The sequence below is a fragment of the Elaeis guineensis genome, chromosome 1 (genome assembly GCF_000442705.2).
Source record: "Elaeis guineensis isolate ETL-2024a chromosome 1, EG11, whole genome shotgun sequence".
NCBI classification, from domain to species: domain Eukaryota; kingdom Viridiplantae; phylum Streptophyta; class Magnoliopsida; order Arecales; family Arecaceae; genus Elaeis; species Elaeis guineensis.
Window position 1 is genome coordinate 13,166,903 of NC_025993.2, and position 144,179 is coordinate 13,311,081.

Genomic DNA, 144,179 nt, shown 5'->3' on the forward strand with positions numbered 1-144,179 from the left:
TACATGCATGAAATCGCCTATGCATCCCAACAATGGTATCAGAGCCAGATTCGTTATGATATGATTTATGTGCATATTAAATCCAAATTTTAATTCTATTTAGATATGATATATGATATTTTGATCTAAATTTAATTAATAGTTGATCGCACAAACTGACATAAGATTATCCTGTTGTAGGGTTTATCCCTTACAGTGAAAAAGTTATCCTAATTTGTGCTGATCGTTGATAAAATCTAATTTTATATCATGCATGTGATGTTTATGATCTGATTTAGATATGATCTAAAATTATAATCAGATCTGATATAATTTAGATTAGATCTAAATTCATGCATATGTGATATGTGATTAGATTAGATAATCTGATTAACAAGTACTTGGATTGGATTGATCACCAGGCCATTCAGTTATAGGAGCAAAAAGGATATAAAGATCCTCTCTTCCCATTCGATGGGATGCTTTTATGGCGTGTAGGGGTGCCACATGATTAAATCTTATGAACAAGATGCAAAAGGAAGAACTTATTTTTCTATAAAATTTTAGATTTTGAAATCCTAGATTTGTTGCATGTGATATAAAGTTGTATGAAAAATAAGACATCTAATTTATGTGATTAAAATTATTTTAATTATAAAAAAAATTAAATCATAAAAATTTTAGATATAATCTAAAAGTATTATGATTGATTTTATTTTAGTATTATGCAAGAATTTTTAGATCTGAAACTTCTTGAATCGTGCTCACACAATTACTGAGCTGACTCAATTTTGAACTAAGTTGACTCAGTCTCATTAAGTAGCTGACTCAATGTTGATTGAGTCGACTTAATTTTAGAATAAAAAATTTTACATAAAATTTATTATAAATTATTTACAAAAATAAAATATTAAAATTATTTCAAACTTGAACCTAAATTCATGTTGATGTTGAAACTTAATTGAGAATTAAGTATAGAATCGATTAGATCTAGAATTGTGATTAAAGATCTAATGTCATTTGCATAAAATATAGAGGCATGGGTTAGCTTAAATCAGGTCCTTTTAATTAGATTAGACCTAAGGTTAGAATCAAAAAATTAATTGACCATGTAGAGAAATTGATTAAGTCTAATCAAATGTTGAATTAGATTAATCAGAATTTCTCTAATACAATAGTTGTAGATGGTCCAGTCCAAATCTTTGATTAGAATAAATAGATCTTGATTGTAGCTCAGTAGTTGAACCCAAATCATTAGGTTGGTCAAATTGAAACTAATTAATCAATTGGTGTCTAAGGTAAGTTTGGCATTTCGACTGGTGGTTTTTAATTGAGAGTGGCTTACCTGACCATTTTATGGTGTCTAAGGCAAGCTTAGCAGACCCTCCCATCGATCTCGTTTACCTGGACAATTTAGTGAATTATATCTTGATTAGACCACTAAGTAATTCAAGTTGATGCATACAATTAAAGTTGATCAATGTGACTGATCTAGGTGGCATTTCAACTAGTATGACCCTGATTCAATTCAATGACTTGATGAAATCAGTAGAAGAATTATGGTTTACTGGTTGATCTTTTCTCATCTCTTCTCTAAATTGATTAAATATTCTAAATTATTAGGTCCATAAAATGAGCTAGTAATGGGATAACTAGATCATAGCCTCTTATTAAGTTAGGTGATAATGAGTCTATTAGTATAATGATCATTGGAGGCTCAAAGGTTTGGTGTTCATCTGCAATTAAAATTATCATTCAATAAGATGATAACTTAATCAAGTCTCTCTGTTAAGTGGTCAGGTTAGCCGGTCAAAGTCAAGCCTGATTATTTGGTAGTTAGATTCGTAAGTATGACCATGTTAATGGTTGGACATAACCAAAACTTGCAGAAAAGATCAAAGTCAACTGAAAAGTTATCTGGGGTTAAATCAATTACTAAAAATTATTTAAAAAAATAATTGGTTAAGAATCTACCCATAGATGTACATGGGTGATCCGATCAAAGTCGGACTCATGTGCAGTCTGTGTGGATTCTAGTATCTGCTAAAGAATTAGAGTAATTCCTCGGATTGGAGGTAGAGGCTATCAATTTGAATAAAATAGTGGGAGAACATTCAGATTAAAATCTAAGTCTTTAGGCTTAATCAATTCATAAACACAGAGATCTTGTATTTTTCTTTTAGTTATAGCTAGATGTCCGTTGCTCCATTCACTGTTTGACAGTGATTTATTTATAGGGTCCAACTTCGATAGATGGTATTGGAAGTTGCAAATAGTTCTAGAGCATGCATGGATCTTAAATATGATTATAGATCCAGCACCTGATGTTTTCATATCCAATACACAAGATGTGATCAAAGGCACTTATCAGAAGTGGCCAAATGATCGTATCACTATGTGGGTTTTTTTAGAGCAACAAAGAACATAAATTTAGTTGTAAATTCTTTGATGCTTAGTGGGAGAAAATTTTCAAGTATTGAAGAAGTTCTATTGCATCGCTGAAGATGTGTCTTCAGTGGGACAACAATCTTTTGAGAAAAAAAAAGGTGTAAGAGAGTCGTGCTTGGGTTGATGAGTCCAAACTGACAAAAGAGTCTAAAGTTAATCTGGTCTGGTAAAGTTTCTTGATCCAAATAGGCAAATGAAGAGAAATTAGCAAAGAATTGCTGACAAGATACTTATATGATAATATCTTATAATTTCTCTATCTGTGATACTACTACCTAGATATTAGATATCGAAAGTTCATGCAAATTATTGCAATGACTTTAGATTAGTAGAAAGTTTGAAAACAGTAAGAGATTTCTGAACGTTGGAGTTGGAAGTCATATTCTAATTCAGATTTTAGAAATCGTCAAGCTTATTTTCAATTCCAACAATATTATTTTAGTGATTGTCACTATTGTCTAATGATTTTATGATTTTATTATGAATGATGTCAAAATCATGTAGACAACTAAGAAATGACATTTATGAATTGTCACAGCCTGTTACTGCAATGTACGCAACAAACAAATCCTATAATAGATAATATCATGGAAGCCTACCTTTGGCAGTTTAGGTTCGGTCATTAGATAAGAATAGGATCAATAGGAGATAATTTTTGAAGTTAATGAGTGTGAATCATTATCAACCTGTCGATCTTATCTCCTTAGTAAGATGACCAAGTCATCTTTTGTTAGAAAAGATGAACGAACCAATGATGTTCTAAGTCTAATACATATTGATGTATTGGATCTACGAATATGTTTATCATAAATTTAGATTATTTAAAATATTCAAATAATTCTATAATAAGATAGAGAAAAAATTGGAAAGAGCATTGAAACTCTTCGATCGGATCAAAGAGGAGAATGCCTTTTGATGAGTTTTTTTTTTTGACATATCTGGAAGAGAATAGGATTCTTTTTTATTAAAATCGACTTTGTTAGACATAATTCGATCCATAATGAAATTTACAAGTCTGTCAATCTCCATTTAAGGTTATGCACTTAAGACTATTTGTAATATTCTGAACTAGATTCTGAATTAATCAGTCACAAAAATTCTATATGAGATATAGACTAGGCATAAGCTGATACTTTCTCACCTTGTGATTTGGAGTATTTATTTTATGTCAAGCATTTGCAGATCGATTAGCTTAGATTTCGATCCTATATATATTATTTTGTAGGGTACCTCAAAAAATTTAGGAGATATAACTTTTACCATGCTAAAGAACAAGAGTTGTTCGGCATTCTTTTTAGAAAAAAGTACCTTGTGAAGGTACTTATGTCTTTAATATGAAACTTATGAAGTTCGACAGGTAGAAGAACTGACACAATCTAGTAAACTCATAGAATCAGATTTGATTAGATCAAACCTAGAACTCATTATAAAAGCACCATTAAGAAGATCCGATAGAGTATTGCATCTGTCGGATAGACACTTCGATATCTAGATCTGAGACGTAATCCTATTGAACTCGATGAGAATAATAAGGATCTGATTGCCTACATAGATGCCATGTAGAGGTCCGACTCCAATTAGCGACTTAGAGCTATAAAGTTCAAAATTGAGTCTATGAAGATCAATGATGTATGGACACTCATTGATCCACTAGAAAGAATAAAATCCATAGAGTTTAAGTGGATCCCTAAAGGATCAGAGTAGCGCAGACGAGAAGATGGAGACCTACAAAGCTTGTCTAGTTACCTAAGAATATTGTCAACATTATGATATTGACCATAACGAGATATTTTATCTTGTGGCAATGCTAAATATTTTAAGTTGGAACATGTATTTTGAAAAGTGATCAAAATGCATGGCTTCGTTGAGAACAAAGAAGAACCCTACAAATACAAATGAGTTAATAGTTATATTAGTGTATTTCTTATTTTATATGTGAATGAAATTTTCTTAATCGAAAATGATATTTCTTACATTATAGAAAATAAAAATTTTGCTATTATTATTATTCTCCATAAAGGACTTTGAGAAAAGTATCTCTCATCCTAATGATAAAGATCTATAGAGATAGATCTAAGAGACTGCTTGGATTTTCTCAGTCCAACATACATAGGGTGTTAATGAGTAGAATTTATTCTATCATTACATCATGTATGAGACTGAATATGGTATCTCACTAGGGTAATAAGTGGATACTTGCAAGATTCGGATGAGAATCACTGGAAGGTTATCCTTAAGTATTTAAGAAATACTAAGGACCGATGACTCGGTTATGGAGAATCTGACTTAAAAACTTATAGAGTGTGACTCCAATTTTTGATTGGACATAATAATAGTAAGAATGTATCAGAATACATCCTTACCCTAAATAATAGAGCAATCTGTTAGAAAGGTTCCAAGCAGAGCAATATAGCCAAATTCAAATTGCGAGGTAGAATGCATTGCAGCATTCGATGCTTGTAATGAAGCTATGTGATTGTACAGGTTTACTGACAAGCTAGGAGTGGCACCCTCTGATGATGGTCTTACTGTATTGTACAGCATCGGAGCCATAGCTTATGCCAAGGAGCCGAAGTCCCATTAGCTTACTAGGTATTTTGCGTCACTACCACCTTATTCGAAAAATCTGTTAAGCTGACGTCAATCTTTAAAAGATCGACGGAAAGAAGAATTTGACCAACCTATTTACTAAAGCCTCGATATCTAGGAGTTCTGAGATGATAAATCAAAAATGTGTAAATGACACTATACTGATTGGCTTTAGTCTAAGTGGGAGTTGTTAGAAAATATATCCTAAAGCCAATCATGTGACGATTATACTAACTATAAATGTATATAAATTGATAAATAATAAAAATTATTTGATATTTTTCATCATGAGATTGCATCTTCTAACGAACTTCTATGTTGTGATGAAGTTCTTAGGACTACTTTGATCGATAAAAAAGATTTATCGCGTAGTCTTTAAATTGGTTCGTGATCAAATGGTATGCTATTACTAGGATGATAGCAATATCAAGTGCAGGTTGTTGTATGCCATATGCGTTGATTGTTCTCGTAACTAAATAGTGTGGAGATACTGGTATGGCATACAGATGAGATGTAGGAGTACATCATCACTGAGCATGACCAACTGCGGAGCACTTTGCTGTCAAGGGTAGCTCGTGAAGGATTTGGGTATAAATGTCTCTTCGACTTGAGATCACCATAGTAACTTACAAGCAACTCACTGTACTTTGATGTCGGACTAAGTGAGTTTCTAATTTAGTGATGGAAGATTTTTGGATACAGTCAAGTACTTGTCAAGTCGATGCATGAGTCAAAATGAGGTTGACCCCTTTGAATTTGTAGGAGATATGCATTAGTGTATTTCAATTTAGCAAAATCTAGGTTCGGATAATCCATGTGATGGATTTAAAAAAGATTAAAATATAATGTGAATGACTTATCTAGGATTGACAGTTAAATCCTAGATCATCTTTGAGCATTAGGATCAAAGGGATGAATTATATGATAACCATATGCCAATAGGTTCTTGAATATTGCTTCGCCATCATTCGACCTATTCGGACATCGGGTCACCATTACTAACATCGATTGATTCAAAAAGTTACTCCTGTGCTACTGACTTAGGTTCGAACCTATGGGGTCACACTCAAAAGAAATTTCTAACTGATCATGTGGCTAATCAACGATTGAGAATCGTTCAAGGGCTTAATCATCAATTCAATTGATGATTAACCTTATACAAAAGTTGCAATAAACTAATTCATCAAGTATTAATAAATTAATAAAGGATTAATTAATAATTAGATTACTGATTAGCTCAATTTGATTAAGTAAAGAGGATTAAATAAAATCTAATTGAATTAGATTCAATTAAGTTTGACCTGATTAGGTTATGAGATGACCTAACGCTAAGGGAGAATTGTTCCTAATTTGATCAGAACTTTGATTCAATCAATTTCTAATTTGATTGAGATTTGATTAAAAATTTATAAACTTAATTAGATTAGATTTTATATATTTTATTTGGACTAAACTATATGTGATTTGATTTGGATCCAAATAAGGAAACTTAGAGTCCTTATTGGAATAGGACTCTTCTCCCTTGCGCCAACCCAGTTTGCATGCCACATATCTCCACACACAAAATTATTTTGTGTGAGATTTTTTTACACAAAAGTATCCTTTTCCTTCTCTATCTACATCCAAATCTGATTTGGTTTTGATAAAAGGAAGGTTATGAAATTGGATTTTGAAATATTTTTTATCAGGAGAATCTGTTCTTATCCAGATCACCTCTCCACTCCAATAAATTTTTTTCTCCTTATATGTGCTACATTTTGAGAATTTTTTTTTTGAAAGATCAACTAGAGAACTGATTTATCATGAAAAAATATGAGAAGGGCATCCCATATTCTTTTGGTATGTTTTGGGATATGAAATTATGAAGGAAGGCGAAATCCTGTAAGAGTCCATGATCACTAGGACTCTTCACCCCACCTCTTTACATGCCTATAAAAGAGACTTTTGTGATTTCTTTTGCATGTGTAAGATACTAGAAGAAGAGTTCTTCATGTGGAGGGACTTGGGGCATGGTTCATGGCATGAAAAATAGAGAAGAGAGTCTTCTCTCTTGGTGTGTGCGCAAAAATCTGAATTTTATATTTTTGATCCTTAGGATTTGGAAAAAGAGAAAAATATAAGAAAAAATTATTTTCTTCTCTATCTTTTTTTTACCTCTTCATCTCTTCTAGAAGTTTCTTCAATCTGGAGAAAGATTTTAGAGATTTGAAGAAAAGATCCAGATCAGCCAAGAAGAAGTTTTTCATGCTAGCTAGCACTTTCGAGAAGATCGATCAGATCGGGACTTCGAGTGAATTTTTCGTAGAGACCAAATGCATGTGTGGCTGCAAGCAACTAGTAAGAATTTTCTCTACCATGTCTCTCAATAGTGGTAATCGTCGATCCGTGCTCAGATACTGAGTTCTGAACTCAGATTAGAAGTAGATATAATCTACTGCTCATATGCACGTATGCTGATTTTATGTTTTGTATTTTTTAGATTTTATATGCAACATAACATGTCATAGATCCTAGAATATATTGAATTGATGATTAGATCATATGCATGTTAGATTAATTTGATTAATCTAATAGTCTTCTGCTGTAATTTTTTTGAAAAAGTTTCAAAATACATGCATGAAATCACCTGCGCATCCCAACAAATTTTACCCTTGATATGGTTAATCATCTTTTCTGTATATATTCCCGTATATACCTTACATGTGGATGTCATGTATACCATAAAATAGTTAAAGCTATATGGACAACTATATGAAGATATATCTAGAGAAGTTATTGGTTTCCTTTCATGTCACCCAAGTGTATAAGAATAAGCCTTCAATGGTAAGCTAGCGATGTTGATGCACCTGTGCATCTAGTAAATCAAGTCGTACATGATGCATGTAAATACCAGTTTATGCCCTATATATAGCCCAACAAGCTCATGCTAGTGTTGTTGCCACCATGGCCTGAGCACTAAAATATTACAAGCATTCCATCACCATGTCTATAGACCTATCAATGTAATTCCCATTTATTCCTTCTAAGATTGTTCAAAATTGATGTCATTACTTCTTTTATTATCTTAAAATTTTTGCCCAAATATAAAAGTATATGTCACTTGAAGGTGGAATTACACTACTTATTTTGACACCTTTTCTTGTAGGTGAGTGACCTTTTGTTCCACAATTTTGATTTTATCGATAATCTTTAGTAATTTTTAAATTCAGGACAGTGATTTAGAAATAATGTGTGGAGAAATGATACTAAAAATGATTTTGTGCTTGGCCATATAGAGCTAAAAATATACTTTAACCAAGCCTACCTTGTGGTTGGCTATATATAGCTCCTAATTTGGAACCTCTTTCCTTTATATGACCTTATTTAAGTAAAAGGATATGGTATTATATCTTTTTTGGGTGGGGGTAAAGTAGAGCTGTTAATTTGGATGGGCCTGTCGGATTGGCTCGGCCCACCATATAAATGGGGTGGGTTGGGTTTATATTTTAGCAACCCATTTAAAAGCAAGTTAAATTACCTGCCCCATTTAGATTGATGCGTTGGGGCGAGCTGGCCCACCTTTTCTCTGGAGTATGTTGCCATGTCCTCCTATCTCTTCCTTGCTCATTCTTTCTGCTCAATTCTCTCCATCGGAACACTCCTTCGCTTCTCAAAAAATAAAATTAAAAATAAAATAAATAGCCAACGATGAGCCCTCCTCCCCTCCATCTTTTTTCACTATCATCATCGACGTCGAATCGCCGCTACCACAGTCAGTCTGCTGTGCCTGCGGTGGACCCTTTGCCTCCATGGCCTCCCTGCCCTCGTGGACTGATGCCTCCCCAACATCGGCCTATCGCTTGATCCATGCCCTGGCGATCAATGCCCCCTCTTAGACCAATGCCATCATCCTCGCCCCCATCCCCCAGCCCCTCCCCGTCCCCCTCACCACCCCCATTAAGGAAAAATTCAGTGCAGGGGTAAAATGATAATTTTAACACTTTTTCAAAATTACGATTTTATAGTGAAAAATATTAATTAATCTAATTAATTAATATGAATTTACCTTACACTAGGATCTAAATATGATATATAGCATGCATGCATTTAAATTTGAAATTCGAATTTGAACAATAAACACTTTATTGTAAAGTATTCAGAACATAATACCTTTGTGCAGGTAGTAAATCACCATAATTTGATCACCGTTGGGAGAGTTTGATCGTCGCGACACAGTCACACAGTATATCTGGCCTCTGCGGATCATCCACACGAAGTTCTCGATCTGATCAACTCCTCACGAGTGCTAGCTCGTTGTAGAGCCCTTTTGACGGCCGATGCTGATTGAACTCCTTCGATCGATGTCTGTCGATTTTTTGGATACTCCGAATCATCAACAGACATGCTTGAGAGGATGTTGAAGATCTTTCTGAGATTTTGTGGGCACACGACACTCGTAGCTCACTTTCTCACTTCCCGAACCCCAGGCTAAAACTCTAGAGAACTCACCGAAAACCTTGCACCCACTTTTTTCTTTTCTTTCTTTTTCTCTTGGAAGGATATGGACTTCCTTCTCACGCACAAGACTTCTCACGCCCCAGAGTTTTTCTCCAAAAATCTTTTTCTTACACGCCCCACTTTTCTCCTCCTTTTATAACAACATCAAATGTCTTATCCAAAAGAAAGGATAAAGATGAGTAATTGCACATTAGAATTCAAATCAAATTTTGAATTCAAATGGACACCAACTCATCCCTTATCCACTAAAGGCATGAGGCGTGGCTTAAATTGTGCATGGAGAGATTTCATGAGAAACCTTTTCTCATGTAATAAATGGAGCGTAAAAAAAGGGATAAGGTGCAAAGATTGATTGCCCATTCAAATTCAAACTTTATTTTGAATTTGAATGGCCAACCAATCATCCTTATCCATTCATTTGACATATTAAAATGGGACGTGGAGAGGGCTTGGCGTGAGAAAATAATTCATGAGAAGTTTCTTCTCATGAATTCAAATGGGTGCAATGGAAGTGAGGTGGTGCATAGAGATTGGGTCAAGGTGGTTTAATTATTTAAACCAACCTAATTGAATCAAATAATTTAGGTCCAATTAGACTAATTTAAATCTAACTAAATTAGGCTTAATTAGGCTCAATAAAATCCTAATCAAATTAGAAATTGACTAAGCCCAATTCCTGATCAAATCAGGGACCAAACCATCTCGACGATTATGTCAACTCTTAACCTAATCGGGTCAAACCCAACTGAATCCAATTCAATTGGACTTGATCCAAAAATAATTATTCAATCAAATTGAGTAAATTAGTGATCAAATTATTAATTAAACCTCTCATAAATACTGAGTCCAAATCCGATAGGCAATCAGACATCAGAATTAATCGATATGTAATCCTGATCGAAAAGTCCCAACCAGTGGGACTCTTGACCCCAGTACCCATAATGTGTGGAACTCATGATCAGAGAATCCTGATTCTCGATCACTGAGTCCCAAACATGTAAGATTCTACACCAGCCATCAGATCAGATAGGAACCTCTAATGTGTGTGACCCCGCAGGTTCGAACCTAAGCTGGTAGCACAGGAACCAATTCCTGTACTAATCGAAGTGACCATCTAGCAATGGTACCCGACGTCCGGATAGGTCGAAGAGTCGCAATCGCAATACTCAGAACTTACATGAATATGGTTACTGTATAATTCATCCTTTTGACCCCTGTGTTTAAGACGACTCAGGGTTAAACTGTCAACCCTGATCAGATCATCCAAATCATGCTCAACTCAAACAGTCCTGTGACTCCTCATAAGGACTACCCTGGCCAAGGTTTTACTAAATTAAAATATGATTGTACACAGCTCCTAAACTGGAGTGGTCAATCCCATTTTGACACACGCACCGACAAGTCAAGTACTTGACTACATCCAGCAGCCTTCCGTCACTGAATTAGAAATTCAGGTAGTCCAGTGCCTAAGTGCAGAGAGTTACTTGCAAGTCACCGTGGCGGTCTCAGGTCGGAGGGATATTTATACCCATATTCCATCGGAGCAAATCTTGACAGCAGAAATAGCTCCGGAGTCGGCCACGTTCAGTGTAGATGTACCCTTACATCTCACCTGTATGCCATACCAGTGTCTCCACACTCATTGGTTAAGAGGACAAAACCTTATATGGTACACAACGACCTATGCTTGATAAATATTGTCGTCCTTGGTAACAACGTATCATTCGGTCGCGAACAGATTTAAGGACTAAACGATAAATCCTCCTTTGTCGAGTCTAAATAGTCCTAAGGATTTCACCACAACATAGGAGTTCATTAGAAGATGAAATATTTTGTGATGAAAAATACCAAAATAATTTTTATTAATTCATAATTCATGTACATATACAAAAATGAGCACAACCATCAACAGACTGATGATTGGCTTTGGGACACTATTCCCAATAATCTCCTACTGGGCCTAAAGTCAATCGGTGCAGTATCTAATACCTATCTTCGACTTGTAGTTATCGAACTCCTTCACCGCAATGGCTTTAGTGAATGGGTCGGTCAGGTTCTCTTTTTTATCGATCTTCTGAAGATCAACATCACCTCGATCCATAATTTCTCAGATGAGATGGTAGCGGTGCAGAATATGCTTCGTCCGTTGGTGTGCCTTTGGTTCCTTCGCCTGAGCAATGGCTCCAGAGCTGTCACAGTAGAGCAGAACTGGACCAACAAGGGAGGGTGCTACTTCGAGCTCGGTGATGAATTTTCTCAGCCACACCGCTTCTTTGACAGCATCTGATGCAGCGACATACTCCGCCTCGCAAACTTAATCAGCCACTGTGTGCTGCTTGAAACTTTTCCAGCATATAGCCCCACCATTAAGGGTAAAAATAAATTCCGACACACTTTTGCTGTCATCGTGATCAGATTGGAAACTAGAGTCTGTAAACCCTATAAGTCTCAAGTCCGATTCACCATAAATAAGCCACTGATCCTTAGTATTTCTTAAATACTTCAGGATGGTTTTAACAACCTTCCAGTGATTCTCTCCTGGATCAGATTGGTATCTACTCACTACCCCTAGTGAGTATGCCATATCTGATCGTGTACATGTCATGGCGTACATGATAGATCCCACTGATGAAGCATATAAATTCTATCCATACGCTCTCTCTCTTGAGGTGTTGTCGGACAATCCCTCTTCGAGAGAGAAATTCCATGGCCTATCGAAAGATAGCCTTTCTTGGAATTCTCCATGCTGAACCTCTTCAGCATAGTATCAATGTACGTGGACTGAGATAAACCAAGCAATATTTTAGATCTATCCCTATAGATCCTCATCCCTAGGATGTAGGAAGCTACTCCCAGATTCTTCATGGAGAACTGTGACGAAAGCCAAATCTTTATTCCCTGTAATGCAGGGACATCATTTTCGATTAAGAGAATGTCATCCACATACAATACAAGAAATACTACTACTGGACCATTAGCCCACTTATAAATGCAGGGCTCTTCTCCGTTCTTAGCGAAGCCATACATCTTGATCGTCTTATCAAAATGTATGTTCCAACTCCGTGATGCCTGCTTAAGTCCATAAATGGACCTCTATAGTCTGCACACCTTATACTCATCTGTGGACGTGAATCCTTCAGGTTGTATCATATACACTTCTTCGTCCAGCTCTCCATTTAGGAAAGCTGTCTTCACATCCATCTGTCATATTTCATAGTCCAGATGGATAGCTATCGCAAGCATAATCCGAATGGAATTTGAGCATTGTCACAGGAGAAAACGTCTCGTCATAGTCTATACCATAATGTTGACGATATCCCTTGGCAACCAGACGGGCTTTATAGGTTTCCACCTTTCCATCTGCACCCCTCTTCCTCTTGAAGATCCACTTACACCCTATGGATTTTACTCCTTCGGGTGGGTCAACCAATGTCCACACATCGTTGATCTTCATGGACTCCATTTCGGATTTTATGGCTTCTAGCCATTTCTCAGAGTCGGATCTCTGTATTGCATCCATGTAGGTGATCGGATCCTCATCATTTTCATCAAGTTCGATAGGAACACCGCCCTGGACCAAGAAACCATAATATCTGTCCGGTTAACGTGGTACTCTACCAGATCGCCTTAAGGGTGCTTGAACAATGGGCTCCGGATCTGATCTAATCAAATCCAATTCAGGTTCAGCAACTTGTGTCGATTTTTTCACCTGCCGAACTTCGTCAAGTTCGACCTTAGAGCCAACAGTCCTTTCACCAAGAAACTTTTTTTCCAAAAAGATTGCCTTAAGGCTGACAAATACTTTTTGCTCATCAGCTAGGTAGAAGTAATACCCTTTGGTCTCTTTTGGGTACCCTATAAAATTACACTTGTCAGACCTAGGTCCTAGCTTGTCCGTAATTAGACGTTTAACATAAACCGGACATCTCCAAATCCTAAGGTGCGAGAGTACTAGCTTACGTCCTATCCATATCTCATATGGCATTTTGGTTACAGACTTACTCAGAACTCTATTTAGAAAGTAACAAGCCGATTCGAGTGTATATCCCCAAAGAGAGATCGGCAGACCAGCAAACCCCATCATGGATCGAACCATATCCAACAAGGTCCGATTCCTCCTTTCAGATACACCATTATGTTGTGGTGTTTCAGGAGGAGTCCACTGAGAGAGAATCCCATTCTCTCCAAGATATGTCAGAAAATCATTGGAAAGGTATTCACCTCCTCGATCAGATCGAAGAATTTTAATACACTTTCTAGTTTGTTTTTCTATCTCATTTCAGAATAGTTTGAACATTTCAAATGACTCCGACTTATGCTTCATTAAATAGACATATCCATACCTCGATAGGTCGTCTGTGAAGGTTATGAAGTAGAAATATCCACCTCTTGCACTTGCGCTCATGGGTCTACATACATCAGAATATACCAGACCCAAGAGTTCGCTGGCTCGCTCACCTTTTCCAGTAAAAGGTGATTTGGTCATTTTACTAAGAAGACAGGACTCACAGGTTGGAAGTGATTCACAATCACTTACTTCAAGAATTCCTTCTTGAGCCAACCTATTTTTCCTATTCTTATTGATATGACCTAGCCTACAGTACCAAAGGTAGACTTCTGACACATTATCTATTCTAGGGCATTTGCCGGAGGTTTGAACCATATTAACAAGTTGTGATAGAAAGTAAATTCCATTATTAAGTTGTCCAACAAATATTGTAACACCATTCAAAATGATATTATAAATATTTCTTTTTATTAAAAATTGATAGCCGTTCATGGCCAAAAGGCCTACAGAAATAATATTTAATAAAAAGCTTGGACAATAGTGACATTCACTCAGAATTATATTTCGAGAATTGATTACAAGGTTCATGATTCCTAATGCTAGAACTGAAATTTTGCTTCCATCTCCAACGTTCAGGAATCTCTCGCCTTCATCAAATCTCCTACTGACCTGCAGACCCGGCATCGAATTGCAAATATGATAAGGGCTTCCGGTATCCAATACCCAGGCAATAGTATCACAAATGGAAAAGTTGTAAGGTGTTATCATATAAATACCTTACTTCTTCTTTGGCCTGTTCGGATCCAGGGAAGCAATGTATAGAGGACAGTTCCTCTTCCAGTGCCCCTGCTTCTTACAAAAGAAGCACTCCGTCTGGCTCTGGTCGGGCTTGCGCTTCTTGGTCTGACCTTGTGCAGATGTCCCAGTATGCAGCTGCACCTTCTTATTCTTCTTCTTCTTCCCTTTTTTAAAGGGTCGACGACCAGAAGAAGACCCTCCAACAACATTCACCGACTCTTTATGGAGCTGGTGATCCATCTCAAAGTTCTGCAGCAACCCTAACAAGCCGTGGTAGTTCACTGCAGGCTTTATCATCCGAAAATGAGTAAGGAAGGGGAGGAAGGACTTGGGCAATGAATTAAGGATCGCATCCTTATCGAGCTGCTCGTGCAAGGGAAAGCCTAGTTTATTTAGGCGCTCAATCATTTCGATCATGTACAGTATATGATCAGTGACTAAGGCTCCATCCCTCATCCAAGCATTGAAAATGGCACAACTAGTTTTGTGCCTTTCAACATCGTCAGGCGTGCCAAAGGAGTCGTTCAACATTTGAAGCATCTCCTATGGCTGGGCATTCTCGAACCTGCGGCTGAACTCATCATTCATTGCCGCCAGCATAATGCACCGAACAGTGATGCAGTCGTTGAGCCACTTCTGATAAGTATCTCGGACCGTCCCTCTAACATTCGGGGCTGGCTTCTCAGATGCCAGATCCGTTACTACATAAAGGATCCGCTCATGCTTAAGGACGATTTTTAATTTTCGATACCAGCTATCGAAATTAGGTCCCATGAGCTTGTCATTATCTAATAATGACTGGAGGGACAGGGTAGTGGCCATAGCTGCATAAAAGAAAATCAGACCTCTATTAGTACATAAATTATAAATACTAAAGACTTGGACTTTAGTCTAAAGTTTCTTCCAGTATTTTTACAAACTGGTAGCCTCAACCTCCAACTCGAGAAATTACTTTAATTCCTTAGTGGGTACTCGAATCCACACAGACTACACACGAGCCCAACTTTGGTTGGTCAACCCATGTGCATCTATGGGTAGGTTCATAACTAGTTATTTCTCTAAACAACTTCTAGTAATTGATTTTGCCTCAGAACCTAATTAGTAGGCTTTGGCCTCTACTGAAAAGATCTGGTTAGGTCCAACCATTAACATGATTTGATTTGATGAATCGGACTAATAAATGATCAGGCCCGACTTTGGCTGGACAACCTGACCACCATCAGAAAGACTCAAACCAAATTATCATATTATGAATGATAATTTCATTAGTCAATAAGCACTAGGCCTTTGGGCCTCCAATGATTATTAAACTAATTGACTCATTATCACTCACTTAATGGGAGGCTATGACTTAGTTATCAATATAACTTAATCATTTTTAGGGACCTAATAATTTTTGAGGATTTTATTAAAAGATAGATGAGAAAAAAATATCTAGCCAATTTCAATCCTCCCACTGACTTCACCAAGTCAAATAAAAAAAAAGATTTAATTAAAGCTGGCATTAGGAGCACCTAAATCAGTCAAACTGATTTACCTAATGACATGGGTGAGCCCTAATCACCAAGTGATCTAATCAAAATCTAATTCACCAGGTTGGCCAGGTAAGTGAGATCAGTGGTGGAGATATGCCATTAACCCGTCAGAGATCGAATCACTGCGAGTAGCTCTCGCTTAAAAACTACTGGTCAAACTGCCAAACTTATCTTAGACACCAACCGGTTCATTAGTTTCAATTTGATCAACTTAGTAAATTGGGTTCCACCGCGTAGCCATGAATTAAGTCCATCTAGGTCTAGTTAAAGACATGGACCCTTTCAACTACAACTATTGGAGTTGAGTCTAGAGTATCCTTGACCTAATCTAATTCAATTTTTGATTAGATTTGACCAATTACTCTAATTTAGTCCATTTCTTTAAATTAACCTTAGGTCTAACCCAATTATGGACCTAATCCATCAAACCCATTGACCCATAAGTTTATGCAATTGTCTTAGATCTTAATTCACAATTCTAGACCTACTAGACAACACTTAATTCTTTTAATTAAGTATTTGGGCTGATGGGTCAGGGTTTGGCATTTCGAAAATAATTTTCAAATTTGAAAGGTTTTATTTTCTGTTCACCAAATATGTTGACTCATTTCGCAAATAGATCAGCACATTTCATAAATAGCAATCCTATTGCTAATTACATAATAGAAAATAATTCAATCAAAATAAATCATGAATATTTCTTTAGATCTAATCTAACACATTCATGATAAATTTCATAATTGAACCTTTACAATTAATTCCTTTCGCTGCTTCATCTGCATGGGATATAATTGCAGCGGCACCCCTACCGCCATAGGAGACCCCATCGAATGGGAGGAGAGGGCCTTTAAACCCTGCTTTTTTCCTATGACCAGATGGCCATGGCAACCAACACAATTCGATTACTTGCTACTTAGATCCAGTATATCTAAATATACCAATTTCAAAATTTAAATTTCAAATTTTAAATTTTAAATTTTGAATTTCAAATTTCAAATAAATTTCAAATTTTAAATTTTTGAATTTCAAATTTTAAATTTCAAATTTTGAATTTTAAATTTTGAATTTCAAATATGAAATTTCAACCAAATTTCAAATTTTAAATTTTGAATTTCAAATTTTGAATTTCAAATTTTTGAATTTTAAATTTTGAATTTCAAATTTCAAAATTTAAATTTCAAATTTTGAATTTCAAATTTTTGAATTTTGAATTTCGAACAACTTTCAAAATTCAAATTTTAAATTTTAAATTTCAATTTTCAAATTTAAACTTTTAGATTACAACTTAATCTATGCAAGCAAACATATATATCATATCTAAGAACCCACTCTGATTCCATTAAGGGAAAATTCAGTGTAGCGGTAAAATGATAATTTTAAAACTTTTTCAAAATTATGAATTTACAGTGAAAAAATATTAATTAATTTAATTAATTAATATAAATTTATCCTACACTAGGATCTAAATATGATATATAGCATGCATGCATTTAAATTTGAAATTCGAATTAGAACAATAAACACTTTATTGTAATGTGTTCAGAACACAATACCTTTGTGCGGATAGTAGATCGCCGCAATCTGATCACTGTTGGGAGAGTCTGATCATCGCGATACAACCACACCGCGTGTCTGACCTCTGCAGATCGTCCACATGAAGTTCTCAATCAGATCGACTCCTCACGAGTACTAGCTCGTTGTAGAGCCCTTTTGACGGTCGATGCTGATCGAACTCCTTCGATCGATGTCTGTCAATTTTTTGGATGCTCCAGATCGTCAACAGACATGCTTGAGAGGATGTTGAAGATCTTTCTGAGATTTTATGGGCTCATGACATTCGTAGCTCATTTTCTCACTTCCCGAACCCCAGGCTAAAACTCTAGAAAACTCACCGAAAATCTTGCACCCACTTTTCTTTCTTTTCTTTCTTTTTCTCTTGGAAGGATATGGACTTTCTTCTCACGCACAAGACTTCTCACGCCCCAAAATTTTTTTTTAAAAATCTTCTTCTTGCACGCCCCACTCTTCTCCTCCTTTTATAACAACATCAAATGTCTTATCTAAAAAAAAGGATAAAGATGAGTAATTGCACATTTGAATTCAAATCAAATTTTGAATTCAAATGGATACCAACTCATCCCTTATCCACTAAAGGCGTGAGGTGTGGCTTAAATTGTGTATGGAGAGATTTTATGAGAAACTTTTCTCATGTAATAAATGGAGCGTAAAAAAAGGGATAAAGTGCAAAGATTGATTGCCCATTCAAATTCAAATTTTATTTTAAATTTGAATGGCCAACCAATCATACTTATCCATTCATTTGACACATTAAAGTGGGGCATGGAGAGGGCTTGACGTGAGAAAATAATTCATGAGAAGTTCCTTCTCATGAATTTAAATGGGTGCAATAGAAGTGAGGTGGCGCATGGAGATTGGGTCAAGGTGGTTTAATTATTTAAACCAACCTAATTGAACCAAATAATTTAGGTCCAATTAGACTAATTTAAACTCAACTAAATTAAGCTTAATTAGGCTTAATAAAATTTTTATCAAATCAAAAATTGACTAAGCTCAACCCCTGATCAAATTAGGAACCAAACCATCTCGACGATTAGGTCAACTCTTAACCTAATCGGGTCAAACCCAACTGAATTCAATTCAATTGGACTTGATCCAAAAATAATTACTCCATCAAATTGAGTTAATTAGCATTCAAATCACTAATTAAATATCTCATAAATATTGAGTCCAAATCCGATGGGCAATCGGACATCAGAATTCATCGATATGTAATCCTGATCGAAAAATTCCAACCAGTGGGACTCTTGACCCCAGTACCCATAATGTGTGGAACTCGTGATCAGAGAATCCTGATTCTTGATCACTGAGTCCCAAACATGTAAGATTCTACACCAGTCATCAGATCAGATAGGAACCTCTAATGTGTGTGACTCCGCAGGTTCGAACCTAAGCTGGTAGCACAGGAACCTATTCTTGTACTAATCGAAGTGACCATCTAGCAATGATATCCGACGTCCGGATAGGTCGAAGAGTCACAATCGCAACACTCAGAACCTACATGAATATGGTTACTGTATAATTTATCCTTTTGACCCCTGTGTTTAGGACGACTCAGGGTTAAACTGTCAACCCTGATCAGATCATCCGAATCGTACTCAACTCAAACAATCCTATGACTCCTCACAAGGACTACCCTGGTCAAGATTTTGCTAAATTGAAACACGACTGTACACAGCTCCTAAACTGGAGTGGTCAATCCCATCTTGACACATGCACCAACAAGTCAAGTACTTGACTCACCCAGCAGCCTTCCGTCACTGAATTAGAAATTCAGGTAGTCTAGTGCCTAAGTGCACTGAGTTGCTTGTAAGTCACCATGGCGATCTCAGGTCGGAGGGATATTTATACCCATATTCTATCAGAGCAAATCTTGATAGCAGAAATAGCTCCGGAGTCGATCACGTTCAGTGCAGATGTACCCTTATATCTCACCTGTATGCCATACCAGTGTCTCCACACTCATTGGTTAAGAGGACAATCAACCTATATGGCACACAACGACCTATGCTAGATAAATATTGTCGTCCTTGGTAACAACGTATCATTTGATCACGAACAGATTTAAGGACTAAATGACAAATGCTCCTTTGTCGAGTCTAAATAGTCCTAAGGACTTCACCACAACGTAGGAGTTCATTAGAAGATGAAATATTTTGTGATGAAAAATGCTAAAATAATTTTTATTAATTTATAATTCATGTACATATACAAAAATGAGCCCAACCATCAACAGACTGACGATTGACTTTGGGACACTATTCCCAACACTAACCACTTTGAAACCCCCTCCAAGCACATCTCTCCCGATGACATTCATTGCTTTCACTCCTCCAATTTCAGCCACCATTTCCTTGGCTTCGTCGCTGCCCTCTCCCACTTCGTTCATGGTCGCAAGCTCTTTGACCCCATCCCCCCACTCTCCCAAACCTTCACCTCCCTCCTCTCCTTTTTCCAAACCCTAACCTCCTAGATCGATGAGATCCCCCCCTCTCCCCCACCCCGCCCGCTACAGTAACCCCATCTATCGATCCTGGGCCTTGGCATGCCCGCCTCTCCGTCGAGGTCCTCGCCCTTTTCCTCCCCATCCTCCCCTCCGATGAGCTCCGCCCCGCCATAGATGAGCTCCTTTCCTACCTCCTTGACTCCTTTGGCAATGCCTCTCGCATCGATTATGGCACAGATCGGCTACAAGACCAACTTCGCCACCTTCCTTTACTGCCTCGTCTACCTCAGCCTCATTCGGGAGAAAGACCACCCTACCGACTGCCATCGTCACCAGGGTCTTTTTTTTTGAAAATTTGACAAGTTGGTCCATTTAACCCACAACCCATGATGGGTTGGGTTGGAATTTTTTCAACCCGTCAGTTAAACGAGCCAACCCACCCTGCCTTATTTAGAGATGGGCTGTGACGGGTTAGGATGGGCCGACCCGTCTTGATAGCTCTAGGATAAAGAATGGTTATTGATGCCGATAGTAAAGATAGCACCGCATGTTGCAAAGATATCACTCATTATATTGCTATAAAGTAATTTTTGTAGCAAGCAAGGATCTCAACCAAAATGACAAATTAAGAGGATGTAATTGGAGTGCTAGACGTATTTATGCATTAGGCATTTTTAGCCTATATAGGAATTATTTGCATTTTTTATAAAGCATCTAGGTTATCAATCAAGAAGAGATCCAATCCAATTAAAAAATAAACAAATATATATTTTTTTGCTTTCTCACGATATCTTTCTACCTAAAAAAGTGGGGAAAAAAAATCTAATATCTATAATTTAGCTCTTCTTCTATCTTTCTTATTACTCTTTCCACCTAGAAAATGGGGAAAAAAAATCTAATACCTATCATTTAGCCCTTTTATCTTTTTTATTAAATCATCAAGTTATAAAAGAGCAATAATTGTTGTTACCTCTTCATTGTTCTCCATATTAAAATAATTTTTTTTCAATAAACATTCAAAAAGTATCACAACAATTCAGTAAATTATCTCTAGCAAATATCTAGGAACATATATTACAATGTAATAATAGGACTTTTTTTTAAAATTATTGGTGATTTTGTCTAAAATTTTTTTAAACAAGTGAGTTATTTTGGGGGACATTTGAAATCTATTAACAGTCTTGTATCTAGAAGAATTCATGAGAGATTTTTGTTGCCAATGACAAATTTAATTGAGGATCTATTTAAGTGTTCACTACTCTCCATATTGAAATGCTAGTTTTTTAATGATATTTGGAAAAATAATTTTCAAGTCTAACTTTATAACAAATTATCTTCACTCTATTAGGCTTGACTTGATAAAGCTCCAACATAAACACATATATATTATATGATGTTAAATTATATATTATAGATAATGAACTACTTGATCATGGCTTTAATTTTTTTTCTTTGAGAAAAAGATTAAGGTTGTAACCAACATATTTTTTTTGTTTTTAGAATCAATTAGCTGTGACTTGCTTGAACCAAGTCTTGGATAAAGCTTGAATCAAATTATAATTTAAGTTCAAATAAAGCTTGAATCAAATTATAATTTAAGTTCAAACCAAGCTTGATTTGAGCTTTTATTTCTTTTAGCTCGATTTTTGACAATCAAACCTAACACTTAGGCTTGTATTCAATATGTTTTGAATTAAGTTCGATTCAAGCTCGAAACAATGATTAAAAAATTAGGCTTGATCTTCTAGTTCTAACTTAAAATTAGTTTCAAGCTGGTCGGATCCAAATTTGTCAATCTCGACGTGATTAGACCCCTTGTAGGCTTTATAGAATCCTTTCAAAACTAATTTCGACACGTCAACCATCGGTAGAATGAAACAATTGTTTAGCAAAATCTCTAGAAAGCCCTATGATCTCTGAGGCTCTCACATGTACAAAAATCATATGGGGCGGGCACTATAAAATATTATATAGGGCAAGCTTCATAGTTTGTCACATTTCTCTCAATACTAATCCTAAAAAATAAGCCTAAAAATCAAAAGATTTTTTCTACTAATGGAGTTATTAGTCTCGTGAATAAGACATCCTTTTTGTTCCTCATTTTTAGCATATACTCTTTAGCGATATATACTATATAATCATATAATACATACTAAATGTATAGCCAAGTGATACATACTATAAGCTTTTTTGATATCAGTGTTGTTAAAAGCCCTAGGCGCATCTAGGCACTAAGGTCCCTGGAGTCAAGGTGCAAGGCATAGGCGTGTGCCTAAGAGAAGTCAGACGTCAAAAATAAAAAAATAGAGAACTAGCTATAGACAAAAATTCTAACAAGTAAAAACTAGCACCCTGTTATTAAAAAGTAAAAACTGAAAAAGGTCTAGATATAAGCAAAAAATCCAGCATATTAAATCTATCTTTAACCCAAAAATAATCAAATAAATGCTTTCTAAATTTTGAAGCTCTCCCTTTGACAGATATTTTCACACTAATTAACTCTAGCGTGATAAGTAGGCTCATAAGCTCTAGAAGCTTCAGCAACAAGATCCCATGTGAAACCATCATCACCATTACTAAATACCTATTCTTGTTCATCATTCCCATCTATATGAACTCGCTTTATTCTTCCAGCCAACCACTCATTACAATCATCAATATCTCTTAATGATATAAGGTCAATATGATTTCATCTACTATATCAATGCATCAATGCTTGATTATACTTGACAAACACCAGATCAAATCATTCAAATATTGTTGAGCAAGCCTATTCCTTCTTTTGGTGTGGAGCTACAAAGATTGAAACAAAACATAATAATTAGAATAGTTTGCACTTTGCAAATTGCAATTCCTGAAATCATCTATTAATTTAGGACAAACTTGTGAGAATACACTTTAATTTCTTTCACAATCGAAAGAATTACAAGTGAGACTAAGAATGTTTATAGTAAATTTTTGCAAGTTTGGAGTTGAAGACCCATAAGAAAGCCACCAGTCAACTGTTGGTTGAAAGAAGTGCTAAATTAAGTTTTGAAATACAAAAATAAGAGTAAATTAGTAAAATATGAAAAAAAAAATAGTACTGTAGTATGTAATAATCCATGTAGATTGAGTCTTTCTATGTCTGGTAACCAAATTTGATCCAAAAATATCTTTCGCTTCTTAATATTTGTCTAACTGTGTACTAATCTTATCTTGAACATTATGGCTTGGAACTATCTTTTCTGCATATTTAATTATGCCTCCTACCACCTCTTCATCTTGCAGAATGTTTGGTTTTGAACAAAAAAAAATTCTGGATTCAAGTAATGTCCAATGGCATGCAGGGGATGATAAAGTTAACAATCCTATCGTTCATCAATGATTTCGAAGACATCTTTATACTGTTGTTTATTATCATTAAAAGACTTAACAATTGCATCTTTAGTCTTATCCATAGCCTCGTAAATGTATCTCATGGCTGGTCTAATTTTTCCATCCGTCAATCGAAGCACTTTAACCAAAAGAACAGAAAACTTAAGGCTCATACGGATAGTATTCCAAAACGAAGACATCGAAACAATAGTAACAGCTTTCTTGATTGCTTGTTCCTTTGCCCACTTAGTTCTTATCCATTGTTCAAAAAAAGCATCTTTCTCAAGATTTTATTTTGTGCATATTGCTGCTGCTCCTCTTTGGCCGGATCAAAGTGGCAGAAGCGGCTGACGTAACTGGCCTGCATGGTTATGATCAAGGGCCGCACATCGTCGAGGTAGGCAGAAGTCAGTCAGACCCGAGCACATACAAAGAAAGCCTAACCATCGGAGAATAAGATAGAGGTTCTCCAATGGTAGACCCTCCAACAGTTAAGTCAGTGGCAATCAAAGAGGGAGAACATCAGAAGAGGAAGAAAATGATGAGAACGAGAGTCCCCCATTGAGAAGAAGAAAGAATCTCCTTGTTTTTCCCTTTCTCTCTCTCTTTTATAAGAGAAAGCCTGTCAAGTGGTTGGCACCTATCAGTGTCAGGATCGTGGCTGTTAGAGCCATCATGATGGATGGCGTCGGAGTCAAAGTAGTGATTATCAGAGCCAGAAAAATAGGTGTCAGCAGGCTGCCACGGGATTTGCTACCCATGTCTAGAGGGATCGTGGTTCTGCACGTCAGAATGCCGATCTAGTGAGATTCGCACGCCTAATGTTCTCGAGAGCATCCAATCTAAGGGACGGTTTGTAGGGAGCCACGGTGGAAGTAATATGTGTTTGTTGAAAATCCAACGATGTGGACATCACCGCATTACCAAGCTCATGTGGTGATCGACTAAGTATCGATGTCTGTGACACTGTTCGGGCACATGATGTTGTTCAAATCATGTACTTTGAACCGTCAGGTTATGATACTACGCATCTGTCACACCTTCAAAAATTGAACACATCGATAGAGGACCAAATATGGTATAACACATAATGATGGAAGAGTGAGGAAGGCAGTTGCAAACCTTGTGATAGCTTGCCTCAACAACTCTCTTCATCCTGTGAATTCCCTCATCATCTTAACAATGTCTACTCTGCTGTACAAAATTCTAGTCAAGAAGATTGCATTCTTTATATTCTATGAATTACTAGTATCTTACCAATATCCTCCAGTATCAAGTCAAACAGTCAATATAATGCCCAGCACATGGTGTCCAATATAAATATTGGTGCTTTGCTTCCAACAATCTTTCTAATTGAATTAAAAATATAATATATAGTCATTACATCTAAAAAGCAGTAAAGTTCAAAAATAAAATTCAAATTCTAAACAACTAAGATTGTTACTTATAGCAACATAACTAGTAGCATTGTTAATCATCACTTGGAACATATTTGCTTCCCCAACTTCCTCTATGACATCATCAATTAATTTAAATAGAATATCTATATTCTTCAAAAAATCAGGATCATCAATGGATTTTAGGAAAACCAACCTTCTTGAAGAATTAATTGAAAAGTTTATTATATCCTTTTTAGAAACCTCATCCTTCCAACCGTCCAATATGACAGGGCTGCCATATTTTTTCCATTCTTCCTTATGAGCTTTCAATACATTCTTAATAGATTTTAAGTTTTTTTTCAGTAGAGGTACTCTCACCTTATGAGCACTAGGAGGCTTTAAACTAGGACTATTTTATCCAATTGTTTCAATTGCCACAGCAAAACTTAAAATGTTGACTGTATTAAAAGGTATCCCAGTATCATACATCTTTCTAGTAATTTCCGTACAAGCTTTTTCCCTCGCTCCCTTTTGGCAAAGCTAATTAATAATTACATGCATTAGTTTGCCTTCCTATTTTTAACAACTGTCTATGCATTAGGAGTGAAGTATAGATCCATAGGTCCATTTTGTCTTGGTTTCTTTGGCTTTAAAATCGTGTGGAATTGAGAACTTCCACCTTCAATAGGCTTTTTGCCTTTTTCACATGAACCAACCATTTAAATTTTGACTTCTTCAACTTCATCATCTCCACAATCCTCTATTGCATCAAAATCTAGTAATACATCATACTGCTTCTTTCCCTCTTTCTTCTTTGACATGTACTCTTTAATTTCATAGCGAACATAACTTGGACATTTTTGGCATTGCTTGGTATTTCTATACCCCCTTATAATATGTTGTTTGGCTCCGCAAATACCTCCTTTAGTAGTTTTCTCATGAAAGTTAAAAATCAAATCATTTTTACATTTTCCCATAGGGTCTGCTAAGTGAACTTCTTCCATGCATGATCCTTCTTCGATTGACCATCATAAGAATGTATTATACTCTGGAAAAATAAAAGAACATTCATACTATCAATATATTACAACATACACTGTATAACGTACAGTTAATGTATAGTTGTACAAGACTAAATATGCTTTATTTTCTATATAGAAGAACAAAGAATAGTTTTAGGAGGATGAGAAGAAGAAGAGTTTAGAAGGGATGGACTTATATGCTCTATTTTCTAGATGTAAAACAAGAAAATGTTTAATGCTATTTTCACAGTTTAATGTTGTTTTCACTATAGCAGAATGGAGAATAGCATAATAAGAAGAAAAAGAAAAAGGAGAAGAAGAAGAATAACAAGAAGAATAAAAGGTTAGATAGTAGACTAATGTGCTCTGTTATGCACTATTTTCTGACCATAAAATAAAGCATAACAGAGCATGTCAGAAGAAGAAGAAAAATAAGAAGAAAAGAAGAAGAGAATGAGTAGGAGGACCAGACGAGAGGTGACTTACATGGTATTAGGTAATGAGGTCAGATGGAGATGCTTCTTAGGCGATGAGATGAGATGGAGTCTCAAGGAGATGGTTCAGCTTCTGCCTTCTAATTGTTTTAGGCGATTCCAAAAGCCTCACGTAGGTTTTTAAAGTCTGTTTGACTTTCAAAGATATCTTTCTAATCTCTATTTACTGTAATTGATATTTTTTATGCACTATAACTGATCTTTCTTATCTTTTAAAAACTAAAAATTAATACTTACTAGAATTTTATGGCTCTTGGGCACCTCTGAACAATGTAGAGGCATGCGCTTAAGGTGCCTAGGCTGCACTTGAGGGCTATCACCTCACCTAGAGGGTATAGAGGCGACAGCCCTTGCACCTAGCACCTTTTGTGCTTAAGGCAGATCTTTAATAACACTATTTGATAAATATCCAGTAATGACCCAATATATACCTATAGCTAAATTGATAAATAGTTCATTGAACTCAGTATTTATCAAAACACAATATATGACTAGTTGATACACACCTAGCAAAATATTCATCTAATGTTCTATACACACCTCTAGATAAAACTTTACATAGCTTTCAGAATATAGTACTCTTTAATATACATCACATGAATAAATGATATATACTAGATGGCTTACTGATATATACCGTAAGCTTTTTTGATACACCCAATAAGAATCCAATTTATATCTATAGATAAATTGATATATAATTTATTGAACTTAGTATCTACCAGTACATAGTATATGATCAATTGATACATGCCTAGCAAAATATTCATACGACATCCTAATATATGGGGATGCTTGGTTGAGGTAATTAAAGTCTGAAATGAAAATTGAAATGGATGACTCTCATTCCCACTGCTTGGTTGGGAGAAATTCTATTCTGATTTTCATTTCAAAGAAGAATGAAAATGATCCATTCCTTCCGTAATCGAATCCAGACTCACCCCAATGGAGTCCAAATCTCATTCCAGTGGAATGAGATAAAAAAAAAATCATCCATCCAACTCTCGCTCCCCCACGATAATCCTTCAGCATACACCCTTCGTCCCCCAGCGTGCTGAACACCCTGAGCAATTCCTTCATCGAGATCTAGCCATTGCCATTGGCGTCAAAGATAGCGAAGGCCTCCTGGAGCTTCGCCCCTGCTGGTGGCCCGAAGGCTGTTCCAATCACACCGAACTCCTCTGAGCTGATGCACCCATCATCGTCGCGGTCGACCTCTGCCATCATCAATGCTACCTCCACCTCGATGGTGCATCGATGCTGCCAAGACGACGGAGGATGGCTTCCAGCTTGTGCGGCGTGATCTTGCCATCGCCGTCATGGTCAAAGATGGTGAAGAGGTCAGAGATGGACGAGGAGGTGGGGGAGGGGAGCCAGAGGTCATGGGATCCGAAGGAAGAAGGAGTCTTGCTGGCCAGAGAGGGGAGGATGGAGCGAGGGGTGGACCGCAGGTGGGAGGAGGTGGAGTCTTTGGACGAGGAGGTGGCGGGGGAGGCAAAAGAGGCATCACTACGAGAGATCGAATGGCTTTTCTTTTTTAAAGGAAGAAGTGGTGGGGGAGTGAGCTTCGAGAAAGCTTCATACGAGGATTTTCTAGGCAGACTTTTTTAAACAAAAATTTAAAGATATTATTATTATGTTTAATTTTTATTTAATATTAATTTTTAAAATAATTAATTTTTAAAAAAATTAATTAAAAAAAAATAAAAAATTAAGTTGACTTCGATTCCTATCTTTGTATGAACCAAGCAACAACAATGAAAATCATCCATTCCGATTTCGATTCCAATCACGAACTAAATGCTTCAGGGGATTAGGCTATTCTGATTTTAATTCCATTCCATTCCGATTCCCCTTTCAATTTTAATTTCGATCACGAATCAAGCACCCCCTATATCTTTAGATAAAATGATATACAGTCTGATATCCCAATATACATCTCTAGATAAAATGATATGTAGCTTCTATGAACTTTTAGATGTAAAGATTTTAAAAAAGAAGAGAGATTTAAAAGAGGAGAAAGAGACTAGAAAAAGATCTCATGGATAGGAGAGATGATGCGTAGAATTTGGAAAAGCAGAAAGAAACTCGAAAGAAAAACCTTATAGGTAGGAGAAATTGCTTGATAAGGAAGATAATGGATGGAGAGACTTGATGAGGAAGAAGGAAGATATAGATGATTGTGAAGGATCTCTTTTAGATATGCATTTTATTTTTTTTTATTATTTTAATTATGAAACTAACAGACTTCATCAGTAGAAAAAATCCAATCCCTATTTGACTTTTAGGTTTCCTCTTTAAGATATAAAAAAAGAAAATATGGCATAAAACTAAGCCCACTCCATATGACAGCTAGGGCTAGAAATGGGTCGGGGCCATACCCCAACCAGAGCCTGACCCAAAATTTTTTTCAGGCTTTAGGTCAGGCTTAAGCTTAAAAATTTTTGAAAAACTCAAGCCTAAGCTCTAGCTGAGCCCAGACCCAAGCCTTGCCTGAATCCAATTGGGCTAGTCCAAAAAAAAAAAATTACTGTGATACACTACGTATAGTGGATCCCCTCCACTGTTGTTGACACTCCTCTCCCCTACCACGACTCCGTCGTTTGCTCCAATCGCTCCCTCACCATCTACTTCATTGCTGTCGAACACTCACCCTCCATGTACTCTCTTTGAAAAGATCATGAAAAAAAACTCAAGAATCAATTAGATCCAAATTAAAGAAAAAAAAATCAAGAATCAATATTTTGAAAAAAATTCAAGAAAAAAATAAAGATTTAAGAAACTAACTAATCCAGAAGCCCTCCATGGCAGCTGCCTTGCTTCACACTTAGAAATGAGGAGGAAAAAAAGAACAAGTCTCCTTCATGGATGGAAATCTTATTATTCCCGTAACGGGTAGAAGAGGGTGAAGAAGTGGTGGTGATCTGAAAATAAAAATAAATAACAGAGGAGAGGAAGAAATCCCTTTGCTTTTTAATCCCCCACCCACTTTTCTCGCTTTCTCTCTACCTTGATTTTTATTCCCACTAGCTTCTTATCATATCCCATTTCCTCTCTCCCCAATTTATGGCTGAAAGCAATGTATGAAGGAATATATATATAATATTTAAGTGATAGACTGAATCGTGGCTGTCGTTTGGCATGGATCGCTCCCTCTTTGGCCTCGAAAATGGCAAGTGTCAGGTTCTATAGACAGAGATAGTGGGGCCCGTACTCAGGCTTAAGGTTGACTGTCTGCAACATCTAGTTTAAACATTAGAAATCGATCAGACGGTTGAGATTACTCAGGATCATCTGATTTCAATTGGGCTTAATATCGGGCTTTGAATGGGCTCATATTTGGGCTGGGCTCGGGCCGAGCCAAAGATATATTTGAGCCTAAAGCAAAAAATAAATGAACTCTAAATCTTAGCTCAAATTCAATCCAAATTTTTTCAGGCTGAACTCATAGCCCGATCAAAAATCGACCCGATTTTGATGTGCCTCGAGCTAGCCTGCACCTTAATCAACACATGAATTGATACATTAAACACATTCAAAACATCATCAATTAAGTTGTACTAGTTTGAATTTGATGTTTCCCAACTTATTTTGCAGGAAATTACAAGATGGGTTCAATTAGCATCAATTTGGTCTAATCCAGCTTGAACCCAAGTGCACTCAGGAGCCATAAAGGAGATTTAAGGGCTTCCATTAAAATGCCACAACTAATGGTGGAGATCTAGGTGCCTAAGATAAAGATCCAGGACAAAAAAAAGATCAGTGGTTGAGAAAAAAATCAATGAAGATTTAAAGGCCATCGATCCTTGGAACACTCTTACACGGATTCATAAAGAAATCAAAGGCTATGAACCAAGCTTACTTTCATCCAAGGGTCTACAATCATGGCGCCAAGAGGGAAGCTTTAACACAAGGTATTCATGAAAAAACCAAAGGGTGAACACACCTTAAAGACTAAGGGTCCAGATTAGAAGATCATCTTTCATACGGATCTAAGTGTGAATGCAATTAACGGAGGAGAACCAACCAAACAAGCATCCATGGGCTGACATTGATGGTGCCTAGCATGGAGCTTAAATAGAAGAATTTGAGGGAGAATTAAAGAAGAATTCAGATTCTAACAAACTTGAAAATTCTTTAATGAAGCAAATATGGTAATTCATCAAGGATCAATCCAATGGATAAGATCTTTTGCTTCCACATCCAAGGAACCTTAATCCTTTCGCCATAACCCTTATAACCCTAATACCCACATCTATTTAAAGCTCCTTGGCTGGCCATATAAGGGGAGATAAGCTTCTCCACGTCCAAGTCCCAAGTCTCGATGTCCATAGCTTCAAAGCCCCTCCATGCCGACCTTTTCCACTTCAAAACCCGAGCTGGCCCTAGGACCTTTTCCTCCTCCAAAAACCTAGCCGTCCAAACCCTTGCTCCTTCCCCCCAAAACCCTAGAAACCCTGCATCCAAAACCTTAGGAAAATCAAATGCCCAAGTCTCCCTTCTCACACTTCCTTCAACCTTTCTTTTTTCATAGAAATTCAGCAAGCCTACTTCCTCTTCCATCTTCCAAACCAATCAACCCTAAGCCCTCTTCTCTCCATAAAACCTCTCCTCCTACTCTTGATCCCTTTTCAAGCTATTAAAAGGAAGTCCTCAGAATTTCAGGATGAAAGATTCGGTGAGAAGCATCTCCATAGTTGGCTAGTCGTCACATCTTAGAAAATCGCTGTAACTTATCTAAACAGTGCTCTTTTTTAAATCTTTTGTATTACCTTTTTAGTATGCAATAAATATTTACCTTTCATGCTTTATATCTTTTTGTCTTAGTTCTACTTTGCATAAATAAGAATTTTATTCTAGAATAATTTCTGACCCTTAGGATGAGCCATGATTTACAAGTACGGTTCATGCTCTTGGGATAGATTATCTTTAGGTAAAATTTTTTCTATCATTATATCTAAATAATTTTGACTAGTCTATACTTTTGGGGACAGGCTGTGATCCAAGAATACGGATCGTGCTCTCTAAGATAGGTTGTATCTTTATTGATTAGATACCAATCCAAGATATGTTAAGAAGGGTATTAACTATCTAAAAAGAAAGCAGTTAAGATTCTGATAATTCATCTTCATATTCGAAACCAAACGTTATTTAGTTCTTTATTTACTTGCTCTTTGTCTAATAGTCTCTTAATTAATTAAGCTTTTATTCATCTTCAATTAAAATTGAAATCACTCAATTACAACTAAACACGATCTTTGCGAAAATAATCTCGACTCACGCTATCTACATGATAGTGAGTTAAATCTTTATTTTTTGAACGTCTACGACAGTGATCAAATTTTAGTGCCACTATTAGAGATTGTATTTTAATTACTTTAAATTTATTTAAAAAAAAAAAAAAGTCGTACACTGACAACTCATAAGCTATTTAAGGGATTTGAGACCTAACTACAAAACCTAACAAGTGAAGCCAACTAATTTAATTTTGATTGTGTGTCAACTAACTTGGACATCTTGATCTTCTATATAGCATCTTCATAAAACATGTTAAGGGCATAACCCACTAACCAAGAAAAGCTAGAGATTTCATCACCCTTCCTTGATCCAAAAATCACAACTTTCATAGTGCATTGACCTAAATCTTAACTTAAAATTAATTATTTGTTGACCCCTAAGGACTGTCGAGCTCAATAGGATAAAAAATCCTAAGAGTTAGATCGGATTAGGATTTATCATTTTGATTGGTGTCTAAAAAAGTAGTTCAAAAATATGATCTTGAAGAAAAATGATTATTTAATTAGTTTCATTCACTTATCTGTCAATTTTAATTGGTGTGTAAAAAAAGCAACAGAGAGAACCCCCACCAATCCTACACTTACCTAGTCAGTTGAGTGGCCAGTCCTTTACTTGGAATGCTCAAAAAATGATCTTGAAATAGTTAGGAGCTATCTAGATCTACGACAACCCTTAGCTAGGATTGATTATATAACTTGATTGCTAACTCACAAACATTAAATCTAATAAAACTTCTCTCATCTATTTCTTAGATTTAGGATTTTGTAGATTCTTATCTTTAGAATTTCTTTCATCCTTTTTTTTATCCAAAAAAAATCTATAAAAATTGAAATTTTCTATGTTTGCTTTAAGGTATAATTGTAGGGTTTATGCTTGGGCACCGTTCATTACGATGCGAGATTCAACCCTTAGATCCTGAAATTGAAAAAATCTTTAAAACCAACAAACCTAGAAATATGGATTGAAATCAAAAAAATGATCTACCTAGACAGTTGAAGGAGTACTTTACTCCTTCCACATATACCTACTCTCCTTGCATTCAAATGCCTCCAGTCGAGGCAATTCAATATGAAATCAAGTCTAGTGTCATCCAAATGCTCTAATCATTTTATGGACTTGCAAATAAGGATCCATACAAATACCTTAATGAATTTTTAGAAATCAGCTCTACAGTTAAAATCCAAAATTTCTCCGACGATGCTCTCAGGTTGAAATTATTCTCTTTTTCATTGAAAGACAAAGCCAAATATTAGCTGAACTCCTTAGATACAGTAATAATTTCAACTTGGGATCAACTTCAAATGGAATTCCTTCAAAAATACTTTTCAATAAGAAAAACTAATCAAATAAGAAAAGCAATAACTAATTTTTTTCAATTGGATGGAAAGATGTTTCATGAGACCTGAGAGAGGTTAAAAGAATTAATTAGGATGTGTCTTCACCATGCTGTACCCAAATGAAAATTGATCCAGTACTTCTATGATGGCCTGTCAAAGAAGCGCCAATAAATAATTGATGCATCCTGTGGTGGAACCTTTATGTTGAAAAACGAGCATGAAACCTAACAGCTTTTTAAAACATTGAGTAAAAATTTACTGCACCATATATCTACTGTCAGGAGAGACCCTCTCATGTCCGGACCTAAACAGGGTGAAATTTATGAAATTAATAGTTCAATAGACATCTATAGTAGAGTGAATGGATTATCTCAAAAATTGGATAGATTACTGCAAATGATATCCACCAGCACCCCAATCGCATCTATGATCAGGGTTTGCCATACCGGCCCAAATCGATCGTATGGGGCGAACTAAGCCGAACTGGCAGCTAGCCAATCTGGTTCGGACCTTTTTTCAGAAAACATGGGGTCCCGGACTGAACCGATCAGTGGGGTCCTGGATCAAACCGATCGGTTCGGTCTAGTATGCTGTAAGAACTGCCCAAATCGGGTGGGTCAGGTCAGTACGACTCGATTTCAAGATGTACCGATAGTGCCATGTGGGGGGGTGGGCCATCATATCGAGAGGGAAGCTTTAGCTTCCCCTTCCTGCCTTCTGAGACCTCTGACTTTTGAACCTGAGGCTCAATTCTTTGCGAAAACAAACGAGAGGAAAAAAAATTTTTAGAGCCCGTGGATGCGAGAAATTTATCACAAACATATTGAGAAGATGACAAAGATTGACGGATAGTAAGATAATCTATCATTCTCTCACTTAATTTTTTTTAATTGTTTGATCGAAAAATGACAACAAATACAAAATTAAGAAGAAATCATGCCAAAATTTATGATTTGGATATGATTTCATTATATATTGTAGATCTTTAAATGATCTACATATTGATATAAAAATCATTAATTTTTGTTAATTATTTTTAAAAAATTAATATATTTTTAAAAAAAATTTAAAAAATAAATTTTGAAAAATAACTGTAAAATCATATTATTAAATTATTGTGCTTTGTTAATCTTGTAGAGATGAATAAGAAAAAAGATATAGAGCATGATATTGGCCAAGAGCATGGTGAGATACTCTCGACTCACCATCATTGAAGATACAAATGGTGTAACACAGAGTTCAAGGGAGGAGGGGTGGTTAGATTGAAGCAGCATTTGGCTAGTGGTTACAGTAATGTATCCATATATCGAAAATATCAATAGAAGGTATGTCAGTTGATGAAGAAATGCTTTACTAATTTTAAAGCATAAAAAAAAAAAGCAAAATAGCAAAGGATAGAGGTGGACCATCGAGCCACAGAGCCATCTTCCTATCATTCTAGAGAGTCAGAGGAGGCTTTCACTCTGAATGATGAGGAGGCACAGATTGAGATTGTTATTCAGACGAGTCTGGATGATCAGTACCGACTGGAGAAGATAGCCAAATATAGGGAGTAATTAGACCATCATGCTATGAATCAGGGTCGACTCTATGACCCCTAAAAAAAGTCAGAGTTCAGAAGGACCACCTCAATCAGAGAGATCGACAGTAGAGGCAGGCATGGTATTTTGTCTATGTTGGGTCTTTTGAAAGTTGGAGGAGATCTTCTAGAGACATGCCGACAGGAGCCATCATTCATAATTTCGATATACATGCTTTTTCTAGTAAGGATTCAAAGTAGCAGAGGATTGACAGCATATTGAAAAAGGATAAGAAGAAGGATAAGAAAAAGGATATGTGGCAAGCTATTAGATCATAATTTTATTTCAGCTATATTCTAGCACATACAGTAGACAATACTTACTATCAATATCTATCATTTTAGCTATATAGGCTACTGGTCGAAGTGTGGATCCTCCAGCACCTAAGAACATCTATAGTCAGCTTCTTGATAGTAACAACAAGGAGCTACAAAGATGGATTGCTTCTTACAAGAATAAATAGTCTGCATACAGACTTACGATGATGTGTGATGGTTGGATCGATCCTCCCAGATGGAGCATCATTAATTTCTTGATATATTATGATAGAAACATAATTTTTCACAAGTCAATAGATGCTTTAGATAAAATGCACGACAGTGCATACATCCTTGAACTAATGGGGGAGGCGATTGACTCAATAGGAGAGCAGAATGTTGTGCAGATCATCACAAATAATGGATCGTAATATAAGGCCGCTGGAGAGTTACTGATGGAGCAACGATCGCATATTTATTAGACCCCATATGCTGCATATTGTATTGATTTTATATTGATGGATATTGGAAAGCTTCATAGAGTGCAGTAGACAGTAGACACAGCCTAGATTATTACTAGATTCATTTATAATTATACATGAATTCTATCATTGATGCGGACATATACTAAGGGAGAGATCTTGAGACCGGATGTCACCAGATTTGCTACGAACTACATAGCACTTGATAGCCTTTTAAAGAAAGAAAGCTACCTTACATCAAATGTTTGTTGGTGCCAAGTGGCAAGAGAGCAGATATGTGAGGATCGGCATTGAAAAAAATCATGTGAAAAACTTGGTGACTAATCAGTCATTTTGACAACGGACTGATAAGATAGTGAAGGTTATCAAGTCATTATATGAGATGCTTCACGCTATGGACAGCGAGAGTTACCTTTAGATGGGTATTTTAGATCATATGATAGAGAGGACAAAGAAATAGATCAGTGAGATAGATCCAAAATATATCCAAAAATATATCAACATCATCGAGCGCTGCTGGGATAACTAGATGGGGAGGGATTTGCATCTAATCGGTAAGCATGAATGAAAATTTTCACTAAAAATTTTTCAGCTTTTGTACTTGTATGTGTATTTAATTATTTATGGATTTATCAGTAGCTTACTATTTGAATCTGAGATTCTAGTATACCACACCTAGGATAGATATAGATAGTGAGCTTCTCACTGCTCTCCATAATGTGATATATAAGATAGTGCTCGATTTGAAAACTGCATCTATGTGCCCGCAAGAGGTATGTTAGGTTACCTAATGCGAGCATTTAACTAAATTCAATCTGTAATCAATAACATATTTATTAACTTAAGAAATATATTTTTCATAGACAAAATAATTTAGAGAGGGGATGGATAGTTTTGGAATCGCATCTGCTGTCGTAAGCAAAAAGAAGATGAATCTAGGTAAATTACATACCAATAATGAGAAGACTTTTTTGACATTACATGTCTAGAGATATCATAAAATCTGATATATAATTTTACATAATATTTTTATAGTTGAATGATGGATTCATTTTGGATAGTTCATAGATAATTTGAAAGCTGTAGCAATCTGCATTCCTTTCCACACGGTCTCCTTTAGTGGTTGTGAGTGTAATTGGTTGGCTTTTACCATTATCTACAGCAAAAAGAGAAACCATCTGACACAGAAGTACCTCAACGATCTTATATATATTCATTATAATTTGAGGTTGAGGCTAAAGTATATCCAAAAAGAGATGTACCTGAAGTATGCAGATCCGACATTAGATGATTATGATGATGAGGATGACGATCTGATGATCGGATGGCTTATAGGGCAGCAGCAGGAGCTGGAGCTTGATGAGCCAAGATCCCCTCCATGACTAGCTGGTGTGGTAGTTAGAGAGATCAGGATAACTCCAAGGCAATGGGCAGAAAGAAATATACCTCATAAGGTTCCAACTGATTGACCACAGTCTCAAAGATCACAGAGAGATTATTCATCATATGACTCGATGTTCAAGACATCCTCGTAGATATTTGAGTGAGAAATATTTAGATAAGGCCAGTCAACAACAACACATCCATCCTCCAAAACACAGAAAACTTAGTGATAAAGGGCACAAGGAGAGGAAAAAAAAGATAGTTGCATGTGCACCACTCTCGAGAGTGTAGAAGCTATTTGGCTTAGATTTGGAGATCAAGAAGAGTGATGATGGTACTAATAGTTATGGATCTAATGATCAGAGAGGGACTGAAGGACAGGAGATCACTATTTATGAGATACAGTCAAAGGATGGTATTCGATTCATTGATGAGTCCCAGTTTACATATGCCATACAAAATAGGGATCATGATAAAAGAGTCAATAGAGATCGCGATAGTTGATTTCATATAGATGATGGACTCCTAGAGGTCGTCTAGTACATGATACAGCTGCAGATGATCTTGCATATGGGATAGGATCTATGGATGTATGTGGATCATTCTCGCATTATGGATCCTATTACCTGTAGCCACCTAATGATCCACATAGATATGGTGCATCTGAGATATCGTCTTCTAGTGATTATTATCCTATACAATTCGAAGCATCTTACGGATCAGATTTTGCTACCAATATATTTGGATGAGCTCTTTCACAGCCATACCATCATCACGAGGATATCTTTCAGAGTCAGAGTTTGAGTAAGAGATCCGTGATATCTTATAATCCAGAGATGATACCTTATGAGATGAATATTTAGGATTACAGTGCTACTTGGTTAGAGGGATGGACTAATATTTCTTCAAAATAAGTCGGTGATCCAAATATCTATGAGTGTCACAGACACTCGACGAGATATTAGATGCAGAGCAGATCTTGAGGTTAGTATGTCATTCTTTGTGCTTTATATTTTAAAAATTTAGATATATTTTAATATATATTTATGTATTTTTTTTAAAATTTTAGGATGATAGAATTGTAATATAATGTAAATAAATATGTATTTGGATCAAAATTTTCTGTACCGGTATCGAACTCAAAAACTGAACTTAAATATGTAAATAAATATATAATATAATATAATTTTGAGATGATAATCATGATATTAACTTAAAATTAAAAAAATTATATCGATACTGAACTGAAATATCGGAGCGTACCATGTGTCGGTACGGTAAGGTATCGGTACCATACCATATCGATCTGACATCGATACGGATATCGATACAGCAATCTTTACCTATGATAGAAGTTAGTTCCATATATTCGAGTCCTACACATACTGTTTATGATTGTCCTGTTGCATCCCAATTCTCTGAGTTTATACATGAATAAGTGAACCAAACATAAACTTAGAATAATTATAGACTAGGACACAACCCTTACTCAAATACCTATAATCTAGGCTGAAGAGATTACCTAAGTTTTTCATTTAAACCCCAACCTGTGGTTAACCTGGCTATTTACAGATCCAATTTTCAAGAGTCATAATATTGGAGCCCATCCTATCCTCAGCACCAAAATGTTCCTCAACCTTCTCCTAGTAACCATAGTTCAATCTTTGAGGAGAAGGTGTTAAAAATCTTAGAGAGACTGAAAGTTAACACCCAAACCCTCCACTCCCACACTCAATCGATACCGAAGCTAGAGATCCAAATAGGTCAATTAGCTACTGCCTTCGGTAGGAGGGAAGAGAGAAAACTACTCAGTCAACCCAAGATTAATCTTAGAGGTCAATATAGGGCTGAAAATTTTAATGCTCCTGAAACTATCCCTAAATAAGCCAAATCTATCATGATTCTTAGGAATGGTAAGGTTATAGAGCAACCAAGTGAAATCAAAAAGACCAAAACCAATGAGAAGTTGACTGAATCTGAACCATCCAAGGATAAGAAGGACCTTAAGGCAAGAGATGAACCAACATCATTAGCACCACCTTAATTACCTAGAGCTCCATTTTCAATTGCATTAGAATCCCCTGCGCCATTCAATAAAAAGGGTAAACTAGATAAAATGTTAGAACTATTCAAACAAGTCCAAATCAATCTCTCCTTTTTAGATGCAATAAAATAGGTCCTCTATACTAAGTTTTTGAAAGATTTGTGCACACAAAAATAAAAATGTTGAACATAAAATCTAAACAAAGTTTGCCTTACTAAACAGGCTAGTTCAGTCTTCTAACATGCTACCTTGCCTAAACTTAAGGATCCAAGTGCCCCTATCATTTTTCGTGTCATAAGGAATCCACATATTGAGAAAGCTCTATTGGATCTGGGGGTTAGTGTGCACCTTTTGCCTAGTTTAGTATATAATTTTTTTGAATTTGGTGAGTTAAAATCTACTTCGATAACTTTGTAATTAGCTGATAGATCTATTAAAATATCACGTGAAATGATTGAGGATGTCTTAGTAAAGATAGAGGAGTTCTACTTTTTGATTGACTTTCTGATCTTAGATATGGAGCATTTTGGCAATTCACAATAAATTTCCATAATTTAGGATAATCCTTCCTAGCTACAACCAAAGCATGTATTAATTGTAGGACTGGAGTCATGGATGTCTCATTTAAGAATAAAAAGCTGAGATTAAATGTATTTCATGCTCCTCACGGATCTCAAAGCAATACTTGTTATGAAGTAGAAGAGATAATAGAGGAAGCTACCTCTAAAAGTATTTCTCAAGATCCAGTGCATACACATTGGGATCCTTTTAGAGTGGACGATTTTGACCTAGATGGGTATATTGAAAATATAAACACATTATTAGAGCCATCCAATTTTAGCATCACTCTCCCATAGGTCAATAAATATGAGACTTTACCTGTAATATTTGTTTCAATAGCTCCCTCTTTAGAATCATCACTGATCCTAGAACTGAAGCCACCTTTGATCACACCTGAGTACATAGGATCAAATGACATGTTCCTAGTAAACAGTGCATCAGATCTAACTCCTAATCCAAAAACCTAATTTAAGAGCATGTTAGAAGAATAAATAGAAAAAATTCTTAATAAATAAGGGACTGAGAGTAGGATCACGAACCATCTTCTAGAAATAGATAATAATGAAATAATAGAATTTATTAATAATGGGGTTGTAAGCTATCTTTCTAAATTTGGATGTGAAAGACCATTGAAATTTTTCAATCCAGTATTTATTCCTGGGTAGGTGAGAGAATCGGCATAGTCTTGTTGGGATTTTTAAGATGCTTGTGCATGAAGATTTCAAAACTTTTTCAAAATTAAAATATAGCAGAATGATAGATTAAACTCTTTTAATCAATAACATGCATTCATCATATGAAGGTACCTAACGATCTGGTTCATATGCAAAAATAATATGATCTAATTTTTAATTTAAAAAATAAATATGAGATCGAATCGCATACTTGTTTTACTTTTTTTTTCTTCAAATCTGGATCTTCACTGTGAGTCATTCTTTATCTGTGAAGTGATGATCTTAAATATCTTCAGAAGATGCATTGAAGCCGTATAAGCATTCGATCTCTATAGATATCGACACAAGACCTCAATCTGATCAGAAGCTTCTTGATCTTACCAGGATACTAGCTTGCTTGTAGAGATCGCATCTTGATGGTTAAAGAAAATTCTTCTTTCCTCTCAAGATACTCTTAAAGAGATAGAAGAATAGGAGGATGTAGAGGAAGATGAAGAAGAATAAGAAAACTCTCTCTTTTTCTTTCTGGAACTACGTACATGATCTCTACGCTAGAGATCTAGAGAAGAATCCTTTCTTCTCTTTTCTTCCATACATGAGAGAACCTTTCTCTCTTCCCTTCTCCCGCGTCCAAAGAGGAACCTTTGCTCTCTAAAAAGCAACACACAAGAAGGAAGACCTTCTTCCTCTTTTCAGCCCATGAGGAAGACCTTCTTCCTCACCTTTTTTTTGTCACACCAAGAAGGAGAAACAATTCCTCTCTTTTTCAGTCCAAAAGGAAGACATTCTTCCTTTATTTTTCTCATGCCAAGATGGGAACCTTTCTTCTGATTTTCTACATAAAGACCAGCAGCTTTCTCACATGAAAAGTTCTCTTAAATAGGCGTGGAGTAGGGCTATATGATGGAGTATGGGGTAGCCCCAACTCCTAAGTTTTAGGCATGTAATAGGACTCCTATTTGCTCGTGGACTAGGGATTTAGATAGGAGTCAAACTCCTAATCTTTTGGCGTGTGAGAGATAAGGGGAGCGGCCTCAAATCAGTGTGAACTCTTCACACAAATATTAGGGATGCATGATGGTGTGGAGCATGGGATTTTGGGCGCTAATCCAAGTGTGGTGTGGAGATGAGGCGGGTGGTAAGGAAGAGATGAGTCCTAGTCAAACTAGGACTTTCTTGAAACTTGGTTTAATCTCTAACCAATTCTAGGACCAATCCTAGCTAACTTAGGAATTGATTATTATCAAATAACTAATTAGTAAAAGAATAGTATCCTACAAGCCAATCGTATGGGTGATACGAAGGGACTTTTCTATGTTATCTTTCTACTCATTTACGTGACATTAGTTATGAGGTATTGTGTTTTATCATTTGTTGCATCATATTTTTATGATTATGATAAATCTCATAGATTAAGGTAATAATTTTAGGACTATGATAAGATCATATCAGTGAGACCTAAAATCTTGATAGCTCTGATCTAAAATATTTTCAATCATTGCATCATCGAGTCGGAGATTGATGATACCAGTAAGACTGGTACATCCTATGTATGCTCGATGGAGAGGATGGTTGATCTCACAATTACTTATGTGATGATACTAATATAAGGATGTAGGTACTCATTAGAGAATGAGTTCACTGAACTGACCTGCAGAAAGAATATCTGATGGAGCCTTATAGCATGTCAATAGAAGGTTCTCCATTGAGAGTGTGCATGTGATCCTTTGATCTGAGATCACCATGATACCTTGTGTACATGGATCCTTACTTTAGTTTATTCTTTAGCACACCACTTTAAGATGTATGTGGGATATTCTAGATATGGTGAAGTGTTCATGAAGATTATGAGTGGTCAATAAGGAATCGATCACTCTTTGTAGGAGGAGAGAACATCCTATGTGATCTTATAAGATGATGACTCTGAAAGTCTTTGGCCAGAGCAGAGATGAGCAGTAAAAAAGATTTTTACTGATTCATCAATCGAGTCATCATCATCAGATCAAGATACATATGGATAGATATTTAAATTTGACATATTTTCAAATCCATAACCTATCCGAAATATTGTGTGATCGAAGGATTGAATTGCATGATAACTCGCCACAGAAGGATAATTTTGATATTTTTATCAAATTTTAAATCTTTCAAATAGTCATAATACATTGTTAGACGTCAATCTTGACTTGTGGACTTATCAAAATTAAAAGAATTTAATTCGACAATCAATTAGGAAGAGTCCTAATTGATTGAAACTCTTGAGTTGACCTAATCCAATCGGATTATGATTACATCGAGAGTTTGGGTCCACTACTGATTAGATTTGAAACTCAATGGATCACACACAATAAAAATTTGATTTTAATCTAATCTATTTGGATTTATTATAAATCTAATGGGTTAATTAAATTGCTAGCACATGAATTAACTCAAGTTCTCAATATGGTTCAGTGCAAAGGTGTTTGTGTTAAACCCAAGCTTGATGCCTTGACCTAATAGAATTAAGTTTAAACCATCTAATTGTTAGATGCCTTATCTAGTTTTTAAACCTCCTGCATGCCAAAACCACGCACAAGAAAATAAATCCACACCCCATTTAATTTAGGCGTTAAGAGGAGTCCTTCTCTCATACTCCTCTTAAAATCCTTACCATATTCCATGTGTTTCTTTTATTTCCTCATGTCATATGACGATCCTTGAGAATTATGGGCACAGAAGAGAAGGAAGAGTCCTTCTTTGGCAAAGAGTTTGAACATCAAATTAAATGGGATGCCACATATATGCATTAGATGAATATGGAGGAGTCCTTAATATTTTGGACTCTTAGTTTCTCACCCTATCCATTATCCCACGTGCCATAAGATGATGTCATGATTTTTCTACATAGAGGAGGAGTCCTTCTACAGATAAAACTCCTCTTATTCCATGCCATTTTCATTTGGTTTACATGCTTAAATTAATTATTATCGTGTAAGAATTAAGGGACATCAAGAGTTGGCATCCCATGGTGTCGCCCCTTCTTTCCTATAAATAGGAGGTGCTACACCTGATTTCGTGTGCCATTTTAGGCTGAGGATAGGTGTGAGAATGAGAAGAAAATGAGAGAAAAAATTTGGGATAAAGACAAGGAAAAAGGGAGAGAAAAGTAGAAAAGAAGAGAGGAAGAAAAAAGAAAAGCATGAGATGTTTATCCTAAAAATCAGATTGTTCAAGTGTTGAACATCTGATTTGATTTTTATGTAGTGAGATCTTTTAAGAAAAGATTTCTAGAGAGATCATAGAGGAGGTCTCGAAGACATACAAGCTGTGGTGCAATCTGTTCTTGCGAAGAACGATTGACAACAAACTTGTGAAGAAGGCTGCAGTACCATGTCGAATTGGAAAGGGCCCTGATCAGTCTCATGTGGATCACCATTGGAGGACTTCTACTTTGAAGTCTTGTGAAGATTTCAAGATTACTAGTTCGTGATCTTCATGTTGGTATATGACTTTTGATCTCTTCTTGTTTTACATACTAATGTTGTTTGATTGTAATCATCAAGGAATTTCTAGGATTTTGTGTTTCGATAGTCTAATTTAAATATTAAATTTTATTTTTAATTATTGAATACATATAAAAATTTTTAAAATTTATATTCCACTGCATCACCAGAATCCAATAATTAGGTTCTAGCCCAATTAGAAATTCAATTAAGCCCTAACCAATTATTGAATTAGTTAGGCTAAATCTCATCGAACTAAGAATTGATTTCTTAGATATAAGGTCATCTTATAATCTAATTGGATTTGATCTAATTAAATCTAAATTAAATTGAATTGAATTAAATTTGATTAAATTTGATTTGAATCCCGTAGCTCAATCATATTGAGCCTTATTGCAATCTAATTACAAATTAAATTCTTCAAAAATTCACTAACCTTTAACAAATTGAACATTGTAACTTTTATATTGAATTAATCATCAATCAAACTGATAATAAAATTTTATTGTGATTCATAATTGTAATACAACCATCTGATCAGTCAAAAATTTCTTTTATGTGTAATCTCATAGGTTCTATTCTATCCAATAGTGAGGTATATTGTGATCCCTATCACAATATCATTGAAACTCTTTTCAATAGATTAGAATCATTCTAACGCTATCCATCAAGGATCATAGATCATCAAGATAATACTCATGGGCTCCACAATCCATTAGTAACATCTAGTAGTATGTAGTGACAATCTAATAGAATAAAAGTGATGAACCTCTAGGTACAGTTAACATGTGATACAGTCTCTCTATTATGAGTCCCGATCATATAGAGATCATGAAAAATTTGTCAAACCCCATCGTCAGTCATATGTTAAATTTATTTGACTCGAGTTCATCTTGTGAATATCCATGGAAACTCTTTTTCACTAATCACACTGCCTTGGCCAAAAACTTCTAAATTCAGTCTCATAAATCACATAGGACTACTCCTTTCTGTTAAGATCGATAGTTTTAGAAAATATATCCTAAAGTCAATCATTCAAGTTGTAGATGATTGAGCTCCTTGTATGTATATGAATTATAAATTGATAAAAATTATTTGACAAATTTATTATAAGGTGTGCATCTTCTTTAATTAAACTCTAATATTATGATGAAGTCCTTAGAACTACTTTTAATCAATAAAAAAAGATTTATCATATAGTTCTTAAATATTGTTCGCAACCAAATGATATATTATTAATAAGAATGATAATATTTATCAAGTGTAGGTCATTGTGTGCCATATGGGTTGGTTGTCTTCTTAATCAAGGAGTGTGGAGATACTGATATGGCATACATGTAAGATGTAGAACTATATCGTCACTGAGCAGTGACCAAATCGTAGAGTACTCTACTGTTAAGAGTAGTTCGTGAAGAATATGGATATAAGTGTCCCTCCAACCTGAGATCACTACGGTGACTTGCAGGTAATTCATTGTGTTTTGATGTCAGACTATCTGTATTTCTAATACAGTGATGGAAAGCTATTAGGTACAGTCAAGTACTTGTGAAGTTGGTGTGTGAGTCGAGATGGGATTGACCTCTCCATATTATAGGAGTTAATACATCACTGTGTTTCAATTGAGCAAAATCTTCGTCAGGATAATCCTCTGAGGAGTTACAGTATTTGAAAAAGATTAAAATATAATATGGATGACTATTCCAGAATTAAAACTTAAATTCTAGATCTTCTTGAGTATTAAGATCAAAGGGATGAATTATTCAGTAACCACATCCCAGGTTCTTGAATATTGCTTTGCAATTATTCGACATATCCGGACGTCGGATGTTATTGCTAAATAGTCACTTCAATTAGTACAAAAATTTATTCCAATACTACTGACTTAAGTTCAAATCTATGGGATCACACACAATAAAAATTTCAATCTGATCGGATGGTTGATCGATGATTGAGAATTATTGAAAGGTCTAATCATCAATGTGATTGATGATTAAACCAGTGCAAGAGTTTCACTAAATAATTTGCTAATGATTAGTAAATTATAAGAGAATTAATCAGTAATTATATTATTGATTAGCTTAATTTGATTGAGTGATGAGGTTTGGATTAGTCTAATTGAATTGGATTCAATTAGGTTTAACCCGATTAGGTTATTAGATAACGTAATCGCTAAGGAAGATCAATTCTTGATTTGATCATGACTTGGGTTTAATTATTTTTTAATTAGATTAAGATCTAATTAGATTTTTAATTAGATTAAAATTTTATTTATTCTTGGGTGCATCAAAATTCTAAATTGGTTAGGATTTAATTAAGCATTCAAGAGAGTTCGCAGTTTGACTGGGACTCTTTCTCTCCCTAGCGCCAATTACCCCACCCCATAAGAAAGCCGCCCACTACTTCTTTGCATGAAATATTTTTCACGCCCTCACCCTTCACACACGCTCTATCCACGATAAGCTCCTCTCCATGCCCCTTAGGATAGGTTAGTTAAGGAAGTTTTGAATTTGATTCAAACAACATTTCTTATCTGATAAGATTTCATCCCATCCTACTTCCTTACACGCCTATCTTACTGGACTCTTCTTTTGTGCGATAATAAGCAGGAAATCACCATGAGAAATCTGATTTCTCACCGTAAAAACTAGGTGGGGCATGAGGTTATGTAGGGGTGTGCGGTTGAAGGGTGGGGCGGCAATTCATACTAGAGTCCAATCCTTCTTGGACTCTTCCAACCCTAACCAACTTACCTATTTAAAGGGTGGTTATGGGGCCCCTGGTTTTGTGATGTGATGAAAAAATTATAGGATGCCTCCTCTGGATTTTGGTGTGAGAAAAGAGAGGAGAAGAGTCTCTTTTTAGGGCATGGGTTGGTGCTATGACGCTAGGGTTTTGGGAGAGAGGAAAGTAAAGAGAGAAAGGAGTTTCTCCCCTCATCTTCCATCACCTATTCTTCTTGCTCCTTACATTAGTCTTCAAGGATCTTTGAAAGGAGCTAGCACTCTAGAGAGATCGATCCGATCATACTTTATGTGGATACCTATAGAGGTCAGATACGTGTGTGGCGATGAGCAACATACAAGCCTTCGGTATTCAGCTGCGGTGATCTTCGACCCGCACTCAGGTATAGAGATCCGATTTCTATCATATTAGATTAGATCTAATATTTTAGATATTATTTTCAGATTATGCATGCATGATTTATGTCATAAGATTCATGCTTAGGTAGTTGTAGATTAGATCTAGTGCATGGTAGATTAAATTATTTAATCTAGTTGCTTTCACTGCATGAAAATTTTTTAAAATCTATGCATAAACTACGCTAGTTTTTTTTCAACTAGTATCAGAGCCTCTGACATGATCATATATGCATAAAGATCTAAAAATAATTAATTTAGATCACACATACTGGTTATAAGGTTGTCCTGCTTTAAGGGGTTACAGTGAAAAGGATGTCCTAGTATGTGCTAATCTAGATACTTAAATCATAAATATGTTTAGATGAGATATAATAAAATTTATGATTTATTATCTAATTTTTAATTTGAAATTAAATGATTAATAATCTAATTTTAGTGAAGCATGAGATATTTTCGATCTGATTTAAATGCAATCTAAAGTAGTGATTAGATCTAAAGTGATTTAGATTAGATCTAAATTTTTGCATGTTACATATATGATATGTAAGATTAGATATCCTCGTAGCCTAGTACTCAGATTGTGCATCACCAGATCGTCTGGTCATAAGAGCAAGTAGGGTTTAAAGATTCTCTAATATGTCCATCTAGTGTCGCTTGACATGGACTGGACACTCCCAAATCTTGAGATGATCAGGACTCGATTTCTTACCATGCCATATCTCATACGGTGTGATAGAAACAGATTTAGAGGATATCCTAGCAACAGGTAAATTCAAAGCATGTCTCTAAAGAAATAAAAATTAAATCAGTGAAGTTCATCATAGACTGAACCATATCTCATACAACCCTATTCCTCCTCTTAAATCCCCCATTGAGCCAAAGTTTACTAGGAGGGATCCATAGTGAAACTATGTCATTTTTCTTGAGACAATCGAAAAATTTTTTACTTTGGCATTGCCTCCTCGATCTGATCGAAGCACTTTTAAGATTTTTCTGATTTACTTCTCTACTTCACATTTGAACTCTTTGAACTTTTTAAAGACATCAGATTTGTATCTCATATACATACCCATATCATGACTGATCATCGATAAAGATAATGAAGTAGAGATAACCTTCCTTATCTGGTACATCAAAAGGGCTACACATATCAAATGTGTATCAGGGTAAGTATCTTAATGGTCCTATCCCCTTGTCCCATTTATTCTTAAAGAGATGATACATAGACTAGATATGACTAAGGAGTCAATGAGCTCAAGGACCCATATTTGTTCAGTCTATAAATCATTTTTTTTCCTATATGACTGAGTCTAAGGTACCATATATACTTCAGGTTGATCTCAATTTTGAATTTTTAAGACCCAATGGCACTCACTATTTGCTCAAACATGTTCACAAATGTATCATCATGCAAATGATAGAAACTGTCTTTAAGAACTAAATCCAAATGGTATTCGCAAAGGTTAGGTGCCCTCAATTATAGTGCAACACTAGTCCTATTGTCAACATTCTCTTAGACCCTGTACTAAAGTGCATAAATAGGCACTAGAGTCTAACACTCAACTGGGAGAAGAAAAAATTATAAGATCAGTTTTGAACAATTCCGACTTACCTTTCCAAGGCATGCCCTTGTTTCTTTAGGCTCTATAGGTATATTTCTCTAATTTTTTTAAGATCCCTTAGTTACCATTATTTTGACCAAATCAGATAAGGTGCTACCATAATTATTCATATAGTAGTTTACCATAAACTATCCATACAAATCAAGAAGAGATTGCAATATCAAATCCACTGGCAATTTCTTGTGCATGGTCATGTCGAACTTCTCAAGTTCCTTAATATCTTTGATCATTGTCAAACAATGATCATGGATTGATAGTCCATCGCACATCTTATGCACTGTGCGACTTTAATCATCTCATAATTCTTGCAAATGAGTCAGTATGTCATTGGCAGTGAACATATCCTCATGCATATGTTGGAGTTTATTTGATATAGATGCCAACATGCAACACCTACTTTTATTGTTATTGTCCATCCACTTATCAAGTATAGCTTGTTGACTATTGATTGGACGGACCGATAATATAGAAAAAATTTGATCAAGAATATGACTTAATTTTCAAAAGCTAAGAATGATTCTTAGGTTTCTGAGCCAATGTATGCAATGAATTTTGATTAAACAGTCAATATTTAGGATTCGAGATAGAGGGTTAGAAGCTGACATAATAAACTGCATAGAGTAAAATTTTTAATTAGATATTTATATTTATTTTATAATTTACTGTAAGAACTTTAAGAAACAAATAAGCTCCCACTATTTTTTTGGATCTCTCATACTCCTTAGATGGAGAAACGAAAATCCTAACGCGATAACTAGATTTTTAGTGGGTGCTATAGTCCCACCGATGTCATATACCTCATTTGACAGATATTGATAATACGTATATCCATACGTGGACAGCTCTTTGCCCAGATATTTTTTGAAGTATGTTTCAGCGATTTGGTCTCTAGGTCATGTAGGCTCACCTGATAGATATTGACTACATTCCTTAGTTAAGCTCGATCCATCTTTCATAAGCAGGTATAAATCATCATTGAGTCCTTCACTTGATAGATATTGGATCCAACCCTATCTTTATCATGGAGCAACTCTTTGCTAATAGAGTGGTTGTGTGTTTCTAATGCAACTGAATCACTGTGACTAGCTAAGAATAATCAATGTTGGTAGCACATCCGCACATCTACAATGATGGAAGATCGAAGGCTTAATATTTATGGAGAGATTTGATTCAGATCACATCTAATCAGTCATCAAATAATTGATCTAATAGGCATGGGCTAAACCAAATCATCGAGCAATCATATTCAAGTCTTAATCTTCTAAATTTGTCAGATAAATGGAGATCGATAGGAGGCTCCTCCTTGATGGGATCAAAGATCCTAATCATGATTCTCAGAATTGTCTCAAATTGGATGGTTTGAGGCATGTCGAATCGGATCAATGAAAAATCGGAGCGGTTCCGATGGAGAAAATAGCGCACACTGGTGCTAGAAAAGAAAGAGAGAGAAACTGAGGGAGAGTGAGAGGAGGAGGAGAGGGAGAGGCCGATGGCCCTCTGTGGAAGTTGATGGTGGCCCTCTGCATTCGTCGGAGGGTGGCAAAAGTCGTCGCAGCTTGGTTCGCCCGATGAAGCCGCCGCAATGATTGAGAAAGAGAGAGGGGAAGACCATCGAAAATAGGAGGATAGGATAGTGGAGAGGCTATCGGAGAGCTCTGGGTGGCCGTCGTGGCCATCAGGCGGCGGAAGCGAAGTGGATGAAGGTGCAGAAGCGGTAGGCGTTGGTCATTTTTAAAAAGAAAAGACGATCAGTGAAGCCGGCAAACCCATTGCCAGCTTCACTGTTATCGGGCTTTTTTAAAAAAGCCCGTGAAATAGGGGCGATCACCCCTGTTTCATGTTGTGGAGTCGCAGGCGGCGTTATGCCATCCGACGGCCACGACGTCAAGTCGGAGGCCCTCCGACGGTCTCTCTGACAGACCCCTCTCTCTCTTTCTCTTCCTCTCTTTTTCTCTCTTTCTCTCTTTTTCTCCTCTGATCCTCCCTCCGTCGGTTCGCACTAATTTGATCCGATACGAAATCGTGCCGGACCGTACAGTTGGCTGATCGGAATGGCTGTCGATATCGATTTTCAAAACTTTGATCCTAATTAAGTAATCACCTCTTAATTACTTATCTTAAAAATCGATAGGTTGATTGGTTCAAATAGGTTAGCTTAGGTGGATCAGGCTCGACCCACAGATCCGAATTAAGTTCTTAGGTTAATTGATTCTACATATAGATGTCAATCGATTCGATCTACAATAATTATATGATCTTAAGCTCTATTGATTTAATCCTAATCAATACTTGACTCGATTTGATTAATTGCTAAATTAATTGCTAAATCAATTTAGATCCAATATAGTCAAATCAAAAATTCTAGGTATAATCCAATTACATGACCTAATTTGATCTATCCATGACCAATCCCTCATGTACAAGCACAAATTTTAGATCTTAAATTTAAATCTTTAGATCTAAATTTTTTGCATCAAAATTAAGTTTTGGATCTCGAAATAATTTTTAAATTATGCATACAATCATATATCACATATATGAATAAAATTCTGATCATAGAAATTAATTTCAGATCTAAACATGCAATCACATATCATATATATAAACAAAATTTAGATCATACAAACTAATTTCAGACCTAAGCATACTTTCATATATCATATATATGAATCAAAATTAGATCTCAAAATCCTTTTCAGATCTAAATCAAATAGGTATGGATCTCATGTATGGATTAAAAATCAGATTTTGAAAATTCTTTTCAAATCATGCATATTAATTTCATACATATAAACCCGTGGTTCTGATACCAGTGTGGAGATTTCTGAGGTGCTTGTGCATGTAGATTTCAAAATTTTTTCAAAATCAAAATGCAGCAGAATGATTGATTAAAATTCTTTTAATCAATAACATACATTCATCATATAAAAGCACATAAGAATCTAGTTCATGTGCAGAAATAAAATGATCTGATTTTTAATATGAAAATAAATATGAGATCGAATCACATATTTGTTTCGCTTTTCTTTTCTTCAAATTTGGATTTTCACCATGAGTTATTCTTCACCTACGAAGTGATGATTTTGGATATCTTCAGAAGATCCGTTGAAGCCATACAAGTATCCAACCTTTATGGATATCTATAAGAGATCTCGATCTGATTAGAAGCTTCTTGATCTCACAAAAATGCTAGCTTCCTTGCTGAGATCGCATCTTTATAATTAAAAAAAATTCTTCTTTTCTCTCAAGATACTCTTAAAGAAGAAGAAGAATAGGAGAATATAGAGAAAGATGAAGAAGAATAAGGAGATCCTCTTCTTTTCTTCCTGAAACTATGCACATGATCTCTATACTAGAAATCTAGAGAAGAACCCTTTCTTCTCTTTTTTTCCACGCCCACAAAGAAAAAATCTCTCATCTGACAATTAACGAGCACATCAAATCTAGGTGGTGTCTTTCTTTACAAATTTTTTCGCTATTTTATTCTACTTTGTTATTCTCTTCTTCTATTAGGGATAATAAAAATTAAGTTAGAGGGAGGGAGAATAACCAACTTAAATTTAAGTAAGTCCTTAAGTATGATTAGAAAAAAATAGCTTTACGTACTCAAATTTTATCTCGATTAGAAGTTAATTAGGCATCCTAATCAATGAGTGATCAATAATCTAGATAATGAGGGGCAAATTATTAAAAAAATCTAATGAATGATAAGATTTAGATCAGATCAAATTTTAGAGTGACTTCAGAGCTCTTTTCTTATCGATCTCAATGAAAAATCTACTTCATGAGGGTTAGATGGAAAGATCGAGGTATGCAAATTTTTTTTTTAAATCTATTTAAAAAAATATATAGCATTGTTTCACTGAGTAACCAGGTCCCTTCACCTAAGTAAGCATTATGGTTCGCATCAAACGGTGGGGATGCAAGAAACCAATTATAAGAATCATATTTTTTTGAACTTGAGTCAGTAAGCTCAATGGGTGTTTTATACCTAATATCCTAAAGTCAACTGATTTGGGAATCATTGGCTGAATGCTTGCAATAAGGGTCTACAAGAAAGGTATAGGAAAAAAAAGAGAGAAGAAAAAAATAGATAATAAGGGAAACTAAATTGCAAAAAGATAATAAACCCAGCTCACATTTAGTTAAAAGATTTAAAGAGTAAAATAAGAAGTTGGTAAAAGAAGATCTTCAAAAAATTTTTATGGCTAACACTCAACCATTAATTACGTCGAATTAATAATTTGATGAAGTACCTCTATGATAGTCTGGTCGGAGATCAGCTATTTTTATGAATATCTAACCTAACTTTTAATTCAAGATCGAGTTAGTACTCACTGCTACTTTTTCTATTTTACTTGAGGACGAGCAAAAGCTAAATTAGGGGTGTGATCAACATATGAATTGATACATTAAAAACACTCAAAACATCATCAAATAAGTTGTACTAATTTACTTGAGAACGAGCAAAAACTAAGTTACGGGTGTGATCAACATATGAATTTATACATTAAAAACACTCAAAACATCTTCAATTAAGTTGTACTAATTTGAATTTGATGCTTTCCAACTTATTTTGCAGGAAATTAGAAGATTAGGTTCAATTAGCATCAATTTAGTCTAATCTAGCTGGAACCCAAATGCACCCAAGAGCCATAAAAGAGATCCAAGGGCTTCCATTAAAATGCCATAACCAATGGTGGAGATCTAAGCGCTTAAGATGAAGATCCAAGGCAAAAAAAAAAATCAATGGTCGAGAAAAAAATAGTGAAGATCTAAAGACCATCAATCCTTAGAATACTTTCACACGAATTCATGAAGAAATCAAAGGCTAGGAACTAAGCTCACCATCATCCAAGGGTCCAGAATCATGGCGGTTAGAGGAGAGCTTTAATAGAAGGTATTCATGAAGAAACCAAAGTGTGAACATAGCTTAAAGATTAAGAGTTCAGATTATAAAATCATCTTTTACATAAATCTAAGTGTGAACGTAAATAATCAATTAACGAAGGAGAACCAACCAAACAAGCATCCAAGGGTTGACATTGATGGCGCCTAGCATGGAGCTTAAATGAAAGAATTTAAGGAAGAATTAAAGAAAAATTCAGATTCTAACAAACTTGAAAATTTTTCAATGAAGCAAATATGGATATTCATCAAGGATCAATCCACTGGATAAGATCTTTTGCTTCCACATCCAAAGGTCCTTAATCTTTATGCTATAACCCTTCTAACCCTAATCCCCATATCTATTTAAAGCCCCTTGGATGGCTATATGAGGGGAGATAAGCTTTTCCACGTCCCAAGTCCCGACGTCCATAACTTCAAAGCCCCTCCACACCAACCTTTTCCACTTCAAAACCCTAACCGGCCTTAGGACCTTTTCCTCCTCCAAAAACCCAGCCATCCAAACCCTTGCTCCTTCCCCTCAAAACCCTAGAAATCCCACATCCAAAGTCTTAGAAAAATCAGACGCCTAAGTCTCCCTTCTCATGCTTCCTTCAACCTTTCTTCTTCCACAAAAATCCAGCAAGGCTACTTCCTCTTCCATCTTTTAAATCAATCAACTCTAAACTCTCTTCTTCTCTATAAAACCTCTCCTCCTGCTTTGATCCCTTTTTCAAGCCGTTGGAAGGAAGTTCTCAGAGTTTCAGGATGAAGAATTCAGCGAGAAGCATCCCCGTGGTCGGTTAGTCATCACGTCTCAGAAAATCGCTGTAACTTATCTATATAGTATCATTCTTTTCTAAATCTTTTGTATTATCTTTTTGATATGCAATAAAGACTTGATTTTCATGTTTTATATCTTTTTTGTCTTTATTCTACTTTGCATAAATAAGAATTTTATTCTAGAATAATTTATGATCTTTGGGATGAGCCATGATTTAAAGATAGGGTTCGTGCTCTTGTGATAGACTATTTTAGGTAAAATTTTTTCTATCATTGTATCTAAACAATTTTGACTAGCCTATAACTTTAAAGGATGGATCATGATCCAAAGGTACAGGCCATGTTCTTTAAGATAGATTATATCTTTATTAATTAGATACCAATTCAAGATATGTTAAGAAGGATACAAGTTGTCTAACAAGAAAGTAGTTGAGATACTGAAAACCCATCTTCATACTTGAAACCAAACTTTATTTAGTTTTTTATTTACTTGCTCTTTCGTTTAATAGTCTCTTTATTAATCAAGCTTTTATTCATCTTCCACTTAAAATTAAAATCATTCAACCGCAACTAAATACGATCCATACAGATATGATGTCGACTCACGCTGTTTATATAGTAGTGAGTTAATCTTTATTTTTTGAATGCTTACGATAGTGATGAGGCCCAATTTCAGTCTTAATGATGGCATATAGTATCCTTCGCATATGATTTTTGGAGAAATTCTTTGTGCACTGCGGGTGGTGTAGAAAATCTGACTTGGAGTGCAATGTTTCATGTGATTGATCCACGTAGCCATCATTTTTCAACACATATTTAATATCTGTAATTTTATTTTTTTGTTAAAAAAATTTATATGACGAACATACCTCTATCCTTTAGAAAAAATTATGACATCCTGTGGCATATTATGACTTTCTATACGCAGAATGTCATAATATGGCTCAGAAAATTATGATATCCTATGCATATTATGACATCCTATATCAAATTATGATTTTCTATATGCAGGATATCATCATATGGTCCAAAATGTCATAATATGGTCCAGGATATCATAATATGGAAGGGGTATTTTTGTCCAACAACTTTCTAACACGTATTTAATGTTTGCAGCTTTATTTTTTATTTAAAAAATTTAAATGAAAAAAATACTTCTATTTTTTAAAAAAAAATTATGATATTTTGTATTATATTATGATATCTTGTGGATAAAAATTATGATTTTTTATATGTAGAATGTCATAATTTTTTTAAAAAATAAAAATATTTTTATCATTCAAAATTTTAAATAAAAAATAAAATTATAAATATTAAATATATATTAAAAATTTATGATTATATGGATCAATCGAATAAAATGTTGAGCTTCACGTTGGATTTTCTATGCTGCCGCATGGAGAATTTTCGATTTTTATTCCTCTCACGTTGCACCCAGCCTCCCCCCTCTCACGTGCTAGTTTGCTTGGTCACGTGGCTCGGGTCATGGTAAGGAGCGGGAGCTGCCAGCCGAAACTCCTACGAATCCATTGTCCCACCACGTACATTTAGAAAAGCCTAATCCATCCTCCGTGGCATCTTATTATCATCACAGGGAAATCTCTCTCCGCCCAAAGGATCCCACTTAACCGGTTCCCAATACGCAGCTTAAAACTCACCTACATAAAGCTTGGTTGGGGCTTCTCCTCGCCGGAGATCCGAGCGCGAGAGGCCCCAAAACCCTAATCGTGAGTGTCCGATCAATTTCACACGCCATCGCTCGCCCCTCTGGGGTTCTAGGGCTCCACTTAGAGACATCGTCATGGCCGTTCCTCTGGAGCGAGCCATCGTGGAGGTCGGCAAGCGCCTCTCGCAGCCTCGCCTCAACAAGGACGCTCTCGTAAAGCTCCTTAAGGTGCGCATCAACTTCCCGAACCCTCGACTCATTGAAAACCCTAGCCATTTCTACGTTCGATGCTCTTTTCTTGATTTGTTTTGATATTTGTGTGATATTAATGTTCATTTTCTTGATCGCTTTTATGATTTGTGGTGGAGTGAAATGGATTTATTCCAGTGCTTTATCCGTTTTTATGGAGACGCTCAATGGGATTTATTTTAGAATGAAAACATAGCGTTAATTGGACTGGGCGTGAGGAAACTGGGTGGTGATTTATCGATAGAATAAAGAAAATGTAGTGAGAGAATAACCATCAGGTGTATGAGCGATAAGCTGTAATGTAAGTGGATAAGAGTAACTGGATTCCGCTCCAATATCCGTTATTGGCTCATGTTACTGTAAAAGTGAATTGGCTAAGAAAGGCAAGTAGTTTTGAAACAATGTGGTCAATAACATAAATTATAGCAAGGTGTGTTATGCCTCATCATGAATGGTAGCTGGTGTTGCTGTGAGACAAGCTTACTGCTGCCTTAATAATGAGGAAGATAGCTTATCTTGTGGTAAGGAATCCAGAAACTGAAGCATAGTAAAGGCATTCTTGATGCCTTGTTTGTTTCCAAGAAGCAATGACAAAAATCATGTAGATTATTGAATTCCTGATATTTGCATGGGTGACAGTGCTTGAGTTTCGTGATGGTTAATGGGTCACAGAGACATGGCTGGTGGAGTTAAGTTCTCCAAACATGAGGAGCAAGAGTACATCAAGAAGCATGACAACGTAGGTTTCTAACAAGGAAGCTGGATAAAGAAAAATTTTAAGATCAGATATATGCATAACGTAGGAGACCTATCTACTACTACTGCTTTGTATCTGTCATTTTCCTTCAAATCTTACTCAAATCAAGCCATGTTAGTTAGTAGGACACCTTTGCCTTCTGCAATAATCTTTGCATTTTCTTCTAGTGATAAATTTGGACTTCTTTCAAAAAATAAGGCGGGGATGACAGCACCAACATTTGAACCCCGGAACCCTCCTAAGTGGCGAGGGATTCCATCCAGCTGAGCTAAGGCTGATTGGGTTGTGAATTATGATTACTTGTATAATTTCCCATATAATTTGTGATAATGGGTGCATGTGTAAGTTACTCCATGAAGTTTTTGAAGTAATGTTTCACCAGGAAAGGTCTAACATCCTCATTGTCCTAAATCTTTTTTATGCAGCAAGCTGAAAGTGCATTATCAGAGTTAAGCCAGTCTTCTTCTCTACAGACTGCTTTGGAGCCCATAATTAATTCTGTAGTTCAAAACAACTTGCTTCAACATAAAGATAAAGATGTCAGACTACTGGTTGCAGCTTGTCTCACCGAAATTATCCGGGTCCTTGCACCTGATCCACCTTTCAGTGATGAAATATTTAAGGTGAAAAATGCTTCTGCTAATGGTCCTGCTGCCAACAATTTCTATTGTTTTCTTCACTTGGCTGTTATGTATAACATCTTCCTCTAGAATGGCCTATGATTTGCTATCATGTAAAATTTGTGTCTCCATGATACAATGCTCTGAAAAATAGAATCAGCAGTTGTCTGGATGGACACTTTTATCTGATTTTCTCTTGCTGCACCTAATTTGCAGGATATTTTCAGACTTATTATTAATACATTTGTGGATCTAGCTGATACCTCCAGTCCATATTTTACAAGGAGGCTGAAGATATTGGAGACTGTTGCTGCCCTCAAATGCTGTGTTATAATGCTGGAGATTGGCTGCGATGATTTAGTCCTGGATTTGTTCAAAGTTTTTTTCTCTGTTGTGAAGTAAGGTTTCTAAATTACTGATCTTTTCTTGGTATAGCATGATATAGAATTAGATCATCTATTCAATTTTTCCTTTAAAATAAGTTTTTAGTTCTTGGTTTTGCATTTTATTCCCTGGAATTACAACTCAAAATGCAACATGTTCTGGTAACGAATTGTAAAAGTCAACCCAAGTCTGTTTAGTGTGCCTTTTGCGTGCCAAGGACTTGACAGCTATGTGCTATTGTGGAGCTGGCCTACAGATTTTAGCTCTTCAAACAAAAAGTTCCCCTACTGAATTCCTAGGGGGAAACATCTTTTTCTAGTGTGACTAGAATTTAAAAAATGTTTTTGCCTTCTAGGTTTCTTTTCTTAGGACATAAGAAGAATAGGTTAAGGGATTGGACATTGCAAACTAGATGTTCTTAAAAACTATCTCAGTAAACATGAAAAACTAAGAAAAAACTATGGTTCGTTGTTAGTCTTTATCTTGGTGCCAAATAGCTGCTGGCTGCTAGACTTGCCTTCTGAAGAAGGCTCATTCATGTCAACAACCTTGGCCTGCATTATTTTAGGAAGGATCGTAATTATCCCCATTAATCCTTCCATTTCTTTCTGCATATTTTAGCAGATAAAGTAACAATATCATAAGATTCATCGTCCCAATAACTTTTGTTTGGTTTCTAATTGAGGTCATTTTTGTTTAGATTGATTTTCCATGAAAATGGAGAAAGAATTCTTGATTTACTTTTCTCCTTGTGGACTTTAATTTCTAAAGCAAGGTCTTGAAAAACTCTAGAAAAATAAATCAAGTAGTCTTTCTCCACTTTCATGGAAAATCAATCTAAACAAAAAATGACCTCAATTTCTAAATCAAGGTCTTAAAAAAAACTCTAGGGCTCTATCATCTGCCTTCTTTCAAATTCTCACTTTTCTGGGTTGAATTTTTCTTCTTAATTAAAAGATCGGCACCAACTGTTTCTTTCTTCTTCAATACAAATCTGTGTTTCTCTTATCTCTGTTATCTGTTTTCTTGCTAATTGTCCAATTAAATGTTTCATTCTCAGTGGCTTACTGATTCGCAATCTTCTGTTGTTCAGAGAAGGTTACCATCAAAGCTTATTTCAGGCTATGCTGTCTACTATGACAGTTATTCTAGAGGAGAAAGTTTCTCAACCTCTTCTTGATGTGATCCTGCAAAACTTGTTAAAGGAAGAAAAGGTAAAGATCTCTAGTGGTGCAGAATTACCATGAGAAGGTTCTTTGGACATATTCTGTTTCTTCATAACAAACTAATTAATTAGAAATTGTTAAATTGGTTTTTGTGATGGAGATGCTGGATACTAAGCCCTACATCAACAGAAAGAGAAGTGTCGGGACTTGATGCTGGAATATACTTGAAGACACACACATATATTTGAAACTAGATCAACCATTTGTCTGTTTTCTTCTTTCTTATCTAATGTAATAAACACTTATCTCTCTTTATATGCTGTTTTATATAAATGAAGAGATATTTGTGTTAATTTGGATATGGTTGTGTGCGAAGAAAGCACACCATACATTGATTTTCCAGGGAAGAACTTCTGTTATTTTCTTTCATTTTATTTGTGATTCAAAGCTTAAGGAGTGCTCATATATGTTGTGAGTAACACATTGTAAGTGGCCGAGTTGAAGAGGGCAATCGTGAGAATTATGAAATACGAAACTAGTGCTAAGAACTTAAAAAATCTATATGATTTAAATTCCCTTTGCTTTTGTTTTGTGTATGTGGGTAAGCATCGTTCACATGAGGTTACGATGAAAAGGAACTATTACCTTTCAATCTCAATCCCTCAGGTAGTTCTAAGGTCTCTCATCTGTCAGATCAAATTAATATTCTTTTGGTTTTTCTCTAGTATCAAAAGCTTGGACAATTCTCTCATATGATAAAAACTACTGTGTTCTCTTGATGGGCAATTCGACAATCTTCTCCTTTAATGCAAGGATGTAAACTATGTTGGAAAAATATAATATCTTAGGAGGCTAACTATAGGAAATTAGGAACATTTGGAAAAGTGCTCTTTGAGTTAATATTGCCTTGTCTACCTCTGTTAATATGCTAAATAAACATCTCTTTAGCATTTCTGTCCTTTGAGCCAATCTGGCCTTATGTACCTCTGCTAGTACTAGGCCAATTGAACATCTCTTTAGCATTTCTAGGTACATGAATGAAAATGATGCCTCTATATCCAGTCATATCTCTGACAGGTTGCATATTTTCTTTTTCAATTTTAAATAAGACACTGCTAAGTCGAACAACCCAAATTGTTTATGCTTAATAATTACCCAGTTTATTTTGGGAATGTATATTAGGGACATACATCTCCATTAACTTCTACAAACCTTGTAGTTGTTCATGACTTTGCTTGCATGCTTTGAATGGCTTTGTCAGGGAGAAGGATGCACCAACAATGATCGTCAATTCCTCAATCTTCATATTGATTAGCAAATACCTTATTGTGTCTACTTGCAAGCAAGTTTGTGGGTCAATATATTATCTATCATAGTTAAAGTTGCTGCCCCAATGGGTTCTCAAACTTAGGTCTGCGGTCTGTAGCTAGGTGCCTAACTACCATCCAGAGTATCTTTGAGAAAGAGAGGGCCTAGCCGAGAAACCTCGGAGTCTAATCTTGTGTAATTAGTGAGTGACCCATCAAGATCTATAGCCTTTAAATGAATCTGAAAATTCTAAACGGTACATGAAGAAGGTATGCTTTGATATTGGATGTTTTATAATTTTATTCATCTCCAAATGATGCGAAAGAGCTGTATTTGAAGCTAATCCTGAAAATTAGCCTGATTATTGTATATATATCAATTAGTTTTTTTTTTTAGAATTTTTTATTTTGTGTCTATTATGTTTCTTGATTTTCCCTGGGATGGTTCAGTATCAAATGGTGGTAGCTGCCAGTTTATCACTTGGAATTGAAATTCTTTCACATGTATACATTCAGCAATATTATCAAGCTTACATCTCTAAGATTAATAAATTAAGAAGTCTTAACCCATCACCATGGGTCACTCTCAGTGGTAATTTGTTGCAAGAACCAGAGGGTCATTAGAAAGTTTTAAATGGGATGGATTCAGTTACATAACTTGAAACATCCAATATTTTCATGCTCAGAAATTTTAGCTGAAATGTTTGGTTGCTTTAATCATTTGATATCAAATGTGACACTGAAACCCTGTTTTAAGCTTATTTTGTTTGTCCTGGTCAAACTATTTATCTAAAATGCAATGATTATGGGAAACCAAAAGTAAGGGTGAATTTGGAGCTATTTAGAGGGAGTTGTTTGCTGACCTTTTAAAATAAGTGCTTTCTAAATCATAATGTTTGGTAAACAGCATCAAAGAAGTGCTTTTCAAATAAGGACAAGCCTGAACTGGCTTTTAAGAGAAGCTAAAAGCTTCTGTTCTTGCAAGCTTTTTCCTTATATGGTAAATTTAGTTGTAGAGTATATGACTGTCAAGCACTAAATATATAAAAACAAACATTTTATTTGATAACTTAAATAAAAGTATTTTTTTGAGAACGACTTTTTGAAAACATAAAAGCAACGCTAAACATGGCCTCAAACTAAAATCTCAAAGTTAACATGCTGAAATCAGAATCAATTATTTTTTTTTTGTAATTGAGTTGACCAATAATCAAGCATTGGTTATGTTAAGCAACTTGCATTAAAGCTGGAAGAAGAAACAAATACACATGTATATAAATTGTTAGTCTGGCCCAGCATGAGAACTCTAGGCTGAGGACTAAGCATAGCCAAAGTAATGATGAATCCGCATAACTGGAGCTTGGAGGTATGGCTTGAACCAAGTGAAAGCAAGAGCACGATTGTCATATTCTTTAATAGTTCATATGACCCTTTTTTTTTATTGAGGCCCAATTTGGTTCATGAATAAACAGGACCAAACCAGAGTAGTGTCCTTATACTCTTTTGAGGCCCCCCAATAAAGCAGGAATACAGTATGGATGAGCTGATTCCGAACAGTTTACTACTTGGCTTGGCATGTTTGCCCCCTTAATGGTAGCTTCTTAATGGTGTGATCAGACTTTTCATATCAAAGTCATGAAACTTCTTTAAGACACAATGAGGTAGTCAGATCTATGTTACATATTTTTCTTAGGGTTTATCTATCGTGGTTTCTTTTTCTATTTTTTTTTAGTTTTTTTACAATTTGTTGCTCTTCTGATTTTTTTAACATCGTATGATTAACTTCATATTGGTTAAAGCGCGACTTGGATTTTTTTTTCCTTAAGTGCATAAATTGTTATGATATTTAAAATTTAAAATCCTTATTTTTCACAAAGGAAAGGTAGTTTGTTGCATACCTGGGAAAAACTGCTTAAATGAGTGGTTTACTTACACTGACTGCTTACTTGCAGGGAACGTCCTTCAGGCTTGCTGTTTCTGTCATTCAGAATTGTGCAGGGAAGTTGGAGCCCTTGATTCGGTGTTTTTTAACATCATCTATTTTGAACAGGGATGCTTCGACATATGAGCTTAATAAATACTACCATGAAATTATATTGGAAATATTCCAGTGTTCTCCCCAGATTCTTATTGCTGTCATCCCGAACTTGTCTCAGGAACTAATAGTATGTAATCCACTTACTAAAATTGAACCAGAAATTGTTCTTATTCGTGGATTGTATCTTGGAATCAAGTCCTTCATTCTTGTCTCTTCCCTCAAATCCTAATATAATCTATGTTTCTGGCAGACTGATCAGGTGGATGTCCGCCTGGAGGCTGTTCATTTGATTGGGAAACTTCTTGTCCTCTCGAATCTTCATTTTGGTCGGGAATACCGGTCAGTTTTTGTAGAATTCTTGAAAAGATTTTCTGACAAATCTGCGGAAATTAGAATTGCAGCTATAGAGTGTGCTAAAGCATGCTATATGGCTGATACATCTGGAAGTGAAGCACATGATATTCTAAGTGAGTAGTTGGCTGTTGATTTTTTACTTTAAACGTTGTCTTACAATGTTTCTGAATCTGTTTTGCAAACTTTGGTAGCCGCACTTGAGGGAAGGCTATTAGATTTTGATGATAAAGTGAGAACACAAGCTGTTATTGCAGTCTGTGATCTGGCTAAATCTAACCTAACTTGTTTTCCATCCGAACTAGTATTGAAAGCTCTAGAACGACTTCGTGACAAGAAGGTGATTATACATTCACATAATTCAGTTATCATTTCTTTACAAGGAACTAACTTCTAAGGTGCCTGTTCAAATACTCCTCTGCAGGTTTCTGTTAGAAAGAATGTGATGCAAAAGCTATTGGAGTTGTATCGGGCTTACTGTACTAAGTGCACCAAGGGGCATCTCATGCTTAATGATAATTATGAACAAATTCCATGTAAAATATTACTTCTCTGCTTCGACAGAGATTGTAAGGAGTTCAGGTCCGGCGGCTATCTTGTTTCTAAGTTTGGCCTCTATCTGGGTTTGCATTGTGCTAATGTGGGATGTACAATGTTACAGGCCGCAAAACATCGAGGTCATATTTTCAGAGGATTTATTCCCATCATCACTTCCTATAAAGGAGAGGACAGAACATTGGATTGCATTTTCCTCACTCTTCAAGCTGCCTCATATCAAGGCTTTAAACTCCATTCTATATCAAAAACGAAGGTATTTATACCTGTGTGCTGTTCAACCTCAATGTACTATTATTTATCTTTTTATTTTTGACAAAGCATGACTGCCATCAGGTTGCAGATGGAATTGCAAGAATATTTGTCTCTTCGAGAGAAGGAGAAGGTACTGTGAACTCTCTTTATGGGAATAAGATTCAGATGATTGAATACATTGAGATAACACTAACCCACATTCTTACATATTATTCTTTCTTTTCTCTTTTGATTTGATGTTATGGCTTGTATAAACACTTAAATTAGTATCTTTGTTCTTTTGTACTGTTGTTATGTTTAATCATGTACACCTCACTATTGTATTTTTTCATGTCTGGCAGAATTTTAACATTTGTTCTTTGATTCTGAAGTATATGTTTCAGACTATCATTCTCATCTTACATACTAAAGCACATTGCCTTAGCTCCTTTGGCCCTGTATCTCAAAATGCACGTTATCGTTGAATGTAAAGTGGCATTTTTTTTTTTCCTGCTTCTGCTTTTGAGTTTGAAGCACATCTTAGTATTGAGTTATGCGTCCTTCTCTTTTATTGTTGTTGTATCCGACTAATTTTTAGCCTTGCTCTATTAGATTCACGTATGCTTATGCTAGCCCTCTTTTCACTGACCTAGTGATGTGTTCTTTGTTAGTGTTTAGCGCAAGGAGTCAACGACTACCAAAATATTTCTCTGTCTCAGGCATCTTAGGATCAGTCCTAATCTAACATGCTTTAAGCTGACTTGTAAATCATTTTAGTCCATGAGATGCAATATTTATGTCTATCCCTAGAAATCTAGAACAATGTAAATGATGTCTTTGCACAAGAACTGTTATGATTCACTTCTTGTTGACTTAATGATGTTTTCTGTTCAGTTCTGTTCTTTGGTCTCTTCGAACTGCCAATAACTAATGAAAGTGATTCTTGTTGCTTCTTTAATTCTTTATCACTCCTATTAGTTCTTTCTTGGAGCCATCCAATTTATATTATTTAAAGTGCCCCGTTGCACCATATTGCTATATATCCGCTGCTCTTATAGATGCTCCCAAAATAGAAGTTTTATCATTTATGTACTAAGTTCTGATGTATGAAATTTTTTACCTTGGCTCATCTAGTGGTGCATTGGTCTAGGTTGGTACAAATAGGAGTTCATGACACACAACTAAACCAGCTGAACCTTTTCTTCTTAAGTTTTTGAATCACAAAAGTTGCTTTCCACTTTTCTTCCCCCTAAAAACCTTAATAATTTATTTATTTATTTGAGCTTGCATATTGCAATCAGAGGCAGCAAATAGCTTGAATCAAGGATTGTTTTATTATTTGAAGAGTTGAGTATTTGAAGATTTGAGAAAAAGTTTGTTCTTTTTCTTACTTGATTCCGGCGTGTAAAAACCCATTTTGCTTGCAAAATTTTAATGATTTGTTTTTACAGTGAATGATAGGTAAGTAGATTCTATCAAAGAATCTTTTTTATCCATGAATCAATTAGAGCAACTGAGCAAGTGTAAATGCATTGTAATTGATGTACTGTCCAATGAGGGACAAAGTAGGCTTCTACTGAGTAAATTGTTATTTCTGGAAAGAATTTTATTTTATTTTGAATTTTTATTCTGATGACGATGCTAGTTTTCAAATGTGTACTACTCACCAAAACTTGCATGTTGTCTAGATGCAAAAAGTGGTTTTTGCTGGCAGATGGTTTCAGGTGCTAGCCAGCAAGCATTGTGCTGGGCTAGTATCAACACCTGATATGGGTTGGCAGCAATCTATCAAATCTTTTCCAAAAATTTTTGGTTAAAAAGGGATTTCTAACTTTTTTTCATTTTTGTCTTTTTTGTTCTCATGGAAAAGCATATCTCTTGGCATGGCACAACTTGGTAAGGCAATGTCCATAATGCCTTGTGGCACTAGCACTTCAATCCTTGGTCTGGTGATTCTTAGCATTGTTGTTATGCATGAAAATGGAATGCATGTATCTTGTTGTGTTGGTGCAAGTCGGGTGTAATTATATATGGTATGCGAAACATGATTTGATTTTGATCATCTCTAATGCTACAATGCAAATTACTTGAGTCATCATGCATAGTCTCCAAGCTTCTTCCATACTGAAATGCTGGCATTTTTTTTCTTCGAGGCACTTTATGTGTTTTTACTTTAACAATAGTGTACTCCCATTCAAGGTCTGCTGGATTGTACTGGGTTCGCATCGACTAGTGACTAGTTTGGTGTGATATGGACCTATATCCTACCATGCCATAGTGTTCTAAAATAAAGAAAGGGAGGGAGAGAGGGAAAAAAGAGGGAGGAAGAGAGAGAGAGGGAGGGAGATGGATGACTCACCTGGCTGGTATGTTGTCAGACACGTTCAGATCCAGAGGAAGGCTATAGGGGGGGGGGCGCAGAGAAGGAAGGCTTTGGAGCGGCTTTGAGGGCTTTCCGATGAGGGAGAGGCTAGAATTGGTGCGAGGGCTTCGAGCAAACCCAAAGACAGGGAGAGAGGGGACTCATCTAGAGAGAGAGACTGGAGGAGGAGGTGGGAGGGGAGGCAAGGGTTCGAACTTCGAAGCATCAAGAAAGCCAAGGGGAGGTTATTGTCTTGTTCAAGCCGCTATGCTGGTAACCGACCGGTCTGGTTTAGCATGCCTCGAATCATGTTCAGCATGGTTTGCTAGGCGTTGTACCCATTAGTTCAACTCTTGCTTTAGGAAGGATAAAAGAGGAATGCATGAGGTAAAAATGGGAGTGCATTATCAATGTTTCATCAAATGATATTATGACCATCTGTGTTTACCTTTGCGTGCATTGCATGTGCTCAATACTATGAGCCCATAAGCATAATTATGCTGTTGGTAGTTTTCATCGAAAGGAGCTAATCATTAAGAACTATATTGCCTCTAGTTCTATCACATATAGATATTGCACTTGTTCAACTTGCAAACTTCTCATTTGTTTTAATGGACAATTATTTTTCATTTATCATGTTCATTCTACTTACTTCGGAGTGGTTTGTGGTGGTTAGGTGACTTGGCCTGGTTTTGCTCACTTCGGAGCTTTTTGTGGCGGTTGAGCCATCCCGGTTCCAATACTAGAGGAGAAGGCCATCTTGGGCTCTTTTTTTTTTCCCTTGAAATACTGAGCGGTTTTATTTTGAGTCTAAATCCGAGGCAAATTTAATATAATCCCATCCCTTGTCTTCACTATTCTTTTCTCTCTCTCTCTCTCTCTCTCTCTCTCTCTCTTTTTCTGTTTCAATGCCCAAAATAGGCCGAGCATTGGTAATGAGGGAAAATCATGCCAAAATTTTGTAGTTCCCCTAAGTAGGGTTCTATATTAATCTGAATTAAAATTCATTTTTTTGTAACTTGGAGTGTATATTTAAGACATGATCCCTAATTTGGGTATTAAACCCAGTATAAAATCATACTAGAAATATAACCGAATAATAAGAAAACATGCTAGTATTAAACTATGAATATAGGACTAGGCTAAAATTTGATACTGTCTTCAATAGGAATTTTATAGAAAAAATTGGAAATAAACCTTGGAATCCACTAGTTGAAGTCTTCTCCTTGAATTTGCTGGTTTGTTAAGGCCAATGCCTCTCTAGTTGATATTGATTGTAAATCGGGCAGCAACAATTAGAGAGAGATATAGAGAGGTGCAACCATAGCGCTAGGAGCAGGACAATAACTAGACCTTTGTGTCATGTCTACCTATATATCAAGACAATGTTGCCTATGTAAATTATAAAATGAAGGCAAAAACAATTTAGTTAAAAGTATGGGGAGGATGACAAAAGTCAATAGTGAGAGTTCAAGAAAAGGTAATGGTTGAAAGAAGGATACATATAACAAAAATTATGACGTACAATGATATGCATTTGCACACTGAGTTGCACATCTATATTTAATAATTGCAATTGTATCCATTAAGCAATCTTGCAATATCTTGGGATCAATATGAAATAAAATATTATTAAACACACTTAAAAATCTTAACTTAGAGATATATAATCTTAAAATAAGCCTCAAAGTCAAAAAAATGAAAGGAGGTAAAAAATAATAAACTGGTACTGAACCTATACACAGCTCGAGTGTCTGTACAATTTATTTTGGTACTGTACTGGGACAATACTTGATATCAAGATTACAGACCTTGGAGGCCATATTACTTGAGAATAAGATCGTTGATTTTGATATATAAAAGAGCAAAAAAGTTTGAGAGTTTGGATATGTCTATCGCTGAACACTATATCATGTTGAACCATCCTAGGATTACTTGATAGAAGCTGTGAGGTATTCAAGAACATTTGTTTTCTAGGCATTTTAGATGTTGTAGACCAAGTTGAAAGTGTGAAATGCAATTTAGATATATTCCATCATGATTTTGAGCGTACTATCTCAACTAACTCCACCACCCTCTTCTCATGCATGCATGTGCGCATGCATTTTTGAACTTGAAGTTTGCACTAGTGGCTCATCTGTAGTACCTTGGTTTAGCTCTTCAGTAGATTTTATTCGTAAGATGAAATTTAAAGATCTCTTATTAGATTAAGACTCTCTATTTTAACTTTATCTTTTTTTTTAAAAAAATTATATGATCATGGATTTGCTAGCCTTTCTAGTATTTACTAACATTAATGTTTGATCATCAGAAAATGTTGATGTCCCAAATTCTTCATCATAAGATTGTTGACACAAGTATGTGCTGAGGTCCAAAGGAACAACTTTACAAATGAGGCAGGATACAATTAGTAAACCTATGCTTTAATTTCTGTCAATATAATCACGAGCTAAGAATATTCATCCTTCAGGGTTAAAGTAATAAGCAAAATCTAGCTTTGACATATTCTGGTCACTTTGTAGTTCACTAAAATTATCTCCATTTTAGCGTTTCTTTTCTTATTTTCAGCTCATTGCATAATGGTGTAGTTGAAGATGCTATGTGTCTAACATACATTTATGTTATAGCATTGCCCTCTGAAAATTTACTTGAATCTATAATGCAGGAGAATGCTTCGGAAGAAATGCACAAGAGAATCCAAGAATCTTTTATGAAGATGTCCAGCTCATTCATAGACTCTTCTAAAGCTGAGGAGTGTTTTCAAAAATTGCACCAAATGAAAGATAAAAATATTTTTAAAGCATTGGTTGAATTGGTTGATGAACAAACTACTTTTGCAACTGTTCAATCCATCAGGGCAAGTACATGATCTCTTTCAGTAAATCTGGAATTAATGTTTTCCTTATTTTTTTCTTGAGTCATTATATGTTAGATGGCTTTTAATTTCTTGACTAGAGTTATTAGAGATAGTTTGCTGGTTACATATTTCATTTGAGGCTTATGATCACGTTAGGAAGTAATATAGACTTCTCAAGGAGAGAGCCAAAAAAAAAAAAAAGGCTTACTATCAAGTCTGAAGTTTTGGCCAAACCAAGCTTGAATTGGCACCTGAAGCTTGGTTTGGACTATCATCTGCTGTTTTGATCAATTTTTTGTTGCTTTCAACCAGTTTTGACTGGAATCTTTGGCCAAACCAAAATTTTTAAACAACTGGAGTTCATCAATACATATAATAGCATACTTTATGAATTTCATTTATTTGCAATATTGACTTCATAAACAGGTCCTATATGAAACAAAATAATAATGTGCAGTAGTACCTTTTCTTGACTTTTTTTCTTTTGTTTCATTTTCTTTCTTTCTTTTCTTTTTTTTTGGAAAAACTTTCCTGATGTTTTGGTAAGAACTTTGAAACTTGGAGTCTAGCTGCTAAAACTGCCAAACTGAGGCTCTATATGCTTTACTAAAATTGAAACACTAAATAATTTTTCCAATGCTACTTATTATCGAAAAACTGTTAGATATTGGGCCTTTTTTTTTTTGTCGGAATTTTAAAAATCCAGGGACATAGAGTCATTATCAAAAATATATTGGCACGGAAACAATCAAGGAGATTATTACTACTGTATTATTATTCTCAAGGTCTGCAGTACCGGAACCAGCACTCATGCCAGTTAGCCGGCGGTATGGTATTGTGCTGTGTCATTTTTGGCGCACATCGACAAAAGGGAACCTGCAAGGGAGGGGGGAGAGAGAGGAAAAGAGAGAGGGAGGGAGATAGAGGAAGATGACCGCGGGGCGGGAGGGCTTTGGAAGCCCCCTCTCCTCTGTGGCATCAGAACAAGGCAGAGCCCTTGTTTCGAAAAGAAACCTGAGCTTTGGCCCCTTTTTTTTTTTTTTTTAGTTTTTTTGAAGTGAAGTCGGCTTCCTCTGCCAATATTCTATGATGTAACCAAAGTACCATGACATTGTTAACATGAAAAAATATTATGTCTAAATCAGAAATGCTCACATGCAGTAGCAAATAAAATTTAAGCATAGATCTGGTCCTAGCAAATATTAAGTGCATTCAGATTAACCGTTGAATAATGTAACTAGCTTCTTTCAAACTGATACAATTGGGTAAGAGCCAAAACCATCTTTGCATACAATATGTTCCTATAAAATGTACAGTGTTGTTATTACCTCTAAGTAAAAAATTTGGGTTATTAAGGAACAACTGACTGATCACTTGTTGATGTAGTACAGGATATGTGCTTTGAGATGGCTACTAGGGTGTCAAAGGAGAAATATATTGTTCGTTTACTAACAAGGTAGTCATGTGGGTCAGTTCAAAGGAAATTTCTAGGATTTTTATTGGGGTTTGGTGGGCAGGGAATCAGACTATGGTTTATGGAGTGACCCTTTAGGAGTTTTTGAGGGTTTCCCAATGATTGTTGGGACAATAATGAGATCTGTGCTGGTCTAATCAGCTAACAAAATCCACATCAGTAGAAGAATGGAATACTGAGGAAGGGATGGAGAAGCGGAGAAAAAAAGAGGGAGAGAAGATTAGAGAATAAGGGGAGATTAGCTGTGGAAGGCCTTCTCTGTTTTTTCCTTCTTTGCGCTCCAAATTCCACCATGCTTGAAGGGAAGGATGGTGGTGCGGGTATCCAGTGTCATGCTAAACCATGTACATACCTTGGCATGCACTGTGCGGCTGAGGACCGGCATTAGCACCTAAATATTTGGTTGGAGGAGGTTGAAACCTAGATAAGATCTGTGCAAGGCCACTGCACTGTGGTGCTTGGCGGCAAGTAACCTGCCACCAAAAATACTTTTTTGTGAAAATGCCTCAATGCTTACAGCTATCAATGAGCAGTTAAATTTGCTTATTCTGTGGGATGGCCTAGGCACAACTGAGAATTTGTCACACCTAACAACATGCTTCCCATAAAAATTTAAAGTAATCATGGGTTACCTAGTGGCCCACCAAAAAATGACACTCTGAATAGTGGCTTTGACTTCACTGTTAATCTTGATGTACATGATCAATCACATAAGACATGTTGATGTGCAGCCCATCTTGGAAGGACTTGATTTGGATACCATTGCAAGGGTCAACATCTGGGGCACTATCTGAAGTTTTTAGACAGGTGAATTGAGCAGTTGTGGCCTTATGGGACTTGTGTTAAATTTGATGATTTTAAAGATCACCATTTTTTTTTTTGGATGAGCCTCTTTTCTGCTTTACATCATCAAGTGCTTCCTTGAACAGAAAACCCTCTCTCAAGACAAGAACGAAGTATGTTGTCACCACATTTGGAATTTGCAGTATTTTGAGGATAAGTGCATCATAATTTCATTCTGTAGCATTGAGCAATTCTTTTGGTGGATTGCTTTTAAAGGGTTGTCACAAATATTTGGGGCCAGCATTGTGTCATTTTAGGTGCCTCCTACCTTGGTTGCCACACCACTTAGCAACTCTGTCATAATTTTGGATATTTGAACTTTGTATTGCTTGTACTACTAGGTGCTAAAATTTACAACCATGTCTCATAGGTACTTTTAAATTACTAACTCCATTCTTCCCACTTTTTGAATCTAGGTAATGATAATCAGTTAACAGGTAAGCATTAGGTTAGCTTTAGATATTTTTCTAGCTCACTGCATGATCTACATGGATCTGTAGCTGAAAAGTTGCATTCAATGTTTGCTGCATAGATACCTTTATTTTCATCCAAGATTCCATTGACTGGCAGTAGGGTCCACACGCCAAAAGGTATGTGACAGGCTGTGTAGATTTAGCATTATTCTTTGCCCAAATGTTCTGTAAGCCATGGATTGTTACTATCATTTTCTATATTCTTGGCTTCCCTGCTTCCTCCCCAAAATCTTCTCCTCTTCCCTCTCATCACACAATTTTAATGGAAAACCATCCATCTGATGACGTATGGCAGATTCAGTTGTCCGGAGTCAGTCTACCCAATCAGCAGGTTGGACTGTAAGGGAGCTTTTCTATTGCCATTTCTCTTTGGTAGATTGTCATGGGTACCACTGAAGTGAAACATTTTCTTTTAGAATTTTTGGCATTAGTTCATTGGCAGCTTGTCTTGCTCATCGTCAATTTAACTAACTCTTTAGGAATATATCCATTATCTGGGCCTTTGTATCAGTTGTATACCTTTTTAAAGGTAGAAGAACTCATCTGAACAGTTGGCAAGGTATGATAGGTCAGTCATTCCATCTTTATTGGACTTGCTATTGGTATGTTGGTAAGTGAAATTTCCCAGATTTAATATTCTCATGGTAATGTGAACCTCCATTAGTGCTATTTTCTTCTGTCGCTTATCATACTGATATACCTGAAAATGATCAGTTTACTATTCGTAATTATATTCAAGGACAAACATGTACATTCACATATTATCAGAAAAATCATATGGTCCATATCTATTGTTCTCTATGTTTATTTATGTTTCTACTTCATTGTAGCAGGAGAGAAAGTACTTTAAAATAACTAGAATTTATGGTAATTTACATCTCTATTTTTATCATCTTGGTCAATCTCCTTCCTGAGGTTGAGTTCATCTGACATTTTTGCTGTTTACTGATTTCTTTATGTTCCTTTTTTAACTTGTATTTTCTCTGATTTTATTCTGGTCGTGTTTTCAGGGTTCATTTCTTAAGAGGATTGGGGAGAAAAATTCAAGTTATGATTTTTTTAAGACACTCTCCTCAAAATGTTCATATTCAATATTCAACACGGAGCACATTCGTTATATTTTGGAGTATGTTTTATCCAGGAAAAATGGTGGCAATAAATATATGCAGCATTCCATTGATCTTCTACTTGTAAGTACTTATTTTCTATAATCACTTGTAGAAGCAATTTAATAGGCTGTGGTGATGTATGTTTCTAATCTATCACTACTCAGGGCATGTTCATCTGATTCCCTAGTTTTGTTATGCTGTCTTGTTTATTCGATTTTTGGAGCAATGAAGACTTTGGGTTCCACATGATTTAAGTGCAATTCACAAGCTTCATGTGAGCCTTTGGTTGCTCCTGATGTATCAAGTGCATAACTTCAATACTTCCACCTTCCATTTATCCCTCTAATTACCATTGCTATCCAGCTTAAGTGAAAGGTTTCATTTTTTTTCCCTTCATGCTGCAACCTTAACTCATATCTCATCCTTCTAGTAGTGTTTTCAAATGGTTGACTCCTTGCCTTTGTAATTCTTATTCTTGCAGTCCTCAATACCAAACAATAACCTTAATCATCTAAAAGGAACTTCACAGATAGGGTGGCAATCCACTGTAAATATGAAATTTCAAGTCCATTAATAGATCCATGCTTGGAATCTTCCAATGAAAAAGCTTAATGGTGGGGAACCACTAAATTTGTCTTGTTTAATTGCTTAAGGGAATTACATCGATAAATATTGCTGATAAGTGAATGGTGGATTGGAAAATTAGTATATCTATATCTGCAATTTGGATTTGTTTAATGAATATGCATATAGATATGGATTAATTTGGATGCTAAATTTGTATGATGCATATTTGATTTAAATAGCTACGGGTTCAAATCAGATGTTAACAGTACAGATATAAATTTGGATAAAGATCAGGTGGTATAAGTTAAGGTATTATTCTAATATGTTTCATTTACTCGAATTAATTATAAAAGCCCTCCAACTTTCTTTTATTATCTTCTAAAACAAACAAATACTTGTACAAAAAACAAGAAAGAGATAATGGCAGCCACTTACTTTTAGTAGGTCTTATTATTCTCTAAACATGGACATAGCATGGCCATGCTATCAAGGGGTTCTACCCTCAATAATGTGGAGCCTATCAATCATAGTCAGCTAAAATCTATCATAAATAAAATGTAGTAGAAGATTCAATTCCATCATTCATCAAATAATTAAACCAAGATTGGTTCAAAATATCTAAATCCAAAATCAAATATCAAACCCATGTCTCAAAATTTATAAATAGGTTAATTACAAATCCATGATCATCCAATAACTAAGTTTCAGCTACAAAATTTTTAAGCTTGTTATGCAAACCCCCAAACTTGGATCCTCTATTGTTCTTGCCCTTATTCCTAGGTAAAACAAAAAGAAAAATAAAGAGGTATGAGCTATACCAGCTCAATAAGTAAAATCTACACTTGCTTATCGAATCAAGCATAAATTTTTCCATGATAATGCAATATTGAGAAAATAACAGATAATATAAAATAAAGCTTTTCATAGGACACAATAAAATAAATTATAGAATCAGTCATGCGTGCATAAGTCATGAACATTTTGTAAGCATGGTGATTCATAAAGCATTCTTATTATGTGTTCATATCATGTTTAAAAACATTACTCACAGATATTCATGCTATGGTCACTTTTTACTGTAACAGGGCTGTATCGTAATCGATAAGATGTCATAATTCGTATTCGTTACCAACTTTATATCCGTTGGTACATGGCCATTTGTCGATTGACCCCATTTCAGTTAGGCTGTCATAGCTATCTGAAAGTCTTTAAAATATTTATATATATTTTTAGAACATACACATATGTAGTTGGGAAAAACATGAATGGTATAATCCAACAAGTCTTTTTCTTAAAAATATTCGTGAAATCAATTTTCATAATAAAGTATGAATTTTCATATACATGTTGATCCTTATTTTATGGAAAATATGAATTTATTAACAAGAAGCCATATACATGGAAACCATGAAAATTTGAAAATAAATAAGGAACGTAAGATCCACTTACCTCGTTTGCTTAGATCTTTGGACTTCGTTTGAAGAATCAGGTGATTTTATTTAAAATATTAAATCATAATCAATTTTTTTCAATTAATTCAATAAAATAAATAATAAAAGAGATTGTTGATCAAATGATCGGTCCGATAGACCATTCGGGTACCAAAGTGGTTTGGGGTCTTCTTGGTGGGGTCAACACAGGTTCATAGAAGAGGAAGGCATGACTCGTTCGGGACTTATAGATCTTCTTAGAGAGAGAAAGTGGGTAAAGAGAGAGAAAATAGAGAGAAAAGTGGAGAGAGAGGATGAGTCTTTTTATTTTTGTTTTTTTCTTTTTTTTAGGAGAGAGAAAGAAAGAGGGTAGGGAAAGACATGAGAGAGAGAGGAGAGTGAGACACTTCTCTCTCCTCTTTTTTTTCTTTCTTCTTTTTCCTTCTCTTTTCTTTTCTTCTTCCCTTCTTTGGCCAAAGGGGAGGAAGTGGGCTGGTGGCTTATGGCTCAAGGACTGGCGGCAGCGGCGTGGCGGCTGACGGCAGGCAGTGGTGGACGATTGGCGATGAGGACTGGATGGTGGGAAACAAGAAAAAATACTCAAAAAATAGGGACGTCATTTTTTTCATGATTTCTCCTATCACTGGCTGATCACTAACGGCCATCACCTACGGGGAGGAAGGTAGGAAGCTCGATGTCCCAACTAGGGCTTCGACATCAAGGCTAAAGGCATCGATGGCCGGTGGCCATGCACAAAGGCATGGGAAGAAGGAGAGGAAGAGGACCGGGGCTTACCTCGGGCTTTAGCAATGTCTCCAGCCACGATTTTAGGTGGGCACAATGAGGGTAGTTTGCGATTTCAATGGAAGAAAAGAGGGAGAAAGAAGAGAGAAGAGGGCCGGTGCTCGTGGTGGCTTGAAGGGTGGGTTAGGGAGCTCTTAAATAGAGGTGGAGGCTAGGGATTTCCTAGTCTTCGGCGGCCTTTGAGACTTCAACTCCATTTGGAAGTCGTTGAGAAAGAAGACTCCGATGGGAGTCTTCTTCGGGCTTCTCTTTTTCTTTCGTTTTTCTTTTTCTTTTTTTTGCTGTGGGCACGTGGGCTAACATTGTGATGGGCTGGTCTAATGGGCCAGGCCGTCACAGGTCCTAGTAACTCTGCAATGCTACACACTTGGTTAAAGACCAATTGTTAAGGATTCAATCCACCAAATTAAAAATGCTGCTGTTAGGTAAGAAAATTAAATTGAAAATTGATTGATGTTATCACTTTTTTGCCTTTGATATCTGTGAGGGCTATATGGTACTTAATATGGCTGAAAATGGTTTCAGATATGAGTTAAATATTTGGGTATCCATATCCATATCCACTTCTCTTTGACTGATGCAAATACAAATACAGATATTTATTGGATGCTATAATTTGTTTCCATATATGGGTTTGCTCAATGCAGAAAATGATTCCAGACAGATATTAACTGATCTATTTTCACCCCTAAATAATGAGCATATATTTGCACTCAGGAGGAAGATGATCATTACTTCTTGCTTTAATAAGGCTACAAAGCATAATATAGCTTTATGATTTCTTCTGCTTTAAGGAAATGAAGTCGCACACTTTAATTACTGTGGTGATATTTTATGGCCGGCCTTCATTTTGATGGGGTTTAGTGTACTTCAATTTCTTTAAGGTAGTCTGTAACCTTTTAGGTTGTCTTCTCTGTCAACTCCTATCATCTCAGGTAGGCTTTCAATTTTCATGTGTTATTATAGGCTACAAATTATAGAGCTGTCATGCTTCTGCCCTCTCCATAATGCTATATGAAATGATGATGGCATCATTAAATCTTCTGCTCTTTATCAGTGGGATGATGATTACTGGTGATGTTGTTTCGATCAATGATCATTTCTCATGCGAGGCAACATTTCTTGTGTCAGGTCAGATAGACATTAGGTCCCTTTAGTACTTACATGACCACAGATTGCCCTCTCCATCAAGTTACTTATTGCAACTGATGTTTACCTTCAGCTTGATTAATCATTTGTTTTGAAATATGTGCAACTTTGGTATTTGAAGCTTATCCAACGATGACGAGCCTTTGCAGGATCATTCTAGGTTTATTAGCTTGTGATGATTTTCTCTGCAACACTTTTCATGATCTTAAATTGTGAATGCAGCTTACTTAAAAGCCATTTTGTTGGTGCATCTTGCTCTATCTATCATGCCCTGTTTCTTGTATTCTTCACTATCTTAAAATGGAGTGAAGGCAGATGAATCAGTTTCTTTTGATCCCTTTTAGTGAAATGCTTGGGCTGAAAGCTTATGTTGGTGTTTATTGTTGTGAAAATCATGTCAATTAACCATTTGCTACCAAAATTAATTTCTGTTTTTGAAACTAAGGTGTGATAATGAAGAAGCCATTATTCATCTAACGTTGACTTGCTTGTCTCCTTCACTGGCACAAGTTCCAACTTCTAAGACCACCACTACGTGATACCTTGAATCTTGCCTATGGGTCAACTCCTTTTGTGAATATAATGGCTAGATCTAGCTTGGCCTCATTAAGTTAAGCCTTTCTTATATTACTTCATCAAATGCTGATTACTCCCCTGTTATCCATTGTACAGAATTTTGAGCCTGTCTTTATCAGACCTTTGCTTTAGTACTCATAATTATACCAAGTTGATTTTTCTTTCCTTTTACTCTGTTGGTCTCACATGCACATATTTGAAAATATAGCTGTTTCAGATTTTAGTATTCCTAGTTCAATATATATGCATGATATGTTTCTGATTTAACTGAACGGTTAATTAGTTATGCATGGGAAGCTTGTGAAGTTTTCTATGCGAAATGAACTTGCACGATAAGATAAAAACTTGGCACCTGATAGATGACAAGGAATGTACTATGAAAAAGCCAAAAAACATGTTTGAATTAACTATTGCAGATTTAGACCATGTAATGTCAATATATACTAGTAATTCCTGTTGCAACATATTGATATAGTCCATAGTTTGTTTTCAACTGAACATGTGGTTCTATCTTTCTGGGGGCATGATGTTAACAGTTATGATCTTTTGATTGAAACTTACAATGTTCTCTCTTGTCATCAGATATGATGAACTTGTTTGCTATCTAGGTTTCATTCCAATTTCCAAATAGTCTTAACTTTGGCTTGTGTTTTTTATGTTGTGCATTGTTTTGGTATATGCTTATACAACACTGGTATCTCATGTATGTATTTTCAATGGCAAATCTTGCATATTTTAATGTTTTAACTTGTTCTGATTTAGATTATTATAACAATATTCCCATCACTGCTAAGGGGGTCAGAAGAATACTTGCTGAAGTTGTTCTCGGAGGAGGTCACCTTGTCAAGCGAAAAAATTCTTCAGATTTTAGCCAGGGCAGGTCGTTATGTTCTCCTAAAGCTCAGGTAAAAGGTATTAGAGGATTTGCACTGCACAAATGTTGGTGCCGTTATTTATCCCAAATGATCTGTTAACTATTTCCCAACTCACATTTATGCTCAAATTTAATGAAAATTGTTAATATTAATGCCATGAATGTGATAATAAAACTCCTAGAATTATGGAGAATTGAAGGTTTGGAGAAGGCACCATTATTAGTTCTGCTTTTTTTTCCCCTTTTTTTTTGGTACAACTGCATTTTTTTTCCTTTATAAGTGGGTATAAGCTCAAAAACTTGCAAATATGTTCCTCTGGAGAATTTTCATTTTTTGATGCAAGCAACGTTCTGAAAAATAGCTGTTTGAGTGAATGTCCTTTGTACCATGATGTTGTGACTCCTTCTATGTGTTGTCTGCATACAGATGAAAATGATTGTCAAAGTGCATCAACTATGTCAACATGCATGTTTCCCTTTATTTAGATGTAACGTGCATGTGATGACTCATCATACATTATTTCCTTGCACTTTGTGCTATTCTTTGATGTCTAAGGCAGCATTTTGCATGCTGGATAATGCGAGGTTTGTCATTCCTGTCACTACTGCACAATAGTTGGAAATGCTAAAGGGTTAAATGAGGATTAAGTTATAAAAAAAGGGAAAAGATGAAAGAAGAACTCCAACATGAGCCCATAGGTGAAATTTATTTGACCTTCCCAGTGAAATCTCTTGAAGCCAGTTAAGTGAATCTCATCCCTTTGGCCTAAGAACTTGTCAAAAGATCCGGTTGTTTTGTAGGGTAACAAGACACCCACCCTTTCCAGGGTTGTCCTGCAATCAGATGCTGCCCAAGTATGTGCCATTTCTATATGTGAATGCTATTTGCTTGTAGAGATACACGCCTATTATTCCTAATCTTTTTGATGTTGTTTCTTAAATACTAATGAAATTTAGCGTGCTTTTATTCTTCTTAACGACTATTTTCAATGAGTATGAATTAGGAGACCAATTCATTTTTGCCAATTATTTTTAATTATGATCTCCTTTTATGCTCTATAATAATACTGCCTTATGGATGCCGTTTGAGAAAATTATTATAGTAAGATTGATGTGGAGCATATATACTTTAAAGTTAGGAACAACCATCTGAAATTTTTGTTTGCATGTTTCTTCTTAGATATATATACTAAATCAGACAAATTCCTGTCCTAATTTGGTAATAACATCATTCTGATAGTTTGTTTGATTTCTTTCTTTCTTTCTTTCTTTTTTTTTTTTTTGCAGTGATATATACCCATTCTTAGAGAAAAGATGTCTTGAAGGAACTCGTGTTGAATCCAAATATGCTGTTTCTGCAATTGCTTCCCTATTCCATGCTTCTGCTGATTCTATCTTTTCCACTTTATGTGAGGTATCTCGCCATTTTAAGCCAACTGCATCTTTGCTACTAATTGCCATATAAATCTTTATGTCGTACATATACAATTATTATCTCTCATATTTTCAAGTTCAGTGTGCAGTTTGGCAAGCTATTCTTTAATACTTATATAGGGTTAAATGATAAGTGATATGAAAGATAGGTTTACAGTTGCTATGATTTCATTCATTGTTAAAGCAATTTTTAAAGCAATTGTTATGTTGTTTTCTGTTCTTATTAGACAATCCAAACACAAAAAGGTCATTTATTTCTTTTTGCTTATGGTCTTGGCTCACAATCAACATAAAATTGGTCAGGAGAAGTTTTTTGGTTATAGTTCATTAAACCATCATGAAGCACTTTATGGTTTTTTTCAGTTTCACCTTACTGTGGTAATATGACTGTAGTTAGTGTTAATAAACTTATCCTTTTTTTGGTCTTAATGATGGTGGTCTATAAAATTATTTATTAGAATGACAAAAGCATGAATTTACTTAGTATTGTATATTTAAGTGCAAAAAGCCACTATTGAACCCTTAACCAAATGACCATTACCTCATTTGGTTGAATTCCATCCATCACATTTCCTACCACTAAAAGCAGGAAAAAGAAGATGAAAGGATTTCCTGTTTAAAACAATTCACAACTGATATTGGGTCTCAGTAACTGTCTAGAGAGTTATTCCAACTTTATTTCGTTGCCCGAAATTATTGAATTTAAGAAACTTTTGAAACTAGGTTGTTAATGGCTGTTTCACAATGATGAAGTCCCTTGATATTGGGGTAGTTTTTCTTAGATGTCCCTACGCAACAATTGCACATGCTCACCTGATCATCATCACTAAGCTAACAAGCTTCTATGATCAAGAGAAACAGATTGCTTCATAGGGCTTCTATCAGCATTACTCCTATAGTTACTCTAAACATCATATACTTATGTTTTCTTAACTCAGCCTGTTCTGTTTACTAAATATCTCTGTTGGATGCGGGACATGACGAAATTGTATGCCATTTTATTTTATATCTCTATAAAAGTGGGAGATGACTCACCTGCAAATTGGCTCTTTAGTTTCATGATTGGCTCTTATTCAATAATATTATGGAGGGTCGATCTCTTATTAAGAACCAACCGCAGAACTTTGTCAAGAATTGATGGATCATATGTTGATTATGAAAGCTGAAGACTGGTGTAGCCATTTCGATTAATTTTAAACTTTCTACAATGCCGAAGTTACTATAATAAACTTGTTATTGTGAATCATGTAATTTTTTGAAGTTTCTATGTTGAGGTCATAGTGCTAATAGATAGTGGACGAGTCATGCATTGTCTTCTAGCATAGGCTGAGATAATAGGTTAAAAATCTCAATCTTGCAACAAACTGAGAATTGCCTCAATGATTATACCCCTTTGCCCAGCAACAGGAGGTTCTGGGTTTGAGTCTTGGATGGTCTATCTCCAAGAATTTGGACCGTGATAATTATAATGCAGGTGTGTCTCCCACCCTTTTCTCTCAAAAATATCTCAATGTTGTGGCTTTTTTTTAATGACCTCATTTCATAGTACTCTTTGCTATACCTTTCCTTTAATAAACAACTTATATAGTTTTTATTCATTTATGTAGCTTGTTCATAGTATGTTCTTGTTGAGCCACTCATCTGAAATTCTACTTTATCCATGACTCAAGAAAATTTTTTATTTAACTTAACACCATCATCAGGGATGATTTGGAGATATCCAAGTGTTTGACACTAGATATTGTGATACATGGGAAAAATTATTTTAACCATACTATATATTAATATTATATGAAAGATAGCATCAAAAGAGATTATCTGTTAAGGATTTTTGGGGCGTGTTAAACAAATTTCTCTTCAAAAGTTCCAAAATAGCTTGATGATATAGTACATTTCACAATATTACTTCAATAACTGCATCATCGACCAATCTCTAGAAAGAATACCGGCCCACTATTGACATCAATTTGGAGGGCTGAACTCATTGTTGAAGGAATCTAACTCTCCACCAAACTCTAAAAGTCAAAAGCTGTAATTAAAGAATTTGATAAGTACCCAATTGTGTGTTTGTGTAAACATATATCTGATTAGACATGTATTTAACATGGAATTTTGGAGGTGGACATGATTGTCTAGGCAACATGGCATGACACGCTGTTTGCTGGAAATGTGGTGTGAAAGCTTTAGAAGGTGTACATGAGTGGGTAGAGATATTATGCCTTATTCATATTGAATCAATGTTCTATACATTTGGATTTATAACATTAACAAGAATATTTTATACATTTAGATTGATAACATTGACAAGAATCATAAGGTTCAACTTCATTGGGTGTGGCAAAAAAACCCTCAAATATATTTGAATTTTAGTTTAAAATTCATTAGGTTGTTTTGATTTTGAAATACTAAATTTTTTTTTGTAAATAATTGCACTTAATGATGAACTGATTTCAATTTGGACAAGATGTTTTGAATGCCCATATTTATTTTGGTCTGGCTCTCAGACTTAAGAAAGTTTTTGTCTTATTTGGGTTATAAAAATGTAATTTCGAAGGCATATCTGTATAGAGTTTACAGAGGAAAGGGCATGAAGGTTTTGGTCTTATTTTGGTCATAATAATGTAATTCTGAAGGCATATCTATATAGAGTTTTCAAAGGGAAAACAATGGAGTCATTCCTTTGCTAGGTTTAAACCATTGGTGAGGATAAAAATATAGTAATTTTACAGGTATGTTTCTTCCAAGGTTGTAGAAACAAGTAGGTAGGAATTGAATCTTAAGGGCATTTACAACCTTTAACTACGGTGCATCTTCCATGTCATTTGGAAGCAAAATATGTGACCTTCTATATGGTAAATTCTTAATAGGAGCAATGCAAGAAAATCCTTTAGTTTGTTGCATTTTCACGTTTTCAAAGACGCAAGACAAATGGTGTTGGTAAGTTAGAAACTAAATATATGACCATCTGCCTTTTCTAAACTATTTTGGGCTAGCTCCATGGATCCCTCTTTGCCTATCGTTTCTCCAGATGGCTACATCATTGTCTTTGCAAGTTATTATTTATTTATTTATTTTGAAATCATTCCTCATAAGTTTCATCCAAATAGCTTAAGTCTTTCCCTTTTCTAACCTCACGTATTTATAAAACCCATAATCCTCTTTGCCTCTTTGTATCGGAGCAATCCCTGCACTTCCTCTGATGTTCTTTTAACTGTTTTTTTAACCACATGTCCACCTAAGTTGTTATCTGTTACAATATCTAATCTTGTAGGCTTACTATGTTGCTCACCATTTTGGCTTTTTTGCCATGCTATAAATTTACAAGTTTTATAGGCATAATTCAACATCTTATTTCCAGCTAGGGTTGGCAAAAAGGTTGGGTAAAGTCAGTTTTTATTCGGGTTAAACAGGATGGATTGGAAACTACTCAACTCGATCATAGTTGTATTTTGATTGGGTTTGGAGTTCAACATCTTATTTCCAGCTAGGGTTGGCAATAAGGTCAGGTTTTATTCAGGTTAAACGGGATGGATTGGAAACTACTCAACTTGGACATAATCATATTTTGATTGGGTTTGGATACTACAAAGACATGCCTAACTCAAGTTTTATTGGAATTTTAAGAAATAAAAATGCTAAAGCTAAAAAAAAATAATTATATAGGAAAAACTAAAAACTATTATGACATGCATGAATTCAACCACCCAGACATCCCATTCTCTAAACCCATTCTACCATGGATGAAATAGATCTTCTGGTTGCCTTCCTCCCTCTCCCTCTCACCTGATCTGATACAACCAAACCCACAATTGGGCTCCTTCTGGTTTCTCCTCTCTCTCTCTCTCTCTCTCTCTCTCTTTAATGTTCATCACCTAGGCCATGTTTGGTGGATGGTTGAACAACTCCCATCTTCCCATTACCAGACCTAGTTGCTGACCTGAAATAACTCAAATCTGGGTTTCAATTGGTTTCTGTATATGGGGGAAAGCTTGTATCATGGACGATGCATACTATAGGTTTAAATTTTAATGGTCAAAGGAGATAGAATGAGGTAGGGATGGGGTGGGGGGGCGGTTTCGGCCAATAAGTTTGAGGAGGGTGGCAGTCGAGGTAAATAATGGAAGTTCAGTCCTCCGTAATGTAAGTAGGGAAGGTGGTTCTGGAGGTAAGGACAATTTTTAGGTTAGACGGGAAACTGCAGTGGCGCCCAACCTAATTGGGTTTGAATGTGCCATCTTTTCTTCAAAGTATCTAAAGGGATTAGTGGAGGGTTTAATCATGTCACTCCTATGTACAAATGTGTCAAATATAGCTTCTTAAGCAGTCGCTTAGGCAGACGGCCAATATTCTTAATGTTTTGGATCATGTTTGTGCATGGAGGATGAGATTGATTTGTGGACTGGTATTAATATTACCAATTTGGTACTGATCTTTTGGTTGCCTCCACCTTATTTTGATATCTTTTGTCTTGTATTTTGAATTATAATTTTTATATTTCTCTTTGAATATATTGATTTCAGTCTGCCTTGACTTTTGTGCTCTGACCTAGGCACCAGGAAACCTCTCAGCCACCTTCCTACCACAACAGTCTTTTGGAACAAGACATACAATTTTTCCTTGCATTGTAGACATCATTAGATCCTTCATTTTCAGTTGTCCATCTGATTTTATATTTGATCCAAGTTGTAAGAGGATTTTATTTGCAATATGTGTCTTTTTTATTCTTATGAACTTCTAGGGGTCTATGCTAAACTCCAATTTCTACATTGTGATTAAAATGTAACTAGAGGTTATATTTATTTATAGGTACATGTACGCACACATGGATGCGTGCATGCAAAATGGAACTTTAAACTATGTCTATGTATAAGCCATATATTCTACATGCATGCATCCATGCATATGAATACATATGCTCATATATACACAAATACAATAATACATATGCATGCATATATCTATGGTTATAGACATAAAAAAGCATGTGTAAATATATACATGTCATGTACTACATTTGTAATTCAACCAAATAATACTATTCAACTTGTGGGTGTTCTCAGAGATTCTGAGTTAATAAATATCATCCAGCGATACACTGGTGGAGAAAAAAATGTTGAGCCATGATTGCATTAGTTCTTGCTTTTATGCACTTCTTGATGTGCTTGTGCAGTCAACCATGTGCACCATATTGGTCAAGAAATTTAAAATGACAGAATATCCTTTTTTATGTGGAATTTAGGATAGTTCGATTAGTATCTCCATCATAGAGTTTCGTGGGGATAGTGGAAACTCTGAGACTTAACAGCTAGGATAGAAAATTTGTTGTTACGGTTGCAGGAAATTGGTCTTTGTCTATTTTACTTCATTGTTGATGCCTGAAAAGCTTCTTGATTTCTTACCTGGTTCCTTGGTGAAATTTACTTTCTTTTGATATTGGCATGCAAGCAACACTTAAAATTCTTCTTGGGATACAAATCTGTTATTTTAATTCTACTATTTGCATGCAGAAAGTCATGAAATCTCTGCATGATGGTTACAATATCTCGAGTTTCTCGACTCTGTTGCAGTCTTTGGGCTGTATTTCACAATATTCTTCATCAACTTATGAGCTATATGAAGAACAAATTATGCATTTCGTTGTTCATGACATTCTTTGCTCCTCGAAAGTAAGCTGTCTCAATCTGTATGATATTCTTAGGCAACATTTTATTTTAGAACGATAGTAGGATCATTATTCTTGTTCAACCAGCTGCATCCTTGAAAAATGTTTGAGATTTTACCATTTGGTACTTGTGTAAGTGCTTTCATCACCTGTGCAGATATCCAACAACAGTGATTCTGTGGGCAGCTCATTGTGCAAGTTGAAGGTAAGTTGTTAAATAATTTTTGTCACCTTTATTCATTACTAGCATTTGGCATGTGCAATGCACATGGCTAACTTATGGATGACTATAATTCTATCATATGCATGTAATGAAAGAGCATTTCATGGACACTTCTAATGACATGATTTACCATCATATGCACAAATTGGCAAATGATTCCATTGATGATTTTTTTTCCATCAATGCAATGGACATGGTACTTTAAATTAGGGTAATGCATGAGATTTGTTACATAGTGGGTTTTAATCTTATGATTCAATTAGACACATTTAGTTAGAATTCTCATCAAACCATGATTTAGAGAGACAGACTAGAGTCTAGAGAAAATAATTAGTGTTTTTGTTAGTCTTCATGTTTAAATTGTTTAAGATTGAGAAAACAAAGGAGCTAAGGATAAATTTGGAAGTGGAAAAGCGGAGCATGCTTGTCATAGTGGAGTTCAAGAGCCAAGGAGGTGCACAGACCTTCCCTGTTCATATTTACTATATCTTGAAGAATTATTGTGCTTGCCTTTTGGTGGTGTTTTGGAGTGCATATAAGTTCAGTGTGCTTCTCATATGTATTTTTTTCATCCCTGTATTATTGTACCTTTTTCTTAAGTTGCCAGTCTTTAGGAATTCATATTTTTGATCTAGACTGCTAGAGCCCAAAATGACCATCTGAGGCTATTTTGAAAACCATGGGACTTACAATTTGAGATGTGTCAATCTATTGCTGATCTTAGTGGACGGTTCACTTTTTACCATTGGGACATCACCATCAGAAGATGCATTGCTGTGGTCAACCAAAAGTTTTTTTGAATTGTACGGGAACAAACAATAAAATTGCTTGACATATATAGTGGATCAAGGTCTAATTATTTGCCATTTGCGGTTCATAATGTCCTGAAAGTTGAAAAATTCATCAGTAATCCATACTTTGCCTTTGAATTTTCTGAATTTCTCTGTATTTGCTTATTTATTTATCATTGTCTTGTGTTTCCTGTTGCATGATGGTGTTTAATCTCTTGTTTCTATATTTATTTGCTTTTTAGTCAAGAACCTTTAATAAGCTTAGTGTTCTTAATTCATTTTTGATCCATAATGAAAACATTTCAAAATTTATGACAGTTTTTTTTTTTAAAAAAAAATTAAATCTGCAGTGATATCATAGCGCTTGTTCTCTGTCACAACTTTCTTGAGTTGCAGCTGACCATTTGTTTATATTGTTCATTCTCTGTCACATCTTTCTTGAGTTGCAACCAACCATTTGTTTTAATGGTAAAAAAATACTGGAGTGTCACTGGAAACCCTTTTTTTTTTTAAAGTTCTTTTGTCACTCATTAGCTCAGTTTCTGCGAAGCTAGTTATTTTCAAATTTTATTGTTGCCTGGAAATCCTTTGCATGTGCCAGATGATTTTCTTTGTGTCTACGAATTTAGTAGTTCTTTCCTACTGTTCTTCATTAGCTGCTCTTTTTTTTTTTTTGATATGATATCTTAATATTCGACATGTTGTACATTAATTCTTTAAGTAGTGATATATTTTGCATTATTCTAGACCTAACCATATAGTTACACTGCATTTGGTTTGACCTCGTGCAATTTGCTCCAGATTTATGGACTGAAGGCATTGGTCAGGAGTTTATTGCCACATCAAGTAACACATGTGAGACATCAGATAAAGGGATTCTTAAATATCTTATCAGACATAATTCTTGGAAATGGCATCATGAGTGGTATCATCTTAAGGTGTGTTGACAATCTGTCTGATTGATGTATGTGTTGTCAGATTATTAATCATATTTATTACAAGTTTTAAAGTTCCATGTGCTGTGTGGCACTAGCTGTGGGCGCTTTGCTGTTTCTTTTTGCATTTATAGGTATAAAAAGATGCACATTTTCTTGTACTTCTTTTATTTTAATTTAAAAAAATTTAAATTTCTATGCTGCTTAGTGTTTTATTAAGCAAAAATGGAAAAAAGATTTGAATCAACAAATAGTATCCTATGTCAAAGATCAAGATATATGTCATTAATGGTGATATGACATGTGTGCATCATTTTATTAGCTTATATAACAATGTTTTGAATGCAATGTGTAAACAAATTTTCTTTTTCCTAAATAAACATAATTTCCTAATTTAGTTATTATTTGTAGTGATAATTAAAAATATGAGTATAAAATTGAGTTTATGCTACAAAGACTGGTAGATAAACCACTCTAACAAATGACAAAAAATGAAGGAAAGGACGGAGGAAAGGTGTGTGAGACTTTGAGGGGTTTTCATCCGGTGCTGATACTAGTTTGAGTACTTCAGATGGACCCTCATGATATTATACAAGCTAATATGGGCTGGCACCAACCCATTTACCCCATACCTCCACAATCACCTGTTCCTTGTGTTGCCCTTGCCTTGGCACGATGGATGACGTATAGCATGCACTGGCAAGGGTTTCCATGCCAGTCCTTGGTTTACACACCATTAGTCTTGTTGACTTATGATCTTAATGTTGTTGGTACAATTTTTGTATTTTTATAGATCTGCTGTTGGTATTGAATAAATCACATTCCTTGTGGCTTATGTTCTTGGACCCTTCAATTTAGGCTAAAGTACCCACACTAGACACTTAAACATGGACATTGGTATGACACGTGAGAACAGCTCTGTAACAATAAATTCTTAGATGTTGAGTGGATCCAAAAATTAGTGTGTGCACACACACACCAGAGACATGAACCCAGGTCCATGTAATGTAGCATATTGTTACTAAATTAAATTGGTTTATGCTTTGTTCTGAACTGAAATTTTTGAATTAATCATCTCATTTATCTTGTTCATTTCTTTAATATATTTTTTTAAAAAACTATTCAAGTCTCAAGTCCACTAAATAGTTTATACAATGTATTCTCTTGAGCTGCCAAGTTATCTTCCATGCTCTATTTTCTGGAGAAAATTCTTTATAGAATGTGGTAACATTTAACAGATCTATCTCATCCGAAAGAAAAATGAAAAGAAAATAACGTCTGGCTTATTCACTATTAACTTATATTCTTTTATTGATTATCAAAGGCATCTTATTTTGCCATAACTTATGAATGAGCCATTACTTTAGTTGCCTTGTCTTTATAATATTGTTCGTTCTCAATTGTTCTCTATATGGTACAAGTATCAGCGGAATAATACCTGGGCAACTGACATTGATTGGCTATTTCATTCTAACAACATAATAAACTGGTACCATGCCTTCATCAATTTTATGTTTGACAGCCTGTCCGCATCATAATCTAAACTTAATCTTATGAGTATCGACTTTATGGAGCTTCCAGGATATGACCTAAAGTTCTATTTGTATAAATTTCCATTTCACCTTTTCGGAGACAATCTCTCAAATGAATTATGCTTCTTCAGTTTTCTCATTGATGTTCTATTGAGTGCAGTGAAAATGACAAGGCTCAACTGAGATTGGCTGCTGCAAAATCTGTTCTTCGGCTTGCAACAAGATGGGATTTGCACATTTCACCAAACAATTTTCATGTAGCAATTTTGAGGGCTAAGGTATGGATGATTTGACAAACAAATCCAAGACTGCAAACAAGTCCAGTTACTCATGAACATCTGGTCCTAGCTTAGTAATAGTCTTATTTGAGCTTGCCAACCTAACCATATAGTTTTGGATGCTATGTTTTGCTCATTTGTGCGGGGGAAAAAAAAAACTTTTGGTTAAGCAGGAAATGATAGACAACCCATGTTTCTCATTTTGTGCACTCCAAATAGTTTCCCACTTCTTTCAAAAAATGTTTTCAAATGCTTTTAAAACTTGGGCCAAGCTTTAACACTTCAAGCTTACAAAAAAAAGGAGCTTGGTTTAGCTCAATAAGGAGCTTATTTAAGCTTGAATCAAATGATAAATGAGCATTAAAATCTCTAGTTCATGTGACTTAACATAATCTGACTTAACATGCAATACATCTTAAATAAAGACTCAGTTGTGTGTTATCGATCAAAAGATAGCAAACTTAGCCAAGAAAAGGAGAAATTTTAGGATTTGAATGCCAATTAATAGCAGTATATCAGATTTAAAGCAAATTTGAGCAAGTTCACTGAAAAACAGGATATCATATAAGAATGTGAAAGAAACATGGTAAAAGGGAAAGAAAGAGGGGCAGAGAAGAGAGAAGTGGGGGGCACTGGGCCTACTAGCAAGGTGGAAAAAGCCTTTTCTTTTTATAATCCTTTTTTTGGTGGAAGATTTTTATCAACCTTTTCTTTTTGTCAACCTTCAAAATTCCTTATTTAAAGAAACGAAGCTAATTAAACTTTCTTACTTGCTAAAGTACCCTCCGGGCCTCCATAATGCGGCAATTACTGTAACACAAACTGTTCCATTAGCAGCAATCACTACCCCATTTTTAACCAACTTATTAATGGTTTATGTGGCTTTCAGTATTAAGGTAGCTTCATGCCAATGGATTGAGCATGGCCAAGAAAAGAAATGACTCTTTACGACCCTTTCTGTTGACCTTGACTAGGCTGATGTAGGAATAGTGGGTTGAGGTAAGCAGGTTAGCCTGAGATGCATGATGCCATCTGCAATTGTGCATTTTCCAATAGTGCATCGAACCTGGCTTAACCATCTAGTATGGCTTGGTGAACATTTATCTTAGCTATTCACTCATTGAGACCCACTAAAGCTGAATTAAACAAAAATGGGAAAAGATATGGAAGTTGAAAAATAACCTAAAAAGCTCTTGTAATTGACAACCCACAGCTCTTCAATGCATCATGAATGGGTGTATATGAAGTTCTTGTGTATCATGTAGATAGGTTCATGTTAAGTGCTTGCTTTTTCGACTAGGTTACAGCTTTTATGGAAATTATACACACTATAATTTGACTCCTTCCACAATCATTTGAAGAGAGATGTTTTCTCTATTCAAGCAATATTTTGTGTTTACACAGATGTCAAGGCTTAACATGATTGGATATTTTGATGCTAGCAAACACTAAAACTCTGTATACATTCGACATTGCAATTCATGATCCTCAGCAAAGGTTGTTCTATAATTATTATCATAACCATCAAGTGTTATGGTGTCTGTCGGGTTCTGCTTTATGGATCCTTTTTTGCCGAGGATTCCTATTTAGGGCTATCTCTGATGTTATTTCAACTTTTTCCATTTTTTTGCAACCTCCATTCATGTTAACTTAGGCCTTTTCCTCCATCCTTTTTTCATGGTCTCTTGTTTTCATGTGATACTTCTTATATCACTAAATCTTTCAGAAGAATTTATGAGGTTTATCCTTTGTTTCTTATGCTTGTGTCTTTCCTTCAAGAGAGTTTGAATAACTCGCGTTACCGTTCTTCTTTTCCTAATGTAGTTTAATGCATCTAACAAGCCAAACATCATAATGTATGCTCTCTTCTTTGATTTCAAGAACGGGTTCTTTCATAACGTAAATGAGTTAATGGATATGTAGTTTTGGTCATTTCATAAACAGGATTGATCACATTTGTGTTTTTTAATTAGTTTCTAATATAAGAATGCGGAACATGTCAACCATCTGACTTATCTGCGAAAATGTTCTTTTCTTCTAGATGAACTTCACTCCATGAGAAACACTTTTCCTACTCTTTTTGTATCATTTGTTTTCTTAAGGTTCTTTGTCTTTGATGGTTTCCAGGATCCTTCACCTGCAGTTCGCAAGTCATTCCTGTTCAAAATACATAATCTTTTAAAGGAACATGCAATCCCAAATAGATATGCTTGTGCTTTTGCGTTGGCTTCAATGGACTATGTTGGAGATATCCGAACTGATGTAGGTTTCTTCTTTTAGATAAAACCCAATTTATTCTTTTTTTTTTTTGTTGACTTTGTCACTGAGAGCTTCGAGTCTCATCTTTCGTTAATCCTTGTAGTCTCTGAAACACCTCACTGAATTTCTAAAGAACAATGGTGGAAAACTTTGGAAGCATCAGAAAATCTTAGGAAAGGATACAGCTGGAGGAACAATGACAAGCTATCCAGAATATATTGTGGTTTTCTTAATCCACATTCTTGCTCATGATCATGGCTTTCCTTCAGAAAATTGTCATGATGAAGATGCTTATGCTGAGTTTTGCAGGTAAGATATTGTTCTCATATCTTTGTTCTGTGGAGGGATAGTTTGCAAAATGCCAAGTTGGAGATTTTAAGTGCTGGATCCTGATGATCTTAAATTTCTTATCTATTTTTTCTTTTCTTGGCAGTCCTTTGATTGTTATTTTGCAAGTGTTGGTTAATTTAGACTTTGCCAATGGCAATAAGAATGATGCCTGTGAAATCATATCAAATTTGCTGGGCATTTTTCGTGCCATTCAGAATGCTGAGGATGCTGTTGATGCTCAAACTACTTCAGTAACATCTCGTCTTTCTTCCAAAAATTCCTTTAACTTTTATGTTGTCCTTTATTTTGATAAGTAACTTGAATTATTCCCTGGCACAGAAATTGCATGTCATTTCTAAAATTGGTCTGGTCACAGTAAAAGTACTAAGTCAACGCTGCAAGGTTTCATTAGGTACAGCATGTCAAGTTTTGCTTCCATCATCATATTACAGAAAAAGTTGTAGAGAGGTAAGCAGTAAACAGATTTTTGTTCAGCATATTTAAACTTTTGTTTGTATTATGACTCACTTTTTTTCTTCTTTTCTTTTACTTTTTCGTTTTTTTTTTTTTTTTTTTTTTGTAATGTGCCATTTAGGTTTCTTCTCCTATCGACGAATTTATTGATGAAGGTTTTGTGAGGAGGATCCTTGATAATGTTGAGTCTTATATTGCTCAGGTAGCATATTAGTACCGTTACGTATTTCTTTTATATCTTATTAAATTGATGAACCAAAGATTCTAGGTTTCTAACCAAGGTGTTTCTTTGCCGCATTACAGCATCCTAGTTCTGATTTTAAGCAATGTAGATCTCAGGAAGATGCTCGGCATTTGGGTGTTGAGAAGAGCATCTCAAATGATATACCTCGGGAAAAGAAATTTGATTCTTTACCAAGTAAATTAAATGTGGAGACGGAAAAAGTTTCTGCTACTGGAAAAGGACTTAAGAATTTAGTCCCACCAAAAGTTTGCTCTAAAGCAAAACACATGAGTTTGCTCTCTGCTACTTCTTTAATGTCAACAGAGTTGCTCCATGAGAATTCTGCTATTTATGAGAACACAAATTTATCTCCTGAATTTGCTAATCCTGCCATGGGAAATGAGCAATTGTCTTCATGTGATTCTGCTAGCACAAGACCATCATTTCCAGATTCACAGATTCTGTCCGGTGAGGCTGAACTTAGAGATTGCAACTCTCTGGTGACAAAGCAGAGGGATAATACCAATACAAAAATTTCCACGGAGCCAAATAAAGCTTCAAAAACAAATCTAAAATGCTGTATGGATTCAATGGTATGGCATGTGCTCTTTGCATTAGTCCAGAGCTCAATAGTTATGTTGTTGTTGGTGTACTGATTTTATGATTCTGCAAAGGAAATTGGCGGTTCAGGGGAAATGCTTGTCGGACACCGGATCAGAGTTTGGTCTCCAATTGATATGTGGTGAGAATCTAAAATAGCCTAAAATAAATGATAATCCACATGAAATTCTTGCATATTTAATCAACCTCCTAATGCCACCACCATCAATTCCTGCAGTTATAATTCTGGAATGGTTGATTCATATGATTCTCAAAACGGTAACTACAAGGTAATGAGTGAATAGAATTTGTACTTTCTACATTTTCACAGTGCATTGCTGTATTCACCAGTATTCAGGCTTTAATATAACAAATATATGTATCTAGTTGTAGGATTGTAGTGCAAGTGACAGCTAGGTAGTGATTTCTAACAATTTTTTTGGGGTTTCTCTATATGTTTTCGCTTCTAACTATTCGATTTGCTGGGAGAAAGCACTTGTATCTCATTCTGCTTACCGCTGTATTTGCACTAAGAGTCGAGGCATCAAGGTATTCCAATTTAGTTTAGATTTCCTTGCTTTCATTTTTCTTGGATTTTATGTGGGTAAAAATCGGCTCAGGTGAAAATTTATCCTTCTCAAGCCTTAAAACGTCTTTATATACAATATCTTTGTAGATTATATGCAATGTTATAATCTGACAGTGCAGAAAACATCAGTCATTTATTAACAGGGCAAAAAGACCTGCATTTGGGTATGTCCATAAGTCCTGCATTGATGAGCTGCTGAAAAAGGCTAGGAATGCTGTATTATATAGGCCAAGGTTTGCCGTACTAGTCAGTACAGTACCAGGCTTACCATATTGAACCAGTATGCAGTCTCATACTGTATCAACACTTGGTACACCATACTGCCTCATGCTGTATTGTGTATGGATACTGTAATAGGATAGGATTGGTATTAAGACAGCGAACCTTGATTTAGGCCATCTTGATCTTGGCAGATCTGTTATGACTCATGTAAAGCATTTAATTTCCAAAATTGAAATGTTGAATTTGTAATGATTGACTTCTAATGGATGAGCTTTGTTGTTGGGCTTTGTTCCATAAGTGATAGGAGACTAGGTTTTGCTGGTTGGCCCCTTGGACCTCAATAGACTATGTAACTTCTCTTTAAATGTCCATAAGTTTATTGATCAAAATTTCACTGTGCTTCAGTGTTGCAGCTGAATTCATGGCTCCTTGTTCTTCTCCCCATGATATTTGATTTGGCCTCTCTCAAATGAAGGACATGTAATTTGTTGGATTAGATTATCCAGTCTAGCCATCTCTGAATGCCTGTAGAAATCTAAATGGCTGTGACTTGTGAGATAATTTCACTCAGATCTAGAGCCTGCTTCTTTCGCGACAAATTGTACAACTTTATTAATTTCTGGATCTTACTTCTTCCTGTATATCAGTCTCAATGAAGTGCAATTCATTTACCTATTTTGTCATGTCTTGTGTATAGACTTGCTTTTTCAATGTTTATGGAGTAAATTTGTGGGTTTTGTCCACCATTATTTGGAGGAAGGAACTTAAAGTAACATTGTTATTGCTTGCATAGATCTAATGGAGTTGCTATGGTCTTTAAGATTTTATAACGCATTGCTGCCCAAATTACTAGATAGTCACATCATCAAAGAATTACACTTTCTCCTTGATTTACAATTTATTCTATTTCTTAAGATAGGATTGATATGTTAGGGTATGAGTTAATTTTAAGTAAAATGTCTCATTTATTAAGTAATCCTGTATGAGCTGATCTGGTGTTTATAATGTTTTATGGTTTCAAGATCACCTATGATAACGGGGATGTGGAACTAGCGCACTTGGAAGATGAGAGGTGGGAAGCCATTGATGATGCAACTTTGATAGAGAAGGTCCGCCTGGAATTATCTGCATTTTGATTTTTCTATTTGTGGCAGTTGGCTAATGTGAATCCATTGGATTATGCAGGATATGTGCAACTTTCAGCCTAGAAATTGGTGAGCAAATATACCTTCTTTTTCCTGTATGATTATTGTTTTGTATCTTTCTTTTGCTTGTTTCCTTTTCCAAGGATTTTGTTGGAGAACAAGCAGTCTTACATCCCATATGGAATGCTTGACATGTTTTTTTCCTAGTTTAACATAATACAATTTGTTATGTACTTATCTTTGTTTAAAGGTTGGTTTTGATTGTTGCTAACTAATTGTTTGAGTTGACTAACACATCCAAGCAGATAAACATATTAGTTGTCCCTGTGTGGACAAACTGGTAATAGCAGTGGGCATCATCTTTATTTATCATTGCTAGTGCCCCTTCTTTTTGTAGCTTCACCACCTGTCAGCTGGCCTTGGATTTTTTTTTGGCATAAACTGTTGGTCCATTAACTCAGGTTAATGTGAGATGTTATTTCTTTCTTAATAATCCCTAGAGCCGCTTTCATTTAATTCATGCTTTATAGCCAACCCCATCTTGAATGTGATGCTTGTGGTGGTGGATGTATTATGCCTCCATCAAGTACTTTCTTCAATAACCTTTCAGCATCTGCATCAAAATTTGAAATCAAGATGTCACGTTACATTGCCATCATGTGACATTGTGTATATTGAGTGGTTTTAATGAATGCAACTCCAGATAATTGGGCTTAGTCTTCTTGGTGTCATACTCAGTTAATGCCCCTACAGTTGTAGCCTCCAGCTAATACAGCTAGCAGTTGGATTAAAAAGATAACATTCTGTCTAATAACAATATGGATGCATTATAAAGCACGAATTAAATTGCCTCCATTCAGCAGCCTAAGTTGGATCAACCTACTGGAGAAACTTAATGTCATCTTTCCTGCAGTATTTGCATCTAACTTGATTTAAGATCTTGATTTCCATCAAGGATGGCAGTTTGATTTGTCATTCTGTAGTTGTTTCTTTGGGAAATGTATAAAAGAATGTTATCTGATGTTGGTAAGCCTGCACCATTTCTACAGGCAACATTTTCACTGTTTCTGTTTAATAAAGTTTTATTATTTTCTGTTGCAACTTGATTGATTCACCGTATCCTTTTTTTTTTTTTTTTAAATTTTAATTTCAAATGTTTATAGGTCAGGTTTGTCTGGCAGTAGCCTTGAGGATGTGACTCGTTTTATTCAAGATGATACTAATGAAGAAAGATCAACTACTCTGGATGAAAGAACGGGAAATTCAAACAAAACAGCCTCCTCTTCTACCGGTAATGGACCATTTAGCTAATTCGGTTAGTTCATTTACTAAAAAGGTTTCCAACTGTCAACTTAATGGTACATTTTTCATGTAAGCTTAGCGGACCTATCTTTTTTTTAAGCACATTTTTGTTTATTTCTTTGGTAAAAGTTAGCTTATTCATCTTAACTAGATTGATGATTAGGGTGATATTTGACCAGGAATGAGGTTTGCCTAGGAGACAAGACTTTACTAAGTCAAAAACTGTATTTTGAGAAATATACCCATTTCAATATTGCCATAGTTTCTGTCTGCCTGTTTGTCCGTCCATCTTCTTTTGTCTTCATTTTTTATGCAATGACTCCTATGGTCACGAGGGCTTCCACAAGGAAGGCCTTTGGGGGAAAGGCTGTGCTTGTCCATCTGTTTCTGTTTTCTTTTGTTTTTTATTTTTTATGAGATGACTCCTAGGTTCACTGGTGCTTCTGTGAAGGAGGCCTGTGGGCAAAAGATATAGTGCTTATGTGGGTCATGCCCCTGTTGGAATTAAAGTCTTTGTCGAACTGGTGGAAAATACGATTTTCAGAGACAACCTTAGCTCATCATGTGCCCTATGCGTAGCGAGGATGGTAAATACAGTGAATCTTTGCTTTTACAATATGAGGAGAGCCTATGAATATCCGAAATTACTTTTTTAAGTTTGGTGTATTTATTTTGGTTTTCTGATGCATGTAATTTAGAATATCTTTGTTAGCATAAAAGGTTGGGAGGGTCAAGAGTTGATATGGAAAAAGTAGTAATGGCCGCTGTTTGCCTATTTGGAGAAAATGATGTCAAAGTTTTAAAGAAACATGTTTTATTTAGACTGCTAATTTGATAATAAAAAAATCAGCCTACTGAAGGATTATTATGTAGAACATACTCTCACAAACAGGCACTTAATCCTCTTCCTAAATTGAGTACTTCCAGGGGTTGTCAAAGGAAAGAGCAAGAGACCAGTGCCAGCAGTTGCCGTAAAGAAAAGTGCTGTATCAGATGTAGTGGATGAAAGCATATGCATTGTAAGTCTTGCAGACTGGTACCTTTATGGATTATTTTTTCTCCATTGTCTGTCCCTCATATAGGTTGATGAACTTTTTGTTCCCCCAGGCCCGGAGGACTCGAGCACGAAGAGCAGTCATGCAATAGTTGTTTTTATTGTAAGCGGTGATAAAATATTCACCATTCCAATGTATGTAATTCACTATTTGGACTGGTATATAGCTGCATGTATAGCAATAACATAACTTCTGATAATCTGAAAGCATTCGCCAGTGTTCTTCCCTGGGCATCTGTTTATTGTAGATATTGATAAAATTTATCAGTTGCCAGGGAAAGCATGTACAACATGATCAAAGTTTTTTCTGGGATACCTGATAGCATTTTTTTTCATCCTTCTTCATTTTGATATATAGAATTGCAAGAGAAATTGCTGTTGGGGTATATGATGTCTCAAGTTGGTGACATCTTGGCTTTCATGTACGTACATGTAACCCCTCATGATCCTTAAGCCAGTCACCACAGCCAGACTACATTAATTTGTCAGTTTAGGGCTGCTGTTGGCTGGAGTTTGCTTTTCATCAAGGGGAATGGTACGGTGATATTGATGATATTATTCAAAAAGTTATTTCATATTTCAAATCTGTTCAAACTAATCCAATGTGAACAAGCCTTGTTGGCACTTTGAATAGCAGGGAAGATATGCTTTGTGCTGCTGTGCCGAATGCCTCAGCTATGCGGTTACTGGTTGAGACGGTAAAACAATCTGACTGCTTGCCTATCAAAATATTGCTGTAATGTGTAGAATCTTCAGTGGATTGGAAGATGTTAAGCTCCACGTGTGCAAGGATGGTCAGCTTATCCACAAAGATGGCCAGCGTCAACTGTGCCCAGAGTATCGTTCCTGTGGATTATTGGAGGGTCCAAATCATTTTCCCAGAAGAGAAATTCTTTGTGCACCGCGTGAGGTGTGCGAACGTGTGCACCATGTATCATGTACGGTGATTAGCTCGTGTGTGGGGTCGGATAAATTTTTTTTTTTTTTATATCGTTGTTGGGCTCCGTGTATAAGTCAATCATCGCAAGCGGTGCACAAAGAATTTCTCTTAGAATAATACGGCCCTGCCAACAGGAGTCTTTGGATTTTTTTGGCGGGAAAAACAAACTAGTTCTCCCCAGTGTGTTACTTGTTACATCAACCCAAGTGCAGGGCCAATGCTGATAGGAAGATAACCCACCACACAAAAAATGTTCTTAAGTTCCATATCTGTATGATGTATGTGCGATGTGGTCTCCTACTCTGGCTGGCTGGTTTTTAGTGAAAACAAATCTATGGAAAAACTTCTCTGCTTACTGTAGATAGGGCAGCAAATGAACCGAGGAGTACATTCTTCAGAGGGCACAACGCGCACGCGCGCGGACACACGCTATAGCTGTTTTTTTACTGCTTGAGCTCGCTTAACAACGGCTTCTCCTATCTTACATTACAATCTCAAGGTGATTAACCGACGATTCTTAAGAGGATCGGCAAATGAGGAATGAAAAAGGTGTTATGAAATATAATATGATTTTACTTCTGCTGCCCCAATAAATAATTAAACTTATGTGAAAGCAAGTAATGAATTTATATATGTCAAAAATCTTATATTTACAATTTGACATGAAAAAACATGTTTAGAGAATGAAAAATGCAATGGCACTTTATTCATGATGTAAAATAAAACGTGGTGCATATAATCATGATATAAGAATATACAGAGAATCTTATTTTGGACTGGAGGACAAATAGTATTAAGGAATGTAACATATCAACACTAGTCATAGTAACATGTTGAAAGGAATATGACACATGCATGGCAATTGTGCTTGAAAGATAGGCCCATATCATATTAATTGAAATCCTGATTTGGTTTGAATTTGATCTTAGACATCATTGAATGATGGAGTGCATGGATGTACTTAAAGTATATGCACCGAAATCTTGGCCAAGATAAACACCAGTCCCCAAGTGCTTAAAAGAACCAAAATGAAACTTGATCTAGGTTATCTAAATTATTCGGCATATAAGCATACCGTGAATTTATACAATACAAATCAATTCATAGCACATTATCATGTAATTCAAAAGTTGAATTATAATTCTAGGGCCAGCTATATTGATGCAACCCTTTTGTATTACATTAAAAAGTGTGTTAAATTTCATTTTACCAGTGTAACACCAATTATAGAGTCATCATCAAAATGTTTGCTCCATTTTTGCTGGGTCTCTTTTTAACTTGTTTCAAAACAGCGACGATATGTATTTAACTTTTTTTCAATCAAATTTGTCCATCATATTAGCAATGATCCGCATTGCACATGCCAAATTGCCAAGCTATCATTGACACACTGGACGGTCCTGATTACTCAACTTCCGGAGATGATGTAACGGTAGCGCTGACAAAAGCGGCGGGTGCTTTCAAAATTATTCGCATAAGGACCAAAATACCCCTTCATGAACAAACCCACGCCGGCAATCCCACGTTTACAGACTACTTCCCTGCGCCTCCTGGGGGTAATTCCGTAATTTAGCACCTCGATGGGTTCTAAAAGGTGGACGAAACTGTTCTCTTCTCGTTTATTCGACATTGGGCGCCACCGCAGCCTGCTTCAGTTCCCTCCACTCCTTGCTTCGGGTCGCCTTCTTCGACGAATCTCCAGAGAATTAGGGTTTCGAAACCATAATTCAGGGCTTCGGAGTCATACTTCCGAGCTCTTCGATCCGAGATCTGAAGGTTTTTAAGCTCGTTTTCCTGGTGATTTCCAATGTCGATAGCTAAAGTTAGCGGCAAGAGAAGGGGATCGGGCTCCGAATCGCTTAGATCCAAGAAGAATACTGAGATACAAGACGTTGATTTCGACCAAGATCTCGATCTCTCCAGGTCCGATCTCGTACTTCTCATGCTTTTTCTTTTTTTTTTTCTTTTTTGTTAAACTACAGAGTTGAATCCTTGGAGGGTTGCGGTAGAAATCGTTTTGGTTTATTTATAATTTCAGTGATATCAAAGAGATCCTCACAGCATTGCAGCAGATCAGAGAGAAAGCCCAGAAAGATGGGCAGAAGAAGAATGAGGAAACGATTGGGAGGTAACCCTTGCTGTTTCGATAAGATCGGAGGCTTTCATTGTATTTCAATGAAAAATTTGTGTTATATTCAGGTTTTATTTCTGAAGCTACGTATTTATTCGTGATCCTTTTTATTTCTAATGTCTACGTGGGATCTGAGTGCAGAGCTATCTGGTTCATTTGATTTGAATCTTATTGGGTAGCTATAGCTAGGCATTAATAAAATTTTCTGAATTTAGGAAAATAATATTATATTTTGGTTCACTTCATTGGATTCAGTTTGAAGTTTCCATCAGTTTTGTTTAATTACATAAAGATGGTTGTAGATTGTAATACTAGATTATCTGAATAATTACTTGTAATAATATAGACAAGCTACCCAATAAATGTATATACCTTGTTGGACACTTGGACTAGGAAAACAAGAAGTGGGACTTAATATTATCTTTTACCTCCTTTTGATGGTAAAGTCAGAAGTGGTTGGATGTTCATGTTAGCTACTGGACTACAAAGAAGCTGCCGAGTCTATGCTAGCCAACCAAAATAGATAATTCTGTTTTACTTTTTCTTTTGCTTTACTTGTCTATTATGTGTGCCCAAAAGCTAGAGATTTGAGTGATGCCTTAAAAGAAATAGTTGTCTTGAGCTTTAAACTAGATCACAGGAAAAGAAACTGGTTGCATCTGAATTGCAATTTAGTGATTTTATGGCTTAATTCTGAATGCCAGTAATAACTATTTCTGATCATTTACATGTTGGTAATTTTGCTTTTCAAACAGTGTAGCTTCGGAGATTCGATCTGTCATTAATGATGAAAAGACGAAAATTGAGAAGGACAGGTAAGAAGCACTTTACACATTCTTTAGTGTTACTTTTGAAAATTATTAGTTTTATGATGTCTTTTGACTGGCTAAAACCATAGATCAATGATTATGCGATTCTTGATGTATGTTGTGGCGTGTTGTTTTGGGCATGTTAGTACTGTTTTTCATGCAAGGCTTGTTTACTTGATAATGACTCTTTGCTTAACAGCTAATATAACGCACAAATTACACATTTTGATTGTACTGATTTGCTCTTTTGATGGGGCAGGCAGGGTATTCTGAAGGCTCTTTCAAAGATTTCTAAAGAGGTGCCTAAACAATAGTTTGATGAACTATAACATAAATAATAGAAGATTATTTTCAGTAATTATACCATTAAGCTTTAGTGATGGTCTACTAACATGCAAGAACTGCAGTGCGAGAGCTCATTGAAAAATGAATATGCCAAGTTTCAAGCAGCTTATGAGAACTTTTGCAGGGAAAAAGTCGCACATATGCAGAATTTGAAAGGTAAGTACCAACTCTTCTGTTCAAATAAGCACAGCTTCTATGTTTGCTATCAGCAGTTTATCACTTTGTCTGGAACAATCCCAGCAAATGAGTTGCTCATGTGACCATTCATAGTCTGTCTATTATGCCAAAAATTTCAACCACGAAATATGCTGTAATCTGCATTTAGGAGAAGTGGCAACATCAAAAGCACTACAGAGCATAAAATCAAAGCATCTGATACATGGCTCGTCATCTTCTACTAAATGACTCCATCAGTGCAGTCGAATTGATGAGGCACTTGAACATCTATTTATAGCAAAGTGGATTATTATATTAACTATATTTGGAGTGTGTGTAACATTATTCTCTGGCCAACTGGTTTTGGATCTGCTGGTTGGCATCCCTTTCCTCAGCACATGCACTGGGGAAAGGTCCCAGTTTCAAATTTGAATGGTGGCATTCTCACTGTATTTCTCCCAAAAATTTAAAAAAAGAATTCTGAAAGTTTCCATTGAACACTTTTGGAATCTCTATGCAAACTTCAATATTCTCTGTTAGCAAATGAACAACTACTACTATGTCATCCTTTTCAAAGTTTTATCTCTTGCAAAAGAGTAGAAAGTGTTCCATGGAAAAAGTGTTCTGTAAACCCAAGCCCAAGTTTTTGGCAGAGTAGGATTGGCTTTTGCAGTCTCCTTTGTTTTCATTATCAGAATTTTTCTTTGGATCCTGTTGCTTCCCATACCTTCGTTTGGAGGCATTGTCTCTCTTTCAGTAGATGGTGGCCTCCGCCCCCGTTTCCCTCAAATAAAGAGAGAAAAAAAAAAGGGGGAACACGAGCATAAAATTGCCTATTAACCTTGGTGATAGAATTCTTTTAAAGTTAAAATTGGATAGCTTAATAAATGTACCTTGTGCAAGGCCCAGAGCTCTCAGGGGACATATTTGTCTGTCCTATGATGGGACACATCATTCTTATCTACATTCAATTTCTTTAATCTGCTTTAGAATTTTCATGCATCTTTTGGGATCCTTGCAATCTCCAAGTAATGAATCAAAATGATATAAGTAAAATGATATTCCTGCCTTCAAAATGAGTTGGTATTTGTCTCCTGGTCCTGTTTTCTGTAGGCAGTACCTTTCTTGACAGAAATCTAGCAATAAAGTTAAGGATATTATATTGTGGTGCCTGTAATTACTTTTATTATTATTTTAGCAATGTATTATCTACCAATCTGATATGTTGGTTAAGATTTTTCTCTCTCCCTTATCATTCAGTAAAACTCAGTTACATATTCTTGTTTCTATTTCAAAGTATTAGGCGCTAGTTTGGTGTATTCTGCAGAACTGTTTTCGAAATACGAAGATGAGAAGGATAAACTATATGCCCGTTATGAACAACAGCGTGAGTATCCGTGTTCTTTTCTGGTTACATGGGATCCATCCATACTACTCTCAGCAGATGCTCAATGCTTTAGATTTCTTCTGGAGTTTTCAGGGAAGAAGGAAAAAACTAATCTGTCGGACCTTGAGAAGGCTTGTGCCGAGAAGATAGCCAGAGCAGAAGAATCTCTGAAAAGGAAGAAGCAGGTATATGAATAAGAGATGTTTTAAGTTAGCAGACAGTCATTTGTGATTTTCTCCTGGTCTCCATTTGTTTTATCTGCTTTTATTTGCAAAATTATATTGATGTATTATAATTTTCATCCTGAGGGTGAGTCTTGGTGCAACAGTAAGGTTGCTCCATTACGGCCTAGAGGTTACAGGTTCAAAACACAGATAACAGCCTTTCTGCATGTGGGAGTAAGGATTCAATGGTGGAAGTTTCGTGCATTGCATCGCTGTTTTTATCATAATTTTGATCCTATGATCTGCATTGTTATACCAATTTTTTTATACATTATACCTAGGTGTTTAACAATCACTTATATATTTATACTGGATATAAGAATCTGGTTTCTATATAAAACTTGTGTATAAAGATATCATCAATTGTAAAGGCAGAAAAATGTGAAAAGATTCAATTGTAGATTTTTAATCTAATATGTTATTTTCAGAAATAATCTGCTCAACATATTTGATTGTCTGTTTTGGAAATATAGATGCATTGAAATGATTTCATATTCTTTTTTCTAGTGATGTAATTTCAAAGTTCAGCATCTATTTCACTCTCCTACAATCTACTTTCCAGTGATGCTACTTTATATCAATCTGATCCAGGATGACAAATCTTTCAACATATTGCGCAAGTCTCTTGGCTCATTTCTGGAAGGTGCATCCGATGATGATTTTGGGCCTGATGAATGAGCCTTGATCACCAGTAACTACTTTTGGATATGGGGAAGCATATACTTCTGTATATAAACCTTATTCCCTTTGACATCATCTATCTTCTTCAACCGAAGATGTTGCCAAATTGTTGGATAGTGAATTGGGATTAAAATTTCTCAATGGTAATTCTGTTTTGTTAATAGAAGAAATGGTGTATCTACCGTAATCATCACATTGCCTGTTTCTAGTTTTCCAGGACCCTGACTCCTGAAACACTATGTTGGTAAATGAGTTGACGTTAAATCTTTTTACGAGGGGATACCAGGAATTGCACCAACCATTGACTTGCGTGAACCACAAGACATCACACTTATCTTCAACAGCTTACATGAATGATACATCATCTCAATTATTCCTGTTACCTGAAGATTATACATGTTCTGGAAGTGGTTTTGTATCATCAGTTGGCGGAGCAGTATGAGTCTACTCCATTGGCTAGAATAAAGGTAATTGAATGTCAATGACTGGAAAGGATCTTTAATAGCATATAGAAGATATCATTTCCTCAGGTCAAGGTTTAGATTTTTAAGGAAGAATTAGTGCTCTTTTCACTACAGCTTTAATATTTTCTTTACATAAAGCGATCTTATGGTACCGTATCTTTTTTGACCAAATATTTGATTATGGTTCTCTTGCATTTGGCTTCTGCAATGGCATAATTGTTTTCTGGAACACCAAAAGTTTTGTCTTTTTAGTTCTCAATTTCTTTAAGGTACAGAAATTGTGGATTGCTTCGTTTTTTAGTTCAATTTCTTCAAGGTACAGGAATTGTGGATTGCTTGTCCTTTTTTTAGTTCTCAATTTCTTTAAGGTACAGAAATGGTGGATGGCCCCGGTAGGTCTGGTGCTCATTGAACTATTTGAAGGCCCAATGCGGCACCAACTGTTGGTAATGCATTGAGATACATCGTAATTCATAGATGCAGTGCTTTAGTATATGAACCAATTTGGGATCATATTTTGATTCATGATCATGTCTGGTTTGCACTAGACTACTGAAAAGATGTTGCTGAATTCCTTGGGCACAAGCTTGCTGGAAAGTTATGCAGCGTCCCTTCCTGTTGCTCACCACTGTTTTGGGCTGCATGAAACAGTTCACATGGTATCGTAGTTTCAGAATTATCTAAATTTTTATTTATTGTTTAAATAAACAAAATCAAGAGATTATCAGCTTTTTCAAGTCAACTGAAAATCAATGAGCTGGCTGAAGAAAAATCACTGGATTTAATCAAGCTTGAGAGGCCTAATGATCTATAATAAGATACTAAGAGCTCAGATCACATCCCTCAGTTTAGCTCAGATGTTTGGGCTTCAAGTATTGGGTGGTGCATCAGCGTCTTCAAGTATTTAGAGTTGGATAATCACAATGTGTGAAGCCTCTCTTCCTTTCTTTTATAAGGAGGGCAAATTCTAATTTATCTGTCATTAGTTTGGTGAACAGCGATGCTTATAAACTACATAAATACAAATATTTAGAAAAGAAAATTTACATTTTTCAGGAATAGAGTACCATCTAGATCCTTAGCATTCTGAACTCCAAACCATACATAGCATGATGCGTTATATCTAAATCTAACGTGCACAACAAAATTTCTACATAATGATTTGGCTGGCTAAGAGCCCCCTAAATGACCTGTTATTGATCAAGGGCTTATTAATCTGCACCATCTTTTATGCCTCCCATTGCCCACATGGGAGAGTTGAGGCTTGAAAGCTCATCGGACCAGCAGACGGTCCAATACAGAAGGGATGGTTGGATCACCATTGTGATCCATGATTGGTGAGCTTTGAGATCTGTGATATGAGGGAGCTCCAAACACTGCATCAAAGCCCCCTGCCAGTTAAAGATCACGATGGTGATCCAATGGTCAGGGGCTGCAGCAGACCACCAGCAGACCTAAATCACTCCCATTATTCTAAAAGCATTCCACTGACTCGCTCGCGTTAGGACCATCCAGTTGCATGATATCCCAAATGTTACTAGCATGATCCACGCAGAACATGCACAGTACGAGGACCATTAACTAGTGGACTGCTGATATCTGTTCTGTTTTATAAGTACGAGGACCAGTTTCTAAGGCATTTTCCTCTATTGATTTTGAAAAATACCATCCCGGGGACAGGAACGGTTTTCAATTTTAAACGTATCACCGCAACCTCTTGGATGCCCATGTCTTGTTCAAATTTCCAACATTTTGTCGACGATAAACGAAATGCCTCGAGGATCCGTATGATTCCCAGCCAAGAAAACCGTTCACCGACGACCATAAAATCAATATTTCTCCTCTCAACTCACTCTCGGTTTTCTATAATTCTATGTTGTTTTTTATGGCTGGATCTTCTGGCCATTACCGAGCCTTGGTTGCTAGAATCAGGAATCTGTGCAGATGTATGGAGTAGCGTATGTTTTTAAAGAAAAATACTTCTAAGGAACTGCCTGGAATGCAAGTGAGCATTCAAGTTTCTAAAAGTTTTTAAAGCAATTACATCACTTTTAGTAGAAGTTTCCTACTAGAAAGAGTAGAACCATAATAGCACAACATCTTAAACATCATTAATGTGAAGCAATTGTTAAATCTAAACCATGTAACTTCTTAGGACTTATGGATAAGGATTGGGGATCACATATAATTGTACAGCAGCCACAAAACTTCATCATTAGTAGTATGTGTACTATTTAAGTATGACGTCAACATTCATGATAGATAGATTACAACCTGATCAACATACATACTATGGAAATAACAAAAAATGACTAACATATGACCACAAAAATATCTCAAAGTTTCTGTTGCTCAGGCTACTTCTGTAACGGGTTGCATATCACACAAATAACAAAATATGACTAACATATGACTGCAAAAATATCTTAAAGTTTCTGTTGCTCAGGTTACTGTCGTAATGGTCGGCTTGGTTTGTTTGATCGACCATTTATTGAAGTAGAACCCAGTGGAGGAAAATCATCTGAACCCAAGTTAAAGGGGCTGCTGGAAGCCAGCCCAGCAATTTCTCCTTGCTCCTGGCCCTTCGACTGATGGCTCCGGTGGTCATTCATATGCTTACCCAGAACTGGAGCTTGTGGAGTGATTTGCTGCTGATTTGGAGAACGTTGGTTAGCTACTTGTTGCACTGGGGATTTTCTTGGTGGATATGGAAGAGGATGAATATTTTGCAGCCCTGGGTCAGGTGAGAATTTGTAAGGAAGCTTACTGTCATCCATCTTTCTGAACGTAATAGAAATCCTGTGCAATTGGTAATGATAGAAGTGGTTAGAAATGGCAGTAAGTTGCAGACATAATAACTCAATCACATAAATAAACTGCATGAAAGAAACTTCAAGTATAGACACTACCTTTTGGAGGGGACAGCTGGCACACAATGCTTCGCTACATCAGCACCATTGCCACTTAAGACGAGCACAGAACTGCAAAGTAAAAAAAAAAAAAAAAGAAAGGAAAAAAAGGCAAAATCATATTTTAAGCTTTTTTGAACCCACCGTAGTTAAGCTTGTCCATAGGTATGTGTATTAATACTAATGGTTAACAAAAGCAGCATTGCAGTGACAAAAAAAGGAGATAATTAGCATACCCGACAGGTAGAGGTATTGCGGTAGATCCCGAGAATTCTCCTGGTCCCAGTATTTTAAGCTCTCTACCAAATAAAATATTACACTCTGATAGGAAGGAGACTGTGCAAAAGGGCCGGACGAAGTCATGATGATCTATGTGAGGGGGAATGCAGTCATCTTTATCATATATGTTGATGATGCAGCTATTAGGGATGCAAGTAGGCGGAAGGACATGCCATGCAACCATTCTCTTGATCATTGAATTTAATAAGGGCGGAATGGGATCTACTTCCTCATCCCGTATTATGCCTGGAGGATTCCCATGCTTGTCCTGCAGAGTACATAATTTGTGGTGAGAATCACATCCATCAACATAGCAATAAAGGTGGAAATGTTGTGAGCTTGGGCAAGCAGTACACATACCACTGCATAGTTGTAGCAGCAGCCAAACTGTATTGTTACACGCCCCTTCCCGCGCATCCATTTTCGTGGCTCCGAATATGTGCGTTCTAGGGTCAAAAAATAAAAGTTTAAATCAGCGAATGAAAAGTTAAGTATCCATGCAATTCTACATTAAAAATATGAAAAAATTATAAAATATAGTTCAATACGTAACTTTCCATATTTTAGCACTGAAACACAAGTGACTGAAAAACAAAACCATAAAATTTAGTACACAAAATCAAGTATAGAGATTCAGATAGCAGTAGCTTGTATATTAGTTACATATGTGCAACACAGTAACCATTCATTGCAACATATGGTAACTGCAAACGTTCTTAACAAGTTGATATAACAGTCTGCTAACTCTTATTTTTAAATTAGTCAAAATGAAATTAATGAACAAGTTTTCCATGGAGTGTGGACGTTATCTGATGCATGTGCATCAACAGGGCACCCTGACATAATTCCTCCACACTCAACCGGCATGCAACTAGAAAATTAGCTATAACCCTTCTCCTCCCTGTTACCCAATATTACACAAGAGAACAAATATTGCACAAAACAGGGAATGTTTTGATGGATATAAGATTTCATTATTCCATGCACCATATGTTCTGCAAGCCTGGGCGAAAGGAAAACAAATTGATGATAGCATCCTTAAAAATGAAAAATGAATTTCAGAAAAAGAGCTTTGATTACATTCTATACTAGTTAGAAAATTTGCAAGGAATAAAGATAGCTAAAAGTATAAGCTGTCAATGCCAGCTCTAGAGCTTACTTAGATACCAGAACCAGTCAATGTCAGTGAAGTGTTTTTCAAAGAAAGTGTTGAACTCATGATTGATAATTGAACATTAGGTGTGAAGTGTTAATGTCTATTGTCCTTCATGCAGTGACCGAGCAAAGTGGGGACAGAATATTATACTCTTTATCATGGGATGTTAATTTCCCTCAATGATGCAGTCTGGTTAATTAACGGGGCCACAATTTTAATCAAGGTGATTAAAAGAGTCTGGCTATAAACATAAAAGGACAGGAGATCCCCCCAGACCACGAAGGATTTCTTTTACAGGCTTCAAAAAAAAAAAAAAAAAGAAAAAAGAAGAAAAATTGTTTCATCAACTGAACCATATGTTAAAACTTCAGATAAGGTTATACAAAATCTTTTGAATGATCTCTTTGGAGACATCCGATAGGACCCAAAAAAAAAAAAAAAGGAAGACTCTGAATAAATCTCCTGTCGCATTTTTTTTCCATCACTCCAATTTTTATCCTATAACTAAAAAGCTCATAACATTAATATGTTGCACATATTTTCTAACTAATAGTTCACGTGCAGGGTAAAGGTCTTGATTACATCTAATTCTATTGCACTTTTCATGCCAACAAGAAGCTTATATATCGAGAGATCTTAACATTAAACTTAACAAAATTCCCAAGTGTCAGTCCACATATAGGATATTCATCAGAGAGTTTACGATTGTTCTTGTCCATGCCATGATTTTTTCCCTATAAAAGCAAATATTATGCCTCAATCTACACCTTCCATGTAATTAATAAATTTTTCTATACTACAATAGCAAATTTTTGCATCGACCTATACACATCGGAACCACAAGTAAAATTACATGTAGCACAAAATCAAGGTTATACCTTATCACGATAAAGCAACTCAAATTTTCATAACTATTATAGTATGACACAACGCAGTGCAAGAACATAAAAACTCTTGGCAAGTGGCATCACACTAACCAGATCCTGTATGTTCTTATCACCACAATAAAAGCACAAAAGGGGTATCCAAGATCATACCTCTGAGTTGCCGATTCCTCCCCTTCTCCCGAAAATCATAGACGCAATCCACAATCCTCTTCTGCTCTGCAGCACTAAAAACACCCGTATGAAGCTCGAGCCCTTCGAGCACATTGATCCACCGGCCATCGACCCTCTCCATGTGCTTGAAGTCCTTCTTCCTCCCTACCATCGAGAACCTTATCGCCTCCCTCTGATCCCTCGACAACGGAGTCCCTCCATTGGCCCTGGCCGTCTCCGCCGCCCCCGCCACATCGTCTCCATCATCTCCTTCCTCCAGCGATCTCGAACTCCGATTGCTGAATTGCCGGCTGTGCTGCCCACGCGTCAGGGCCCAATCGGAAGCCGGCGAGCCCCGCGTCGAGCTTGCCGACGAAGCGCTGGATCGATACCCGCCATTAATCGAAGAAGGGGATCTTCCTTTGCTGCCACCCCTGATCGAAACCTTATCGAATCTTCCTGAAAGATAAAGCCAAGATTTGTGATCTTGGATCAAATAAAGAAAAAAAGAATCGCAAGAAGTGGGAGATTTCCCAACTGGATAAAAATAGGGATGAAAATTATAAATTAAATCCTAGGATGGGAGAGCATTTAGAGACGACTCACTGCTAAGGTCGTCGGAGGTGGGTGTGGATTCGCCTTCAGCCATGGCGCCCCTCAAGAAGAAGAGTAGAATCGCTTCACAGAGAAATTGGGTGATGGAGCTTGTGAGGTTTCGGGATTAGGGTTTTGTTATTTATATAAGAGAGAGAATAGATTAGTTGTTGAATAAAATCTGCGTGCTTTGCCGGTTTTCCCACGTGAAAGGGTGATGGATCTCGCCACCGGAGTTGGGAGTTGGGCTTGTGGGCCCACCAGTTGTTCGTTTTAAACAGGTTGGGTTTATTTATTTATTAACATAGATTCAAAACCAAGTAGAATTCCAATTTCATCAGATGTCCGCAACGAGACAAAAAAAAATAAAAAAAATAGGGCGCAGGGCTCATCACCTTTAGTGACGTCTTTTTATGAATAAATATTATTAAAAAATAATCAACTTTCTTATAACCCAACTTATTTCTGTTCTCATTTTTTTTTAGGATAAATTATTTACACCCATAGATAATATTTATTTATAAAATAAAAAAATTATTTATCTAAAAAACTAAATCATTTTTTGATGAGTCAATAAAATAAATATTTAATTTTATTTTTAAAATATTTTATTTTTAATTTCTATACATTCCTCTTTCAATGCTCAATAACTCAATTATTTATTTTTTATCTAAATATTATCTAAAAAATATTTATTTAAAAAATATAAATTTTTATATTTTTTTTTCAAAAAAAAAATCATAAGTTCATATTGTTATATCATACCTGCATATTTTCAGGCCACCCAATACTCCACATCAAGAGCCGTGGAAAACTACAATCATACTGGATGATTTTTTTTTTTTTTATAAAATAATTAAGGCTGCAAATGGGTTAGATCGACCCATGACCCCATTCAGCCCGGCTTACTTAGCTTGATCCGATTCATTTTAAAAAATTCATGAAATCGGTCAGATTTTAAAATTGGATTCGATCCATTTTTTAAGTTGGATTTGAGTTTACTGGATTTGAATTTGATCGAATTTAAAATCTGATATACTGTTAGTTCACAATGAATAATATTTTCGACATAAAAATAAATTTAAAATTATTATTTTTTTAATTTATTTTAAAAATAATATTAATTATTATCTATTTTATATAATTATTAGTAATTAATCATGTGATAATCAAAATATATATATATATATATAGATTCGAACACTATTCTTAATTAATTATTGACCGGATAGATAAGCTACCTTGACCTCACTCAGATGTTCATTCTGTACTTCTTGATGTTTTGGTGAATGTCCCATTAGCTAGTTCATTTTCAAGCATCTCATATTTTTAAAGAGGGGAACAATATTGCTGACCGGTAGCATCTCATATGGCTCATGATACAACTAGCTTTCCACCTACTTTTACTGTTAATTATCCTTTAAAAATGTAATATTGCTGATTGGATAGCATCTCACATGGCTCATATTATAACTAGCTTTCCATCAAATTTTATTGTTAATTGTCCTTTAGAATTACATTAGGTGTATTTGAGCTGTATCTCCATTTGCTAATACTAAAGAAGATTGGATTTGAGTTGGATCTATGTTGTATTTGCATATGAACCCAATAAGAATAAATGAGTTTGGATTCTTATTCGGATCTAAGATCCAAACTCATATCCACGTAGGGGTGCAAATAGGTTGGATCAGATCGGATCATGAGTTATTCCGATCTAATCCGGTTCTTTGATCGGATCTTAATGTTGGATTCGGACACAATCCAATAGAAGATCGGATCGTATTGGATTAGATCCATGGTCAAAAATTTTGTCTCACTGGATCATTTGAGTTGGATCAGATCTATATATAATTCGATCTCAAGCTAAAAAATTTGGATCTGATTCGGACCCATTTATATGATAGACCAACATATGAGAAGTTATGATAAAATAAAATAAATATTACTTTGTCTTGGCTATTAATCTATAAACAATCCATAATTTTTAACTACTAGAGCTCAATTATTATTTAAGAAAACTTTAGCATAGAATTTCATAAATGAATGGATGCCATTAAATATTATAATAACTTTGGTACAATGCTGTTAAGAATTAACTAAAATATAGCTATAATCTAGAGAGAAAAAATAAATATAGAAATCAACATAAAGATCATTACAATTTTTTATAATATCTCTATCTTTTTTTGACAACTGAAATATTCTTTCCACTTTTGGTGCAGTGTTTGTTTCGTAATCCAAGTAAATAAATCATAACAAACAAATAGATTGATGGCCTTCATCTTGATAGCATATACAAGATAAACACAATATATACTATTAGTTGGCAGAGACCAACAATCTAAGTATAAAGATAATTTCTTAGAATCTCATAATCAAATTAAGCAAAACTGTATAACAAATAACAATACCATAAGAGCATTTGGAATTCTAATCCCATTCGATTTGCTCTATGATTTAGATGTTGGATCTAATACTAAATTCAGTAAAACCAGATCCAATTCAAAAAATTGAATAGATCTAATTTTAGAACCTAACCCAGCCTAGTGGGTCTTTTAAAATGGGTTGGATCGAGTCTAAGCAAGTCAGGTCGGATTATGAGTCAACTCGACCCATTTGCAGTCTTAATCCACATTGGACTAATAATTGACTTCATGTTTGGGTTTGAATTTTTTTGAGGTTCAATTTATCATATGATTTTGGTAGGTCAACTAACTAACAATCAATAATTTTTAAAATTAAAATGATTCTTATCATAATAGATTTGTGAAAATCTATGCGGATATGTATTTAGTCCTACATCGATTATTCACCGGTGTTCTCATTAGGTTAAAGATCTAAATCTATACATCCATTCATAAACACTATGATTGGTCCATGGTCTACTCTAATAAACTCGTATTGCAGTATCTCTTAGTTTACATAGGCTATAGGCTGAGTTGGCTTTGATATTATTTATAATAACATAGGACCTCACCTAAAAGAACTAGCCAAAAGTTATTATTTAAATTTTTTACTCCTGTATAAGTATCAAAGCTCTTCTCAGTAAATAATCGATGTGAAACTAAATACAAGCCTGCATGAATCCTCACAAACTTTCTATTTAAACCCTGGCATCCTTACCAGGTTAAGGGTATAAATTTATGCATCCATTTATAAACACCACAATCGATCTGTGATCAGTCCCAATGAATCCATGCTGTAGTGTCCCCTAATTCACATAGGCTATAGGTTGGATTGGTTCTGATATTAGCTATAACAATCCAAAACCTCACCTAAAAAGGCTAAACAGAAAATATTATTTGGATTCTTTAGTTTGTATAAGTACTCAAGATCTTTCTAGTGAATAATCGATGTGGGACAAAATATACGTCCATATGGATCATCACAAAGTCCCTCCATTTAAACCTTGGTATTTTTATCAAGCTAAGGGTTTAAATCCATACATCAATTTATAAACATACGGTCAGCCCGTGGTTAGCCCTAATGAACTCATGCCGCATTATCCCCTAATCCACATATGTTATGGGCTAGGTCAACTCTCATATCATTTGCAACAACCCAAGATCTCACTCAAAAAAGCTAACTATAAGATATTATTTGGGTTCCTTGATCCTGTATAAATATCAAAGATCTTCTTAATGAATAACCAATGTGAGACTAAATACATGCTTATACGGATACTCATATATGCCCTTATTTAAGCTCCAACATCCTCATCAGGCTAAAGATCCAGATTCATGCATTCATTCATAGACACCATGATTGGCCCATGGTCAGCCTAATGAACCTATATTGCAGTATCCCCTAGTCCATGAGTTATAGACTGAATCTAATTTATACTATTTGTAACAACCCATAACCTCATTTAAAAAGACTAATCGGAATGTATTATTTAGAATTCTTGATCCCGTATAGGTATCTAAGATCTTTTTAGTGAATAACTGATGTGGAGCTAAATACATACTCATATGGATCCCCATAAAATTACAATATGAAAGGAGCATAACAATGAAAGTAAATGATTAGAAATAACGTGGCAAAGGATGAGAGACAAGGACAGTATATATATGAGAAAAAGGTATGAATCAAAATATGATGAAGAGTTGAACACAAATCATGTTACCAATCTTCTTTATACTCATACATTCACATATATATTATATATGTATATTGTTTTCAACATTTGGGTTATCATATTTTCAGATTCGAATATAGCTAAATCCAAATTCAATCTAGTAAGAAATTGGATAAGCCAAAGTGATCCAATATTTTAATTTATTTCCAATTACTATAAAATAAGAATTGTATTGGGTTATTGAGTTTTTTGAAAATCATTTGCACCCCACCTATGGGATCTTTCTCAATTTTATAGCTAGCTTTTTTGGCTTTTTTGTCATTACAGTTTATATCTATATGCTTAACCATAGACTGCCATGGGTTGCAATGGGCCCGCACGCACACTTGATTATGTTTTCAGCCATCAACACAGTGGAAATATGGGATTACTCAAGGAGGCAATTAAGATTGTATTAAATTAGAGGAGCAAGGGCACAGTATATTAGAGGAGGAAGGGTGAGAGAAGGGAGGGAGATAAGTGATAACTGATGGGCTTCATCTGCTTCTATGAAATGCCTCAAGTTTTCTTTTCATTGTGTTGGATCATATTTTGTCCATCTGATGATGTGTCCGACATACGCAGATGCGACGAGCACATGGTATCGTGATCTGACAACCCAGATCGTGTGATCCAAATGATGTCAGGTGGTGTCTCAAAAAGCCCCATAGACCTCGGCTCTCATCCAACCACTCAAGGAAGGTCAGTAGCTCGGCAAGATTTGCATCATCGGGCAACCACCAATCTCATTTGATCTCCGCACCAGTCCTCTGCGGGCCACATCGGGGCTCTAGAAGGCCTCTAGTGTGTGGGACATTTCGATCTGACGATCGATAGCAGTTTTCTCCCACTTGTGGAAGATTGGTTCCATCAGAATCAGTTGATACCCACTATTTTGGCCCCCAACGGCTATCTCTCCGATGGACGGTGACCAATCACTTGACAGTCCTCCCCTTATAAAAGGGGTTCGGATCGATGCTAAAGGGGGTCCTCTCTTTCTCTCTCACACACACTCTCACTACCTCACTTTTTTACTGTTCTTCCTCTGTGATTGATATTGACTTGATCATCGGAGGATCCCCCCATTGGAGAACACCTTCTTTTCCAACATTCGTGGACTTTTCTTGTAGGTTGATGGTGCCTTGGTCGTGGACCGGCTACTCTAGTGTGGTAAGGACTGGTGCCACCCGATTTGACTATTCTTGCCACATCATCTAGTCGGAGAGGTGTAGCAACAGATTGGCACTAGAAAAAAGACACCACCCCACTTCTGAAGGAAGGCAGTGACAGCTTGATTGCGAATCATCTCGTTGCGTCACACTGGCGGTCCTTCCGTCGTGACACACCTAGTGTGCGAGGTGATAAGAAGTGACCTTTCCTGAGAGAATGGTTGGCCAACGCCTTGATAGAGTGGGTTCGAACACTTGCCCCTGTCGTACAGCAGCTATAGTGGAGTGCAATGATTAGGTCCTTGACTCCACCAATAGCTACCCATGACATGGCCGTCGGACCCATGCAGGTAGGTCAAGGTGGAGAACAAACATCCGAATGTGACTTAAGCCTCCCACCTACGGTCATGATTGGTGAAACAAGCTTCGTACTATTCATTTTAGTCTCCCTTAGTGCCTAGAAAGAGATGGTCAACCACATGACCGTCAGCTCCGTCATGAGCCAGAGCTGCTACTGCCCCCTAGTGAATGGAAAATCTTAGGGAGAAGGATCGAAATTGGAACATCAAACCGACGGTCGGGTGGGGTTAGCCATCAGCAGGACGATGGCCCTAGCCTTGGAATTCAACCACTATCCTTTTGAGACACCCAGAGTGGATGAATTCTATGCTGATTTAAGAAGCCGTTGGATAAGCCGTACGATGCATCCATCGACCTCTTGTATGATCAGGAGGGATGGAGTAGGCAGAATGGCATGCCGACGGAAAAGAGATGAGACTCCTTGGTAGGCGGAGATGCATGTGGGAATATGTACGCATGACCCCAAGTAAACGAAGCCTTCTTGACCATGAAGGCACCCAAGATCCAGAGCCCACATCAACACTCCGACGGCTTCATTATGATGATGATACTCCAAGACTGATGCCCCCATCTTGTTCGCCAACAAGGCGAGAGAGGGCATCATCGATCCGATGCCCCTCTTTGCCTATGAGCAAGGATAGTGAGCGCATCGTCGAGCTCCTCCTGCAAGAAGGATCGAAAAGATCATTACCAGCTTCGATTCGATGCCCCTCCTTGCTCACGAGTAAGGATAGTGAGCACATCATCGACCTTCACCTATGGAAAAGATCGAAAAGATCATCGCCAGCTTCGGTCTGATACCCCTCCTTGCCCATAAGCAAGGATAGTGAGTGCATCGTCAACATCCGCCTATAGAAAAGATCAGGAAGATCATCACCAACTTCAATCCGATGCCCCTCCTTATCCACGAATAAGGATAGTGAGCGCATTACTGACCTCCATACCTACAGGAAAGAACGAGGAGAATCTTTGTCCCTACATTGTACGAATGTCATGCACCCATAAGGGGTGAGGCAGAGACCCCCCAACGCCACACAAAATATTACAACAGTAATCATCCAGAGTGCTAAAGAGAAAGAAAAAAAGAATATTCATTTTGTAGCAGCTACATTATCATTACAAAAACAACGATGACAAAAGAGAACTACAAAACGGGAGCTACATCGGCATCATCGGCCATCCGCTATGGGATTGGACTTAGGCTGTACCCTAGGATCGTTGGAGATGCTTGCACAAGGCACTACATTGGTGAAGGTCACAGCCTCCTCGAAGGGCACTTCAGTAGCACATCAGGTGCATTTCTCAAAGACATGTCTGCCTCCGAGATGGCCCACCAAATTATGGAAGAAACTATCTCAGTGAGGAGGGAGGAGTAGCCTCGTGGAGAGGCTGAAGACCTCCCGATTGGGTACTACTCAGAAGGAACCCCCAATGACCATCATACCAACTCCCTCATCAGAGCGGCGGAGGATTTTCAATACCTTTCATGCCAAGCCAAAGCCTCCCCTACAACGATTTTCACCCAAGCACCCTGTGGCTATCCGATGGAAGACATAGACTTTTTTGACTATGAAGAAGATACCCACTGTCTCCCGACGATGATGGAATAGCATCACTGCAACATGGAAGGCCACCTACGAACCTTGGCCTAAAGGTGAGGAGGAGCCCTTTATAAGGAAGGCCAAAGCTGGACTCTTCCAACCACTCCTGCTGGCCAGGCAATAAGTATCACCGAATGAGTGGTCTTAGAAATCATCCAAATCGACAGACAAAGACCCAAGCCGTTTGCCCTAGCAGCACCATCATTACCCAGAGCACACCACGCCGAATGCATGAGGTCCTTGGGATTCCACAAAAGCGACCTCCCGAGTGTCAAGTGGATCGAGCTCACCGACAATGGTAGAGCAGACTATCAGTTCTCCCTTAGAAGGCCATGAGATTTTTCTGACCCACGAAGGCACCTGACGCCCTCTTTTGCGGATCCTCCCCAATGATCCTTAGGGAGAACACAAGAATTCAATCTTCTGACCTCCCACAAGGGTTAGCCCTCTCCCTTAGACAATTGAAAAGTTGGCCCATGTCATGCTCCGACAGCCCGATGCTATGGACGAAGGATAGGATAGTACCTCCCCCATCATCCAGAGAGGAGGAATGTTGCCGAGAAGGATATCTGGGATGCTTTGACATTGCCATCCCAAAAGTCCATGCCCTCAATGAACCCACCACCACACGGGCAATGAAGTAAGGACTCGGGGGTGAGCGCCTAGTTTCTCCTCTCAATGAGAACTTTTCAAGGGACAATGCTAACCTCATAATCTGAGCACAAAGATATACTCGGGTCGAGGATGATGAAGTCTGACTTCAAGAAGAAAAAGAGAGGACGAACAGTGACAAAAGGAAGCCTTGTGATGATGACCATAGAGCTTCAAGATAAGGAGAGAATTGCCCCAAACGATCGCCAAAGGAGTAGGGGATAAAGAATCTTCCTCAATACTTCCATCATTTCATCCTTCTCTCTGGCCTGCAGGTTCGGATACCACGAGTAAAACCTCGAGGCCTAATAGTAGGAAGTGAAATTGGGAGAGTAGAAGATCGAGCGGAGAGCTCCCAAAATCATTGTTGTTTAGGACAAAAAGGGTGCGGAAAGCTTCCTTCACTAAGTATGGACATCCTCAACAACATCGAAGTGAAGGAAACTCCCAACTACTGCTAACCGCTACATCGTCGGATGAATCGGGATCTAGCTCCCACCATAGATCATTAAGACAAGAGCTCGGGATAAAACGATATTGTACTAGCTATGAACAGTCGATCACTATAGAGCTTGCAATGAGATTGATGTCCCCGATGTCCCTCGATCTGAAAGTCTTGTACTTGAATGAACCAAAGTATTAAAGTCCGCCGAACACAATGGACGAACCCCAAGCCAAGGGATATCAAGTCAACTGATGAAAGTGAACGGACCTAGACCCTACATGTCAGTAATTCACAATGACATTTAGTTTCTACTGGCCCGACATAAAGAAAGACCTCAGATACGCCATCAGTAGACAATACAAACCCCTGTACTTTCATCATCGTGATATCATTTCTTCTAGCAGGAGGTTTGACTACAGATCCAGCCAGACTGAACACGATCATCGGGATGATGCTGAAGACCACGAGCCTTATGCGGTCGCCCACCACAAATAGATCGGGTGGATGTTGGAGATGGCTCCAAATGGATTCAGATGACACCCCAGAATAAACCTTCGTGACGACATCGAGACAAACACATAAGGTACAAATGATAAAATAAGCATTTTATTTAGGAGAAAGAGTCTCATTACAAGATGACCTCGATCGGACGAGATCCGTTACAATGAAAGAATAGAAGGGTATGAGCCCTACTACCGTTAAGGCCCTCTATCGGATTGAAAACATGAAAATTGCAGGACTCGACAATGTCGACCTCATGGCCCATTGGGGTGCGGTCGCTTTCACGATGCACTTCTCAAGAGGGTCAAAAAGCTGTGCGACCATTGGGGAAGGCCAAGCGGCCCCCGAAAAGATCCAAGACCCTCACATGGAGTGGCATCCTAATTCAACCATGACGGTTGCCACCACGGTCCGAGGATGCAACGGTGAAGATTTCCAACACCCCTCATGCCAAATGTAGGAGTGACCTGATGTACTCCCTTCTAGTACACTTTCTTTGGACAAATTCTGGCTGCACAAGGATGCAAAAAAATTGCACCAAGCAGAGGCGAACGATGACAGTGCACCGACAACCATGAGAGCGACATCTTGGAGAAGTGACTGGATGGTTTCGGCTTCAAGCGACAGAGGGCTCCTCTTACAGAGGAGTCACACCCTAGCATCTCTAACTATCCCATTAGCCACAAAACACGTGTCACCGAGAGGGAGGCCCCAAAGACCATGCCATCAGAGGTCAAGGTACCAGATGTCCCTTTCGATGCATCATCACCATCGTGAAGGCACCTGGCATTAAATGCCTGAGCAACATGGCCTACTTGTTACATGTATGATCTGAAAAGTTAATTATTGACTGACACATTACATTAATTTTAGGACATACTTTTATACTTAATTTATTGAATTAATAATATGAGTATTATTTTCATTCTAGAGTAATGTGTCCTAGAATTATCCAAAGAGTTAATGGTCAATGACATATATTCTCAAGAGTTAAAAATTTGAGACATGTGTCATTATAGATTAATTTTTAAATTACTTCCGATCGTTGACTCATCACGGAGATGAGATTGATCCGTCAAGATCAATGCGTGGATTACTTTTCTTTGGATAGATGGATCTTGAGTCTACAGTATGGAGACACTGAAGTGAGAGTACATGTGATTATTAGAGAACAACGATACTGAGTGTGATCAAGAATGAGAAGTCACTTGGATGTCTACTCACTGATTATCTTGATACTGTAGTTGTGTGAGTAATTTTTTGATTTGCGGTGCCTTGACTGCTCACAGTAGGATTGTTGTAGTTTAACAATACATAAATATAGTCTCTAGCCATTGGGGATCTTGTGATATTCATTGGCTGCAGTATGTTCGCTGTAGGAGTAGGTGTATATTTATAGGGGATCTATCGATCTTAGTAGTTGTAGAGTAGTCCTATACGACTTAAGAAGCTGAGTCTTTAAGTTTATGACCATAGCAGTATGATAATAGAAAAAATTTTTTATGGGATACATGATTGGACTCAAGTTAATTAAGTCTTGTATATGACAGATGGTTAGGATTTGATGAGTTTTCATAACCTGCATCCTGTTAGAACTCTCGATAGAAGAACTCGATCACACGGTAACTACACATAGGAGTTCATCTTTCTACTTTGCTGGATTACCACTACATGCTGCTAAATATCACTGGTGGATTGTGAGAACTCACTAGGATCATTTTTTGATTAACGATCTTTGTTGGGATGAGTTGAAATTATTCCAGCTCATCGAAAGGAGTTTCGATGATACTGTGATGGAGATCATGGTATGTCTAACTATCAGTTAGAATATAATATGAAAGGTCACATATAAAAAGAGCATGACCTGATTAATAGCTTAAATCATAATCAAATTATCAATTGGATTGATGGGTTGAATTAAAAAACTGTTAATTATATAAGGGTTACATATTTAGTAATTGTTAATTATTAGCAAAGAGACTTAATTACAAGTCTTGCAATGTAATTGGACTTAATTAAATTATGGATCAAGTTCTAATTAATTTAAATTAGATTTAATTTATTTGAGCTTGATTTAATTTAAGGTTAATTAGATTTAATTATCTAAGTTGGAATTGAATTTCAATCCTGATTAGATCAGGTTTGACAGTCTTTTCGAATTTGATTCGAATTGGACTTGAATTGGATTCGAATTAAATCTAATTTGAAACCAAATCAAAAAGGATTGCAAGGATCCTTAAATCCTTAGGATTCTCTCTCTTTTGGCTAACTATATGGAGAGAGGGGGTGCAAGAAATCATGCCCCTTCTCTTTGCGTGCATGAAGAGGAGAGGAGGCACAAGTTAGTGCCTTCCCTTGATTCTTGGACTCTTTTTTTGATAAGGATTGATCCCAACTTAAATTTAAATTTGATTTAAGTTAGTTAGGATTGATTCTTATTAGGTTTGGGCGTGGGAGTTTGTTTTGTGCGACAAAACAAAAAGAGAAAGGGGGCATGAGTGAGAAACAATTAATCTGAATTTCAGTCTTGCCATAAATCCCATCTCCACACCCCTTCTCCTCCCTTCTTCTCCTCCACACCACACCTCCTCCTTAGATCATATCTAGAGAGAGAGTTTAGAGAGAGAGTAAGAGAAGAAGAAGAGTTCTTCTTCCTCTTCTTGGGATTCTGTTCAGATCCTGACAGATCAGCGTGAAGGATTCGTGCAATAGGATTTTTCTTCAAGACTTAAAAGTAGTCCAGATCTAAGTTAAGGAGTGAGGCCTACAAGATACTAGCACTCCGATGGTTTTGATGCGTCGACCAGGCCATCTCCGTATGGATACCAGCAGAGGCTGGACGTTTGTGCGGCTACGATAGAAATGTCGAGCATCCGTCGGATCCGATCTGAGTAAAAATAAAGGATAGCAATTAAGATAATTATTCTTTCTTATCTAATTTTATTTTCAGATTTAAAATATTTATTTCATAGAATGTTTAAAATGATCTATAAGTGATTTTAGGATTAGATCCAAGTATGCTTTAGATTAAAATAGTTTTAATCTTATCTTTTCGTTGCGTAGTTTCATAAAATGAAAAAATACGTATGCTAATCACCTAGAAATCCAACACTATCAACATACAAATCCAATTCTAACGAGAAGAAGAAAAGAGAGAAAAGGCAAAAGGAGAGCAGAAGGAAGGTGTTTGGCACCAGTTCAGATAAGATAGAGTACTTGGAAACTCATGCGAACACCAATGGTTGGATTGGCGGATCAAGCCACCTTGGTTCAGATACCGCAACTTTCGGACATAGGTTGGCGGAGTGTCGAAGGCAGGGATTAGATGCGTACTGAAGTCCTAATCTATGATTTTCTAAGGGAGCCTAGCTCCTAAAAGGTTCGTCCGAAGATGGAGATCAGACGCATGCCTAAGTCCGAATCTTTTCTTAGGGGAGCCTCACTTCTAAAAGTTTTGTCCAAAGATGGAGATCAGACACGCACCGAAGTCCGAATCTACGATTTTCTAGGAGAGCCTAACTCCTAAATGGGTCGTCTGAAGATGGAGATCGGATGCGTGCCAAAGTCCGAATCTATGATTTCTTAGGAAAGCCTAACTTCTAAAAGGTTCATCTAAAGATGGAGATCGGAGACGTGCCCAAGTCCAAATCTATGATTTCTTAGGAGAGCTTAATTTCTAAAAGGTTCATCCAAAGATGGAGATCCGATTCACACTGAAATCTGAATTTATGATTTCCTTAGGGAGCCTAATTTCTATAAAGTTTGCTTGAAGATGGAGATTGGATGTTTGCCGAAATCTGCAAAATGGCGGTGTGCATTCTATGGCGCGGTGACACCAGCGAAAAAAAAAGAGTTAGAATGCAACCATGGAAGGGGTACGCATGACAAAAGTTTCCTTTTCATTCATTAAATATTTACAAAAGACGGTGCCAGAAAGGCACTGAACAAAAAAAAAAAAGGAAAAGGAAGAAGAAGAAGAAAGGAGAAGGGCAGTTGGATAGAGACCTAGTTTTCACCCCAAAAGAAGACTCCCACCTCCTTACCACTATGCCTAGGGCAGAGACGGTGCAAGTCCAGCTGCACCATCATGTATTTCATGCGGACCTTGCAGTTCTCAAAGCCCTAAATGAAGTCAGTGATGGAGGTGTCAAGGAGCTCTCCCTTTAAGGCCTTTCTTTTAAAGGACCTCTCCGGTGGGCGGCAACCAATCACCAGACAATCCTCCCCTTATAAAAGGGTTCTAGATTGACGCTACAGACGGTTCTCTCTCTTCCTCTCACATGCTCTCACTACCTCTCTTTCTTACTATTTTCCTTCTCTGACTGATATTAACTTGGTCGTTAGTGGGTCCCCCTGTCAGAGAACCCCCATCTTTTCTCCGACATTCATGAACTTTCCTTGCAAATTCACAGCACCTCAATTGTAGACTGGCTACTCTAGAGTGGTAAGGGCTGGCACCACTAGGTCCAGCCGCTCTTGCCACATCTAATCGAAGAGGTGCAGCAATACGCTGCAAATTAAACTCAAAGCAATGATGATGGTCTTTTTTGTTTGTTTCCTCGACAAACAAGAACAAGAAAGACATTGTTTCCTAACCTTTGCCTTAAAAGATATAATGGCATAAGAAGGCCTCATCCCATCTATCTACCAAAAGACTAGGTTTTTCTATGATTCGAGCAGAGTCAACTAAAAATAGATTGAGAGATGGAGTCCTCCAGATCATCATCTGGATTGCGACCTCAACCATGTCATGCAGCCAGGGATACAGTGGTTGTACTTGCCCATTGTGGGAATGGGCATAACTGCGATTGGTAATCTTAGTACACGAATGCATTTGGTTCAAGATCGAAATAGAAATCGGAATCGGAATCGGAATCAGAATAAAGTAGAATAAGAATCCAAATGAGTATATCCCTCGATGTATTTGATTCATGATGAGAATCGGATTTGAATATTAGAGAAGAATAGGAATTGAATTTTGGAGGATTGTGACATTATCATTTTTCTCTGATATTGGAATGGAAATCAGATTCCTCTCAACCAAATGACTAAATAGGAAGTTACTTATTTTTATTTTGTTCTAAAGTCAACTTCCTCCAACCAAATATGCCCATTCCCATTCCAAAGTCAATTTTCTCCAACCAAATATACCCTCACATTGTTTGATGAAATTAATGCAAACCACTGATATTTTTTTTTCCCTAAGAAAAAATACAACTTTAAGTTGTGGACGCTCATGGGAACCTTAGGTTTGGATTTATTTGGTTGGTTGGGTCCCATTTGAATGCAACAGTAAAGAGGGCACAGAACAATATTGCAAATAGTTCTAAGACTTCCTAGATCCGGATACCACTACCATCTCTTTATATTTCTGAAAGAACACTCTCATTTTATTATTTTAAAAAAAAAAAAAAAGACCTACTTAGAATAGAACTTTAATGGCACAAGTTTTAAATACAGGCATCTCCTTGGTCGTAGGCTAGGATAAAGAGCAGCATCAAATTGAGAGCAGATCAATCGAGCAGAAAACCTAATTATCATTCCATCAAAAAAAAAAAAAAAAAAACTTAATTGTCTCACTATGTTTTTTAAATTTATCTTATTGTTGAGATTTCAAAACTAACCTCGATATAGCAAGTAAAAAGCATCTTCCATCTTAGACTTCTGATGGCTAGGGACTCGCACCTATTTGAACCATCGGTCCCAAGAGTGAAGTTTTAGACAGTCTGGACGGGCATCACCTACGTATGACAGAAGCAGCATATGAAGAGCATCGTCGTAAAGAATGATTCTTCCACAATCATTGGCTGGATCTGGAATGAGACGAAACGGATGGGAGCTTATCCACTGCTCCATGACATCTGAGACTCCCTAGATTATTTTTCTGTGATGATTGTTCGATATATCTACCAAAAGACAAACAATGCCGTGGATTGAATAACTTCGTTCGTTACTTATCACACTGGAAATTGACCATAATGCTATGGAGATGTGTACTTACGGATACTTTGCGATATTTATATTTTGACTTTTTGGGCTATAGTTGCATCAGAGTGGTGTGATCGTCCGCTTGTATCAAAAAAAAAAAAAAAAAACCTTCTATTCGAGCTATAAATGATTATAACTCAGAACTGTAACTATTGCAGCAGTCCGGTTCTCTTTGCCCCATCAATGGCAAAAATATATAACAGAGCTGCTTATGGTGTCAAAACTGGGCCAAGGTTGGATCACTAAGAGCCCGATGTGAATATCTACATCAAACATACTCTTAATAATGGTATAGGCAAGTTTTTTATAACCCTAAGTCACATTAACAGAATTTTATCCATTAGAACTTTGGTGGTAATCGCCGCAACTAAACCAACACAGTTTTTCCCATTTTTTTTCCTCTGTTTTTTGAGTGAGACATAGGGCAGAGTCACATCTACATTCATTAGGATCATCAAATATAGAGTCAAAACGCACAATTCTAAAACAAAAGAGAGGCAGCATTTAGGTAAAGAGATGCAAATAGATTTGACACACTAATAGAAGAAAAATATTTCTCTGGCACATCAAAGACCAATAAGTCTATAATTCCCTGATTTTGATAAGTAGAACGCTCTCAACTTTGGTCCAAATCTGAAAATTCTGGATTTCCTTTCCTTGCAAAGTTTCCATTAAAATAATAACAGCAGCAGCAAGACCTCAACCAATTCTGATTTCCATTTTGATTCTCTTAGTACTTCGAGTACCCAGGGAGAAGTAGATAAACTCAGCCATCTTTTCCACCTGAATGTTCCTCCCAAAAAGTCCCAAATTCTTTTTCAGTAAGATTATTAAAGAAAAAGGGTATGTGCTCATTACATGCAGGCATGACATAAACACATTCGATTAGAGGAGGCCAATTCCTTTTACACAAGTTGTCTGCCAGCAATTAAAATTCTTCTATCAGAAGCTAACTTGAGAAAACTTTTACCTTCTCAAGAGTATAGGCTTTCCAAATTATACAGAAACTACACAACTTTGTGCCACCGAAATTCAAGAACTTATAGTTGGAGGCATAATAAAAACATCCCTAACCTTAACTCTGTCAGTGTCCGAATGGGGCCTTAAATATGATAAAAACCTCCATCAGACTACCATATTCTAGCAACAAATCAACATGTAAACACCCCTAGAAGGAAAGATTCCAATTAACTTGTCCATCCACAATCTCCCAGTCAGCAGAACCGATGCATTTTCATCAGAAGCAAGAAGTAATCCTGGAAATAAATCGATGAGGTAATTCACCAATACATCTATCCAGCCAAAACCAAGTAGAAACCTCATTTCCTCGCAAAAATGAAATGCTACACTAAAACCTTTGGATCTCAAAACTCTTTCCAAACCTGAGTAGCATTAGGAAGCAAGCTTGAATCCTAAATATCTTTTCCATAATGAAGAAAGAAAATAATCTTCTTCCTGACATGATCAGATGGATTTAATAATTTCCACCACCATTTATGCAGCAGTGCATGTTAAGATCTCTAAGATTTTTTTTATACTAAGATAACCTTGATCTTTGGATTTGCAGACCATATCCTAGTCTGGGAGGCAGAATCATCCTTTCACCAACTGAGACCCTTTCCAAAAGAATGCCTATTTTAATCTGTTCTCTAAAACCTTAGTCACCCAACCAGATGCCAAAAAACAAAAAGTAATAGATGGGTAGATTAGATAATACTAAATATACCAAAGGAAGCCTACCACCAAACAAAAATGTTTTTGAAGCCCAACGAGCTAATTTTTTCTCCATTTTATCAAGTGGAGATATCCAATCACTTCTCTTAAGTATCTCCTATCTATGGAAGACAAATATTTTGTAGGGAATTTATGAAGTTTGCAATTAAGGATACCAGCTAGAGACTTGCCCCTCTCAATACAGATCCAAACTAGATTGTAATTCATAGCTTAAAAAGAAGATAGCCCAGTGTATGACACTCTCACCATTATAGTATTCCGGGAGGGTCAGATGTACGTAGCCTTGCAACTATATTTGAAAAGGCTATTTTCATATGTTGAACATATGACCTTCAGGTCCAAATAGAACAACCTTATCATTGCACCAAGGCTCACGCTTTCCAAACTAGAACATAGTTTTGACTTAGGAAAATCAAAATTTTCAATCCACAAGCCAACTTAGGTATAAAGTTCATCCAAAAATGCATACAAGTTGCATCTTAGCATCCAAATATAATAGAATATCATTAGCAAATAATAAAAGAATTATCATAATTTCATTAATTTTTTGAAATTGAATGCTCAATCATAGGACTGAGATAAAGAGCACCATCAAAATGGGATCAAAACAATGCAGCAGAAAACATCACAGTCTCACCATGTTTTTTCAGTTTATCATACTACTGCAATTTCAAAAATGGTCTCATGGTTGCAAGTGTAAAGCATCTTCCATGTCAGCTTTATATGCTTAGAACTCAGAATTGCGATCATTGCAGCAGTCCACTTCTCTTGGCCAACCCAATGGCTAAAACATACAGGACAATACAGCCAGCTATGGTGCCAAAAGTGGTCTCCCAGAATTGGGAAAAGGTTGCAACATCAAATAGCGAAATACCTATATTCATACCAAATATACTCACAACCACAATGCCAGCAGTGACTACAACAGTTGCAGTGGTGAGCGTGACTCCCATCTGTAGCAGCTGATTCTGTTTCTCATCTAACATGATGTTGATGTAATCTTCTGTATCGTCCACATACTCCTTCAACTATGTTAAGATAGGGGAGACATTAGAGTCAGAAATCCAAAGGGAAGGTATAAAAATTACTGTTGAAACTGTTAATTTAGTAATGGAAAATGTGACTTTATCTAACAAAACTACAGAAAGTTCCCATGTAACTGCAATCCGAAGCATCAACGGTGTTCATAGTTGTTGTGGTCTACATGAAGAAAAACCGCAGCAGTATGTCCAACTTGATGTATTAGAAGGACGAAAACATGAATTAGGAAGTCTACTTGATTTTTGAGTTCAACAAAGGATCTTCGAACTAATAATATTTTCAGAATGAGTAATATTTTTTTTAGAAAAACTATTTAGTTGGAATGAATAGAGGCAGACAAATTATGTGCAGGATATAGCCTCTTTTACTTAGTAGATCAGTGCAAGGCTACATGCAATGCACGTGAGGTTATGCATGGAACATCTGATGAATGTCTGGAGTTCTGACTATATATTAGTTTAGATTTAGATAGAGACAACAATATTAGTTCTGTAACAACTATTCTAGCACCACTAGTTTTGCAGGGGTAAGTTGGTCGTTACAGCGTCTTTTTGGAACTTAAAAATTTCAGGTATTTAACTTATGGTAGAATACCAATAATAGTTCTTGCAAGTTGCTTTCTATATTTCCTCTTAAAGCTCAGTAATAGCTGTATCAACCACTCGTAGGGAAATGTAAGTGTACCAAGGTACTGAAAGATTGAAAGAAAAAAGACAGGCTACATACATGGGATAATTTGTTTAGAGTGCCATCAATCTGCACAAAGTAAGCCTCTAGAAGCATCTCCAACTCCTGAATGTTTGGCTTAAAAGCAGCCAAGCTTCCATGGCTGCTGTCTGTCTCGTTTTTAAAATCTTCATCCCTGGATAGACACACAGATAATTTGATGCAAGAAACTTCCTTTACATGGTGAAAGGCATATATTGAGACATTCATTACAAGAACTATCATAAAAAAGTTAAAAGAAATTTTTATAAGAATTGCTAAATCCAAAACCAACAATTCCAATAAAATCAAACAGGAGACTGAACATTCAGGCAAATTTGTTGTTTATTATGGCTAAAATTACTAGGTCTAATGATCTACCGTAGAAAATATTTAGTCACCATGAATTAGGTGAAAAGAGAAGCAAAGCTGTTATCCTTATAGAGGAACAAAAAATATCAATATAAAGAATGCAATATTCAACTGTCAGTTCATCAATATTTGTCCTATCTGCAACTCAAGTAGTCTCGTCCAGGCTTATTGCCCTCTGGCTTGCTCCAGCAGCCAAAAAGGTCAACGCAAGAGTGCAGCTAGCCATATTAGGCATTACTTACCTTTTTATCCACTCCTGTTTCATGGTTAACCTAACAAGAGCAAAATTCTGATCCAAATAGCAAAATGGCTTAACCAATACCTGTAAGTAGATAAATAACAGTCACTCTTCTATGACCTACTTAGTGTGAATAGGCTCGGCCAGGCTGGTGGTCATCCAGGTCTTTAAAAAGCTATCATATTTCCAATAGAGGATATGGTGTGCCAGGATATATAGACTAATCAGATCCACCAATTCCTTACCCACTATGGACCCAACTCACTAACCATGTCCGCATTTTAGTTTGCTCTGCACATATAAAATAAAGCTTGAGACTTCTCTACTTTAATTTGTGCTTCATATCTTATCCAATTTTGGCAAGAAGAGGCTAGGATAATGATGATGAATGTTCGGATATTCATTGATATATTTTATGCCAGTTTTACCTGTCTTAGTTCACAGTGTTTAGTTAGATTGCTAGTTTGATCAGAGAAGGAGACTTAGACTCACTTACATATGGGTGAACCAAGGCTTAGTGAAATAGAAATGGTACACTAGTATGTAGGGAAAAAGGTGCCAGATAATCCTGTCTGGGAACTCCCTAAGTGCCAAGTTGTTGTGGCTCTAACATCATTTGAGTTCAAGTTGCTGTTGGTGAGATTCTATTGGAGAGATATGTCACATGAAGCACAATGCACGGAAGCATATGGAGTTTGATTTATGTTGGACTTTCTAGAGACTGTAAGCCCAGGATAAGTTATACTACTATGCCAACATGCACAACGCCCATTATGTATAAAAAGAATGGATTAGTATTGGATGATGAAGAGAAAATTAAAAATAATATCGAATATAAATATCAATATAGAAGTAAATACCAAGAAATTTCTTTTTTAAAGCCTTACTAGTTTTCCCCTTCTTAATATAATTTCAAGTAGAAATATAAGAACAAACCAAGATATCATCAACTAACTTTCTCAAGTGTTTTCACATTTTTAAATTTCATTTTTTCTCCTCTTCTTCCCTTTGAAGAGAAAGAAGGGGGAATGATGGATGCAATATATTTTATTTATGCCTCCTTTTATGTTTTTGTTTTTCATATATTGATTTCTGGTCTGCAATTTTTTGATAAAATACATGAGGAAGAATCAGACATGAGGTGGGAGTAGCCCATCTCAAGCATTAATTTGGGTTTTTAAGACATTATTTCATTTCTTTTTTTTTTTTGTAACTTTGAAGTAGGAAACTATGTTTACACCTATGCATGCCCTGTTTATATTTTCATTCTCTTAATTCATAATTTATTTTCTTAGGTTTCTACTTATATACATTATTCTTATTTCATTTATTTTAACAAGGAAATAATTCAAGATTAGTGTCACGTTTTCTTTGTCAACTTCTATGAAAAGGAGTCAATAGAAGAGATCAGAGAAATCTTGAATTTTGTTTCTTTTTCCTTTTGCAGTTCTTAACATTGTTTCAATATAAACATTAAATTCTGCTATAATTTTCCATAAAAAAGGCCTAATCTGAGAGCTTTGGAGATAGCCATTTCATTCAACATGGTTTTTCTTCTAACTACTCATTACTTAATTCCCACATCTTTAAGTTATTTGTAAATAAAAAAAAAAAAGATTTGCTATGACTGTGATGATGTCATATGTGAAGGAAGAAAATAAACTAAATCCTGAAGAATTATCTTTTAACATTTTCTTGTTTCCTCATTAATTTGATCTTGAAGTTATTTCTTGTCAGTGATTCTCCTTCACAACTTACTGCACAAGACTAAAAACTGGACACTAATTGACCTATAATTCAGTGTTATTCCTTTTCTTTTGACATGCATTTTGCATGCACATACGATAGTATCAGTGAAACAGGAGAAGTCATATAGTGAATTAATGGTGGTAGACTAAAAGCAATCCACAACCTAACAGATAATCAAAGACAAAATCACTATTGTTATTTAGTAAAATCAATCAACTGAAATAAGTGGATGCTAACCAATCATGTTACCATTTTACTTAGGATTTCTATGAATTATTAGAAAGTGACAAAAATATGTACAGATTGTATAATATATTCACAAAGTTGATGTGCGATTAACCTTGATGACATCACAATGGATAATGAATAAACTTGTTTACATATGTAAACACCAGAACAGTTGCTTCATGACATTCTATCAACATTGTTCACATCAATATGGTCTAGATATTATATTTCATTCAAAAAAACAATCTGAACCATTTTGTTCATCGCAATAATTCACAGTTTCTCAGTGGTACCATTTGGGACAAGCTTATGATTTGCGGAATGCAATAGTTATTTTCAGGTTTGTATTTGATGGACTTAGCTATTGAAAAAGCAGCTCGAATAATCGCTTGTAATATCTACAAGATATTAAGAAAAGCATGCTTTAAATTCTTGATTTTTTTACTGCTGCTTTTATCTGAAGATAATAACAAAGCTTACCTATCCTCCTCCAGTTGAGATGCACCATTGTCTACTTCAACTCCTGACAAAGATTCACCATTATACTGATAACCAAGCTTCTCTGTTAAGCACATCTCAGCCATATCCATATCATCATCCAGTAAGTGTTCTAGCTCATCCCTTACCTATTAAAACAGATGTTATTAGCATTTAGTAACATATAACTCTAAAGTGTGAAAAGAGGGTAAAGTATATTAAAACTCTAATCTAAGGGCCAGAAAAGAATATGCAGGAAAGTAGACACGGATGCCCAGTAACAAAATTGTGGTATGAAAGAACTACTAAACACACCCAGTTTTTTGAACTTAACTAAAAAAAGACATCTTCACATCCGACAAATATAACTCATTAAATGGTGAGTTATAGTTATGAACTGTTATAAGAAGTTTGCTGTACTGTTTGTGTTGCAAGTAACTCTGTAGCTTTAACTTCTCACCTTCTGCACACGTCCTGATATGGCAACCAAGCGACTCTTGATATGTCTAACATGTTCAAGGTTGAGGGTACAGATTTTTGAAGTCAATTCATCCAATGCTGGATAAGCTTCTTGCTCCAAGGTCAGTGTCTGATATGAATGAATTAATATGAGAAGACATGTAGAGGTTTGCTGAGTTCATGGATAGAAGTTGCATATGTGAATTTCAGAAAATAAGATGAAAATGAAGCCCTTATGAAACTAGAAATGGTAAAGAAACATATCAAAAAATAGTAAAGAAAAAAAATGAAATGTTTTTATTGCACTACATAAAAATTTATTATTCCATGTTAATGACAGATAACAAAAGGATGCAATCATAAGATGCATGCTGCAAACACCCATGATGCATGCATAAGCATATACTGTGTCTACTTGTTTGTACAGGTTAGAGGAATTTGGGTGAGGTTAAAATAAGCGCTGACTGACCTGAATATTTTTATTGAAGCTTCTAAACAGCTTGTAAAGGGCATTTAAATATTAAAGTATCAGTATTTTCATGATTATAGTCTGGGCCCCAAGCCAAAATCTAATTATAGCTTAAATAAATGAAGCTCACCATTTGTTGTATTTTGCATTGTAGTTTATACTGTAACCTGTGTCAAGATCTAAACAACATACAGCTAGATTTAGCTATTAGCTAAAGAAGTTGCAGGTCTTTAGAAATGAAACAAGAGGAAAGGTTTAATTTTGCAAATCTTGGTAATCAAATCATGCTTATTTACAGTCTACGCCTCCAAAAAAATTGAAGGCCTCTAGGTGACAATTTTTACTAGATCTTATTGACTCTGAAATCTTCTTAGCTTAGAATTCCATATCTTTTATTTAGTGGAAACATTCAAACATTTGGCTTCCAGCAAGAAATGAAATGAGAATTTGTACGTTACAACTACTGAGAGACTGATAAAGCTTAAGCTTTAACTTTTATGCTATATAATGACTGAGAGAAAGCATATAGTAGAGTACCACGATAAATTATTTGGTAAGCTTTGGTGAAAAAAAAAGTGAAACTAACAGCATATAAACAATTACTGGAAATACAAATAAAGCAAAGACAAGCATACATAATATGTTTGGCATGAAAAATGGATTGCTGTTATGTTGGGACTAATTCTATAAAAAGAGACATAGAAAAAGATTTATAGAGATAGAGTTGTGTGGATGGGGTGAGCAGGCATGTCGAGGTCATGTAATCAATCCATGCTTTTGAAACATATGAGCGAACCTTTTCAACAAAAAAGAAACATATGATGGAATTTCCTAAGAGAATAATAAGGTCCATAATTTTGCATAAATTAGAGTTTGAGGCAACAATGCAAGCCTCTAAGCTCATAAACGGTAGGTAGGATATATGAGAACGCTGAGGTGAATTGTTTATAAAACCAAAAAGATGGGGTAAGGAATGGGTATATTAAAGGATTATAGGACTGCTACTAAAAAAAAGTGTCAAAGAATGGTGCATGCATGTACGTACACATGCATACACGTGTGCATAGGGGCGACTAGCACAGGTAGAACTTAGAAAACAATTTTAGAAAAAATTACATCTAACAATCCAAAATAGTCGGGTCAGAGTTTTAATTATTCATCTTGTTGTTGTTGTTGGAATATTATAATGGGTAGAGAAAATAAACATTCTAAATTGTAGCTATACAAAGCGAGAGTTCTAAATGCATCAAAGCAGAAAATGATACATCATGCACTAGCAAATATGATCGGATCTGGTAACAAAACAACATAATGAACCCCATGACGCACTTCACATATTAGGCAAAGCATATATCAGCAAGATTCGACAAAAGGGCTGTAAAAATCCCCTAACTTTCATCTCAAGTAAAAGGGAAAAATGCATACCTCAGCTTCAAGGCACCTACAAACAGATTCAAGGCAGAGTTCAAGTGCTCTGAACTCAAAGGCTAACACCTTACCACTGGATTCTGGAGCCTTCACAGACTAAATCATTTTATGATAAGCACAAGGTTATTGGTCAAAATTTATAAAAGCAAAATGGTAGCGGAAACAAATTCTGGATCATGGGTAGTCACGAAGCTTTAGCTGGAACTATTCATACGCTCCTTTAGTTAAAAATTTAAAAAAAAAAAAAAATCTTGGCAATAGTTTCTTAAATAAAATAACCAGTTGCATGCAACAGAGAACAAGTACGCATCGAAATTCACCACGAAATCGGGTGGGTTTCCCTCCCTTTCCATAAGAAAAAGGAAAAGAAAAAAAAGAAAAATGCGTATTCTTTAGAGTTTAATAAATCCAGCTTCCTACAAATATTACGAAGAGTAAAAACCCGAAAAGCAATATAAAAATCATAACTTTCTATAAATACTTCCAAACTGTAGCATTTAATCTGAAATACTTATTTAAACTATTACTAGCATTTAATTTAGCTGGAAATTCAAAACAAATGTCTTTGAGAAATAACTAACAACCTTAGCATCCCGTTTTCCATATCCATTAAACTAACCAAGGTCAGTATTTCCAAAGCAGATCACCATCACTACCTGGTGAGGAGCGCCTGAGGGGCTGGAGACCCGGGACTGGAGATCGTGGACGAAGGGGGCGACCATAGGGTCCCTGGAGTTGGGGATGAGCACCTCGGTGGCTGTGATGATGGCCTTGATGTGCTCCAGATTGACCACGATAGCCCTTTCCCTCCCCAGAATCGTCGACGGGTAGGATAGCAGGGGATCCAGGATCCGCAGATCCCGCGCCGGAAGCCCCGTCCGCCGCATGATCGAGTGCTTCCCCACCTCCTCGAGACACGACCGCCCAGAGTCCGAGACGACCAACCACGGCCGGCTCGTCGTGCCCTTCCGCCTCCCGGCCGCCGAGTGCGGCGGCGGCGTGGCTGCCGCCGGCCGGTGGCGGGGGTCGTCCTCCGTCGCCTTCTTTGGGAACCTCATCTCCGACTCGAGGTCTAGGGTTTAAGCATCTGCGAGGCGGGTTTGCTTCTCTCGCGGCGTTCGTGGAGTCTTCGAAGTCTCTCTGAAATCGAATCCGAATCGGCGCAGCACGAAGAAGCGTAATCTTCGGAGGCCGTTTGGCGCGTGGGGGGAGGAAGCGTGTGAGATATCTTCAAAAAAAAACTCCGGATCGCGTTACCGGTTCGGGTTTTATTTTGGTCTTCTTCCGCGAAATTCGATCGCGCCCCACACGGATATCAGAGCCTGCACAGATCATGAAGAAACTATTGAGCGATCCAACGGTGGATTCATGCGAAGGAACGTGAATCCTTCACTTTTGCCGAAGATACGACCCCTGTCCTGCGGTCACATTGTTGTGGGGCCACGGAGGAATTCGGCCGCGGGAAGTCACCACTCGCCGTCGTGTTTTCGGCCCTGTACGTCATGACGGCTGTTTGGTAATACGGATTTAGTACTTACGTGTACTAATATTTTTATTATTTTATTTGATAAACGTTTAGTAATCTTTAATACATATGCAGGAGTTCTTCCATTTATGTTCTCAAATATACATAAATATTTTTTTCAAAAAATATATATATATATATATATATATATATATATATTATTTTTTTTCAGATTATTTATATCATTTAACCTCATTAAAAAATTAATAATTTAAAATTAAAATAATTAAAATATTTTTAATAGATGGATATGTAAAAAAAATATTTATAAGAGTATATATACAAATAACAACTTTACAAATATATTTGTATAATTTTATATATTTAAGAAAGTGTTTATATAAAAAAAATTAAATTTTTACATCCACATCCTCCTAAATATTAAAATTTATATAAATAATTTTTTAAAATTGATATTTATATGCACACCCTTACAAAATATTATTCTTGAATACTCCTATCACAATGATTCAATTACTACAGTTAGCCAAAATTATGTGCATTTAAATTAAAAATTAATTAAATATATGTAATTATCTTTTCATCTCTAAAGTAGGTAATATCTTAATGGCTCTCACTAAAAATTATTCAATTTGTTGAACATCCTCTTTTGCATGCAATCACCTTTTTCTGCTCAACATAACTCTGTTCCCTCTGCCTTTAAGAATTTTCCAATCTCTCTTAATCTCTTTATTTCATTCTCTTGTCTAAAATCAAAAACCATTCCCTTGACTTCCTTGATCTCTCTCTCTCTTTCCAATTGCTCTCTTCTAAGAATTTTTTTAATATGTATACCATCCTAAATATATAAAATTATATGAATACTCTCGTAAAGTTATTATTTACATGTATATCTTTATAAATATTTTTTCGTATATCTATCAATTAAAGATATTTTAGTTATTTTAATTTTATTTTTTAAATACTATTTTCTTAAAGATGTTAGCTGATACGGATAACACATATATAAAGAAAAGAAAAAAAATATATATAATTAAAATAAATATTTTATGAGGATATACATATAAATATTGATTATAGAAAGATATTTACAAAAATTCTAATATATAAGAAGGTATGTATGGAAAGTTTAGAAATTCTAAACTTTTGAGCAGCTTTTGGATTAGATACAATGGAAACCCATGCTAAGCTCGAATCTTGCTGGGACTTGGAACAATCCAAGAATATATTTCTTGGATAATTGTTAGTAATTGCATGTAATTTTCAGATTATATTTGTTATTTCATATTTGTGCTGAAAATTGTAATTGTTTATTTTGATTAAATAATTTTTTATTATAAAAAATTGCTAAAACTTTTTCTAGCTTTCTTTCAAACACCAAGTTGATCAGAAAATAAAAAAAAGGTTCAATCAATTTTAAACACCCGTTGGCTTTTGCAAATCGATCTTCAAAACCAAAATCCAAGAAAACTTACTACTCTAAAAGTTGTGCAAAAAATTTTAATGCAGTTTTTCTAAACAAAGAATTCTTAAATCTATTGTTTTGAAATTTTTTCATTTATAAATCATTAAATCAAATTTCAAAACAAAATCCTTACTTCTGCTGCTTTGAAAATAGTGCAGAAATTTCTAAAAAAGATCTCCAATTATTTCATCTACTCTGAAAATCCTGTAAAATTGAATTTATTAGTTTGGGTACTAAAATTGTTTCCTTATTTTGAAACTTAGACTAAAATAATTTTAGTATATTTCATATATATTTAATATATTGTTTAAAAAAATGTCATAAATATATTTTATTGTGTTTCAATTATTATCAATTCTCTATTTTAAAATTTTAAAATCTACACTTTCAAGTGGACTGAAGCACTTAATTCCTCCTGCATATTTGTTAAGAATAATTGCTTTCATTTAATATAATTATTTAGTATACCATTTATTTAGTATTGTTATTACCTTTTCATTGTTTGATTTTTTTAGTTAATATATTTACTACATTTAAATTTTGAATTTTAAACTTTAGTGCCCTATTATTGGAAGCAATTAATTAAATACTTAAATAAATTAGGATTAAACCTTGCATTTGCAGAATCCACTAATCAACACACGTGTCATAAAGTGGCTTCTCTTGACAAACATAGTTCAATCAAGCTCAAACTGTTGCGACTCGTTTGTCAGAAGATGACAAAGCCAAGTGGAGATATTAGTTGACCACTTATGGACCAATCTAAGTCATCAAACAATTTGATCCAATATCTTTATCTTTGTCAAATTCTCAAACAACTTGCACCACTAGTTCCTAAAAAATAACTGCTCCATTTTCCAATCAAAAACCCTTTAGAAAATAGAATTTCATTATCACCATAAGATTCTTAGCACCCTATTTGATTCCCTCTATGATGGTTATCTTCCCACCAATGTTGTTAAGTAACTACGAGATGCCCTAGAGAATATGGAATAGATGATACTAGTCTAAATTAGTTTACCATATCCCAATTCTAGAAGTATGCATGGAGGATTCCAAGCCTATCAGTGTCTAGGTTCATGAATTCTAAGGTCTCCTTTGGAAGCTAAATAATCTGGATGCAAATCTTCTAGTAGTTATTAGGTTCAAGTCTTAACTAACTCTTTTCCTCTATCCATATTGGACAACTTCTGATAGCTAAGTCATAGGTAAAAGAATTTAGCGCTCATAAGATTTATTAACTTTGTTAGGATCGAAGAAAGAACACCGACTTAAGCTTAAGCACAACAGAAGTATGGACCCAAGATTAATCTAACCAAATTTTATCCTACACTCTTAAATCAAGGCCAATTCAAACCTAGAGGGGAAAACTTCAAAAAGAACTTCCAAAATTGTTTAAACTAGAATCTTTTCCCTAAACCCCCTCAAAACAAAAATCGATCAAATAAACTCCAAGTCAAAATCCAAAGAAGCAAAAAGGAGCCCTTCTACTTCATGTGCCGAAGAACCGACCATGTCATAATGAATTCCTACCACACGTTTAGAATATCGAAGAAAGTGCCAACATACATGAACCTTAGGTTAAAATGATTGAAGATAGTGCCGGACCTTCTTTGAGGTTGGATGCCACTCCATTTGTAAACTTTATCTTTTCATTTTATGCTTGGCAATTTGATTCTAGAGCTAATCTTCATATTTATTTCGATCTTCACTTTTCAAGAATCATGTGGATGTGTAGTGCTTGGGAACAATTTAGCAACATAAGTGCTAAGAAAAGGATGAGTAGACCTGGATATGATTTCAAAAAAAAAAAAAAAATCCTTCACCAAGTGTTGTATACCTAATATTAGGAGAAACTTGATCAACAGATCTCCTCTAATATCTAAAGGCTACAAAATTGTAGAATCTAGTAAACTTGGAATCACCCGTAATAATGAGTTTGCAGAGATGGTTTATATCAGAGGGTTTGTTGAAACTAAATGTACTTTTTAATAATGTGAATAAAGATCATTTTATTATCCTTATGCTTAAATCTTTCGGTATATAGCATGATAGTCTTGGTCATGTGAAATCTCATAACAAAATTAAATCTCATTCCTAATTAAGATAGTTTAAATGTGAAATTTGTATATATGCTGAGTACCCGAAAGAATTTTAGGCTTGTGTATAAGAATTCAAATCTTCTTAATTCAGTTCATAGGGATGTATATGCCTCTATCAACTTCCCGAGGTAACCATGACTGTATGAGAATACTTTTCTAATTTTTATATACCTAATCAAATTTAAGGATAAAGTTCTAAATAGGTTTATAATTTTTACAGTCAAAGTAGAAGCCCAACCCATGAAATTTTTTAAATTAAGATGGTGATTGTATCTCAAATGACCTGATCCCATTCTACCAATAACATTGGATCATTCATGTGACCACCCCTCTATATTCCCCTCAGTTCAATAGTGTAGCAACGTGGAAGATTTAAACCCTAATAGATATGATTAATTTAATATTAATCAGTTCTAACACACTCAAGAACTTATGGGGGAAAAATTTTTTTATCGATTGTTACATCATAAATGGGGTATATTTTAAAAGTAGTGGTACGATATTTTCTGAAATTTGAAAAAGTAGAACTCCAATATTAGGTTATTGAAAATTATGGAGGTGTCTGGCTAAAGGTGATATATTGAACTCATAATAAAGGAGATAGAAGATAAAATTATTGGGGGTAATTTCATTTTGACCGAAGATGTGAAAGCCTACGAGGAAAGATTGACTCTCGTAGATCCTCAAATCTCACCACAAAATAAATAAGGACCATATTTTTCCAAATAAAGCATGATCAATATTGGATTTTCTCCTTGAATCTAATATTCTTGATGAGATAAGAAATAACAAATATATCTCTCTTAATAAAGAAAAAGACAACAGAAGTATTTGGTTCAACAAGATCAGGCCAATCGCCTGATTCTATTTCTTCTTACGGCTCCTCTGCTTCCACTTATAAATAAAGGCTTACAGGAGACTCTCAAAGTATGAAATCTCCTCTTTTTTTACATGCTTGCTCCTTCTTTTTTGTTGTCACAAATTTTTTTTGTAGGTTTTACCGTCATCGTCGACCTGTCGTTGTCGTCCAATTCCAACTGATCTGATCTCAAAATGAAATTCTGCATCAATAAATGGTGCTAAAGAAAAGGTTCAAATTTGTTTACGGAAAAAAGCAATCAATAGAAAGAATTTCATCACACTACTATAAATTGATCGAAGTCGATTAAATCTAATTGTCTTCAAATCGTCGAGATAAGCTGGTCATCCACAAATCAATCGATGCCGACCAGATCTAATCATCTCGAAATTGATCAATGCCTTTTAAATCATCCAAATCGAACTCAAAATCAGGAGGCTGATAATTCAAATGATCTTAAAATTCTGAATTATTTTATTATTTTATTTATATTTTAAAATTTAATTTTTGGTGTAAAATTCAAACAAAGAAGGAGATCTATATCCAGAGCTAAATTAAGAAGGAGACTATAACGTCCGGATAGAAAAGAAAGGATGTCGCGGGACCCAGCCAAATAGAGTCAATGACAACAACCTCAAGAGGGAGGCACTCCATTGATTCAGGGATCTTTATGGTAAAAAAAGTCAGACTTCATTTATCATTCTATTTTAGCTCCTTTTCACAGGATCACAGATTCTTGAGCATCCAAGCGGAGATCGAGAGTGTGCGGAGCTAAGCTAGATAATAAAAAGAGCCAAACAAAGTCCAAGAGCTCTCGTACAAAACTCAAAACTCCCGTACTGATAAACCGAATAATGGAGCCGAACTTCACGTTGAAAATTTCGTAGCAGCTCCTACAAAAAAAAAAAAAAAAAACCGGAACTCCCGCGGTAAAAAACTCCTGAACCCCCATCGGCTATTTGTATTTGCTTTCCGTTTTGCAGGTCCAGGATCCAAGGCCGAGGCCATCCACGACGGCTCCAGCAGTCGCAGACTTCGTCGGGTCCGACAGCACCGACCTCCCCACCGGTCTCTCAAAGTTTCGAGCAAACCACCCACCGTGGCACCTCTGAAGCCTCCGCTCACATCTCCATCGGTGCCGAGGCCGCCCGAAGCGAGCCCCTCCAAAATTCTTTATCTTTATCAAATCCTCTGGTCGGTCGCATGGGCCCTCTGGCAATATTGATTCCTGAGTTGTGGGGCCGGAGGCATCTTACCAAGAGAGAGGGGTGGCTGCTGTGTCCAACTGTCCAGTAATTTCGAGACCGCTTTCCTACGAAGCATTAGTGGCGATTGGACCCATGCGTGGCAGAGAAGAGCTCTGGATTCCACCAACATTTGATGTGATTTGCGCCCGCAAACTCTTCCTGTGCGGTCGACCAAAGGAGAAGAAGAAGAGAGAGGGAGCGAGAGAAACGGGGGAAGTGAGGGAGTTGGGAGGCCGGACGGTTCTGCCCTTCGTTCACATCAGGCTGGACCCCAATCCTCGATAGAAAATGGAAGACCCTACCTTCGCCGGATCCGAGCTCTCCCCTGACAACGCCAAGGACTCGAGTCTCCGAATTCCCCCCAGCCGGCGTTGAGCTCACCAAATTCAAGACCTTCCTACTCGAGCCTCCCCCTGGTCGATACCGATTTCATCAGATTCGAGCCCCCGAGCTCGCCCACAGCGGGCCCGAGGTCCTCCCGAGCGTCCATGCGTGCCTTCGATGCAGCCGAAGCTGGTCCCGTCGATGCCGAGACCCCCAGCGAGCGGCTCCGGGGCGCTCACGGACGCCCAATTTGCCGACAGCACCGACCCTCACCGAATCCTTGGACCCGGCGTCTTCCTCACGTGCGTCCTCGCATCTGCTGGTGCTGCGGCCGTCGGTAGGTGACTTCAAAGGTCCCCGCATGTTCGCGGCGACCGATCCCTCCTCTATGGGCTGTTGCGGCCGATCTCCATGTCGCGCATCCTTCCCAGCACCGAAACAACCCCAACCTCACGCTTCGATATCTCCCTCTTCTGATCCATCTTCAACCACGGCGGTGTCATTGGTGGCCTCATCCTCTTTTGCATGCTTCATGGTCGCCGGTGTCTCTCTCTCTCTTGCCATCCTTCCCCCGGCGCCAGTCGTCTGTAACGAAGGTACCCGAACCACTGCCATCTGCGTCGAAGCGTCGGAGAACAAGGCCGACCAGCTCAGATCCAGATCGATCGGAGCAAAACAAGACCGATCAGAATCCAGAACAAAGCCGATCAGAGCTCAATCCAGCCGATCAGAACAAAATAAAACTGATCAGAGCTCAGATCCAGAGCGATTGGAATCGAATAAAGCCGATCAAAGCTCAGATCCAGACCGACCAGAGCAGAATAAGATCGATCAGAGCTTAGATCTAGACCGATCAAAATAGAATAAAGCCGATCAAAACAGAATAAGATGGACCAGAGCTTAGATAAAAATCGATCAGAGCTCAAATCCAGATCGATCAGAGCAGGACAAGGCAAATCAGAGTCCAGAACAAGATCGATCAGAACAGAACAAGGTCGATCAAAGTAGAACAAGATCGATCAGAGCTTAGATCCAGACCAATCAGAGTAGAACAAGATCGATCAGAGTTCAGAACAAAGCCGACCAAAGTAGAATAAAGTAGATCAAAATCCAGATAAAGACTGATCAGAGCTCAGATCTAGACCAACCAAAGTAGAACAAGGCCGATTAGAGCTCAGATCGAGACCGACCAGAATAGAACAAGGCCGATCAGAGTCCAGAATAAAGCCAACCAGAGCAGAACAAGACCGACCAGAGCTCAGATAAAGATCAATTAGAGCTCAGATCCAGGCCGACCAAAATAGAATAAGATCAACCGAGCTCAGAACAAGGCCGACCAGAGCAAAACAAAGCCGATCAGAGCCTAGAATAAGGCCGACTAGAGCTCAAATAAAGGTCGACCAGAGCCCAGAACAAGGTCAGGCAGATCCCAGATCCAGACCGATCAGAGCTCAAATTCAGACCGATCCGAATCGAAGTCAGATTCAAGCAAATCCGAAGCCTAAGATCAAGCTAATTTGAAGCAAAAATAAGTCCAAACGGAGACAAAACTCTAGTTCAAACTAAGATAAATAACAGGAAGGAGTCAAGCAAAATCCAAAAGCTCTCAAACAGAGCTCACAACTCTCATGGTAAAAGGCTTTCAGGCCCTATCTATTATTCTGTATCATTTTTTTAACAACAGGTCTTCAAGCACTTAAGCTGAAGTGCAAATCTAACCAAGGCCACAAAGATAAGACCTATGTTATCAAAAAGACGACCTCCAGAAAAGATCAACATCACCAGAAGGCTAAGGCCATCAGAGAACCAATTTGAGCAAATCAAGACTGGACTATCAAACAAAAGGCCAATAGCTGAAATGGATGAGCAAGTAGAGCTTACCACCAAGATGAAGCCTAAAGTTGAATTGAGAAGGCCAAGCCCTGATGCAAACTAAGGATCGACCTCCAAAGATTGACCCCTCAGGAGTAAACTCCCGAAAACCAAACTTCCAAAGGATAACCTTCTGAAGTCGAGCTCCTAGAAGCCAAAACACCAACCAATGAAAGTCAGTTGGAGGAAAACTGATGAAATAAGGTAATACGACTCTAACCATCTATCATTTTCTCTAAAGTTCGATTCAACTTAAAAAATCAAAAGGTCCAGTCAGAGCCGATCCGACAAGTTTTCTCATCCTTTGTATGCAGATTAGTAACTCAAGACCTCGGCGACTAAGTAGTAGACGATAATCTATTTGGACCTCTGAAGGTCGAACTCACTTTTCAGCAAGTCAATGCCCATGAAGACCTTAATCGCACGAGAGGGAGCTGTACAGGCAGAAGACCTCTATGGCTAAGAAGCGGGAGATGACTTACGAGGGCCACTAAAGGCCAAACTTTATTTTTTAGCGAGTCAATGCCCATGAAGACCTTAGCCGTACGAGAAGCGGAGGCTAAACTATATGGACTTTTGGTGGGATAATCATTAAGGACCCTGCCCATCGACTTCGACAATAAATGAGGGGTAACCTACAGGACCTCCGAAGGCCGTGCTCATTTTTCAGTGAAGCTAAAGCCCATGAAGACCCTGGTTGATCGGCTTAGCCAATTGAAGATATAAGATGATCTTTGATCGGCTTAGTCATTGAAATTATAAGACAGCTTTTGATTGGCTTAGTCTTTGAAAATATAAGACGGTCTTTGATCGATTTAGTCATTGAAAATTTAAGACAGTCTATAAAGGACCCTCAGTCAGTTAACTTCGGCAATAAATGAAAGCCCCTCGCTTTTCAGCGAGCAGAGCCGATGAAGACCTCGACGATTAAAAAGTTACAAACATCAAGGCGATGTGGCCCTTCATCTCATCGAAAGCTATAGACACAGTACGTCTTCGGCAAGGTTGAAGTACTCTCTTCGTCCGACCCAATGCTGGCTCAGACTCAAGAATAGGGGGGCTGATATTGGGGGTAATTTCATCCTTGCTGAAGACATGAAAGCCTATAAGGAAGAATTGATCTTTATCGATCCTCAAATCTT

The 144,179-nt window shown here is 36.3% G+C and overlaps 5 protein-coding genes and 2 pseudogenes across 9 annotated transcripts in view; 3 read left to right on the top strand and 4 right to left on the bottom strand.

Annotated features, from left to right (window-relative positions):
• LOC140855691 (serine/threonine-protein phosphatase 2A activator 2-like) overlaps positions 1-20,509 on the top strand; it is a 49,992-nt pseudogene extending 29,483 nt beyond the window's left edge.
• A 5,370-nt stretch (positions 20,510-25,879) lies between these two features.
• On the bottom strand, positions 25,880-30,973 carry LOC105038089 (probable calcium-binding protein CML35; annotated as a pseudogene).
• A 24,639-nt stretch (positions 30,974-55,612) lies between these two features.
• On the top strand, positions 55,613-97,173 carry LOC105038055 (sister chromatid cohesion protein PDS5 homolog B). Of its 2 annotated transcripts, XM_073250792.1 has the most exons (32): positions 55,613-55,834; positions 57,038-57,235; positions 57,449-57,630; positions 58,710-58,830; positions 62,042-62,254; positions 62,378-62,594; positions 62,673-62,818; positions 62,903-63,060; positions 63,140-63,289; positions 63,370-63,418; positions 68,295-68,486; positions 72,287-72,466; positions 77,674-77,816; positions 79,073-79,199; positions 84,727-84,885; positions 85,039-85,086; positions 86,697-86,833; positions 88,523-88,640; positions 90,768-90,902; positions 91,003-91,208; positions 91,333-91,480; positions 91,569-91,697; positions 91,825-91,905; positions 92,007-92,519; positions 92,601-92,668; positions 92,765-92,816; positions 93,061-93,075; positions 94,360-94,446; positions 94,523-94,551; positions 95,646-95,773; positions 96,712-96,803; positions 96,892-97,173. In XM_073250792.1, the coding sequence occupies exons 1-32, from the start codon at positions 55,742-55,744 to the stop codon at positions 96,928-96,930; spliced, it is 4,353 nt and encodes a 1,450-aa protein (XP_073106893.1). In that variant the 5' UTR covers positions 55,613-55,741; the 3' UTR covers positions 96,931-97,173. The 2 variants fall into 2 exon arrangements, with proteins under 2 accessions (XP_073106893.1, XP_010912048.2); XM_010913746.4 differs by lacking the exon at positions 93,061-93,075.
• Positions 97,174-99,414: 2,241 nt separating this feature from the next.
• On the top strand, positions 99,415-104,068 carry LOC105038054 (uncharacterized). 2 transcript variants are annotated; one of them, XM_010913744.4, is made up of 8 exons: positions 99,415-99,701; positions 99,817-99,906; positions 100,665-100,724; positions 100,978-101,017; positions 101,126-101,219; positions 102,517-102,606; positions 102,700-102,791; positions 103,422-104,068. In XM_010913744.4, exons 1-8 carry the CDS (start codon positions 99,586-99,588, stop codon positions 103,506-103,508), a joined length of 669 nt encoding a protein of 222 aa, XP_010912046.1. In that variant the 5' UTR covers positions 99,415-99,585; the 3' UTR covers positions 103,509-104,068. The 2 variants fall into 2 exon arrangements, with proteins under 2 accessions (XP_010912046.1, XP_010912047.1); XM_010913745.4 differs by having other exon boundaries at positions 102,547-102,606; positions 103,422-104,066.
• A 2,095-nt stretch (positions 104,069-106,163) lies between these two features.
• Positions 106,164-110,115, bottom strand: LOC105038053 (RNA demethylase ALKBH9B). Its single transcript, XM_010913743.2, has 6 exons — positions 109,963-110,115; positions 109,357-109,815; positions 107,524-107,609; positions 107,121-107,431; positions 106,885-106,956; positions 106,164-106,774 (listed from the first exon to the last, which is right to left on the bottom strand). Exons 1-6 carry the CDS (start codon positions 110,003-110,005, stop codon positions 106,423-106,425), a joined length of 1,323 nt encoding a protein of 440 aa, XP_010912045.1. The 5' UTR covers positions 110,006-110,115; the 3' UTR covers positions 106,164-106,422.
• A 16,915-nt stretch (positions 110,116-127,030) lies between these two features.
• Positions 127,031-134,893, bottom strand: LOC105038052 (magnesium transporter MRS2-F-like). Of its 3 annotated transcripts, none has more exons than XM_073250803.1 (6): positions 134,339-134,893; positions 133,680-133,769; positions 131,787-131,915; positions 131,330-131,475; positions 128,284-128,419; positions 127,031-127,544 (listed from the first exon to the last, which is right to left on the bottom strand). In XM_073250803.1, exons 1-6 carry the CDS (start codon positions 134,738-134,740, stop codon positions 127,263-127,265), a joined length of 1,185 nt encoding a protein of 394 aa, XP_073106904.1. In that variant the 5' UTR covers positions 134,741-134,893; the 3' UTR covers positions 127,031-127,262. The 3 variants fall into 3 exon arrangements, with proteins under 3 accessions (XP_073106904.1, XP_010912044.1, XP_073106907.1); XM_010913742.4 differs by having other exon boundaries at positions 133,680-133,778; XM_073250806.1 differs by lacking the exon at positions 133,680-133,769.
• Positions 134,894-139,494: 4,601 nt separating this feature from the next.
• The window catches only part of LOC105038051 (magnesium transporter MRS2-F-like), a 33,348-nt gene continuing 28,663 nt past the window's right edge, over positions 139,495-144,179 (bottom strand). Inside the window, exon 7 of the mRNA XM_073250814.1 lies at positions 139,495-139,777. The gene's annotated coding sequence lies outside the window, so the exon portion shown is untranslated. The remainder of the gene's footprint in view (positions 139,778-144,179) is intronic.

Excerpts from the sequence above, each read along its gene's own strand:
- LOC105038055 (XM_073250792.1), top strand. The coding sequence starts at position 55,742 with ATGGCCGTTCCTCTGGAGCGAGCCATCGTGGAGGTCGGCAAGCGCCTC. Across the intron at positions 58,831-62,041 it reads ACTTGTTAAAGGAAGAAAAG|GGAACGTCCTTCAGGCTTGC; the intron begins GTAAAGATCTCT and ends GCTTACTTGCAG. Across the intron at positions 62,819-62,902 it reads AACGACTTCGTGACAAGAAG|GTTTCTGTTAGAAAGAATGT; the intron begins GTGATTATACAT and ends ACTCCTCTGCAG.
- LOC105038054 (XM_010913744.4), top strand. The coding sequence starts at position 99,586 with ATGTCGATAGCTAAAGTTAGCGGCAAGAGAAGGGGATCGGGCTCCGAA. Across the intron at positions 99,702-99,816 it reads CAAGATCTCGATCTCTCCAG|TGATATCAAAGAGATCCTCA; the intron begins GTCCGATCTCGT and ends TTATAATTTCAG. Across the intron at positions 101,220-102,516 it reads ACATATGCAGAATTTGAAAG|TATTAGGCGCTAGTTTGGTG; the intron begins GTAAGTACCAAC and ends TCTATTTCAAAG.
- LOC105038053 (XM_010913743.2), bottom strand. The coding sequence starts at position 110,005 with ATGGCTGAAGGCGAATCCACACCCACCTCCGACGACCTTAGCA. Across the intron at positions 107,610-109,356 it reads GAGGAATCGGCAACTCAGAG|AACGCACATATTCGGAGCCA; the intron begins GTATGATCTTGG and ends TTTTGACCCTAG. Across the intron at positions 106,957-107,120 it reads GCAATACCTCTACCTGTCGG|TTCTGTGCTCGTCTTAAGTG; the intron begins GTATGCTAATTA and ends TTTACTTTGCAG.
- LOC105038052 (XM_010913742.4), bottom strand. The coding sequence starts at position 134,740 with ATGAGGTTCCCAAAGAAGGCGACGGAGGACGACCCCCGCCACCGGCCG. Across the intron at positions 133,779-134,338 it reads CCTCAGGCGCTCCTCACCAG|TCTGTGAAGGCTCCAGAATC; the intron begins GTAGTGATGGTG and ends AAAATGATTTAG. Across the intron at positions 128,420-131,329 it reads TCTCAACTGGAGGAGGATAG|GGATGAAGATTTTAAAAACG; the intron begins GTAAGCTTTGTT and ends GTGTCTATCCAG.